The sequence below is a fragment of the Primulina tabacum genome, chromosome 9 (assembly GCF_025594145.1).
Source record: "Primulina tabacum isolate GXHZ01 chromosome 9, ASM2559414v2, whole genome shotgun sequence".
Taxonomy (NCBI): domain Eukaryota; kingdom Viridiplantae; phylum Streptophyta; class Magnoliopsida; order Lamiales; family Gesneriaceae; genus Primulina; species Primulina tabacum.
This window is the reverse complement of record NC_134558.1, coordinates 29,806,842-29,951,020: the sequence shown is the minus strand read 5'-3', so window position 1 is coordinate 29,951,020 and position 144,179 is coordinate 29,806,842. Positions and strand designations below refer to the sequence as shown.

Below are 144,179 nucleotides of genomic sequence, written 5' to 3'. Positions count from 1 at the left end.
TACAAGTTTTAAACTATGTCTCGAGTTCAAAGCTCATTTATGACAACATAGCGCAAAAAAATTATGTGTCATCCACCTACCAACATATCTTGGTGCAAGGTTGTGATCTTTAATTACCTAATTCTATCAGACAAGAAATCAATGCAAACCAACAAAATATAAATACTGAACTAACAAATAAGCATTTTATGATAATATTATTGCCCCAACACACATATGAAGGAAATCAATTATAGGTTCAGACCAGGTCCAAGGATAAGTGACCTTATCTCACTGTCCCAATATTTATGATAAGAACATGCATTATGCTGTCAAGGTACACAAATAATTCAACCAATCAAGGACAAATCCCCACATGACAAACAGAAGTGTAGGAATCAGTCCTTTCTTCTAGCAACATATATATATTTTTTTACAATTTTCTTACAAGGAAAAACAACAATTTGGACAACACAACGAACACTTTCCACTATGATCACTTGCTTCAGTGTTTCTGGAGGATTTTTATGTTTCATAAGTTGTGATGAATTGAATCCAATATTGAAAATAATCCTTCCTAGTTTAAGACAATATCAACCCCTGCAAGAACCAACTTCGACCGATAGCTAGATGATATATTCACTCGCTGACACGAATCATGGGATATGCATATAATATACAAAAATGGCAGCATGGTTCTAGGTATGATTTTCGGATTTCAGGTCTGTGTATCAAGGTTCGATGGTTTTAGTCCAGCCATTCGTTCTCAGCAGCGATCCTGCCTGAGCCACGGCCCATTCTCCCGAATGAGCCTACTGCTGATAGACCCTTGAAACTACTACTTCCCTCGCTTAAATTCCGGGATCTCCAAGACTTTCTCGGCTTAGAGGAGTTAACATCACTGTCCACAGCATTATCAAGTTTAACCTTAGCAACGACCAATTTGACTATGTTGCTCCGGCAAAATGGACAAACAGGTACAGAAGGGGATGAGGCTGTTGGATTTGGCTTATTGTGGCAGCACAAAGCTAGAGTGCATTGAGCGCACATGCGATGACCACATTCTCGAACCTCTATGGTGCATGCTTGATCAAAACATATGAAGCAAAGATCGGTATCATTTGCCTGCATGAAATAGTCAATTTGAATCCTATCATTCCTCGGAACCAATGGCGGAGCCAGAAATCCGATTCTACCCGAGCTAGAATTTAAACTCTAAAATCTATAATATTTTAAATTAATATACCCGAACTATTATCAAATTTATCCAAAATTATACAAAAATTTACATATAAATTTTTTTAAAAATTTTAGCCCGGGTGAAAAGCACACTGCCTCCGCCCCTGCTCGGAACTAATATATAATGGCCAGTATCCACGATAAAAAACTATTACAAGGTATAATGATGTGTACTATATAATTTAAATCTTTTAAACAGGACAACAATCACAACACAATTTGATCATAGTCCCACATAGAAGTCAACTGATAAGACAAATACTGCTCCTCAAAACAAATATTGAACCAAGAAGCACCAATTCTATGACATTGGCTCGGAAATGAAGCATACATTAATTTAAAACTATAAGAAAGTTTTCGAACTGCATCCAATGCGGGGAACAAAGAGGGAAAAAATCATGTATTTATCCTTTAAATTTCTAAGATATCAGTCGGAGCGCGCAAGTAATCAACAAACTTTACACTTGCAAGCTTCTGGACTAATGTATCAACAAATGAAATAAAAGGAACAAATTACAAAGAAATGGTCTTGGTTGAATGACGCATAAAGTAATCAAAAAGGAAAATAAGTTTCCAGTGAGCATATTCATGCGATGTGAAAAGGCGTAAAAAATCACTCTTGAAGAGACAATAAAAAGTACCTCAGATAAAAGGTCATCAACCACAGAGACCGATCCTGATGGAGATGAAAGTGAGTGTGAACTTCCCTTTAAGATGGCCTTTTCCCTCTCCTTGTTTGCCTCCATTAAAGCACGTTCGAGCAGAGCTTTTGCATCTTGATTAAGCTCACTTATGAACTTCAATGGTGATGGCCAGACAATAGGCTCGGCAGATGATGGATTCAGCAAAGCAGCACACGCACCGTGGTGATGCCTTAAAGCTACCATATATGGTATTCTCCTAAACCATGTAAGAACCACTAAAGCTAGAATATTCTACTAAAAAAAATCTTGAAAATAGAGGATTCTCGATTATAAATCTAAATTTCTGCAAGATTGATAAAAAAAATGATTTCTTTTTTGCTTCACAATTTTAAACAGAGATGAAAAAAATACTTGCTGATTAGGAAAAATATATCTATGAAATGAAAGGATACTAAATCGAGTAATATTCTCATATAATGAAATTTTAACGTCCAGAACACAAAAAGTGATGCCATGCAAATCACATAAAACATCTGAGCAAGATTTAACTATAAATATGAAAATTATTGAAAATTGCAGCAAAGAATATCCAACCTAATTCATGCAGACTGGCTTCAAGTCCAATAAAACTTAGGGAAGTAAAAAAATACCCTGATTCATCTTGTTGAAGTCGATCAGCGCCCCAAGCCAGCAATTCTGAGATGCAATCAAGTGAACCGCTACTTGCAGCCAAATGAAGAGGAGTATTGCCTGGAAAGCTGTTAAATAGTAGAAACCAACTCTCTAATTCTCAAACAACCAAAAACAAAGTAATAAATTTGTGACAACAATATACCCATATCCACCAGTTGAAGCACAAACAAGGGCTCCATTTTGCAACAATAAATGGACACATTCAGGTAGTCTTCTTCGGGCTGCCAAGTGCAATGGTGTTGCTCCTTTGCGGTCTCTAATGTTTACAAAACGCGTAAATCCCCTATAATTTGGGTTCAAAATGTGGGATTTATATATGTACATGATGCAGGATAATAAATAAACGGCCTCTTTTAGATATCTCAAAGTCAATATTGAAAAAAGCTTACCAAGAAGCAGCAACTTGCCCCTCGCGCGAGGCCGAAAGAATGGCTTGAAGGCAATCAGAGTGACCATAGTAAGCAGCATAGTGCAAGCAAGTTCTCCCATTGACTGAATCAAACATTAAAATCTGTCACCAAAATCCCAAGTTAATGGGGCCGGAAACTTGTAAATGCATAGAAGATGTTTGTTAGACATACATACATTGGCACCAGCTTCCATTAGTTTTTTAACACAGGAGATCTTGCCATGCATTGCAGCCAACATCAAAGGAGTCTACACAAATCAAAATCACCAAAGATCCAATACTAAGTCGTCAATATAGAACTAATCCCATTAAAAGAACAGATAGACAAAGCAATCTAAGACGAAATTAGCAAAGAAACAAACTAAAAATCCGAACTTTTCCAAACATTCATGTACTACGCATACACAAAAACGAATAAGAGGCACCTGCTTATGCCGATTCAATAAATCCGGCTTTACCGCTTGATCCAGAATCCAAGAAAGAATCTGAAATCAACTCACAAAACAAGAGCCCATACTCAAACAAAAGATCCAGAGAAGACCAAGAAAACATCCACAAACATAAAGAAACTAAACATATATTTCCAAGAATCCTACCTCGATCTGTCCATTGGCTGCAGCAATATGCAAAGTTGAGTAGCGATCATACACTGTGGTTCCATGAATAAGACTCGAATCCCATTTCGAAACTTCCTCCAAAGTCTCCAAATCCCCCAACTGCACTGCACTAAACAGCTCCCGCTCTTCGTTAGTTCTGCAACTCAACCCCTGGCCCATTACTCTTATGTTTCAAGAAACCCCGGAACTATATAAGAACAGGGCACCGCCACTCTGAAATGAGCAGCCACCGTGGAGAGGTGGTTGTCGCAGGAGGAATGGAGGGAAGGATGCAAGTGTTCAGTAGTAGTTTGGATATATTTGAAGAGTTGGAGTTCCGGCTGCCCGGGAAATGGGGAGGGAAGAAATGTGTAACGGGCAGCTGACCGTATTAGAAGGTGCTAATTGCAACGGGCAGCAGTTAGATTCCCGAAATAAAGTACTAAAAATTGATATTTAATGAAAGTTGATAATGCCAGAGCAAAAAATTCTTATTTCCAGGTAATATCTTACCGACTGCTGGTTTTCCCCTGTCTCGAATTTTAAATAGGTCGTGTGAAAATATGGTGGAAAATGGAAATTAACATTAAAAAAAACAATAGCTTAATAATAATAATAATACTAATAATAATAAATAAGATATTATATTTCATTTTTAAAAAAAATAAATTTTAAATTCATTTTCAATCCTTTTTTGTATCCTTATTCTATATTCTATCGAATTCGTATTTTGTAGCTGCGTTAAACTGTGTATCGCTATGATCAAACAAATAATTTGAACAATTTTAAAGTATAATGGTCGAAATGAGTATATTATAAAGTACATTAATGATATTTTTAAAGTTTTTTTAACTAATAAATCAAATAATTTACTGGATTTGGTTTCGTTTTTTTTTTGACCGAAAACGAAAATTCGTTTTTGGGCTATACACTCCATCTGGGCTAGACCCATCTATGGGGTATCACCAGTCTCCCCCTCCCGAGTCGAACTGAATCGTAGGTTCAAAGTTCGATTAGTTGTGTTGTCCTTGGTTTATCAGCGATGAGGACGTACCGTAACAGAAAAATTTATTTCGTTTGTCGTTAACGAACGATGCTTGCCGCTGCGAAAATTACGGGGATCGACCTGCCTGGTCAGGTCGCGGGGATCGACCTGCCCGGTCAGGTCGTGGGGGCAACGCCCCCATAATTTTTTCAGAAACAAGCACTCGCAAGGGTGATGCCGTGCATTTTTCCTGCCGTTCTCCAGTCTCCCAAGATTTGAAAACAAATCAAATCGCAATCCTGCTCTGAAAGGAAAAGATATCAAATCAAATCACAATCTTGGTAAGATTTGTGCTCCCCCTATAAATATAGGCTCCTTCCGCACTCCAATCCTCACTTCTCCCTGCAAAATTTTCTCTGCCCTCGCGCCCCAGCACACACGCCGGCTCGCCACGCTGTCCTCGTCGAGCCGCAAGCCATTGCCTCGCTTGCGCGCCTCGCCAGGCCAGCCCTCACCATCTGCGCGCTAGCCCCAACGCGAGCTCGCCCTGCCCCTGCGGGTCTGCTCGCCCAAGCGCGCCACGCCACGCCACGCCCCAGCTCGCCCAACGCCTGATCGCCCGAGCGTCCAAGCATCCACGCTCGCCCGAGCATCCCTACGCTCGCCCGCGCATCGCCACGCCCGCCCCCGCGTCTGAGCACCCGAGCACCGACGCTCGCCCGTACACCGCCACGTTCGCCTGAGCGTCCGAGCACCCACGTTCGCCCGATCGCCCACGCTCGCCCGAGCGCCCCCGCACAGCCCGATCGCCCACGCTCGCCCAGCGCCCCCAGCTCGCCCAACGCCTGCTCGCCCGAGCCCTCAGCACGCCTCACCATCGCGCCCCCGCCGCGCATCGCCTTCACCGAGCGCCCAGCGCGCATGCTCGCCAGCGCACACGCTCGCCCAGCGACAGCGCCACGCTCACCCTCGCCCTCCGCCGCGTGCTCGCCCACGCCGTGCCATGCTCGCCCGAGCGTCATACGTTCGCCCATCACCCGAGCACCAGCTCGCCCGTCGCCCTTGCGCGCCAGCCCTCACGTGCCGTAACGCACCTCGCTCGGCCATCCTTGCGATTCTATTGCATTGAGTATTTTCCCCTGCCTCATCCGGGTCAGTTCCCTCCTCTTCCTGTTTGATTATCCTTAGCACTTATGTCTTCTTCCGATTCCGATTCCGAGTCTAGTTCTTCGAGTGGTTCTGAGAGGTCTAGCGAGTCCAGAAGGTCTAGCAGGTCTAGCAGGTCCAGCGAGTCTAGCCAGGGTAGGACTTCCTTAGCTGATCCTGATTTTACCCTTGATCCTCCTGAGGAGGAAGTCACCGCTCATAGTCGTCCGGGTAAGGAAGTTCGTCACGTGACCCAACAAATGAACATATTTGAGGCAGATAACTTATGGTATGGTCACTTGTCATCCCACATTCCTCCTGGTAGTGAGTCGAAAATTAGGACTCTGTGGCACATTCCTTCCTCCCACCAGATCATCATTCCTGGCCCAAAGGACCGACCTTATCTAGCCCCCAAGGGCTATTATACATTTTTTCAGCATCATTTTGATGCCGGCCTTCGTTTCCCCCTGTGTGATTTCTTTCAAGAATTAAGCAAGTACTATCAGGTGCACTTAGGTTTACTCACGCCTAATGCCTTCCGTTTGATAAGCTGTTTCGCTGTGTTATTCAGAGCTTTAGGCCTCCCTTTGAATTGCACCACTTTTTCCTACTTCTTAGTTTTGTCCAGGTCAAAAGATGGACCTTTCTATGTAACCTCCCGGTCTAGCCAAAAACTGTTCGATGGGGCCCCCAGTCATGTGAAGGACTGGAAAAAATACTTCTTCTTTGTACAGCCACCCAAAGAATTGACTTGCTTTACCGATTGGTACCATGTCTTCACTAAACCCAAACTTTCCAAGAGTTATAAGAAAGATGAGGAGTACCTGCAGATAATGAGTGTACTAGGAGATCGATGCTTTAACATTCCCAAACTTCTATATGAGGATCTCCTATGTCATGCCGGGTTAAGTCCCGCTAAAATTAAGCTGAAGGAGAATGCTGGTAGATATTCTCATCTGTCCATACTTCTTGTTTTTCTTTTATTTATTATGTTACTTGATAACATTCTCATTTGGTTCCTTGCCTCTGCTTGCAGGTACTAGAGTCATGAACGCCCTATTTCTCCGTGAACTTTCCAAGACAAAGGTCGGGGGTTCTTCATCAGCTTCCCAGAAATCCATTACCCCGGCAGTCACGATGGGCCCAAAGGGAGATTGTTCTGCTGCTGAGAAAAAAAAAACAGGTTCATGTTCTACTACCACGAAGAAGCCTTCTAGCTCCCCTAGCTCCCCTACTGCTGCGAAGAAGAAGAAAGCAGGCTCCTCCTCCTCCGCCTCAGAGCGAGCCTCCTCGCCACCTCCTCGCGCCAAGTCCCCTCCTCCGTCTGGTAAGCAAAATGCATCCACTGATCTTAGCCCGTCAGCCCCTCAGCATGGCAAGCGCAAGATTTCTGAGATTTCTGTCGCATCGGTCTCTTCTCCAGAGGGGTCCGAGCCCGATGATGGGCCTCCCCTCGCATCGGCGGTGCATCCTCTATACACTTCGGATTCGGCCATCGTCGGGCGGGGTCCTACTCCTCTGGATCAGAAGATAATGTATCAGCTTCCTTCCAACGCCGATGCAGCGTTCATGGGTTCACTGGGGTGGTCAGACCTCCTCCGCCGGACATACAGCAGTGTCATCGAGGTATACTTCTCCTTATAACCTTTAGATTGATGTTTAATATACATTTGATCTTCTTATCGTCTTTTCACCCTTGTCTACTTATGCAGGGCATGATGTACGTCGGGGAGTTGGCTGAGCGCGCTCACGCCGCTCGATCTGACTCTTGTCAAGAATTACGCGAGGTTCAGGCTCTCCGCGAACAGCTCCAGGCTACTATTGATGAGATGAAAGTGTCGCATGCCGAGGAGCTTTCGGAGTCCCAAGCTCAATTGTCGGAGTCCCAAGCTCAATTGTCGGAGTCCCAGATCCAGTGCGGCGAGCTCTCAAAACAGAAGCAGGAGTCTCAGCGGCTGATAGAGGATCAAGCTAAAGAGATCAAGAAGCTGAAGAAAGAATTAAAGAACTCACAGGCTGAGCTTAAAGACGCCAAGGCACGACATGTTGCAGAAGCCTCCTCCTTCAAAGAGGAATTTCTCAAATCCGAAGAATTTGTCGAGATCTGTGGCCCGAAAGCTTTTCACTACCTCGGGGTGGGTTTCGAGGCTGCAGTCGGCCTTTTCCATGCTCAGGGCTATCCTCCGCCAGGCGCCCCTACTGACTTTATCGACTTCGAGGGCTTCATATCGAGTCTCCCCCCCGATTCCTAGATTGAGCCCCTTTATTTATGTTATTTTCTGCATTGTTTTATTTTCCATAGGATTATGCGACTTTTGGGACGTTTACATTTGGTTATTTCCTTTTGCGCAATTTTGACATGTACGAACTCGTTTTATTTATGCAACCTTGAGTATTTTGCATTTGAATTTACTGCTTCTCACGAGTTTGTCTCTGATACTATTAACCTGTTAGGGCAAATAAAATCATCACCCTCTAACTCCTCTGCTAGATCATACCTTAGCAGCAAAATAAAAATCAGCCATCTTCCCCTGCTAACTCCTCTGCTCGGTGACAGGAAAATAGAAATTCACCATCTCCACCCTCTAACTCCTCTGCTAGGTGATGCCTTAGCAGAAAAATAGAAATCAACAGCATCACCCTCTAACTCCTCTGCTAGGTGAAACCTTAGCAGGAAAATAGAAATCAACACCATCACCCTCTAATTCCTCTGCTAGGTCATACCTTAGCAGGAAAATAAAAATCAACCACCTCCTCCCCTCTAACTCCTCTGCTAGGTGACACCTTAGCAGGAAAATAGAAGTTCACCATCTCCACCCTCTAACTCCTCTGCTAGGTGACACCTTAGCAGGAAAATAGAAATAAACACCATCACCCTCTAACTCCTCTGCCAGGTGACACCTTAGCAGGAAAATAAAAATCAACACCATCACCCTCTAACTCCTCTGCTAGGTCATACTTTAGCAGGAAAATAAAAATCAACATCATCACCCTCTACTCCTCTACTAGGCGATACCTTAGCAGGAAAATAGAAATCAACACCATCACCATCTAACTCCTCTCCTAGGTCATACCTTAGCAGGAAAATAAAAATCAACACCATCACCCTCTACTCCTCTACTAGGCGATGCCTTAGCAGGAAAATAGAAATCAACACCATCACCCTCTACTCCTCTACTAGGCGATGCCTTAGCAGGAAAATAGAAATCAACACCATCACCCTCTAACTCCTCTACTAGGCGATGCCTTAGCAGGAAAATAGAAATCAACACCATCACCCTCTAACTACTCTGCTAGGTGACACCTTAGCAGGAAAATAAAAATCAACCACCTCCCCCCTCTAACTCCTCTGCTAGGTGACACCTTAGCAGGAAAATAGAAATCAACATCATCACCCTCTAACTCCTCTGCTAGGTCATACTTTAGCAGGAAAATAAAAATCAACATCATCACCCTCTACTCCTCTACTAGGCGATACCTTAGCAGGAAAATAGAAATCAACACCATCACCATCTAACTCCTCTCCTAGGTCATACCTTAGCAGGAAAATAAAAATCAACACCATCACCCTCTACTCCTCTACTAGGCGATGCCTTAGCAGGAAAAGAGAAATCAACACCATCACCCTCTACTCCTCTACTAGGCGATGCCTTAGCAGGAAAATAGAAATCAACACCATCACCCTCTAACTCCTCTACTAGGCGATGCCTTAGCAGGAAAATAGAAATCAACACCATCACCCTCTAACTACTCTGCTAGGTGACACCTTAGCAGGAAAATAAAAATCAACCACCTCCCCCCTCTAACTCCTCTGCTAGGTGACACCTTAGCAGGAAAATAGAAATCAACACCATCACCCTCTAACTCCTCTGCTAGGTCATACCTTAGCAGGAAAATAAAAATCAACACCATCACCCTCTACTCCTCTGCTAGGTGACACCTTAGCAGGAAAATAGAAATCAACACCATCACCCTCTAACTCCTCTGCCAGGTGACACCTTAGCAGGAAAATAAAAATCAACACCATCACCCTCTAACTCCTCTGCTAGGTCATACCTTAGCAGGAAAATAAAAATCAACATCATCACCCTCTACTCCTCTACTAGGCGATACCTTAGCAGGAAAATAGAAATCAACACCATCACCCTCTAACTCCTCTCCTAGGTCATACCTTAGCAGGAAAATAAAAATCAACACCATCACCCTCTACTCTTCTACTAGGCGATGTCTTAGCAGGAAAATAGAAATGAACACCATCACCCTCTACTCCTCTACTAGGCGATGCCTTAGAAGGAAAATAGAAATCAACATCGTCACCCTCTAACTCCTCTACTAGGCGATGTCTTAGCAGGAAAATAGAAATCAACACCATCACCCTCTAACTACTCTGCTAGGTGACACCTTAGCAGGAAAATAAAAATCAACCACCTCCCCCCTCTAACTCCTCTGCTAGGTGACACCTTAGTAGGAAAATAGAAATCAACATCATCACCCTCTAACTCCTCTGCTAGGTCATACCTTAGCAGGAAAATAAAAATCAACACCATCACCCTCTAACTCCTCTGCTAGGTGACACCTTAGCAAGAAAATAAAAATCAACCACCTCCCCCCTCAAACTCCTCTGCTAGGTGACACCTTAGCAGGAAAATAGAAATCAACACCATCACCCTCTAACTCCTCTGCTAGGTCATACCTTAGCAGGAAAATAAAAATCAACATCATCACCCTCTAACTCCTCTGCTAGGTGACACCTTAGTAGGAAAATAGAAGTTCACCATCTCCACCCTCTAACTCTTCTGCTAGGTGACACCTTAGCAGGAAAATAAAAATCAACCACCTCCCCCCTCTAGCTCCTCTGCTAGGTGATACCTTAGCAGGAAAATAGAAATCAACACCATCACCCTCTAACTCCTCTGCTAGGTCATACTTTAGCAGGAAAATAAAAATCAACATCATCACCCTCTACTCCTCTACTAGGCGATACCTTAGCAGGAAAATAGAAATCAACACCATCACCATCTAACTCCTCTCCTAGGTCATACCTTAGCAGGAAAATAAAAATCAACACCATCACCCTCTACTCCTCTACTAGGCGATGCCTTAGCAGGAAAATAGAAATCAACACCATCACCCTCTACTCCTCTACTAGGCGATGCCTTAGCAGGAAAATAGAAATCAACACCATCACCCTCTAACTCCTCTACTAGGCGATGCCTTAGCAGGAAAATAGAAATCAACACCATCACCCTCTAACTACTCTGCTAGGTGACACCTTAGCAGGAAAATAAAAATCAACCACCTCCCCCCTCTAACTCCTCTGCTAGGTGACACCTTAGCAGGAAAATAGAAATCAACACCATCACCCTCTAACTCCTCTGCTAGGTCATACCTTAGCAGGAAAATAAAAATCAACACCATCACCCTCAAACTCCTCTGCTAGGTGACACCTTAGCAGGAAAATAGAAATGTACCACCTCCACCCTCTGCTCCTCTACTAGGCGATGCCTTAGTAGGAAAATAGAAATTTTTTCTTCCTCACTCTGCTCCTCTACTAGGCGATGCCTTAGTAGGAAAATAAAATTTTTCACGTTGCTCCTCTACTAAGCGATGCCTTAGTAGGAAAATAAAATCATGTTATCACTCTCACGATAACACAGCATTCATGAAATAACAGGAAGAACTTGATTTTATTGAATTCCGATGGATTACACAAGAAAATTCAGGAAATAAAATACATCAATGACAGAATCAAGAATAATACTTCCTAAGGTGATAAGCATTCCAAGGCCTCTTCAAAGCTTTGCCTTGCGCATTCTCTAAGTAATAGGCTCCAGAGCTCAACCTCTCGACCACCTTGAAGGGACCCTCCCACTTTGGGTCCAATTTTCCCCTCTGCTCTTCTGGCACCTTCCTCAGGACCAAATCACCCACCTGAAAGTTTTTTTGCACGACTCTCCGATTTTAAGACTGTGCAATGCGGTTCTTATAAGCTTCCAATTGAATGCTGGCAGCCTCCCTCTTTCCTTCCAAAAGATCAAGGTCAGTAGCGCGTCTCGCCCCATTGTCCTCGTCATAAAACATCACCCTTGCCGATTCCAACCCGATCTCAGCCGAGAGCACTGCTTCATTACCGTAGACCAAACTGAAAGGAGTTTCTTTGGTTCCCTTTCTAGGAGTGGTTCGGTATGCCCATAAGACACTTGGTAGCTCATCCACCCAATTGCCTTTGGCTTTGCCCAGTCGAACTTTCAGACCCTGTACCAGCGTCCGATTAGTCACCTCCGCCTGGCCATTACTCTGCGGGTAATCTACAGAGGTAAAGACTTGTTGGATCTTCATCTCTTTACACCAAGCTTCGATTTTGGCCCCTTGGAACTGTCTCCCATTATCGGATATCAGCCTCCTAGGTACCCCGTACCTGCATACTATACTCTTCCACAAGAATTTCAGGACGTCGTTCTCAGTGATTCTGGCCAAAGGCTCTGCTTCCACCCACTTTGAAAAATAATCAACTGCTACCAGTAGGAATTTTTTCTGAGCAGGAGCTATAGGAAAAGGTCTCACGATATCCATTCCCCACTGGTCAAAGGGACAGGCGGCCGTGACAGCCTTCATCATCGCGGCCGGCCGGTGATTCAACCGCGCATGACGTTGACAACTATCACAAGACATTACCAACTCTTGAGCATCATACAGCACTGAGGGCCAAGAATAACCGGCGAGCAGTACTTTTCTTGCTAATGCATAAGCCCCTAAATGATTTTCACAACACCCCTCGTGAACTTCTCGGAGCACATAATCAGCCTCTTTGTAACTTAAGCACCGAAGAAGTGGCCCTGCAAATGACGTTCTAAACAACACGTCCCCAACCATTACATAGCGTGAACATTTTATCTTCAATTTACGAGCTTCGCGAGGGTTATCAGGAAGCTTTCCCTCTTTCAGGTAATCAATTATGTCAGTCCTCCAATCCTCTTCTTCTTGCTCAACTGCAGGTGAACTCGTGTGAGGTGTGAGTTCGATTTGAAATACCACATCTCTATTCTTCCAACTTCCCATCGTTCCAGCCATTTTGGCTAGAGTGTCTGCCTTTTCATTTTCTTTCCTGGGAATATGTTCAAATGTAATCTCTGTGAATTTCTCTCTGATTCTGTTCACTTCTCGAGCATACTCAATAAGCTTCTCATCTTTCACATCATACATCCCCTTCATCTGTTGCGCTACCAACTGTGAGTCAGAAAAAATAAGTACCCGGGTAGCTCCCACATTTATGGCTGCTCGAAGTCCTGCCAACACAGCCTCATACTCTGCCTCATTATTGGATGCTCGAAAGTCCAACCTTACAGCCAACTTCACTTCTTCCCCAGCTGGTGAAATCAGTACTACTCCCACCCCACTTCCGTCCTTCGACGAGGAACCATCCACATACACCTTCCAAGGGTCCTCATTCTCCTGATGTACAGTCTCAGCCAGAAAATCGGCTAACGCTTGTGCTTTAATAGCTGTTCTCGGCTCATACTGGATGTCATATTCTCCCAACTCCGTAGTCCACTTAACCAGGCGGCCGGACATATCAGAATGAGTGAGAATTCTGCCTAATGGACTATTAGTGAGTACCACAATCGGATGAGATAAGAAGTAAGGCCTCAAGCGTCTGGCTGTCATTACCAACGCCAAAGCCAACTTTTCCAACCCCGAGTATCGGATCTCTGCCCCCTTGAGTGCATGCGAAACATAGTACACCGGCTGTTGAACTGATCCATCAAGCTTGACAAGGACCGAACTCACGGCCCCTTCAGTGGCAGATAAATATACCCACAAAGGCTCCCCCGCTGTCGGTTTGGCTAGAACAGGAAGCTCGGCAAGGTACTCCTTCAGTTCTGTGAAAGCCTTCTCGCAATCCGGCCCCCACTCAAATTTTTTCGCCTTTCGCAGGGTCCGGAAAAAATGTAAACTTCTATGGGCGGATCTCGAGATAAAACGTGCCAGCGCAGCAATCCTCCCTGCCAACTGCTGAACATCTTTGGGCCCCTAAGGAGAGACCATATTTTGGATAGCTTGAACTTTCTCAGGGTTAGCCTCAATTCCCCTCTCCGTCACCATATAACCCAGAAACTTCCCACTCTTCACCCCAAATATACACTTCTGAGGGTTCAACTTCAGCCCATAGGACCTGAGGGTGGAAAAGGTCTCCACTAAGTCAGGTATGAGCAGGGCTGAATCCTTAGACTTTACCATGATGTCATCCACATACACTTCCACATTCCTCCCCACCTGCTTAGAAAAGACTTTATCCATCAACCGCTGATACGTGGCTCCGGCATTTTTTAGTCCGAAGGGCATGACCACGTAACAGAAATTTCCTTCAGAGGTGATGAAACTTACTTTATCTTGATCCTCCACGGCCAAGGGGATTTGATGGTACCCCTGATAAGCGTCCAGCATGCACAAATACTGGTGTCCGGCTGTGGAGTCCACCAACTGATCTATCCGCGGCAAGGGATAACAATCTTTAGGACATGCCTTGTTGAGATCTCTGAAGTCCACACACATCCTCCATTTTCCCGAACTTTTCGGAACAAGAACGACATTCGAGAGCCAAGTAGGAAATTGTACCTCTCGAATGTTCCCAGCACTGAGCAACTCTCCCACCTCCTTTTTTATAACTATATCTTTCTCGGGCCCGAAGTGTCTTTTCTTCTGGTTCACGGGACGAGAATTCGGCAAGATGTTTAACCGATGTTCTGCTACATCTGGACTCGTCCCTATGAGCTCTTGGGCTGACCAAGCGAACCTGTTGAGATTAGCTTGTAAACAAGTAATAAGTTTTTCCCTTACCTCTGGGTCAAGGTCAGGGGCTATTCTTAGAGTTTTCTTGTCAGGCCCCAATGTCACGATCTCCGGCTTCTCATCCATCACCTCATGAACCTCTCTCCTTACCACGGGCAACCCGCTTCGCCCCTTTCTAATCATATTGACCTCCACACGTGCCCTCTTCCCCTCTTCTTTCACTATCCCCTCATAACACCGACGAGCGACTTTCTGGTCCCCACATAAGACTCCAACCTCCCTCCCCACAGGAAACTTCAACTTCTGATGATACGTGGACGCTACAGCTCTGAAATCCTTTAGGGCTGGTCGCCCCAGAATTCCATTGTAAGCGGATGGGGTGTCCACCACAGTAAATTTCGTCATCTTGGTCACCCGCCGAGGCTCATGCCCCAAAGATAAAGGAAGGACAATTTGACCCAGCGGCGGGATGGCATGTCCTGCGAACCCATATAGAGGAGTGGAGATTGGCTCAAACTCAAATCCTTCGACCTTCATCTGATCCAGAGTACTCTTGAACAGGATATTAACAGAGCTTCCATTATCAATAAAGATTCGTGCCACATCGTAATTGGCAACGGTGGTCGTCACCACCAAGGCATCGTTATGAGGAGCCACAATGCCTCGGAGATCCTCTGGCCCAAAACTGATGACAGGATCATGGGGTAAGTTCGCACTCCTCGATATTTCAAAATTCTCCAACCTCCTCCCATGCGCCTTCCGCGCTCGCCCGGAATCCCCATCAGTAGCACCCCCCGAGATCATATGAATCATTCCTCTCGTCGGGTGATTATCCTCATTCGTTCTCCTCCTCGGTTCAGCGGGCTCCCGAGGGACATCCTGACCTCGACCCTCTCTCCTCGGCTCTTCGATCCTCGGATGTATCCATGGAGGGCCTCGACCCCGCCTAGAAGAGGGGCGAGATCTCAGCTCACTCCCGGACGAGGACCCTTCTTGTCTACCCCGTGGCGGAGGTCGAGCACTGCTCTCAACCCTCTGCGACTTCTCCCCCCTCTCCCCCGACTCCCTCACCTCCATCACCTTATCCCGACTCCTATTCAGAGGAACATGTGATGAGAATTGTCTTCTACCTTTGGTTCTGTCCTCATCTCTTTCCCCTGCACCCCTCTTCTTTCCACCTCTCTCGGCTCCCTCCACCCTACTTCCTCCGGGCCGGTTTTCCATCCTCCAAGTTTACATATTTCTCAGCTCGAGCCAACAAATCATCATAGCTCGACGGAGGCTTCTTGACCAACGACTTAAAAAACTCTCCTCCCCTTAGTCCTTGTGTAAAGGCACTTATCATGATGTCAGGGGTAGCCGCTGGTATTTCTAGCGCTGCAGTGTTGAAGCGCTGGACAAACTCCCGCAACGTTTCAGCCTCTTGCTGTTTCATCACAAACAGACTCAAATAGTTCTTTTGATGCCTCTTGCTGCTGGCAAATCGGTGCAAGAAGGCTGCAGAGAAATCCTCGAACGATTGTATGGAGTTGGGCTGCAGGGTATTAAACCATTGCTGGGCTGACCTCACCAACGTGCCCAGAAACGCCCTGCACCTGACTCCGTCCGAATATTGGTGTAACAGAGCCGCATTCTCAAATCTCCCCAAGTGTTCCTCAGGGTCTGTATGTCCGTCATACTCTCCAACGTTTGATTGTCGGAAATTCGGAGGAAGCCCTTCCTCCAAGATGGCTAGTGAAAAAGGGCTTCCTCTCTTAGGTACCGACGCCCTGCTTCCCACCTGCTCCCTCAACCTCCTTATCTCTTTCCACATCTCTCTCATCTCACTAATCTCCCCACTCTGGAGGGGTTGCGTCTCTTCAACCCTGCTATGATGGACCTCAATATTTTCCTCCCGCTCCTGATGGGCGGACTGTTCCTCTACAAACATAGACTCTTGATTCCTCTTCATGGCCTCATCCACTGTTCGGGTGATAAATTGGCCCAGCTGTTCCAGGGTCAAGTTTCCCACATTCTCATTGGGATGGGTTTGCTCGACCCTCATCTCGTGGATGGGCTGCTCAGTTCTGGCCTCTTGACGAAGTTGTTCATGTCTCGTCTCAAGATGCGGTTGTTCCTGTCCCACCTCAGCGCGAGATGGTTCGGGTCCCCTCCGAGGACGCGATGATGCTGAGGTGGCTCTTCCACTCCCTCGCCTCCCTACCATCTCTACGTCTCAACTCAGATATTCCCACAGACGGCGCCAAGTGATACTCACGGGAAATTTAGGGTCCGATCCACGCAAGCGTCACTAATCCAGACACGGGCTTCAAAATTACCCTGGGCCTGAAATCACAAATAAGACCGTTAGGAGGGGGGCCAGGAGAGTATCCTGGCGTAGCCCCTCCGACGTTCAAGTCAGAGACTGAGGATATATGGGGGGAGCAGCTAAGGACGCTGCTGAAAACAATATAATGAATAGCTTAACTGAACAATCAAACCTGGTATTTATAGGAGAATACCTGGGCCCTTGGTGGGCTTGTTTTCCACTTGGGCTAGGGATGAGCCAAGAGTAGTGGGCCCATCCAAGTCTTCCATCTGGGCTAGACCCATCTATGGGGTATCAAATAATAATAAGGATGGTTGATCACCGACATTATTTGATCCATGTGAGCCAAACATGAATCTAATCCCAAATCTTAGGTAAATGCAGGGATGAAAATGTAATTTTATTACTCAAGCTTCCAATATTTTACATGTCTTCTCATTCTTCAAATATTTATCATTTGGTTCACAATTTTACTGTCTTGATCACAACTAATTCTTATCATTTACATTTGAATAGTCATGGCATGTAAGGATAATCTAATAGGGTGGGAATGGTCATTGACCAGACCATTTTTATATATCAAATATTAATAAAAAAAATCCAAAAGAAAGGTAAACTATCATACATACATCTATCAGATTGTGCATAGTTCTCGATCATCCACTACAACAAAAATTACTTTTCGCAGCGCGCAAATTCTCTTTCAGCGGCGCACATTGCACGCTGCACAATTGCAAGCTGTTGAAAGTTCAAGATTATATGCGGCGTGCATACGCACGCCGTTAATACAATTATCTGCGGCGTGCATACGTACGCCGTTAATACTATTATCAGCAATTATCCGCGACGTGCATACGCACGCCGTTAATACTATTATCTGCAGCGCACGCCGTTAATATTCTTCATATCTGCAACATGTGTACCGTCCTAAAATTAACGACGGTTTTTCAAACACGCGTCGCTAATTTGCGCGACAGTTTAGCGACGTGTTTATAAAAACCATCGCTAAAGTTAGAGACGGTATTCTCCAAATCCGTCGCTAATGTTTTTAGTAAAATAAAAAAAAATTACTTTTATCATTTAATAAATCTAAAAAAAGCTTACACTCTGCTAATATTTATGATCTAAACTAACACTTAAAAATTTAACAAAAATTGAAGTGAAAAAACGTACCTTAAATCGAACCTAAAATTGTCTAAAAGAGAATAATTGAAGTGTTGTGAAGTGGTGTGGAAGAAAATGGTTCGGGAGTGCAGATATTTAAAGATCATTTGCGACGGTTTTGGTTTAACCATCGCTGTTAGCGACGGTTGTATATTAAACCGTCGCTAAGACTAAATATAACGACGATTTTAATAAAACCGTCGTAGCTTTTAACTTAGTGACGGTTCAGCTAACGACGGTTTAATATAAAACCGACGCTAATGTAAATATTGTGATGGGTTTAAAACCGTCGCAAATTTAAAACTGTCGCTAACAGTGGGGGCTCATTTTCCACCGTGAATAATAATATTGACTAGGAGTGGGAAAAAATACCGAAATACCGAAATACTGAAAAACTGTACCGAAAAAATACCGAACGGTATCAGTATCGGTACAGAATATTTTTTTTTCGGTATTTCGGTATATACCGAAATACCGAAAATAATTTTTTATTATTATTTTTTAAAATTTAAGCTTGGTATACCGAAAAAATTGTCGGTATACCGAAAAAAAATTGTCGGTATACCGACAAAATTTTCGGTGTCGGTACGGTACCGGTATGAACATTTTTCATACCGAAAATTCGGTATACCGAATTTTCGGTATCGGTATCGGTATGGAATTTTTCCATACCGATATTTTCGGTACGGTATACGGTATCGTAGTTCGGTACGGTATACCGTACCGTACCCACCCCTAATATTGACAACGTGCGATTAATGTACGCCGTTAATATCAAAAAAAAGTTTAAAAAGTTGTGTCTAGACATTAACAGCGTACATTAATCGCACGCCGTCAATAATATTATTAACAGCATGCATATTATTGCACGCTGCGAAAAATGGGCACACTATTAACAGCGTACAATAAAGGCACACCGTTAATAATATTATTAGCAGCGTGCATGATTATGTGCGTTGTTAAAAGCTATTTTTGTTGTAGTGATCCTTCATACATATAATATAGCATATTGTCAACAACTAATTAAATAAATTTAATTAAATGACTCATATATATTATATATTTATCACTAACCATCACAATTATTATATTAATTAAAAATAAAACAAACTTTTTTATTTAATTTTCAATTAATTTATTAATAATTAATTTCTTGTAAAACTTATTCTAATATATAACTAAAATCATATTATAATTATTTGTTTTATAAGAAAATATTTGTAGTTTTACTAAAAATTATTTAATGGTGAATTAGTCAAAATTTCATAAAATTTCAAATTAACCCATAATAATTTAAAAATTATTAATTGTCTAGGGCTCAAAAAACCAATTCATTACTGCCCGCTTGCCGAAATTTTCGAGCAGCCTATATCGGGTAGAGCTGTTATAACAACCGCTCAAGAAAAGAATTATTTTTTTATTTTAAAATTTTGCAGGCAGCGTTGCCCAACCCGCTACCCAAAACTGTTTCGTGCAAAGATGTAAAAAAATTTACATTTTGAAGTTTTTTTGACATTTTTGTAAATCAATGAAAACCTGCAATTCTCCAAATATTTTCCTATGTGCTTAGAAAGAAATAACTCAACATGAAAAATTATATGATATTGATAATCTGGCTCTCTGGTACAACTGTTGGTGTATCATTTTCTCTCATCCAAGAACACAGCAGAATTTAAATTTTTTATATATTTTTTGTCATACAAACTCTTTTGGATGTCACGTGGATTATAAAATTCATAGGATATTTATTGAATTACCTTCAAATGATGATACTTTTGGACTCTAACTATTCTGGAGTTAGCAGATATAGTTCTTCTTGTTATTTTCTATTAATAATCAAATTGAAACTTCTTTCTTCAATCTTCAACATTAAGTCCATGACTGAAATCATTATTCTTTATTTATTTTGCACTAGAAATAACTAAAGAATATTTTATGTTGAGACATAAAAAGAAAACGACGACGACGACAACGGCACGACGGTGGTGCAAGGACGGCATGGCCATGTCCATGAGGGAAGGTGGCAGCCGAACGTTTTCTAAGAATAAAGGGGCGGTTCTTTTGAGAGAGAGAGAAAATTTTTGGTTTGATGCTAAGCAATTTAAGTTGTCCAGGTCAAAAGTATAGACTTGAATATTAAACTACATGAGTTTACTATCTAACTAAGATTCTTACTAGTTAGAATTGACATATGATACTCTAAGCATATTGATCATAAAACTCGGGATCGTGATTTTATCACAATCTATCGACGATCAGATATCATCGATGATCATATCGTCGATGTGACGAGTATAACTTTATCGTTATTTTGATGCAAAGTCAATCTTCCAACTATTGAATCATAGTGTAAGGCCCGAGAATTTGATTACCGTAATCTGAGATTAATCTGAAATGATTTGGCAATAATTAATATGATTATTGATTTTTAATCGAGATAATTACGAAAGGGCTAACCGAGACACGAAATGAGATCGCGGATGAAAATGGATGTGCGAGGACAGTAGCATCGGCGCACATGCGCGACCGGTTGCGCGCACATGCGCCAAACAGGCAGAAGACCTCGCGCATATGCGCGGAAGATGTCGCGCATATGCGCGAAGCCTATGCGAGTGACTCCAGAGAGTCTCGCGCATATGCGCGGAGATGAGTCGCGCATATGCGCGAGGCGATGTGCAGGATATATGCGGAGACAGTAGGTCTCGCGCATATGCGCGATGTCAGTGCGCGCATATGCGCGAGTAGTCCAGGAGACGGACAATGCTTCCGGCGCATATTCGCGGATTTTGGGCGCGCATATGCGCGTGGCATGCAAAACGTAAGATTGCCACTTGGCTTATTGCATGAACGTGTATGTATATATATATACAAACGTTAATCTTCAGAAGAAATCGAAAGAAAGAGTCGAGGAAATTGCCAAAAATCCTTACGCCTTTTATGAAAGATCCGCCCGTCTGAATTGTAATCCGACTTCAGTACTGTGTTCCTATCAACGCAGGCTATAACTGGACGTAAGTTTTGTTAAGTTTTGATATTTTTTGAAATTATGAAGTCGGATTAAGAAACGGACTGGTTATGTAATTATTATGATTTTTGGAATTGATTAACTGAGATTCGATATCAGATTGGTGGTTTTATTGAAATTATGAATTGCACCGATATTGATTATGAGTTCTGGTATTATATCTGTGATGTTGAGATTGACGGGGTATCAAGACTGTATTGTTATGCTGTTGAAACATCAGTAGATTGATATTGATCAGATTCAGTATTGATTGAGATTGATCAGATTCAGTAATGATTTCGATTGTATCGTGATATCATTGATATGAATTAGATTGTGTTGTGTTCAGATATGGATCAGATTATGTATTCGATTTGAATATTGATCAGAACAGGTATTGAATTGAATGGTATACTGATATTGTATTTATGCGATTGTCATTGCCAGACAGGGTATGGACAGATTAGAATATGAGACTTCGTCTTCATCAGATCGTGAAGAGAAAGGTATAAATAAATGTTGATTCGGGATTGCACAACTCGAGTTAGGTTTGACTTGAGTTTCCCAAAATCACATACTTTACTTTATTGCATTGATATTTGCAGATTATCAGATTGATATGTTCAGTCTATTGAATTATAGCAGAGCCAGAGTTTGAGTCTAGGGCAGATAAGCCTAGCTAGGGCAGAACCGCCGAGTCTTTGTCAGAACTGCGTAGACTCTAGACTTACGGTGTATCGATGAGCTTGGATGTAGATCGACGTCTATTGTAGACATTCGATACAGCATACCAAAGTCTAAATTAGATCGGGATCCCTAGATTAGAATGAGAGATGGGTCGAGTCTTAGATATCGAGACTAGAACCTGATTTACAGATTTGTATTGATTTCTGTTTCGTAGATTACGATTCATGTTTTATTTACATACTAGTATTGATACATGTTGTTTCAATTATTTATACTGGGATTTATTCTCACCGGAGTTATCCGGCTGTTGTCTTGTTTTGTATGTGTGCATGACAACAGATGGGACATGATCAGGGTCAAGAGGATGATGAGAGATCGAGATTAAAGTGGTGATTCCGGACTTATTGTAGACTTGGTTTAATACTTGAAATTTAGTAGTTGAACCTTAGACTAGTTTGAATAATTGTTGTACATTATTGTACTTTTATACTGAGATGTATATTAGTTAGATTCCATTACGTTTCGCACCGCATTTTCAAGAAAAAAAAATTTTAGACCCTGTTTATCTTAATTGATAATTAAATCCCAAAGATGATTAGCGTCCGGGTCCCCACACATAGTCAACTAGTAAAAGTCAATTTCGTCAAAGTCAACAGCCACTGAGTCTAAATATGGTGGCTGCCAATTTGCAAAACTTTCACAAATACAAGCAAGTATACTTTCTTCACTATTTTAGCAGTGATATTGACTCTCAAAAATTCCAAATATGAAATCCACTCATATAATCTTTTATAAGCAAAATGCTTGATATTCATCAAACTCTAGTCAACAAATTCAAATAGTTGAATTTGATTATATCAACCAGAACATGGAAACTAGTATTTGTGTGACTCTCAATTGTCAAGGGATGCAGCTAGTTATGGATTTACAACTCATTGTTATTCAGGACAACATGTGTCTCTTATACGGGCTTGCCTCATTTTATGTATCATCACATTTATCATAAGAATATCATAACTCATTTTTTATTGTACGCATTGAATCATGATAAGATCGCTTATTAGCATCGCCCCATGATTCTCTCTGTATCACTGATAGTCTCAGCAAGAACTAATCAATTAAGTATACATAGTGGCATTACATGTGCAACTAGATAACCTTTTTACCCTAGTGCACATCTCATATGCTAGCTATAGATTTTACGTACTATTATTTTATCGGATCATATAGGATATCAATGTCCATAAGTGAGCGTTGAATCCACGACTACAATGCACTAGCTCCTACATGTGTCGAAATTACACTCAATCTTGCCACCTAATGATCCTCATGGAGTCAGTAAACTGGTCAAAGTGCAGTCCTAACATGTAGAGTATCATTGTTATCCCAGGTCCTAAGGACTAATGATGTACAACAATAACAACGGACTTATCCACTTGATGGATGATAACCACCTGAAAAGTCCAACGAATGGTTGCTCAGTGAACTCATCAAGTGATCACACATCTGTATGTTTGAATATTTCTATGTCCTTACCAATGAAATGTGGTATACGACATCATAGATGTTAGTCTCATACTTTAGCGACATTTATCTTTTTTTATATGGTTGAAACGACTTGAAATTTTTTTTGAATATACTATAACTTTAATACGTGTTTCATGATTAACATCACTATTACAACATTATATTTATTGTTTTATGTTATATTCAAGGTCTTTATCTATATTTTTTGCATGTGTATACAGATAAAACAAATGTCATAATAAATATAAAGCATAATTTATATATTAAAATAAAGAGCATTACGCACAAGTCAATAAAATCTTCAAATCACAAGTTGACTTATATCTACCCTATTATTAACATCCATTATATCAAAAAAATATTTGTTCATTGTAAACAACTATATAACGTGTGAGGAAATCATTGCCCATTTTATTGCAAAATAATATCTTAATATAACTCATTGCTGAAAATGCTATCTCTGCGATCGCTATTGAAAATGGAGGACTCAATACTTAACGAATCAATCTGTTGACCAAAAAGAAGTTGTAAGGACCGTGTATCGTATTATCGTAAATCCTGTGTGATTATCGATAATTCATGATATTGATATGTGATTATGTATTTGATGTATATTATGACAATGAAATTGAGAAAATGAATATTGAATATGAGTTGACGTTGTAAGAGCTCGAGTGCAGAAGCCGGACGCCAATATAGTACAAAAGTCATATTTGTACAGAACATGTGGCGCCCGGGCGGTAGAAAATGACCGCCCGAGCGCCAGGATATATGAAATGTGTGTTCGGGCAGAACATGCCGCGCCCGAGCGCGGTGCAATTGTTAGCCGGGGGCAGAATGTCTCGCGCTCGGGCGCGAGAATTCTACCGCCCGAGCGCGAGAGCGGTGGAGATAAGAATCAGATTTTTGTTTGTTTCTTCTTCATTTCTTCACCGTAGTTTCGAGAGTAAAGTTCGAGATTTCGATTTCTTCCGTCCAAATCGACTTCGAAACGCTGTCTAAACGCGAAACAAATTATATATTTGTAATCTTCGCGTTGAGGGCTTCTGATTGAGGTAAATTTCTTCTTGTTCCAGCAGCTCTAAATATCAAAGTGCTTGAATAGCATGTATTTGGAGTTGAATTTCCTATATGTAGTAGAATAACCGACAAGAAACTCATATTCGAAGTCGAAATTGAATTATGATATGAATTTGATTTGATATGAATTTTTGAAGTTTCAAATGATATTTGAAACTCATATTAATGATTTTGGAGTATGTTATTGATTGAAATGAGTATGTTATTGATGTAGATAAAGTGTAATATCAATATCTTCAGGTTACATCAACTGGAAACGAAGAATTGAGGTATGTTGCGACCGGGTAACATACGACAGGTATCTGTATTATATGATATATGTCGGATTGATTTGATTGATTGGAATGAGATTATGTGTCTATATGCCTTATTTGTTGATTGATGTGGCATACATGACATTGAGATTGAGATATCGATGTATAAAATAAATGTTTTGTTAACACACATCATTTGATGCATACATCGATACATAACATGCACGTTGAGCTATGATCCTTGGATACCTTGATATGATTGGATTGGATTCCGGGGTTTCTGAACACAATCGCTATGCCGGTATTATATGACCCGTAAATCATAGACAATTGTGGCCCCATATGATTGGATATGAGATTTGGGATTTGATGGCGTTTTGCCGACGCTATCATACGAGTATCCCATATTGGCCGGTGTGCCAGCTCGAGCATTGATTTGATAGCAATTCATTTGATTCTGACATGTGCTCAGTGGATGGGCATTTGACCTGATACCTCCATGACATACATGCATTGCATACCATATATCATTGTTTAGATATTTGTGGTATATATGATTGATTGTTCCATACGGAGCTTTGCTCACCCCCAAGGGGGGGCTGTTGTCTTTGTGTGTGGACAATGGCAGGTACTCCAGGATATCAGGAGACCGGAGAGGGTACTTCTGGAGGGAGCCACAGCTTGGGCTGAGGTTTTATGTTTATGTCTTGTTCCCAGTATATATGTATATGTATCTATATACCAGGGCATGTCCCGAGGATATGAGTTGTTTGTATATGATTGGTTTTGATTACGTGTGGGCATGTTTATGACGTGAGATGAAATACTATTTTTAATATTTAAAAATTATAGAAGAAATATTTCGGGCTCATTATAAAGAAATTTTAAACTCGTTTTCCGCTGTAATTACTTAACCCTAATCAGATTGCATTGTAATAACGATTAGGAGCTAAGGGCCCCACACTAGATGGTATCAGAGCATAGCTGGGAATGCTCGATTGAGTTTTGTGTACACTTGAATAGGCACAAATGAATTGTGCGCTTGTGTTTGATTTATTTGTATTACTTGCTCCTACTTGATTTGATTCGAGTAAGTATCTGATGAGATTGATGATATGAGATGATGAGATTATGAAATTGATATTGATTTGTGATATTCATCATTTGATTTGTAGATGGATCCCACAAATGAAACTGCGAGTAGCAGTACTGAGAGGATAGTTGGACAATTTGAAGGATTGTCCATGGATGTAGTGATGGCTCGATTCCAGGATCTAAAACCACCGAGGTTATTTGGCACTGAGAGTGCTGAAAGAGCTGAGGCCTGGCTGAAGGATATCGAGCACTTGTTTAATATTGTTGAGTATTCCAAGGCTCGGAGATTGAAACTTGCTTTGTATCAGCTGAAAGACTGAGCTAAATCTTGGTGGGAAGCCGCTGAGATTGGATTGAAAGAAGCCGGGATTGAAGTCACCTGGGATGTCTTCAAGGCCCAGTTTTTGGAGCAGTATTCCCCTCCTTCCTATTATACTGCTCAAGAGAATGAATTTAATAATCTGCAGCAGGGAACGATGTCTGTTGGAGAGTATGCTTCGAAATTTTCTACTCTGTTGAAGTATGTACCTCACATAGCTGGGAATGCGAGGGCAAAATATAACAGGTTTGTGAATGGATTACATCCTGCTATATATACTTATGTTGTTTCTGGATTGCCTACCAGCTACGCGGAGGCAGTTGAACGAGCCAAGGCAGCCGAGGCTGGACTTAGGAGAGGAGGTCCACAGTATACTTCTCCACCTCCGGTGTCAGCTCAGCAGCCTACTTTGCGACCGAGGGGTAAGAAGTTCAAGAAGACTGGCTCTGTTTCTTCGTCTTCTTCGAGCTCTAGTGGATCACAGAGAGGGAGTCCTGTGATTGCTCCCTACTCTAGTCATTGTGGAGGTAAACATACTATCGAGCAGTGTCCAGGTATGTTTGGTACTTGTTATCAATGTGGGCAGGAAGGCCATTTCTCTCGAGTATGTCCGAACAGGGGTACGACTTCTGCTCAACCCCAGCCAGGATTTAGAGGTGGCCCTGGTATGACGAGACCTACTATTCTTGTTCCATCGTTTCAGCAGTCGAGTGTCCCACGATATCGAGGATCGGGTGGTCAGAGTGCCCAAGTTCCTCCCCAAGTGAGAGTGTACGCCATGACTGAGGATCAGGCGAGAGAAGCTCCTGGAGGCGTGATTGCAGGTATTTGCACGCTTTGCGATTATCCTGCACGTGTTTTATTTGATACGGGAGCATCTCATTCATTCATATCTCATGCATTTGTTGCATCTCAGGATATTGAGTGTACCCCGTTCTATGATACTTTTACGATAGCCACGCCAGCAGGGAAGATTATTTTGTCTGAAAGAATTGTGCATAATTGTGTATTGATATATGAGGATAGTGTGGTATTTCTGAGTTTGATTGTCCTCCCAATGCACGACTTTGATTGTATTGTTGGCATGGATATCTTGATGACAAATCGAGCTACTGTTGATTGTTGTCATGGAGTGGTTCGATTTCGACCGATTGATGGACCCAAGTGGAATTTTTATGGCAAGGGTTCCCAAGCCAAAATTACATTGGTATCTTCCTTGGAAATGTCCCGATTGTTGACTAGCGGAGATGAAGGTTATCTTATCTACGCTATTGATATTTTGAAGAAGGAGTCTTCTTTATCTGAGATTCCAGTTGCGAAAGAATTCCCGGATGTATTTTCCGATGAGATTCCTGATTTTCCTCCTCATCGAGAAGTTGAGTTTAGTATTGATCTTGTGCCGGGGACTGCTCCCATATCTAAAGCTCCCTATCGCATGGCACCTCTGGAATTGAAAGAATTGAAAGAACAATTACAGGATCTTCTCGATAAGGGATATATTCGACCGAGTGTATCACCTTGGGGAGCTCTAGTTTTATTTGTTCGAAAGAAAAATGGTACTATGCGAATGTGTATTGACTATAGGCAACTGAATCGGGCTACTGTGAAAAACAAGTACCCACTTCCCCGTATTGATGACTTATTTGATCAGCTTCAGGGTACTTCTGTATACTCGAAGATTGATCTTCGTTCTGGGTATCATCAAGTACGAGTTCGAGACGAAGATGTGCCCAAAACTGCTTTTCGTACGAGGTATGGCCACTATGAATTCTTGGTTATGCCTTTTGGTCTCACGAATGCTCCTGCTGTTTTTATGGATTTAATGAATCGGGTCTTCCGAGATTATCTAGACCGATTCGTTATTGTTTTTATTGATGATATTCTTGTCTATTCGAAATCGAAAAAGGAGCATGCTGAACATTTGAGACTGGTACTTCAAACATTTCGTACTAGTCATTTATATGCCAAATTGTCCAAATGTGAATTCTGGATGGACAAAGTGATATTTTTGGGCCACGTCATTTCGAGACATGGCATATCTGTTGATCCTGCGAAGGTCGAAGCTGTATTGAATTGGCTGAGACCTACGAATGTTCCTGAGATCCGTAGCTTCATGGGTTTAGCGGGATATTATCGACGTTTTATCGAGGGATTTTCAAAAATAGCTAAACCTATTACTCAACTGACACAGAAGAATCAGCGATTCATTTGGTCAGATGAATGTGAAGCTAGTTTTCTTGAATTGAAGACGAGATTGACCACAACACCTGTGCTTACTATTCCCTCAGGTACCGGAGGATTTGTGGTGTGTACAGATGCGTCTGGTAAAGGTTTGGGCTGTGTTCTGATGCAACATGGCAAAGTGGTTGCTTATGCGTCTCGTCAATTGAAATCTCATGAAACACGTTATCCTGTTCATGATCTTGAATTGACCGCCATTGTGTTTGCATTGAAGATCTGGCGCCATTATTTGTACGGAGAAAATTTTGTTATATATTCGGACCATAAGAGTCTTAAATACCTCTTTTCTCAATCTGATTTGAATATGAGGCAACGCAGGTGGATGGATCTCCTGAAGGATTTTGATTGTGAGATTCAATATCACCCTGGATCGGTGAATGTTACTGCGGATGCCCTTAGTCGGAAAGTTCATGATTCTGTTTTAGCATCTGTCTGTGTCGCCAAAGTACACGAAGATATATGTACTTCTGGCTGGACTTTTCACTCGAATTGGAATTCTGTCATTGTCTCTGCATTGCAAATTGAGCCGAACTTGATATCTAAAATACGAAAGGCCCAACGAAGCGATGCTCAGATCCAAAAGTCGAAAGAACTTCTATCTGCAGGACATCAGTCTGGAATTCAGATTTCGCATGATGGTTCTTTACGACTTAATGGTCGGTTGGTAGTTCCTGACGACTCTGAGTTGAAATCTGCCCTTCTTAGAGAAGCACATTGTAGCAAATACAGTATTCACCCTGGAGGCCGAAAGATGTATTTGACACTGAGACCTCAATTCTGGTGAAAACGTATGAAGAAGGACATTGCTGAGTTTATTTCAAATTGTCTTGTCTGCCAGCAAGTAAAAGCCGAGAGAATGAAACCGGGAGGATTGCTCCATAGTCTTGAAATCCCGAAATGGAATTGGGAACATATCGCTATGGATTTTGTGACTCATTTACCTCGCTCGCCCAAAGGCTGTGATGCTATTTGGGTGATTATTGATCGGCTTTCCAAATCTGCGCATTTTATTCCGTATGAACGGACTTATCCTTATAAGAGAATGGCCCGTTTATACATTGAGAATGTTGTGAGACTGCATGGTGTGCCAGTCTCAATTGTATCTGATCGTGATCCCAGATTTGCTTCTAAATTCTGGGGTAGTTTTCAGGAGGCGATGGGTACGCGTTTGGCTATGAGTACTGCTTATCATCCTCAAACTGATGGCCAAACTGAGCGTACGATTCAGACTCTAGAGGATATGTTGCGTGCGATTGTGATGAACTTCAGAATGGGATGGCAAGATGCCTTACCATTGGTCGAATTTTCTTATAATAATAGCTTTCAGACGAGTATCGGTATGGCACCGTTTGAAGCTCTATATGGGAGACGATGTAGATCACCGTTATTCTGGGATGAAATTGGTGAGAGACAATTGACTGGACCTGAAATGATACAGGAAATGAACGATAAGGTTCAGTTGATTCGGCAGCGGATGAAAGCTGCTTAGGATCGTCAAACGAGTTATGCGAATAAACGAAGACGACCCTTGGAATTCCAGAAAGGTGACAGAGTGTTTTTGAAAATATCTCCCTTTAGAGGTACTGTTCGATTTGGCATGCGAGGGAAACTATCTCCTCGTTATGTTGGTCCATACGAAATTCTGGATCGAGTTGTTGATCTTGCGTATCGATTGGCATTGCCACCAGCTCTATCTGCTATTCACGATGTGTTTCATGTTTCTATGCTGAGGAAATATGAATCGGATCCATCACATGTACTTGCACCTGATAAGGTGGAACTTGATCCTTCTCTTTCCTATGTCGAACAACATGTTCGAATTATGGATCGAAAGAAAAAGATATTGAGAAATAAATCGATTCCTTTAGTACGAGTGCAATGGACACGACATGGTGTTGAAGAATCAACGTGGGAATTGGAGAGCAAGATGCGAGATTCGTATCCGCATTTGTTTGATTCTATGACATCTGTTCCATTGATTCTATGAGCGTTGAATCCACGACTACAATGCACTAGCTCCTACATGTGTCGAAATTATACTCAATCTTGCCACCTAATGATCCTCATGGAGTCAGTAAACTGGTCAAAGTGCAGTCCTAACATGTAGAGTATCATTGTTATCCCAGGTCCTAAGGACTAATGATGTACAACAATAACAACGGACTTATCCACTTGATGGATGATAACCACCTGAAAAGTCCAACGAATGGTTGCTCAGTGAACTCATCAAGTGATCACACATCTGTATGTTTGAATATTTCTATGTCCTTACCAATGAAATGTGGTATACGACATCATAGACGTTAGTCTCATACTTTAGCGACATTTATCTTTTTTTATATGGTTGAAACGACTTGAAATTTTTTTTGAATATACTATAACTTTAATACGTGTTTCATGATTAACATCACTATTACAACATTATATTTATTGTTTTATGTTATATTCAAGGTCTTTATCTATATTTTTTGCATGTGTATACAGATAAAACAAATGTCATAATAAATATAAAGCATAATTTATATATTAAAATAAAGAGCATTACACACAAGTCAATAAAATCTTCAAATCACAAGTTGACTTATATCTACCCTACTATTAACATCCATTATATCAAAAAAATATTTGTTCATTGTAAACAACTATATAACGTGTGAGGAAATCATTGCCCATTTTATTGCAAAATAATATCTTAATATAACTCATTGCTGAAAATGCTATCTCTGCGATCGCTATTGAAAATGGAGGACTCAATACTTAACGAATCAATCTGTTGACCAAAAAGAAGTTGTAAGGACCGTGTATCGTATTATCGTAAATTCTGTATGATTATCGATAATTCATGAATTTGATATGTGATTATGTATTTGATGTATATTATGACAATGAAATTGAGAAAATGAATATTGAATATGAGTTGACGTTGTAAGAGCTCGAGTGGAGAAGCCGGACGCCAATATAGTACAAAAGTCATATTTGTACAGAACATGTGGCGCCCGGGCGGTAGAAAATGACCGCCCGAGCGCCAGGATATATGAAATGTGTGTTCGGGCAGAACATGCCGCGCCCGAGCGGTAATTTGTGACCGCCCGAGCGCGGTGCAATTGTTAGCCGGGGGCAGAATGTCTCGCGCCCGAGCGCGAGAATTCTACCGCCCGAGCGCGAGAGCGGTGGAGATAAGAATCAGATTTTTGTTTGTTTCTTCTTCATTTCTTCACCGTAGTTTCGAGAGTAAAGTTCGAGATTTCGATTTCTTCCGTCCAAATCGACTTTGAAACGCTGTCTAAACGCGAAACAAATTATATATTTGTAATCTTCGCGTTGAGGGCTTCTGATTGAGGTAAATTTCTTCTTGTTCCAGCAGCTCTAAATATCAAAGTGCTGGAATAGCATGTATTTGGAGTTGAATTTCCTATATGTAGTAGAATAACCGACAAGAAACTCATATTCGAAGTCGAAATTGAATTATGATATGAATTTGATTTGATATGAATTTTTGAAGTTTCAAATGATATTTGAAACTCATATTAATGATTTTGGAGTATGTTATTGATTGAAATGAGTATGTTATTGATGTAGATAAAGTGTAATATCAATATCTTCAGGTTACATCAACTGGAAACGAAGAATTGAGGTATGTTGCGACCGGGTAACATACGACAGGTATCTGTATTATATGATATATGTCGGATTGATTTGATTGATTGGAATGAGATTATGTGTCTATATGCCTTATTTGTTGATTGATGTGGCATACATGACATTGAGATTGAGATATCGATGTATAAAATAAATGTTTTGTTAACACACATCATTTTATGCAAACATCGATACATGACATGCACGTTGAGCTATGATCCTTGGATACCTTGATATGATTGGATTGGATTCCGGGGTTTGTGAACACAATCGCTATGCCGGTATTATATGACCTGTAAAGCATAGGCAATTGTGGCCCCATATGATTGGATATGAGATTTGGGATTTGATGGCGCTTTGCCGACGCTATCATACGAGTATCCCATATTGGCCGGTGTGCCAGCTCGAGCATTGATTTGATAGCAATTCATTTGATTCTGACATGTGCTCAGTGGATGGGCATTTGACCTGATACCTCCACGACATACATGCATTGCATACCATATATCATTTTTTAGATATCTGTGGTATATATGATTGGTTGTTCCATACGGAGCTTTGCTCACCCCCAAGGGGGGCTGTTGTTGTCTTTGTGTGTGGACAATGGCAGGTACTCCAGGATATCAGGAGATCGGAGAGGGTACTTCTGGAGGAAGCCACGGCTTGGGCTGAGGTTTTATGTTTATGTCTTGTTCCCAGTATATATGTATATGTATCTATATACCGGGGCATGTCCCGAGGATATGAGTTGTTTGTATATGATTGGTTTTGATTACGTGTGGGCATGTTTATGACGTGAGATGAAATACTATTTTTAATATTTAAATTATAGAAGAAATATTTCGGGCTCATTATAAAGAAATTTTAAACTCGTTTTCCGCTGTAATTACTTAACCCTAATCAGATTGCATTGTAATAACGATTAGGAGCTAAGAGCCCCACAGAAGTATTCAAATTTTCTGACTTCAACCAATTTTTGACATTATTTACAGGTACAATATCCTAAAAAAATGCATGATGAACTACTGTACACTCATAATATTCAAACTATCTATGTAACTCAATTTAAATAAAATATTGAAGAAAGAACATTTAAGCATAAGGACAATATCCTCAATGATTTGAATCTGACCGAGAGTCGCGAGCTAATAATTGAAAAGAAATTCAAGGGAGCTCTTCAAGGATTCATGGTAAGCTTCAAAAACATGCTAATCAAGTTTGAGACCATTATAATGCCATTCAAGTGTTGAAGAACCAAAAAGAAGACAAAAGACCGAGCAAGGCGCACCCCAGCGAGGATTTTCACTCGCCCCAGTGCGCACCCCAACGGACATTTTCACCCGCCCTAGCACGCACCCCTTGGACATTACTTCAGAAACTCGGAATTGTGACGTAGAATTAATTATAGAAACCCTATTTTCGAGTTTTAGAAGATATTTTAACACGTTTTTTATTAGTATACCTTATAAGTTGGATCATTGACATATTTTTGAAGATTGTTATCAATTTTGTAAGTTTTCTCTCAAATTTCAAAGGTTTTTGTCTTGTTCAAACAACAAAAATCAAACTTATCAAAGGTCCAATCTTTGTGGCGTTTGTCGATTATTTTTACACGGATTGTCAAAGATGAATTCTTTGAAGGTTCATTTGAATTTCAATTGTTCTATATTGTGTTCTTTGTTACTAAGCTTTTTATAGTTTAGTGGTGAATATCACAAACAACTTACTTGTTTCAAAAAGATCGGGACAACACAACGATTATTTTTTCTTTGAATCGAGGGCGTGACTTCATGTTAGATCAAGTTTTCATTTTGCGTTTGAAGAATCACATCATTTGGTATAAGAGCATTTGATTCCTTTGTTGGGAAAAACCCATAAACCGAAGAATCCATCATCCTGAATTCTTTAGAACGTGTCTTGATCTTCCAGATCTACGCGCTCTTTCCTTGAGAGAATCCTTTAGTTTCTCTTCAGAACTATTTTCTTAATGGGGGAGAGAATAGTGAAAGTGATAACGCGAGATCTGGGACCATGACCCATATTTATAGATAATGTATATCAATATCTTCTGATATTTCTGTTTTAGCACATCATAAAAACAGAAATTACACTTATGTCTCTACACATTAAAGACCCACAACCCATTAGATACATTAAAGCCCAATAACCTAAAACAATAGTTGATCACTTTATTTTGGGCTTAACTTAATAGACAACACACAACACATAATTATTCACGTATAAGCCCATATAAATAAATTGATCCAACAATCTCCCACTTGGGCTATATGTGCAAATTTATAATTATGTTTGTGAAAATAACCTTATGAACTCAAAATTGTTGTCATTCCGAAATGTATCTATAACCAATCCTGGTCCATCAATCACATCAACATAGGATCAAAGCAGTCTTCGCTACACTTAAGGTAACTAGACCCATCAATGGTCACATATGCCAACACAACTGAATGACATGGATCATGAAGTGGATGTGTAGCATAGAAATTTCATGCAATGTGACCGTAACATGCCTATTTCCAACTGGTCCTCCCTTTAACCTTATTGAGATCAAACTTTAATCATAATCAGAGTGTGACTTAACTTGAAATTTATTTCTGCAGAAAATAAATTTACATAACTGTAACTGAAAATGTCTACAACTGAAAAGCATTTAAAACAACAAACTCCCACTAAAACTGAATTTCCTCAATTGACACAACACCCATACTAGCAGTGTGCTCATGAAACTGTTTGGGTGGTAGTCCCTTAGTAAGCGGATCCGCAACCATGGAGTTTGTACCGATATGCTCAATAGACAACTTTTCACTCTGAATTCTTTCTTTAACAACCAGAAACTTGATGTCAATGTATTTTGACTTCGTCGAGCTCCTGTTGTTATTGGAATACATAACTGCTGATTTATTGTCACAATGTAATCTTAGTGGCCTTTCAATGCCATCAACAATGCGCAGTCTCGTGACAAAATTTTGCAGCCATATTCCATGATTGGATGCCTCATAACATGCTACAAACTCAGCTGCCATGGTGGAAGAGGCTATAAGTGACTGTTTAGCACTCTTCCAGGAAATGGCACCTCCAGCAAGGAGATAGATGTAGCTCGACGTAGATTTCATACTATCTTGGCATCCAGCAAAATCAGAGTCAGTATACCCAATGATCTCAAGCTGATCCAACCTCCGATATATGAGCATGTAATCTTTTGTTCTCTGTAGGTACCGTAAAACCCTTTTGACTGCTTTTCAATGTTCCACTCCTAGATTACTTAAATATCGTCCCAACATTCCTGTCACGTACGCAATATCTAGACGTGTACAAACCTGAGCATACATCAGACTCCCCACTGCAGATGCATAGGGAACCTTCTGCATTTCTTTTTCCTCAAAATCATTCTTTGGGCATTATTTGAGACTAAATTTGTCTCCCTTAGCCACAGGAGTATCTGTTGGTTTACAATCTTGTATCCCGTATCGCTTGAGAACTTTCTCGATATAGCCTTTCTGAGATAATCCAAGAATACCCCGAGAACGATCCCGATGTATCTGAATACCCAGTACAAAAGATGCATCACCAAGATCCTTCATCTCAAAATTCTTAGCTAGAAATCTCTTGGCTTCATGCAACAACTCTATATCGTTGCTAGCGAGTAGAATGTCATCAACATATAAAACCAGAAAAATATGCTTACTCTCACTGAACTTATGGTACACACAATCATCGACCAAATTCATCTCAAAACCAAACGAGATGATCACTTGATGAAATTTGAAATACCATTGTCGAGATGCTTGCTTGAGCCCATAGATGGATTTCTTTAATTTGCAAACCATATTATTTGTGTCTTTGGACACAAAATTTTCTGGCTGCACCATATAAATCGTTTCATCAATGTCACCATTTAGAAACGCAGTCTTTACATCCATCTGATGAAACTCAAGATCGAAATGCGCCACCAAAGCCATTATAATCCTTAAAGAGTCTTTCGAAGAAACCGGAGAGAAAGTCTCTTTATAATCAATGCCTTCTTTCTGCGTAAAGCCTTTAGCGACAAGACGAGCCTTATATATTTCCACATTGCCTTTCGAATCCCTCTTGGTTTTAAATATCCATTTGCAACCAATGGGCTTCGTACCTTTAGGCAATGGGACAAGATCCCATACGTCATTGTCCTTCATGGACTTTATCTCCTCATTCATGGCATCATTCCACTTTTGCGAGTTAGAACTTTCCATGGCTTGACGTGAAGTTAATAGGATCATCCTCCATCAATCCAATGCCTGCCTCGTGTTCTTGAAGAAATACAATGTAATCATCTGGCAATGCATTTCTCCGCTCTCTAGTGGATCTCCTTAATGGCATAGGTTCTGGAGGTGCTTGAGTTTGTTCATCTAGAACGAGAGGATCTCTAATATTGTCTTCATGTATTGTGTCTTGGTCAAAGTGAGGAATATGATCCTGATCAATGTCCAAGACACCTGTGGGAATATTTACATATTCCTCTTCAAAGACAATATCCCTTACTTTATCTCCCCCCGCAAACTCAACATCCTCAAAGAACCTGGCATTTCCTGACTCAAAAATCGACTTACTTGTGGGATCATAAAACTTGTACCCCCTGGATCTTTCAGAGTATCCAATAAAATAACAACTAACCGTCCTTGAGTCCAGTTTCTTTTCATTAGGCTTGTAAGGCCTTGCCTCAGCTGGACATCCCCAAACGTGCAGATGCTTAAGACTGGGCTTTTTTACCTGTCCAAAGTTCATAAGGGGTTTTGGTCGCTGCCTTAGTTGGAACCCTGTTAAGGATATATGCTGCGGTCTTTAGTGCTTCTCCCCATAGTGATTCTGGTAAGGTAGAATGACTGATCATACTCCTCACCATGTCCTTAAGCGTTCTGTTTCGTCTTTCAGCAACACCATTCATAGTGGGCGAACCCGGCATAGTGTACTGTGGGATGATACCGCATTCCTCCAGGAATCTAGCAAAAGGTCCTGGACGTTGTTCACCTGAACCATCATATCTACCATAGTATTCACCACCACGGTCAGATCTAACGCTTTTAATCTTTAAGCCAAGTTGATTTTCAACTTCATCTTTATAGTTTTTGAATACATCCAATGACTGTGCATTTTCATGAATGAGATAAATGAAGCCATATCTTGAAAAATCGTCTGTGAATGTTATAAAATACTGTTGACCATTCCAAGAAGCCGAAGGGAATGGTCCACAAATATCAGTATGTATAAGTTCTGAGACGCCTGAACACCTGTTGGCTTCAAATCTCCTTTTGTTGGTTTGTTTTCCCTTTATACAATTAACACAATTATTAAAATCTGTGTAATCTAAAGGTTCGAGAATTTCGTCTGACACGAGTCTCCTTATTCTCTTTTCAGAGATATGACCCAATCTTTTGTGCTATAACGCAACTGAATTCTCATTGGTTAATTTTCTTTTAGTGCCTCTACTTGTTTGCAGGAATTCATTAAATGAAGCAATAACATCCAAAGAATAGAGATTATCGTATCCTGATAAAGAACCAGAACCAACCAATTTTGAATCGAGAAACAAACTGAATATTCCATTTCCAAAAGAACAACAATAACCAAATTTGTCCAATGCAGAAATGGAAATCAAATTCCGTCTAAAAGACGGCACAACAAATGTTTCATAAAGATCCAAATATATTCCAGTCTTTAACAATAATCTAAATTTTCCTATTGCCTCAACTTCAACTTTGTTTTCGTCACCAACATAGATGAATCTTTCAGCATCACTTGGTTTTTGGCAATCCAGGCAACCCTGCATAGACACACTGATGTGAGTTGTTGCACCAGAATCTATCCACCACGTGTGTCTAGGCACTGAAGTTAAATTAACCTCAGAACAAACCATATTCAGAAGCATACCTTTCTTAGCACGCCAAGCGTGATAATTACTGCACTGCTTCTTCATATGCCCATCACTGCCACAGAAAAAACAACCAGAACTTTGAGCATCACTAGGATTCTTCTGTTGTTTCTTCGGAGGCTGTGTATCCGCGGCTTCCTTATCCTTTCGTTTCTTTCCTTTATCCTTCGAGGTAGAGGCATAATGAGCACTTTCTGTCTTGTCTTGCTTCAACCTTTCCTCTTCCTGAACACAGTGCGAGATGAGCTCATTCAGAGACCAAGTCTCTTTCTGACAGTTATAGCTCACCTTGAACTGGTTAAACTGAGGAGGAAGAGATATCAAAACCAGATGCACCAGCAAGTCCTCAGAGAGGTCAAGCTTCAGTGCTTTCAACCTTGAAGCAAGATGAGACATTTCCATAATGTACTCCCTGATGTTGCCCTTACCCCTGTACCTCATTGAAACGAGGCTTGCCAAAAGTGTACCAATTTCAGACTTTTCACTTTTAGCAAACCTCTTTTCGAGGTCTTGAAGGAAAGCCTTAGCCGTAGCAATGTCGCTAGACATTGTGCCCCTGAATGTTTCTGGAATGGCCCTCTTCATGATCATCATACACATGCGATTTGATCTCTCCCACCTTTCAAACTCCCTCTTTTCATCAGAGGTACTCTTATCCGTAATGGCGGGAGGAGAGTCAACCCTTATCGCAAGGTCCAAATCCATGACTCCGAGAACTATCAATAAATTCTCTTGCCACAATTTAAAATTCGAGCCATTTAACATAGGAATAGAATTTATGTTGGAATGAATATTTGCAGGAGTCAAATCTGAACAGAGAACAAAAACCCAAATATACATGCTCAACTAAATATCAAAATAAAATAATCAATAAATTCAAATAATGTAAACCCCCATAAACAGAATATCGAGCACTATATTAATGTTTCATCTTTGGACAAAATATTAAATTGTAAGTGATATCCTGGCGCAGCAGTCAAACACTGATATTAACTATCATGTCAAATAACAACCTTCCTTTGGGCCGATTTAATATTCACATGAAAAACCGAACAACTATCACATGTTTACCACCATAATTGCATATGTGATTATATTAAATATTAATCTTCCTTTGGGCCGATCAATATTCATATAAATCACATATACCCAAAATCTTTTTGCATTTCAAAATAAAATTAATTTCCATAAAAGAGGTCACTTTGGCGACATTTTATTTCAATTAATCAATTTAAAAAATACATATAACCTTATCATTATTTGAATTAATGAATATTTAACCTTAACCGAATAAATCTTAACCGAAAAAAAAATTTAATTTTCGGAAATTCCGTACGCGTCGGGTCGACCGGGTCCGTACGACCCGACCCGAATCCGTACTTTTTTTAAAAAAAATTTAATCCAAATTTTTGATTTTCCTCTAAAATATTTTATTGAACAAAAACCGGAAGGAAAATCGAAATCTTATACCAAATCTTTAAATTTTACAACAAAATATTTTTACCAAAACTGAAACTTTAAAAAATTTGGTTTTCAACCAAAATATTTTCCAGATCTTAGACCATATCAAAAATTTTCAGATTTGAAAACATATCAATATATTTTCCAGATCTGGAGCCATATCAAAAAGTTTTTCAGATCTAAAACCATAACAGAAAAGTTTTAAACAAAATTTTTTTTCCAGATCTGGATCCAAATAATATGCAAAACTTTAAACAAATCTCAATGATTCAAACATGAATGGCTCTTATACCACTTGTTGGGAAAAACCCATAAATCGAAGAATCCATCACGTTAAATCATTAAAAATTTGACTGAAAACTTAAGCGGAAGCGTACCTGAAGCCATAATCCTGAATTCTTTAGAACGTATCTTGATCTTCCAGATCTACGCGCTCTTTCCTTGAGAGAATCCTTTAGTTTCTCTTCAGAACTATTTTCTTAATGGGGGAGAGAATAGTGAAAGTGATAACGCGAGATCTGGGGACCATGACCCATATTTATAGATAATGTTTATCAATATCTTCTGATATTTCTGTTTTAGCCCATCATAAAAACAGAAATTACACTTATGTCTCTACACATTAAAGGCCCACAACCCATTAGATACATTAAAGCCCAATAACCCGAAACAATAGTTGATCACTTTATTTTGGACTTGACTTAATAGACAACCCACAACACATAATTATTCACATATAAGCCCATATAAATAAATTGATCCAACATCCTTTTGATTCAAGTGAGTATCTCGTTGTTATTATCAGATATGCTTATTTTTCGTAAGGTTTTCATATATGTTGGATTTTTCGTTCTTTTTTCGTTTCGTGAATCTTGCGATTCTAGAAATTCACCTAAGTCATTCTTTGTTTTTTTTTCAAGTTGCACGAATCCTAGTTGTGCATGTCCCAAAAAAATACAAAAATTCGAGAAATTGTGCTATTATTTAGCATTAAAATGTCTCTTTCTGAGTCATATTCAAGTATCTATCCACACACAAAAAATTCGAATTCCTTGGCTTTGTGCAGTCTAAGTGAGACAGTTGTAAGTTTCCACGAGTTGAATCTTAAAGTTTGATACAAATACAAAGCTCGAGTGCACCTTTGAGAGAAATCTTAAAATTCGTTGCAAGTTTCCACGAGTTGAATCTTAAAGTTTGATACAAATACAAAGCTCGAGTACACCTTTGAGAGAAATCTTAAAATTCGAGTGAAAAAAATTGAGTGCAAGCGTATATTCATTGAAGTGGCTAGTGAATATTTGTAGTGAGCAAAAAAATCAAAGATTTTGAGTGAATTTCGTTGGAGTGATTACTGAGGATTTGAGGTGAGAAAACATTATTTTTTATTATTTTCTATTAATATTTCTTACATGTACACATGTATAACGATAAGAAAATTCCACTACAAGAAATTTTAAAATCAACAATACACATACAACAACGGTTTTAACTAAAATCGTTGTCAAAAAACTTTTTAACAACGATTTTAGTTAAAATGGTTGTCGTAGAGCGTTTTTATAAGTAAAAAACAACGGTTTTTATAAAATCGTTGTCTTTTGGGGGTCAAAGACAACGGTTTTTATGGTCAATGACAACGGTTCTATAAAACCATTGTCTTTGAGCATTTATGACAACGATTCTGTGAACTGTTGTCTATTAGCGTGTTTTTGAGAATTTGTTGCCATATTTAGCGACGGTTTCTAAAAAACCGTAGCTAATTTGGCGACGGTTTAATCAACACCGTCGCTATTTCAAAATTGCGACAGTTTGACGTACAACTGTCGCTATTTTTAGCGACGGTTATAAAAAACCGTCACTAAATTTAGCGACGGGTAAAGGCAAACAGTCGTATCTTTTCACTTAGCGACGGTTTTACAAAACCCGTCGCTAATATTAGCGATGGTTATAGCTTTACCGTCACTAAATGTAGCGACAGTCACAAGATAAACCGTCGCCAAATTTAAATTTTGAAAATACCGCCATAATTAGCGACGATTTTCACATTAACCGTCGCTATTGGCGACGGTTTAACCTATAACCGTCGCAAAAGTTTTTATAAATACCACCACTTTCTATCCATTTTCTTACACCCAACTCACAACACTTATTTTTCTCTCTTACACAATTTGACCACTTCACAACACTTAAAATTTTCATCTCTTATACGATTTTAGTTTCGATTTAATGTAAATTTTTTCCCTTTAATTTTTGGTAAATTTTTAAGTGTTAGTTAATATCAGGAATTATGTTATCATAGTAATATTGTAAGTTTTTTTAGATTTATTAAGAGTAAATTTTTTTTATTTTACCGACAATATTAGCGACGGAAATCATGATATAACCGTCGCTAAGTGTAGCGATGGAATGCATGAGAGAACCGTCGCTAATTTTAGCGATGGTTTCAATTTCATCGCTCAATTTTAGGCGACGGTTTATAATCCGTCGCTAAATAGCGACGATTTGGAATAAATTCGTCGCTAATTTTGTAGGCGACGGTTTATGATAAACCGTCGCAAATTGTAGCTACAACAACGGAAAAAAACTGTTGTCTTTGAGCGTACCCTTTAACAACAGGGGCTTTAACAACAGTTTTAAAATACCTACGACAACGGTGAAAAACCGTTGTCCGTAGGCCTTTTTTCTTGTAGTGTTCAAACAATGTTTGGAAAGTTGGATATGATGTGGGAGAAGGAGTTCAAGTTTTTACCTGAGAAGTATAAGCGGTGCGAAGAATACGAGATGTATGATGGACGTGGTAGTAGAGTTGAAAGGAATAGAGCGTCATAGTTGACTCATGGTGATGATAAGCAACGTTATTAGAATAGTGGCTATAGAAGATGACAAGGGAATAGAGTGGGTGATATTAAGACTAGAGTTATATATTTCCATGGAGAATCCGATCCAAAGGCGTATCTTGAGTGGGAGGAGAAGGTGGAGCGCGTTTTCAAAACCGAAATTAATTCAGAGGCTGAGAAGGTAAAACGTTATTGTAGCGATTTTACCAATTACGCCGCTACTTGGTGGGGTAAAATGGTGTTGGGTAGAAGAAAATATGTAGAGGACCCTATAGTCTGTGGGATGAGATGAAAAAGGTGATGAGGAAATGATTTGTTCCTAATCACTACGATAGAAGAGTTGGTAGGAAAGATGAACATGACTTGCATTAGGCCTCTTGGGCATCCACATGGAGGTCGAGTGTGGAGGAGAAGATCATGGCTAGCCCAATGATGGATTTAAATAATGGATCGTTCAAGTATGAATATCAAGGTACATCTGAAATCTTCAATACTCGTACTTGTGATATTATATGTTGAACATGAATCTCAAACGGAGGTTGAGATTGTGCTAGAACCTGAATCTGAAATAGAAGTTGAAGTTGGAGTTTATGATGAAAGTTTTCTTTTTCTTGATGAGTCGATTGTTGTTGAATAATATACTGAGGAAAGTGAATCAGTAGATGATGGAGAAGTTCTTATTATATCTACTATGGAGGAGGAGGAGGAGAGAAGACAAAGTGAGATTTTGTTGCATATATGTATGGAGGAACAAAAAATTTCATTTGCTCAATTTATTCCAAAAGAAGTTCTTGATGAACAATTGAAATCTCTTGAATTGAGTAAAAGAAATGTGAAATGACCGAAAGAAAAAGTGACGTAGTCATAGCAAGAAAAAAATATGAAAAAGAAAAAGAAGCCAGAGAAAAATAATAGAAAAATGAATTGATGGTCCAAAATAATGAGAATGAGAGAGACTTGATTTTGTATAAACCCTTCAAAGTACTTTTGTACAAAGATGTTTATTCACATTGTGATGATATAGCTGGTTCAATCCCGATCGTTGTTATTTCTTCTTTGCAGGACTTTGGGAATGCCATGAGGAGGAGACGAACGAGTCTTATTGATAGAAGAAACCAATGGGTTGAGTCGCTTTAATACAAGGAAATTCAAGGTAAGGGTAGTTGCTCATGCAGCGACTGAAAAGTATATCTTTATTCATTACCTTAATTCTGTGTTGTTTTATTTTCAAGAATTTGGAAAACATGTTGCAAATGTAGTAGTTGAAGGACCAAAAGTAAATTTAGCTTTATTCTCCTAATTTTATGGGTTTGAGAATATAGATAAATTGCATGTAAATATTATGATTTTTGATTCCTTACATGGTGCCAAATTGGTGGAATGTATTGACTACAATGATTTATATGCATCAGGATTAAATTCTTGTATTGTGCCAAAAGATTACATAGGTAGTACATTTAGTATGTCATATTTACATGATTGTCATTTGATTGGTGATGGTTATGAAGAATGCACAGTTGAATATGAGAGTTGTTATGTTCATGATGAATATTGGTCTAAAGAGATTAAATTCATTGTGTATTCATTGCATGAGTTAGGTGTTAGTAAGAAGTTATGTGATCATTGATGTAATTCATGATTTTATGTGTTGATTGCATATGTAACGATATATTTAGTGATATTGTGATACATGCATCGTATATAGGAAAATGAAATCTAAACTAGATTCATATATCATGCATGAATTAATTCTTATTTGTAGTTAGCTATGGTCGTACATTTCTATGAATTTTATTTTAGTGTTAACTAGGTCAAGAAGTAGAGGAATTTGGTGTTCATGATGCTTAATGATATTCTATTATTATCATTTGGTGCCATATGTTATTTATCGTATAGAGTAATAGATGAATACATAGTAAGGGCAACCATTGAGTTGGGGTTTCGAGGGTGGAAGAAGCGAGCAGATACAAGCTGGATTTGAAAGGCAAGTATAGTTGTGATATAATTTGTTTTGTTACTAACTTGCCTCAAATTTTTTTGAAGAATGAGAGTATGATATGAATCTGACCAGGCGTCGCGAGCTAACCATTAAAAAGAAATTCAAAAAAACTCCTCAAGGATTCATGGCAAGCTACCAAGAGTATACCAATTAAGTTTAGGATCATTATAATGTCATTCAAGTGTTGAAAGACAAAAAAGAAGGCATCTAGGCCGAGCAAGACGCGCCGCATGCGGGCATTTTTACCTTATTTTTAAGTTTTAGAAGATATTTTACCATGTTTTTTATTAGTATACCTTGTAAGTTGGATCATTGACTTAATTTTGAATATTACTATCAATTTTGTGAGTTTTTCTCTCAAATTTCAAAAGCTTTTACTTTGTTCAAACAACAAAATCAAAATTATCAAAGATACAATCTTTGTAGTGTTTGTCGGTTGTTTTCACACGGTTATCAAAGACGAGTTATTTGAAGGTTTGTCTGAATTTCAATTGTTCTATATCGTGTTCTTTGTTATTAAGCTTTTCAGAGTTTAGGGTGAATAGCACAAACAATTTATTTGTTTCAAAAAGATCAGGACAACACACCGATTCTTTTTTTTTTTTTTTTAATCGAAGACGTGACTTCGTTTTAGATCACGTTTGAAAAATCACATCACTCAATATATACAAAATGATTCGACATTACTCATCAACATTATACTGAGAGAGTCATCAAATCATGATACTTGAGTTTTTAAATTATTTAAAAATGACAAAAACTTGTGTGAGACGGTCTCACGGGTCGTATTTTATGAGACGGATCTCTTATTTGGGTCATCCATGAAAAAGTATTACTTTTTATGCTAAGAGTATTACTTTTTATTGTGAATATCGGTAGGGATATTACTTTTTATGCTAACAGTGTGTGGTTCTTTCAAAATATGAATTTGGAATTGGAATTGGATTTGGAAATTCAATATTTGAAATTCCATTTGGTGTTTGGTTTAAAATTTAAAAATGGTATTTACAAATCTATTTATTGTTTGGAGAAAAAAGGATTCGAATTTAGAATTTTAAAATTTTACTACGCTACCCTTAGAAATCATCTAAACATAAATAAAATTTGATGAGATTTGGATAAAAAAAAGTAATTGTATGTTTTTAAAATCCAAATTCCACCAAATCTTATCAACTTTTATGGTATTTGGATATGCTCATCGAAATCCCATAGAATCCCATAAAATTCTAAACAAACCTGAATTCTTTGTCAAACAATAAAAATAGGATTTTGAAATCTAAATCCCATGAAATCCTCTCAATGTGAATATCGATAAAATTGATCCGTCTGATTCATAAAATCATCTCATCTCACAAGATACTACTCATTAAAAATATTTGAGTTACTAAATTTTTAGATGCTAACTTCGAAAATACTCGTCTATCAAACTAACGGTGCTGTGAGCGATCCTTTGGGAATTTTAAGTACATCTGTGTCTTGAGTTTTGTATTTTCTGTACCCTTCGCCGTATGAAAGATTACACTCTTTTCCCCAGTGGAACTCATAGGTTCCCTGCAGTAAAGATTCCCAAAAGAGCTGAAGAAATCCCTAATTTCGAACCCCAAATCACATGAAACCCTCGATTCGTCCCTCAATTCCCTTACCTAAACTCAGAACCATTGTCCCTGAAACCATCCACCACCTCCAACAAGATGATGACGATAATCTTCTGTCGATGCTAAACGACATCATACGGAGCAAACAGAGCTGGACAATTTCTTTGAACAACCCCTTTGTCTCCACTCGCCTGAATCCGACTCACATCGAGAGACTTATCCTCCAAAATGTTCATGATTCCAGGTTAGTTCTCCGTTTCTTCAACTTTCTTGGACTTCACAGGAGCTTCCACCATTCCACGAAGTCGTTTTGCTTGCTGATTCACTCGTTGGCACATTCGAAACTTTACTGGCCGGCGTCGTCGCTTCTGCAGACCCTTTTGCAGATAAATGGGGAGCCCAGGTCCGTTTTTCGGGAATTGTTTGATTCTTACAGAGGATTCGATTTTTATTCGGTTTATGGGTTCGATTTACTGGTTCAGAGTTATCTTCAGGGTAGAAGAGTTTTGGATTCTGTGCTGATCGTAAGATTGATGAAGGAGTGCGGTTTGTTTCCGGAGGTTAGGACTTTGAGTGCAGTTTTGAATGGGTTGATTAGGATAAGACAGTGCGATATGGTGCTCGGTTTATTTGATGAGTTTTTTGCCGATTCTCGGCTTGAGCCGGATGTTTACGTGTGTACTGCTGTCGTAAGAAGCCTGTGTGAGTTGAAGGATTGTGATAAAGCAAAGGAAATGGTGAGTTGGGCAGAGAAGAAGGGATTCAGATTGAATGTGGTCGCTTATAATGTGTTGATTAATGGGCTTTGTAAAAGTGGGAGAGTGTGGGAGGCAATTGAGATTAAAAAAATGCTGGGGCTCATGGATTTGAGAGCTGATGTTATTACTTATTGCACGCTGGCTCTTGGGTTCTGCAGAGTGGAAGAATTTGTGGTTGCACGAGATTTGGTGGATGAGATGGCTGCATATGGTATTGTCCCAAGTGTGGAGGCTTTATCGAGTGTTGTCGATGGGTTGAGGAGAAAAGTGGGCATTGACGTTGCTTATGACTTGCTTCATAAGGTGTCGAAACTTGGGGTGGTGCCTAATTTATATGTTTGTAATGCCATGATTCATTCTTTATGTAAAGATGAGAGGTTCGATGCAGCGGAAATGATTTTCATAAAGATGAAGGAAATGGGGTTGGTTATGAATGATATTACTTATAACATTATCATTAATTCGTTATGCAAAAGAGGAAAATTGGAAGAAGCCGTTCTGTTTCGTGACAAAATGTTTGATGCTGGAATAACGCCAACCATTTACTCCTATAATATGTTAATTGATGGGTTGTGTAAGTTGGCGAAACTGAATCAAGCCGAGTCTCTTTTTGTTGAGATGAATGAGAAAGGATTGGTACCCGACATTGTGACATATACATCACTAATCGACGGCTTTTGTAAGCAAAAAGGAATGAATAAGGCACTCCGGATATATCATGAGATGACAAGCAAAGGGATTTCACCGAATGTTCGTACATACACAGCACTTATTTATGGTCTCTGTCATTCAAATATGATAGCTGAAGCAAGCATGATGTTTGATGTGATGGTAAAAATGAATGTTGCTCCAAATGAGGTAACATACAATGTTTTGATAGAAGGTAACTGTAAAGTGGGTAACGTTACTAGGGCCTTCGAGTTGCTTGATGACATGATAAATAAGGGCCTCAGACCGGATACATATACTTATCGGCCACTGATCTCTGGGCTTTGTTCTACTGGTAGGGTATCTGAAGCCAAAGAATTCATGGATGACCTTCAGATGAAACATCACAAGCTAAACGAGTTGTGCTATTCTGCACTTTTACATGGTTATTGTGAGGAAGGAAGATTGAAAGATGCGTTGAGTGCTTGTGGAGAGATGGGGGAAAGAGGTATCTTCATGGATCTTGTATGCTATTCTACGCTGATTGATGGGTTTCTGAGTCAGCAAGATGCAAAAGGATTAATAAATACTTTAAAGGAGATTTATGACAAGGGATTGAAGCCAGATAATGTTGTTTATACCAACATCATTGATATGTATGGAAAGGCTGGTAATCTTGAGATGGCTCTGGGCCATTGGGATGTAATGCTCACCGAAGGGCTTTCCCCAAATGTCGTTACATATACCGTGATGATAAATACTCTATGTAAGTCAGGATCTGCGGAGAAGGCAGAGATTCTTTGCAAAGAAATGCTGATAAATGGCATACTACCTAATGAGATCACATACGGATGCTTTCTTGATCATCTTACTAAAGGGGGGAACATGGAAGAAGCTAGGCAGTTGCATACTGCAATGGTTCAAGGGTGTCTTGCCAACACCATCACTTACAATATTCTAATTCAAGGTTTTTGCAAATTAGGCCGTATCGAGGAAGCTGCTCGAATCCTAGTTGAGATGACCAATAACGGTATATATCCCGATCACATAAGTTACTCGACTCTTATCTATGAACATTGTAGGATGGGTGACTTGAGAGGAGCGTTCCGATTATGGGATATCATGCTAAACCGGGGTCTGAAACCTGATTCGATTGCTTACAACTTCTTGATTTATAGATGTTGTATAGCTCGAGAAATGGACAAAGCTTCTAAACTGCATGGTAGTATGGTGAAAAGAGGTCTAAAGCTAACTCAGACAACCAGTGCTTATCTTATTTGAAGTCACCATTTTCCAAGAACCCCAAGCAAGATAAAGTTTCGAAACTAATTATTTTAGATTAATCTAACTGTTTGTAACATAGAATAGAGTAGAAAAGGAGCTGCCTACAATGTAGGACTTGCGACGGGGAGAGCCATTTCGGGACGAAATCTTGTCCAGGGCTATGCAAGATGGTAATGGAGCCTTAAAATGTCAACTTCTCATTTTGGTTTTGTATCTGCAGACTTTGTATTAATTATTCATTGACGATTCATTGGAATAAAATTACGACACACTCTAAACATGCTTCCGATGTTTTTTAGGTTAAGGAATTATCCCAATTATTTAGGACAAAGAAACGAGTCAGAAACAGGATTCACATTCTGTTTCAGTCTCATAATCCTGTTTGTCTGCAAACTTTTGTAAATTGAGAAATGGGGAACCAAGGTTTCAAGTCAACCTAATAACCACATAGGTCGGACTACCGATTTCGACCAAGATTCGAACTCATGTGGAATACGAGGACATCAACAAACACATAAAAGTTTTTAATTGTACATTAGCAATGACATGAGGAGGCTTAATTCAGTTTGGAGGATACAATCAGCAACTTACAACAAGAAAACCAAAAGCAAATTCGAGAAAGACTGCATTTTTGACAAACTGCAATGATGAAAGCCAATAAATAAGTCAGATTACATTTCTGAAAAATAGACGCCAATCCAATGATTGATATCGTCCCCAACCACCATTTCTAATATAAATCCCACAAAATAAAATCAAAATCACGGAATTGGTTCTGGAGTAACGCCAAGAATACAAAATAAAACTTCAGCAACACACCAATATCATAGCTTAGACAGTTTCCATAGTTCCCCAAACTATTAACAGCTCCCGAGTAAAGTAAAATCATACTTCACTGCAACCCTAGAGATGCCTTTAGTTTGCACGACTTTTGAAGACTTCAAGGTCCATCTCAGACGGATCGGTTGCTTGAAGCTCTATCTGAATGCCATCTAATTCCCTCTTGAACCTGTCCTTGGAGCTAGCATAGATCATTTTGTTACGGACCCTCGCAGTATCAGGGGACCTAGGCATGAATATAGGACAAGGAATGGGTACAAGTAAGATAACAAAATGAATAAAATTCTTGGGGATTGTCATTCATCATGTGAAAAGGGACGAAAAATTACCACGCAATAAAGAAAATCCTGCTCTTTGGGACATTCTCTTTGGTAAGAAATTCAAAGTCAAAGACCGCGTATCTGCACTCATCAGCAGGAAGGAAAGTAATGAAGTCATCATAACTTTGACCAGGTTCACCAAGCTTTTCCACCATAACCTGTTTTTGCTTTTCCTCGATCTTATAGACAATGAAGCGGTGTGTCCTTTTAGTTTTCAATTCCATAAATTTTAGTTTGCAATCATCATGCACTGCCATTCCGGATGCTGAATTAGCCTATGTATACAAAATAGGATTCATCTTAACATTATCCTCACATCTAGATAGCATAATAACTTTACATTTCCCATTCAAATATATGGACAAGTGGATGTAAAGGCAAAGGGGAAATGGAGAAAAACGGTAAGATGAAACAGAGAGGATGAACTCTCACAAACCAAAACAGAAAAACAAAGAATAGACACATTTTGGAAGGGAAAACCAAAACTCACTATTGCATAGTAAAACTTGGAAGGAACTAATTCTGGACAATTGTGAAATTTTGGTTCACCAAACTAGATGCAATTGTGTTGAACAATGGTTTTTCAACTAAATTTAAATTTCCTCTGTATCAACACTACTGGAAGGTTGCCACCGAGAACTCTTTATAAACAATAAACGTAAGGGGCTTATATACTATTTGGTAGGTTGGGTAGCTGACTCAGATCATTTGGTAGGTGTGGCAACTACCTGACTCAGATCTTCTGACCTAACTGTTTAAGAGGTATAAGATGTTTTACAAAGACATCGTTCATTGATTTTTACTATTTTTTAATCAGGAGATTTTTTTGTTGATAGGTGTCGATTTAACGTGTTTAACTATGTCATGTTGAGTCCATTATTGCATTGTTTATGTTGTTTCGAGTCCTGTTTTAACGTTTATTTATTGTTTATGCATATTTGTCACTACTCATGTCAATTTATTAATTGTAAAAGTGGCCAAAGTTGAGGCTCGGAGGTGGCGGAATGCAGAACTTGCCAAAACAAGTCGCGCTAGGGCAGTCAAAAATATCACCCAGCACGAATGGACGAAATCCTAATACTTGGACAGCACAAGTCGCGCTAGGCAGTCAAAAATTACCACCCCAACACGAAACTAAAGAAACATGGGGCTGGACAGAACAAGTCGCGCTAGGCCGGTCAAAATTACCGCCCCAGCACGACCCGGAGATAGAAACAAATCTGCGCGGATTTGTTAGGGCCACGAAGGAAAGAAGTTGCGGACTCTATTAACATAAAAAGAAATAAAACCTAGGATTGAGGGGGAGACGACGCAGTCATCAACCGCCAAGGAGAGAAATCTAGACACGTGAAAGAAGGGAGGAGTCATGAAGGACAAGAACCGCAAACACTCGTTTGTCTCTTTTATGCTTATTTTCTCTTTCTTTTTGTTAGGATTGAGGGGATCCTACCCATAGACATCTATGTCGTGATTGGATTTAAAGATTGGATTATATTCTTGAGCATACTTGATTATGTTATTGTGTTTTATTGCATTTTTGGATCATAATCAAATTCGAAGTGTTTTTATGTGTTACAATTAAAACCGACAAAAGATTTTATAATATGATGTGGTAACATAATCCATGGATCAACAACTTGTATAAACATATGAGGTTGGATAAATGTTGATAGTCATAGTCCAATAGATGAAAGCTAGAGGAACGGTTCGTTAATGCAATTGCAGTTGTTAAATAACACAATGACACTAATTTACTGCATTTTGTTAATTAGATTAATATAGCTCGACAAAGTATATTGATAGATTATAAAATCTCGTCAAAAGTATGACTTATGAATTAAAATCCAATCATCATAAAAGATTAAGAGATAAGTGAAATGAGATCCTGAAGATTGTTTGTTTATTATTTTAATTTAAATTATTAATATTGTATTCATTTCATCTCTTTATTTGAATTTCAATTTAGTTTTTTAATTCATTCATTTTTAGTTTTAGTTAGCAAAAGAATTGTACTTGAGATAAATTTGTCACATATCAATCTCGGTGAGTCGATACTCATACTTGGTACACTCTATTAAAACTTGACCCGTACATTTGTTGCAATATCGAGCAGCTTGGAAATATTTAATTGTTATAAATTAAAGTGCTAGAAAATCTCGATCATTTGTCAATATATTAAAAATATTTTCAGTATGATTTAGTATAGTACAAGGCCCCATTTCCTGAATGAACTCAGACAATTGAAGGTACTCTGTTATACAAGACAATTACGTGAAGTTCCTAAATTAAGGTTTCTAATGGCTTTCGGTATTGTAAGGTGTACCTCTTCCATTCACACCGTCATCTTTTCTCTGAAACTGCCACAAAGTTTGACAAGATAAATTACAAAATCTATGATATAAGCAATTTCAGGCCCAGACCGAAATCATTTCGCTACCAAAGTATTACCATTTTCTTGCAGTAATAACAACTTTCCAGCTGAAAATAGAATCCATAAACATTAAACTTAATAAGAATAATCCATTCCAAGATCGATCAACACAAACTTCAGTCATCGCAGAATCCAAGCATAAACTAATGAAACAATAGCAAATCAGGTCTGAAAATCTCGATAAATAAAAAAAATCAAACCAATTACAAAAAAATTCATAGTTGCAGGCATCTAATTAAGCAGATCATGAACATCGCAAATCAGAAGGAGACTAAAAGTAACCGACTGAGTAAACACCGTTAAATATTAATTAAAATTTAAAAAAATAAATGAAATAAAAAAGTAAAAACAAGGAGAAAGAACATGTACCATCGTTGCGAGCTTCGATCGGAGAAGATGGAGGGAATTCGGACAACAGAACCTGAAACGAAAGGATTTAGGGCTGAATAAGCCGCGTCTGTTTTGGAGGAGATTTAGTTAGGGAATATATAAAAAATGGTTTAATCGATATGAAGTAAAATCGAAAATCAAATCAAAAAATCATTATATTATATAAAATAATATTTTAAAATCTAAACAATATAGAATATCAAAATAAAATATAATATTATTAAAATAATATTTTTTAATAAAATCGAAATAATCATATATATAACCAAAAAAATTTAAATATAAAAAATAAATTTTAAATAAAAAAATCGAATTCGTTGTTAAAAAATTAAAATATGTGAACCTGTCGAACCAGTTTTAACCGATCAAACAGTTTTTCAAACAAATTATTATTTATCAATCAAATCGGAATATTATATTAACTATTATTTTTTATTATATTAAAATATTTATCTTCACGTTATTATCTTATCTTTAGATTTAATTTAAAATTTTGTATACATATATAATCGTATATATTGTTATAAGCAAAAATAAGTTAATAATTATTTCAAAATTCAAAAACTATACAAACATCTTCTATTTAAGAGAGAAACGTGACGTATAAACGGAAAAATCTTCACCCTCACCCACCCCAAACACATTTCAAAAATGTTTATTATGTAATAAACAGCAAAGTTCCATAATCTGAGAGTCCCAAAAATTTATTATGTAATATTTCTTCAAATACATGCTCAGAACAATATTTATTATATTATTATATGAGCCCAGTAATTTAAAGATAAAAGGACTTGATTTTCTTAACCATTTGTTGACATTTGTGTATACAACTAGAATTCTTCATCATTTTAGATCTCACAATAATCAGTGATTTAAGTAGTCAAATATCGTCATTATACTTTTTATTAATATTAAAAATTGACATCGAGAATTCGTTAAGGAATTTTTTGTTAGAAAACTTTCATTATGTTTATGTTTTGTTTTGGATTATGCCCAACAAATGACAATTTTTTAAAAAATTATTTTTGTTGGATTTTTATACTTGATAAGACAATAAATAGTTATTTAAAGAAATTCAAAGTCTCGTGTAATTTTAAAGACTGAATTTATGAATTGGTCACTTATGTTGTCAATTTGGCTAGGTTTGTTAATGAAATGAATATACATATTAATTTACAAATGCATTCCAAAATTTTAAGTTATATAATTTATAGCTTTAATAGATTTGAGAAATTTTAAAAAAATTTGTTACATATAATCGATAATCAGTTACACCAAAACATTTTATTTGTGTAGCAAAAAAGATAGAAGAAACTGTTAGAACTTATATTGTTCGACAGATATCACAAACAATAAAAATATCAGAATATGATGTAAAATAGTAAATTTGTGTTTTATCAGAATTAGGTGTTGTGCCAGATGTTACAACATCTCGGAAAACATGCAGCGGAATATTATATTTTGTAACACAAATTGACTTTAAATAAATAGATGGACGAGATTAAATATGTACAAGTATAATACTTGTGCGGTGCTTTATGGCAAAAATAAATCACTAGAAAACCAAACTGTTTACAAAAACATATCACCAGTGATTATAGCAAAAGTCAATTTCCTCAACAAGTTGAGAAAATAAATAGCTTTCTAAAACAAATAACCAAAATAAAATGTTAACAAGAAAGCAAAAACATGATGCCAAAAGGGAATCCACGATAACAATCTTCAGCCAACTTATTTATGGATGTTGTCTGCAGATGTTCCCAACATTCAAAGCAACACGCGATCAGCACTCTTAAACAGCAACGGCTTCGAGAATTATTTGGATCTGAAAATCTCCACTTCGTGTATGTATGTATGATCGATATATAAGCCACCGTTCACCAATGTCCTTGACCTCTTATTTACTGATGAATACTTTTATCACTACAAGGAAACCTATAGCATATGGAAAATAAGAGTTTTATTAGGAATAAAATCTTTTTAAACGCCAATATCATATCTTATCAATAAATAACATATCTTCAAATATATTTGAGTGATTATCTCATTATCTAAGAAAGACAAAATCATATTAGATATTTACTTAGTCAAAAAAACAAGGAAAACATGTTGTTAAGGAAATAATTTAAGTCAAGAAATTATCAATTAAATTCGGAAATAATATTTCCCTTCAATCTCCCCCTTTTTGCCTTTCTTGGACAAAATGAGATCAAACACATTTATCCTTGTTTAGTTCAAGTCAACTCCCCCATCAACTCCCCCTGAGTTAAAGACTTTCTCTCCCCCTGAATAAAATATTGTTAGCAAGGGTGTTGTTAGTGGAGTTGGAAACATTCGGAACAACACCTGCACAGACTTTTGTTATTTGCATCCGAACATAATAACACACTAAAGGGCCTAACCACACAAAAAAAATAACTAAATATTAAAAGAACTAGAGACAGAACCAAGAACATATTCAAAACCAAGAACACAATCAATCATCCTCCTCTTCATCATCCGTATCATCCTTTTGATCATCCTTGGTCCCTGATGAACCAGCTGGGGTTTGATCATCTCCATCTCCCCCTTTTTGTCCGGGAAAGACTGACGACCTCCAGGAGAAGCCAAAAGTTGGTAGCCACAGCCTGATAATAAGCAATATCCGCATTGGCTTGCTCCACCGTAGCCATAGCCTGATCAATAGCAGCCCTGGCTTGCTCCACCTTTGCCAAGGCGTGAGCAACGTGAGCTTTGGCTTCCGGAACCGAGATCATGATATAGCCAGTAGGCTGGGAAGGAGCAGGAGGGCTTGGTGGTGGCTCCGTAGCAGGTGGTGCACTAGAAGATGCACTCCACGGTAGATCAATTCGGCGATTGCCCTTGAAGAATGCAGGAGCAATCTTGAGTGTATCACTGGTGGTGGATAGTTGATCATCAATGTCTCTAATAAAACCTTGAGAGACAAGCATTCCATAGATCAATGATGGAAATGGTAGCTTCGAAGCTTTGAGTCCTCCTTCGGCATATTGAAGAACTGTCTGGAAAACAAGATTCCCAAAATTGAACACTCCACTGTCCCAATGGAGTGCAGTACGAACGCCTGATGTTTCGTCACAATGGTGGAATTCGTCGAGGGTGTCCAGTTTCGAATAGCCAGCTTGTGTAATACTGAGTAAAAAGATGTTAACTTGGCAGCTGATAGCTTCTGCGGATGTGCTGGGAAATGAGTAAGAAGACCCCCAGTGAGAGTGGAGGTGACTTCATGGATGTCAGGAAGGAGTCCGTCTTCGGAATCAGTTGGTGTATTGTAATGCAGATTGACAGCAGCATGATTGAAATCAAAAATTTGGTTACGAACAAATACTTTCCCATATTTATCTGACCTCGCATCACTTACCCCGGGTGATAGGTTTGCATAGAACTCCAGAACAGGTTTCTGGCAGAAAGGTGTAACCGCAGAGACAGTTGAGAGAAGCTGGGCTTGCTTGAGGAAGGCGATCAAGTTCTGTCTGTCAAAGGCATCCGTATCAATGTTCCTTTCTTCAATGAATTCACGATGGGCATAAAGGTGCCACTGAGTAACTGCATGCTCAGTGTAGAATTTGGTAGAGAATGTAGTGTCCAATTCATAATCACTGAGGTCGGTGTTGTCCTCAGTGTGGACAACATCCTCAGCAACATCCTTTTCCAGAGGCTCGTGTTCTTCAGGGATGTCATTTACCTCAGCAGGGTTATCAGGAGAACTGCTGGATTCAGTAGAACTTTCAGATTCCTGGAAATTCACAGGAACAGCAGAAGTTTCAGCTTTTTGATTTTTCAAGTTTGCCATAAACTGGGCCAACGTGATTTTCTCCTCTCTGGTGGGTGAGGGCTGTCGTGGAGGAACAGGGAGTGCTTCCTCATTGGATTCAGTGGCTTCGCTGGAGGAGGTACTACTGTCCTTCGGTGGAGTGACAGTTTTCTTGCGAACCACAAATTCGTAATTCGCATCATCCGAGTCATCTCCCGAAGTATTCTCTTGGTCAACAAGAGATGGTCGACTCGGCCCTTCTCCTTTGTGACGAAACTGCTTGGATGTAGTTGGGCACGCCTTATTGACAACAGCAAAATCCGGTGGATTATCAAGATCAATTTCATTCCCAGGCTCATCTGGGGCAATTACTTCCAAGGGCACGGCTTCTTCAACAGCAAGTACCAATGGTAGAGGCGGTTCGACTGTGGGTGTTGTAGCAGATGTTGTCTCTTTAGGGGCAACATCTTCTGTGTGTCCCATTTCACTCCGAATGTCATGGGGATCAAACCCTTTCCCTGCCATTTAAATTTGTGGTATTGTGTGAAGATTAAAGTGGGAAAGACAAAGAGTGCAGAAAAATAAACATAGAGGTAGATTGCGAGAGGAAAATACGAAAATCCGAGAGGCAATTATGAAGAAAATGACGAATTGACGGTGTAAATAATGAGGATAAGTATAAAAGAACAGTGCAGCGGTAACAACACATTTGGTAACTGATTTAGTCTAACGGTAAAAAAAAGAACGAAAAAATAGCCATTAAACATTACAGGCAATTACTGAAATGATTTTCGCACAAAATTATTTCAAAAATCCAGAGATAACTCCACATCGAATTTTTGCACCACTGGACATCAAAAATCACATAGATTAGAAATTGTTGCAAAGTCTGGAATTTCATCGCGTTTTACTTTGTTGAAATACTCATGTCCTTTTGGCACAGCAATATTCACGATGATATGTTTATGCATGACCTATTTATGCCTAATAACAGAATGTAACAAAAATAGAAACATGAAACAAATATGAGATATGTTTACAGATGAGGTGGTGTCACAAATGTTGGCAACATCTTCATCAACACGTCCAATTCCTGAAAATAATTTTTATTTTTCCTCACACTTAGGAACTTAACTATTTTCTGATCATAAAAGTGGTAGCCCCCACACTAGAAGAACAGTCTTCAATGGACTCCATTAGGTAGCTTTTTCATTTTCTTCTATTTCTGTGTTAATATTTAGAAGGGATAGCTCCCACACTTAGAGTCCAGCATTCATTGGACTACTTTAGGTAGCTTTTTTCCATCTTTTCTTCTGATCACAACCCAACAATATTAAAAATTATACCTTAGTCTCTCGGGTTACTTGTCACATTGATTAGATATAAGTGACCATTCTTGAAATCTTTAGTGACAAAGTTCACATGTATAGGTGTGAAATTTTTAGAATGTAACAAGGAATTGTGAGTGCATCAGAAAACTATGCTACACAGTTTCAAAACAACATATCACAGTATGTATGAAAATGCAGAATGTCTGATGCTTAAAAATGCACATGCATGTTAGGTGTTGTCCGAGATGTTGTAGCATCTGAGACAACATCTATGAATGATCAAGTAGAACACATGCTGAGAGATTTCCTCAAGTTGGAGAACCTCTCAAAGTCTAATGCTTTTGTGAATATGTCAGCCAATTGGTTATTTGTATCAACAAATTTCATTCGAATCAATCCTTTCTCTACTAGATCTCAAATAAAGTGATGACGAATGTCAATGTGTTTAGTTCGAGAGTGTTGTACTAGATTTTTTGAAATGTTTATTGCACTAGAATTGTCACAGTACACCACTAAGGGTTCACTCTTAAGTCCATAATCTTCTATCATTTGATTCATCCACAAAAGTTGAGTGCAACCACTTCCAGCTGCCACATATTCAGATTCAGCAGTTGAAAGTGAAACACAGTTCTGTTTTCTACTATGCCATGATATCAAGTTATTCCCAAGATAAAAACAGCCTCCAGAGGTACTTTTTCTATCATCCAAATCCCCTGCCCAGTCAACATCTAAGAACCCTACTAAATTCGAGTTGGTGTCGTGAGTATACCATAATCCTAAGTCAATTGTTCAGGCTATGTATCGTAGAATGCATTTTACGGCTTTTAAATGAGAAATCTTAGGATTAGATTGGTATCTAGCACACATGCAAACACTAGACATTAAGTCATGGCGGCTAGCAGTTAAGTACAGGAGACTTCCTATGATGCTGCGGTATAAGTGTTGTCAACATTTTCGGCAGCAACATCTTTGGATAATTTTTCATTTGAACCCATAGGTGTCTTCATGTGCTTGGTGTTTTCATTAGCAAATTTCTTTATCAAGTTTTTAGCATACTTACTTTGACACAAAAAGATGCCATCATGCATTTGTTTGATTTGCAAACCAAAATGAAACTTAGCTCACCAACCATGCTCATTTCGAATGTGGCTGACATGCACTCAACAAAATTATCAGCATGCTTTTGAGATGAGGAGCCAAAGATTATATCATCAATATAAACTTGACAAATAAGAATTTCACCTTTGGATTTCTGAATAAAAAGGCTATTGTATACATCACCTCGTTTGAAGCCAATTTCAAGAAGATATTCTGTTAATCTGTCATACCATGCACGTGGTACTTGCTTCAAACCATAGAGGGCATTTTTCAACTCGTACACATGATTCAAATTATGTGGATCTTCAAGGTACCATTCAAGAATGCACTTTTGACGTCCATTTGAAATAATTTGATTTTCATGTAGCATGCAATGGCTAGCAGAAGCCGGATTGACTCAATGCGGGCAACAAGAGCGAAGGTCTCATCAAAATCAACCCCCTCAATCTGTGTGTACCCTTGAGCAACCAACCTTGTTTTGTTTCGAATGATGTTCACTGACTCATCAGTTTTATTTTTAAAAATCCATCTAGTTCCAATTGTATTGACGTGGTCAGGAGGTGGAACTAGATCCCAAACATCATTTCGAATGAATTCATCAAGCTCATCATGCATAGCATTGATCCAAAACTCATCTTTTAAGGCTTCGTCAACATTTTTAGGTTTACATTGAGATACAAAGCATAAAAATCTAACCTGTGAGTAAGCCGAGCTCATGCATATAAGTCCAGTCATTTTTCGGTAATCGACTTTCTCTTTCTTTCGAGTTTGGACTTCACCTTGCACACTTCCAATTATTTGAGATGATGGACGATTTCTCTGAATCTTAGTCGGTATATTTTGTCCATCATCTGCTGTGTCGTCATCACTATTTGCTTCGTCCTCAACTTCAGTGACTTCAGTGTCACATGTTGTGCTAGGTGTTGCAACATCTTGGGCAACACCTGCATTTTCCAGTATGGTCGGGCTTTCCAGAAGACCATCAACTGTCATCCTCAGCAGTTTTCTTCTTGAGATCTGCACAATCATCAAAAAAAAAAACATTAATTGATTCCATAATAGTCCTTGTTCTTAGATTAAACATACAATAGGCTCGACTATTAGTGGCATATCCTAAAAACAGACACTTAGCACTCTTTGAATCGAATTTAGCAAGTTGATCCCTGTCATTTAAAGTGTAACAGATGAATCCAAAAATATGAAAATATTTGAGATTATGCTTATTTCCCATGATTATCTCATAAGATATCATGGTTGAGCCACTTCTCAAATACACTATGTTCGAGATATGACAAGCCGTATTTAGAGCCTCTGCCCAAAAACGCTTTGAGATATTCTTTGAGTTCAGCATCACCCTTGCCATTTCTTGAAGTGTTCTGTTTTTCCGTTCGGCAATTCCATTCTGTTGTTGAGTTTTTGGTGCCGAAAACTCGTGTGAGATACCTTTCCTGTCACAAAATGATGAGAATGAAGAATTCTCAAATTCCTTACCATGGTCAGTCATGATTCTTCTTACCTTCAAACCATGAAAGTTTGTGATTCTTGTGACCAATTGTTTAAACACACTGAAGGTATCTGATTTCTCCCTAATAAAACTAACCCATGAAAACCGTGAGAAATCATCCACACATACGAAAGAATATTTCTTACCTCCAAAGCTTTCGACTTCCATAGGACCCATAAGATCCATGTGAAGTAACTCCAGACAGCGTGTTGTCCCAGATGTTGCCAACACCGGGTGTGACACGCGAGTCTGTTTACCTTTTTGACACTCACCGCACACATAGGGTATTCCAGATGAAAGATTGGGCATACCTCGCACTGCCTCGTATTTACTCAGATTCTTCGAGGTTTTGAAGTTAACATGGCCGAGTTTTTGATGCCAGAAGTCAAGTTCAGTGATTTGTGCACGTTTGCATGACAGTTTTTCACCAATTTGGTAGAATTGTTCGAGGACCTTGTACCTGTCATGATGCATATGTTAGATTCATCAAAAACATCACACACATGCTTATTAAACTTAACAAGCAAATTATCATCGCATAATTGACTTATGCTTATCAAGTTTGAGTTTAGTCCTTCAACATAGAGCATATTGTGGAGCTTTGATAGTCCTTCGACGTTCAAAGTTCCCTTTTCCAACAATTTTTCCTTTAGCTCCCCCTCCATAGGTTACTTTGCCACATTTTCGTTCAACATAATCGATGAGATATTCTCTTGACCCTGTCATATGGCGTGAGCTTCCACTATCGAAGTACCAGTAACCTGCAGTGTTAGTTTTTAATGAAGTATAAACAACATTGCAGTGAATTTTTACCTTTGGTACCCACATCTGCCTTACTGTAGGTCGATTCTTGGAGGTGTTGCGGAAAGTGTTGTGCAACATCTGAGGCAACATCCGGCTTGACTTTTGGTTCATGCGGTCGTCCCTGAGTTTAAAACAATATGGCCTGATATGTCCAGGCTTAAAGCAGTAATGGCATACATACATTCGTTTTCTTTTCTTAGGAACAGGTGCAGTAGGTTGTCTTTTCGGTGAAAAGCTTTTGGTTGAAGGTGTAGGTTGTGGCGGTGTGAATGTTTCAGTTTTTCCTTTCACAAAGACAGTGGATTTCGAAGATTCACCAGTTTCATGCACACTGTCTTTGAACCCTAGACCCTTCTTGTCATCTCTTCCCATCGAAAGTATGGATTCGAGCTTTGATGTGCTCGAATTAAACTTGGACAAGGTTTCAGTTGCCTTTTGAAGTTCTTCTTTGGTCTTTCCCAGTTTTAAGTCCTTTTTGCTCAGAATTACTTCAAGTTTGACAACCACGACTCTTAGATCAGTGTTTTCCTTTACAAGAGTGGAGTTAAGCTTGTTTCTTTGGTCCAATCCTCAAACAATTATTCATAAAGCTTTTGAACACCCTCAAGAGTCATCGCTTCATCATCAGCTTCTGATTCATCATCTCCACTCGAATTTTCAGAAGTTGTGGATTTCAAACACACTGATTTTTTGTAGATGTTGCGGCCAGGTGTGGCAACACCTAAAGGATTCACCTGCAGCCTGCGATTTTCTGTCAATAATGCAGTCAAGGAGGTGTGATTGTCTTTATCATTGGATTTCTCCTCCTCATCAGATTCTTCATCGCTTAGAGATGCATTGTAGCCTTTGTTCTTTCGTAATCTGTTGGCACATTCATTTGTATAGTGTCCAAACCCCTTGAACTCTCTACACTGCACTGAATCATACTTCCTTGAGTTAAATTGTTCTCTGCCTTCATTCCTTGGTTGAGATTGTTGCTTGGCAGGAAACCTTTGTGGTCTTTCAGGTGCAGGAAGACTTGGAAATTTTGAGGGTTGTGCATCCTTCTTCTTATCCCTGATTCTTTTCAAGTAATGGCCGAATTTCTTTATGATAAAAGAGATAGAGTCCCCATAAAGGTCTGATTCATTGACTTCTTGGGATATTCGAAGGAGGTTATTGTAGGTGTCATTTGAAGCTTGGAATGCAATTGTTTTCCCTTTATCCTTCTTCTGCATGTCTATGTTCATCTCAAAAGTCCGAAGTGAAATGATAAGGTCTTCCAAAGCCATTTGCGTTGTATCCTTAGCTTCATCTATTGCGCAGATTTTTATGTCGAATCTTTCAGGCAAAGAACGGAGAACCTTACTAACTAATCGTTCATTAGAGATGGGGTCTCCAAGACTGAACGCCTCATTAGTAATTTCCCGTAGGCGACGATCATATTCCAGTATGTTCTCAGATTCTTCCATCCTCATCATCTCGAACTTGGAAGTGACCATCCTCAGTCTTGTTCATCGCACACTCTCAGAACCTTCACAGTGTCTTTGTAGAATGTCCCATGTATCCTTGACCGAGACACAATTAGTAATAAGCCCGAACATGTTCGTATCAACTGAAGAGAAAATGGACATTTAGTGCCTTTGAGTTGTAATTTGAAATTTTCACTTCATCAGTTGTCCAGTCACTTTCCGGTTTGATTAGACTGTCACCATCTTCGTCTATTCTCCTTGGTGGAGACCAACCGCTTAGAACTCTTTGTCATGCTCTCTCATCTATGGATTTTATATGAAAACGGATTTTGACCTTCCATAGACCGTAGTTGGTTCCATCTAAGACTGGTGGCCGAAGTGCGGTGTTTGCGAGTGATAGATCCATTTGAATAGTTTTTCCTGTCAAACAAAAACAAAAGCCAGAATCAGCACTTAGTATATCAAGAGTAGGCTCTGATACCACTTGTTAGAACTTATATTGTTCGACAGACACCACAAACAATAAAAATATCAGAATAGGATGTAAAATAATAAATTTGTGTTTTATCAAAATTAGGTGTTGTGCCATATGTTACAACATCTCGAAAAACATACAGCGGAATATTATATTTTGTAACACAAATTTACTTTAAATAAATAGATGGACGAGATTAAATATGCACAAGTATAAATACTTGTGTGGTGCTTTATGGCAAAAATAAATCACTAGAAAACCAAACTGTTTACAAAAACATATCACCAGTGATTATAGCAAAAGTCAATTTACTCAACAAGTTGAGAAAATAAATAGCTTTCTAAAACAAATAACCAGAATAAAATGTTAACAAGAAAGCAAAAACGTGGTGCCAAAAGGGAATCCACGATAGCGATCTTCAGCCAACTTATTTATGGATGTTGTCCTGCAGATGTTCCCAACATTCAAGGCAACACGCGATCAGCACTCTTAAACAGCAATGGCTTCGAGAATTATTTGGATCTGAAAATCTCCACTTCGTGTATGTATGTATGATCGATATATAAGCCACCGTTCACCAATGTCCTTGACCTCTTACTTACTGATGAATACTTTTATCTCCACAAGGAAACCTATAGCACACGTGAAGTAAGAGTTTTGTTAGGAATAAACTCTTTTTAAACACCAATATCATATCTTATCAATAAATAACATATCTTCAAATATATTTGAGTTATTATCTCATTATCTAAGAAAGGCAAAATCATATTAGATATTTACTTAGTCAAAGCAACAAGGAAAACATATTGTTAAGGAAATAATTTAAGTCAAGAAATATATCAATTAAATTCGAAAATAATATTTCCCTTCAGAAACGAAGAGAAATACGATTAACTCAAAGCCATATTGGAATCATAGATATATATTTTAGCGACGATAATTAAAAAACTTGAGGATAGTATCAAATGATACTTTTATGGTTGCGTAACGAGAAAACTAAAACAACAATAATGTTAAAGAATTTTATTTGGGAATTTTTAAATGAAAATAATCAAATAGAGATGATGCCTATATTAATGAAAAAACTTAGAGATGACGCCTATAAAATAGAACTCTTCCTCGCGGGCCTGCCATTGATTGATGCTTCTCCTCCACGAGCATCCGCCAATGCCCAATATTATCCATCAAGTGTTAGATTATGTTAATAACAAAATTTTGTTTTGAAAAATAATTATATGAAAATTTGAAGGATTGAATTTTTTATACTATTTTTATAATATAGGGTATAATTTTTAATTTTTAATTTATATTAATGTCACGCTATATTAATAAAAAAAATGAATTACCCATTGTTCAAATAGTAAATAAATACCTAGAGTCAAATCTCTATGTTGAATTCTTTAATTAGAATTTATAATTAAAACCTACACGGATTTTTGCCCACTCTATCTATTTAAATACCCACCAAAAGAAAATTAATTTACTTGATAATGTGTAAAACTTAATAATTAAATATTCCTATTTTTATTTACCCGAAAATATATAATTGTAGATCAAATATATATTCACTATTCACCACAATATATAACGACTCAGAGGATGTTTATTTAAAATAACTTGTAAGTTCTTACATCTTATAAATTGTTTATGATCTTATAAGCTGTGAGGTCTTATTTTATAAATAAATTGTAAAAGTATTTAGATAAACTTATTTTTAAACAATTTAAGATGTTAATGTGTTCGATATTATAAGATCATTTTATTGTCGAAATTTCATATTTTTATGATTTTAATATTTTAGAAAACAAATCTATTTTATATATTTTATTGTCAAAATCACCAAATAATATTCATGCACCATATATATATATATATATATATATATATATATAGACACACACACACATATATATTATTCTTTTCGATAATTTCGAATTCGAACCAAATATTATTCGAACCGGCTCGAAAAGTTCGTGAACGTGTTCGGTTCGCTATAAATACTAATCAATTTCTACACATTCATCCCAACTAGGGGTGTAAACGAACCGAACACGTTCACGAACTTTTCGAGCCGGTTCGAATAATATTTGGTTCAAATTCGAAATTATCGAATTCGAGCCGAACTCAAACATGTTCGAATATTTTTCGAATCGAATTCGAGTTAAAATTATATTGTTCGATTGTTCGCGAACTTTAGCATTATATTTAAAAAATAAATAAAATATTATTAAGTATATATATAATATTATTAAGTGTATATATATATAATATTATATATAATATTATTCGAGTCTGAATTCAAGCCTCAGTTCGAATCGAGTTCGAATCGAAAATAATAAAAGTTCGAGTTTCGAATCGAGCTTCGAATATGTTTATTCGAATTCGAGCTCGAGCTCGAATACTGAAAATTTCATAAAATTCGATTCGATTCGATTCGTTTACAGCCACATTTCTCTTTAGCAATCACACTCAATATCTCTTCTATACCTTCTTATATTCTCAATTTCATTTTCAACATTTATTTATTGAATCCTAATTTTATCCAAATGGGTGACAATAGTCACAAATCACAAAATCAACCTCGATTTATTTCTTCTACACAATATCCACCACACTTTCCAAATTGGCCGTTTGTTTCGAATTTCCAAGGTTATGAAAATCCTTCGAATCATCCAAATTTCGCCTCCCGAGCTCCATATCCACCGCCTACACCTAAATATTGACAAAATATGGGCAACCCAGATTTCATGTCGCCTTATTCTTATGGATCATATAATCCACAATCAACCGTTGTGCCAATCGAAAACGAACCGCCAACTCCTACGTTTGTCCCAGAGACTCAATTGTCCGAACTTGAAAAACGAGTTGATCTCGAAAATGTGCAACATGTTGATATAGATGTTGAGGGTACGATTGTACAAATAAGCGAATAATATGGAAAAAGGAGGAAGACGAGCTCCAAGCGAAATTGCATGTCACAATGAGTGATGACCCGATCATCGACAATGATCAGAAGATGAATGATTTCTGGAGCCGTGTTGCAAGCTACTACAATGACAATCATCCCGTTGGTTCATGTCGAAGAGCTTTAAACGTGATTCGATCTCACTGGCACAATACAGTCCAAAAAAAGGTAAATCACTTCAACGCAAATCTATACTACTTTATTAAGTTTGAGGCACTTAGAGTAACTAACTTTGACGTCATGGTCTGTTTTATTAATTATATATATTAATAAAATGTTAAAATTTTATTGTAAGTTATATATAGTTCAGTGGATAGAATCATTGTTATTTGAGTTTAGGTTATATGTTCAATTCTTACCGATTTCATTTTTTTATTCTTTTATTTTTCAATTTATTTTTTAATTTATATATCAAAATTACAGTGTAGTCCCTCACTATTTCTTATAATTATATTTTGATTCGCATTTAAATATAAATCAAATGAATTATAAAAAATATTATACAAGCACGCAACGCGTGTGTCGTTGCACTAGTTATAATAGTGTTTACAATACTTATCGAAGCGGCCATAGTGATGAGTACATATTGAGGCTTGCATATGAAAAGTATCATGATAAAAATAATGGTGTTACATTTAATCTGGAGCATGTGTGGAGAATCATGAAAACACGTCCCATGTTTGCTCCACAGTCCGATGATCACTTGGTTGGTACAAAGAAAGCGAGAGTCTCAGAGTCGGGGGCTAGCAACACCTCATCGAACAAAGATGTGAGTGTTGATTTAGATATAAACGAAGAAGAAATTCGTCCAATTGGTCAAAAGGCCGCAAAAAGAAAAGGGAAAAACAAAGCAAAATCATCGATGGAGGAAATGAAAACAAGACACGACAGTATGTTTGAAAGTTTTGCTCAGTATACAGACATAAAAAAAACGAATCTGAATGGAAACAAAAAGAATTATCATTAGAGGAGATAGAAGCAAAAGCGGCTTTGAACAAATCTGAAGCTAAAAAGAGCAAATATTTGCTTAATGAATACGAAATCCTTTCGAAATACACTTCACAAATGACGCCGGAAAAGCTTATCATTCATGAACATCTGTGTGACCAAATTAGAGATAAATGGAATATGTAATTTTCAATTGATGTAATTCTCTTTTCAATAAATAAATTATCCTACAATGTGCCTGTATTTAATATATTTTGGTGTTTTTTTAAGAGATTGGTGTTGAATTTGCGTTTTTGTAAACATTGAATCTGACGGGCTAGTTACATTAGTGTTTATAAATTTTTTTAATAAATTTTCTCAAACCTACAACACATACTTTCACTAGTGTTTATAAAATTTTTAAATAATTTGATTTAAATAAAATTTTATTCTCCAATATCTAATTTAATTAAACCAAACGGCTAGTTATTATAAAATAAAAATATAAAGGCTAGTTATTATAAAATATTACAAAATAAAAACTATAACGCCTAGTTAAATAAAATAATAAAAAAATCACTATAAATACGGATCAATTTCTACAAATTTATTCATTAATCCAACACATTTATGCTCATCAATCACACTCAATATATATTCTCTACCATTCTCATATTTTCAGTTGCAGCTTCAATATTTATTTCTTGAATCCTAATTTATATACAAATGTCTCATTATTCGAGCAACTCGAGCTTTAGTTCTAGCCTAACAAGCGAAGACAAAGTACAGTTGAAGCTAATGACGAAATTTATGATCCAGGAGAAGAAATGATGTTATGCATGCTTGAACTAAGTAGAAAAATACATGAAGCTTCTCAAAGTAATAACGAGATGCGACGAAGAAGAAGGTTCATCCAAAGAAATCGTGAAGCCGGTCACTTGCGGCTCATCAATGATTATTTTTCCACGAACACAGTGTATCAAGATCATATATTTCGAAGAAGATTTCGGATGCGAAGAGAGTTATTCCTTCACATTGTGAATGCACATGAGGCTCATTCAATGTATTTTCAATTGAGGAACGATGCTGCTAGAAGGAAATGATTATCACCACTACAAAAGTGCACAAATGCTATATGTCAATTGTCTTATGGAGTCCCTACTGACCATCTTGATGAGTACCTACGTATGGATGAATCAACTACCATCAAGTGTCTTTTCAAATTCTGCCAAAATGTTGTTCAATTATTTGGTGATAGATACTTGAGAAGGCCGAATGCTGATGATATTCAACGTTTTCTTCAAATGCATGAAGAGAGACACAAATTCCCTGGAATGTTGGGTAGCCTTGATTGTATGCACTGGTAGTGAAAAAATTGTCCAGTTGCTTGAAAAGTGCATTTTAAAAGAGGCCATGGGTCATCGACAATCGTACTTGAAGCGGTCTCATCTCAAGACTTGTAGCTATGGCACGCATTCTTCGGGGGTCACTGGTTCACGTAATGATTTTAATGTGTTTTATGAATCTCCCATATTCAACAATATCTTGCAAGGAAATGCCCCGGAGATCAATTTCACAGTTAATGACACTCATTATACAAAGGGTTATTATCTAAGAGATGAAATATATCCGGAATGAGCTACTTTCGTGAAGGCTTTTCCTTGTCCGGAGGATCCTAAAAGGAGGTTGTTTAAGGAAAGACAAAAGTTTGCAAGAAAAGATGTTGAACGGGCATTTGGAGTGCTCCAATCTAGATGAGCGATTGTTAGAGGTCCAGCTCGTTATTGGTACATAAAAAAATTAAAATATATTATGTTAACATGCATTATTTTGCACAACATGGTTGTTGAAGATGAGGGGTGTAACGTGACAAATTGGTCTAACGAAGAAGGTGATGAACCCGCGCAAGCTATCCAAGGCTCAAACCAAAACGTTCCAGAATGGTTATCGAAAAGTACAAGACAAATATAGAGGAACAGTTCAAAATTCAACGGATACAATAATTAAGTCTCACTGTACAATCAAGCTTCGCGTCTATAAATAGAAGATGAAGATCAGTGAAGACAACAACAAGAAGTCTGTGAAGATCAAAAGAGAAAAAGAGCATGTCAACTGCTTAGTATAGAGCAAAATTCTCAGTGTGTGATAACACCTTCATATTGTATTCATAGTTCAGTTCTCACACACGCACAGACACAATCACTCACATATACAGAGAGCTGAGCTTATTGACTAGCTGAGTGAGTCTTGCACAAAGACGTAAAACTTGTGTATATAGTCTTTGACACATAGATGTTAAAAAATTGTTGGCTGGAAGGTGCTGCCTTCAGTTTAGACTAGGAGTTCAATTACGTAGTAGGGTAAGTCCTAAGCTGAGTGAGTTTGTTCAAATCTTTGTATAAATCAAAATCTTCTAGTGAAACCTACCCGAGATGGTAGAATGGGTGACGTAGGAGCAGTTGAAGTCTCCGTACATCCATAAACATATCTTGTGTATTTAACTGCTTAACTTTTGTTTTAAAACTGATTTGATCAGTTCAAGCTATTATCAGTTCAGTTCTCACCATAACTGAACTGATATATGCAAGAACTGATCCCCCTTATTTCAGTTATTTAGTTTACACAAGTTAAAAGTTTTAAACTGATTAGCTTACTTAACAAAGTATTATTTCAAATATTTTCCACTTGGTTTAAAACCAAACTCGATCTAATTCATCGGTGTTTACATTCTTAGAACACGAGCTATTACAGCTAATTGAGAATATTGTGTTTGAAGCACCTTCAAAGATGTCCGAACCGATCCATTAGTCAACAACTGGATGATACATATTTAAGCAAAGCCCTCGAGAAGTGCCAGAAAATCTGGAGAGTTACTTATTAAAGTTGAGCTAAAGACCAAGAAAAAACCCATGTGTACGTGCATTTGTCCATGGGTGGAAAGATTTTGAAGCCAAAAAGTTATTTCTAACATACTTACAACCCACACTAGTGTGAGTATGAGCACGAGTTGATAATATAACATACATGAGCATACATCTGGGCACAGGTTAAAGAAAAGCTTAAGAGAAGGTTTCTGCCCAACATAAGCAACAATACGTTGTGGTTTGCGAATTCTGAAAAATTTGCAAAATCGCGAAAAAAAAGGGAAAAATTATAATTTCAGATCCTCACCTATTGGAACTCGATTTTGTCTATATTTTTGGATATTTTTTCATGGGAATATAAATTTTGAAAAACCCAAAATTCATGGAGTATGTCTCTTGTGAGACGGTCTCACGAATCTTTATCTGTGAGACGGGTCAACTCTACCGATATTCACAATAAAAAGTAATACTCTTAGCATAAAAAGTAATAATTTTTCATGGATGACCTAAATAAGAGATCCGTCTCACAAATACGACCCGTGAGACCGTCTTACACAAGTTTTTGACAAATTCATGAGTAGACTTTTGACAACTAAATTTTGAATATCTAAAGAGATAGATGAATCCAAATTCATCGAGAATCACATCTTTTACATTGAGATTTTCTTATTTTTCTTTTGATTTTACTTTTATTAGTGTTTGTTTAGTTTTTTATGGAATAATTTATATTTGACTAAAGCTGTGATCGGGTCGAGACATACTATGTTTTGATATTCTATTTATTTTCAATAAATGATTGTTTCTTGCTTTTAATTATTGATTCATATTGGTTTAATATATCTTGTGAATAACATGATCAACTATTTACATATATATATATATTTTTTACTCACGAATCTTTATCTGTGAGGTAACTATTTACATATTTATTGATTATTGATTAATCTTAAATCAAAATAAGATTTATTAAATATAGTTTAAAAAATGTCAATCAACACATGGTTAAATTGATTAAAAGTAGTATTCAATTTCAAATTGTGGCTTTCGGTGAAAAATGAAATCTTTTAAATCTTATTGATTTTTTATTTAATTAAAAATAAGTTAATAGATAATTTAGGGAATTTCAACACAATTATGTGATACTTTGATTAGATGATTGAGTTAGACACGTGTCACATAAATTTAACGTGTATAAAGATACGTGGCTATTAACTAACATTTATAAACTGTTATTTTGTACATTGAAACTGATGCGTATGATGATATTTTGGACGATCTTTTGTTATATTGAATTTTCGAAACTATGGTTAATTCTTAACACGTGCTTGGTTAATTCGGGAACGACCATATAACATAATCCAAGATTAAACAAATCAATTTGTTTCGAAGAAAATCCAATTGATCGAATTTTCTATTAAAATTGGACAAACTAGTATCAAATTAAAAATTAGTTATTTCAATTAATAATCGAATAAGTCGGAAATTTAAAAAAATTTACTTGCAACCAAGACAAACTCCATAAATGAAAGTCGAATATTCACTTTTTAATCCAATACTAATGATACAACATTCAAATAAACTCAACCTTAACTCCAACGTCCTAAATCTTTAATCAAACCAGATAAATAAAAAAATATAATCGTCAAACTAGTTTAACCAACTTTATGAATTAATCCGTTATTTCGGTTTAATCGAAATTTTGATAACTATTTACCATGCTACATAATAAAAGTAGCCCTTAAAAAAGAGAAACCATTGTGGCTGCCGCCTTTGGGCACACAAACTTAAAATTCAAAATTTCACATACATGGCCCTTCCCACAGAAAATTAAAAAAAATTCAAAATATCGAACTCTCTTTCCATTGGTTCATTTAAAATCACGCGGATCCACACCCCAATAACCCAAAGCCATCGATTTCTCTCTGAATCCAACGGTTCACGCTACATAAACAGAAAACCACAACCCCCACCAGTGCTATAAAAGCGATCTCTCACCACTTCGTTGAATCATCACTGAATCGATTTACATCATTCCGCTCATTTCGCAGACGTACAATTTCCGTTTTCCGGGTTGAGATTCTTGTTCATGGAGGCCACAGCAAAAGTAAAGAAGGGTGCTGGTGGGAGGAAGGGCGGAGGCCCAAAGAAGAAATCGGTGACCAGGTCTGTGAGGGCCGGCCTGCAGTTTCCCGTGGGGAGAATAGGGCGTTACTTGAAGAAAGGACGGTATGCGCAGAGGGTTGGAACTGGAGCTCCGGTCTACTTGGCAGCCGTTCTCGAGTACTTAGCAGCTGAGGTATTTATTTTTGTGTTGTGGATTCTCGCTTCCATTTTGGATCTGTTTTCCACTAGTTTTTGTTACTGGGTCTGGATTTTGGTTATCGGAATCGCAATGGAGTTCGTGGTTTTGATTCTTTATCAATACCATGTCTTGCTTGTGGTGCATTTTATTTAATTGTCCGATGTTCACTTTTTGCAAATGGGACATTTATTTCAACATCAGAATTTCGTACATGGAGGGGCTTGATTTTCCCTATGTTTTGTGAATTAGAATATATTTATTATCCGTCTAATTTTGTCACATTTCTTGACTTGTTTGTGCCGATATTCTTGTTGGCGTCTGCTTTAAGCGTTTTGTCTCTGGCTTTTTCTCTGGGTATTGGGTTCTGGAATCTGAATCCTTCCCTTGGGTTCTTGGTTATAGGTGTTGGAATTAGCTGGGAATGCGGCTCGCGACAATAAGAAGAACAGGATCATCCCTAGGCACGTCCTTTTGGCCGTGAGGAACGACGAAGAGCTTGGAAAGTTGCTTCAGGGAGTCACAATTGCCCATGGTGGGGTGCTCCCAAACATCAACCCAGTGCTATTGCCTAAGAAGAGTGGCGGAGAGACTGCTGCCAAGGCGCCTAAATCTCCTTCCAAGGCTACGAAGTCTCCCAAGAAGGCTGCTGCTTAGATTTTCGTTGTTAGAAATGTATGGTTCCTTTCTGGGCTTAGAATGAGATGAATCAAGGTTGTAATATTTATAATTTGTTGTTTTAGATGCTCTCTCGTGGAAATCTGTGAATGAATGGAACAACTTGTTTCAGAATTGAAGCCTGCAAATTGTGTCCATTTTTTAGTTTTTTTTTTTTTTTTTTTGAGCTTTTAATGGTGAGTGGATTTTCCTGGACTCTTTTGTGGCAGTTGTTTCTGATTTGCTTCTAAATATAAATGAAGTGATTATTTGTGTCAAGTGGAGCTGTTCAAATATACTTGCCCATAGAATATTTTATATTCGAGTTGGTGTAGTATATGGCCTTGATGAGTGGACAGTTTTTTCAATTGGGGCTGAGTGGATTTGGCATCCCATTTCTTTAGGATGAAGATCGTTCCGGACTGTTGGCAATGGGACCGCATGCTTTGTTAGCCATGCTATTACTCATCTACAGGTAATGTTTCATGTTGGGTAGTTGCTGTGTTGTATGGTGCTGCGGATTAGACTCATGGTACATTGTGTTGTATGGTGCTGCGGATTAGACTCATGGTACATTTTTGTAACCTTTTGAATATTCATTGTGGTCTAAGGTGCTTGGATTTGGATTACACTCTTGGTAACCTCGTTTTTTATGCATCAACATTAATTTATTTACAAAATGAGCAAATAAGATGAGTGCATTTGGGTACTTCAACCTGTAGTAGCTTTATATTTCCTCTATGGGTATGATTCAACATGTTCGAAATATTTGAGCCTGATAGGACCAATTGACTCTGTGATTGACACATTTCAGCACCCTGTGTGTGCTGGCAGATGCGTTGGTTGAGCAGAAATCATTATCACTCTTTTGCTTCTCTTCATGGATGGCGGCAGCACTCTTGTATAAAACTCTTCGTTGGAGGTCTGTTCCCACCTTTCTCATTCTTGTTTGCTTTTTGTACACATGCGACATTAGGGAATTGCACAGAGATAACAGTATCTGGTTAACGTGTTATGCCTGCTATGATCTGTATTCCGTTTGATAAAATGCTGGAATGAGAAAAAAAACTCATTTTCAAAAGTTAACATTCAGCCCATGAATCAAATATTTATGTTGTCGAAAAAACCTCTTGTCGAATTTAGTGTCAGAAGAAAATCATATGACCAATGTGTTTTAGAAACCAAAAATTTCACCTCTTATATTAAATCTTGGGTCTATTTCTGAATGGACACCTCTAGTTGACTGGAATCAATGTTTTGTTCATATGGAACTTAGTGATGCCTTCAGTTTCTTCTTTTCTTTTCCTTTCTTCTGATCACAGTATGTATATCTTACAGCTTAAAGACATGCAATAATAAATACAAACAAAATTCCCACACTTATTTACATGTAATTTATTATATTTAGGATGTTGAAGATGTATTAATTACATAATGAATGACCATTGAGTGGAACCTATTATGGAAAAAGGGACCATGTAGAATCTAAGCTCCTTTGATGCTAGTGGACACATTGTATGAATGCTTTTTCATGGGTAATTTGTGTTTAGATACGATTTCTCACCCAAATTCTCAGTGGAGAGTCATCAGTTAATACAATTATGGTCAGTTTAGTTTTACTTGTTTATTTTGTCCCACTTATTCGAAGTACTTCACTATTTTCTTAAGCAACTCACTTGGCACAAAGAGAATTTGTTCCCTTAAAATTATTTGTAATTCCATTTATGTATGACATTTAACCAAATTTTTGAAAGACTAGAAGTGAGAGATCTCATTCTAACCATGATTTTTGTTTTTGATCGATTTTAAGTAAGATAAGGGTCTTGTGATTGGTGATTGTCATGACAAAGTACAAACGGCTCTTTCCTCTTGTGATTGGTGATTGTCATTCCATTTATGTTTTTGATTGTTATTTGTGTCACCTTTTTATCCACCCGTGATCTTGTTCACAGAATGATCGGCGTTGAGTTTAGTTCTTTAAATCCACTTAAGACCTATAATGATTCTTAGGCGGTTTAACCGACTCCCTAGTGATTCTTTTTTATCATACTGATTTCCTTTTCAATGGGCTTTCTCCAACTTCCATGACTTAATGCTCTGCTCAGTTAATGGTTCAAGTGTTACTAGATTGTATCTGTAGTAGATATCTTGTGAAGTTCTGGGTGCTTTTACAGCCTACTCCACGTCACTGCCTTGATCTTTTTCCTCCATAGCCTTAATTTGATTGTCTTCTGCTTCAAGTTCCTTTCTTTTCTGTCCATATAGCATCTTCATTAAATTTGACATTTCTGCTCACCTTTATCTTTCGTATTTCAGGTTGAGAATCCTGTACCCTTTTGTGACTTCATTGTATCCAAGGAAGTTCTCAACTTTCAACTTCTTGTATAATTTGTCTCTCATACTTCTGGATTATGAGTGTAGCACACAGATGCATAAATCCTCCAGTGCTCCATTGATGGCTTGCCACCACACCCCATTTCTAATATAACTTTATGTGTTAGAGCTTTAGTTGACATCAGATTAATGAATAGACAGATTACTGCTTTAGCAAACAAATGTTTCAGTCATGCTCAAGCATCTTGCCATCTTCATTACTGTCGTATTTTTTTCTTACTCAATTCCATTTTGTTGCGGAGCGTACGGAACAGTGAGTTGAGGCTACGGTCCTCCTTTGCCAAAAAGTGTCATGAATTTGCTCGAGACGTGCATTGTTTTATGGTCTGATCAAACAAGCGATGCATTCGTATTTTTTTCGGCAGCATGATTTGTGACAATAAATTGTAGAGCCTCTGAACAGGTTGTACACCTGTTTTTGCAGAGCTTTTGGAAGCTTTCATGGAATATCTAGCCTTAACCAACAAAACTTCTCAGCATGAGTATACTTTCTGCAGTTGGAACGACAGATATTTGCCATGGTTGGAAATCATTCTTCACATCTGCGTAAGAGAGTTGAAAGCTCCTTTGAGTCTTCCACTTGAGAGATTTTTGCATCTAGTTTAGCTGGAACACTCTCAAGGACTTTACTCATCCTTCTTCTATTTGCCAGTTCTACTCCATGAAGTCTGAGTTGCTCACAATCCTCATTAAACCAGTCACTGTCATCCTTCAAATGTCACAGTCTGAAACATTTTAATAAAATCAAACTCTCTTTACAAATTCAATACTTCAATTTATTTGGTTTCATCACAGACCTGGAATTTTTCTTCAACTGATCCTAAGCTTGTTTTGTAGTTTCACAAAATGGGCTCTAAGACTGATGGATTGAAAAAAAAAGACTGATGGATCGAATGCAGTCAATGTCTTGTACTTTATAGTATTCTCCTCCCTGTGTTGATGGAGTTGTTCATTGTAGGATTGCCTCTTAATGGTATTTACTACCCAGACTGGGTAGTAGTTTCTCTGTTGAAGCTTGAAGGTGAAGGGGTAGAAAACCTCTGAGCACCATTAAATTTCTTTCGAGTGTTTTCTTTAATGTTCAAGCTTTTTGGTTCTCTCTTACCCTCGTAGTCATTAAAGATTTAAATTGCTCTAAACACCTTATTGAAATAATTTAAAGAATCTACAGATCGATTATGTTTTATCATTATATTTTTTTGAGCGAAGCAGATGGATAAATTTTGAGAAACCTTAAAACACATAAGTTGGGTCTATTGAATATTTTTTGGTCTATTAGAGATAGATATCTGGAATACAGATAATGAGCTTGTTTATGTTTTCTCCATGATCAATGTATTTTTGGATAGGGTTTCGAGGCTTGTTTTGAGGGAACCTCGTGATCTCACATTCAATATTTGATTTTAGAATTATGAATATTCTTATTCCTTGCAATAATACTAGAAATTTGCAGTGATTCCTTTATCCATGGCTTGAATGCATGCAATATTAAAAAAAAAAAATAAAAATCCTTCTGATTAATTTCTTTTTTCTGAATCTTCCAGCACTTAATCCTTGATTTCAGCCTGCCTCCCCTTGGAAATCGTGATTGTCCTCAAGCACGAAAAAGAGATATTCCACAATCTTCCAACATGCTATTCTTAAAAATTCTCCACCACTTCAAGAACAATTGTTATAGGAGTATCTCAAGGATTAAAAGCAAATGACGGTAATTCTTCCTACTATAACTTTGGACGATCTTGTTCCCATTTGAGGAGCCAAGGTTCGTCAAAGCAAATGACGGTAATTCTTCCTACTATAACTTTGGACGATCTTGTTCCCATTTGAGGAGCCAAGGTTCGTCATCAGACTCAAAGTGGAAAGAGGTCAATCCTTCCTTGTCTTTCTCCGCTCTGTGTTGGTGTCGAAAAAACTTTTAACATTAACTAAGATATCTCATCAGGTCTGATTGGCTATTGACCGGGGAAAATCTAGCTTCAAATTTTGAGGTATTTTTGATAAGTCACCTTGTCTCAATGTCTTTCAGAATGCTGGTCGGTGGGGGCCCCATTGATTGCTGCTGTCTTTGCCTCGGTCTTCTTCCAATCGCATGGTTGATAGAGATTTGGATATCTCTTCCACCACTTCATGAAATTATACATTTTTTTTTGGTTGCTCTCATGATTATGTCTGCTGAGGAAAAAACTATTTTACTTGATAGGACTTTCTTATGATACCAATGAAACCATTTTGAATGATGCGTTTGAGAAATGTGAAGTAATTGAATGTAGGCTGATGGACCTAACATTAACACCACAACATGTGAAATCATCAATGAAGGAAAATGACGTCCTTTTTAGCAGCTAAGGTAATATGCAACCGAGCAAGTGGGAAATCAAAAGGATATGGATTTGTAAATCACTGTGGAGAAGGCAGCCTATAAAGCCTTAAATGAAATGAATGGTGAGGTATACTCCAGTTTTTACAGTTTCTGCTTACTCGCCTCACTACATCTTCTTTGAAGTCATTAAAATTTCTTTCCATGTTTGTTTTTTTTGTTGCTGGATGGCAGAAATATCCGTGTCCATCAAGCCGATGGAGGATGAAGGGAACAAAAGTCAGGTTATATATTCTCAATGTTTCTAATATTTAACTTAGTTATTCCTGATCTTTAAATAGTAGAAATATAATCACAAGTTAATGCAATGCAACAAAATATTTATGTGGCTTCATCTTAAGACCTACATCTATGATACAATGCCAGACCTAAAACTAGGTCAACTTGATGCTTTTCTGTACAAGTTTTATTCGATCCAATTAGTTAATGTGCGTTTGAGATGAACTTGCTGAATTGATTTCAACTGTTAGTCTGTTTTGCAGAAGTTAACCTTGGCTGATACTTTCTTTAGAATCATTTCCTGGTCAAGTATTTTTACCGCTAAAAATAAATATATGAGAGAAAAAACTTCTATATTAATTTTATGTATACAGTACATGTTTATATAGGCCACAAGTGATGCAACAATTCCCAAAAAATCAGAGAAATATAATATCCTACCCCCTCATGCTTGACAATATATGTTGATGAAGCCAAGCTTGTTAACAAGAAATTCATGACTTTTTTCTGTTGGTCCTTTTGTGAGTAGATCAACAAGTTGATTGGATGTATGTATTCAATGCTAATAATCTCTTCATCTAGCTTGTCTTTGATGAAAGTCGATCTACTTACACATGTTTGGTTCTATCGTGATGGACATGGTTGTGAGCTATACTGATAGTTGATTTGTTGTCACAATTGAGCCGCATGTGATCTTTGCGTTTTATTTTCAGTTCTTTCAATACTCTCTTAATCCAGATAAACTCACAAATTCCAATGTGATATGGCTCTACATTCGGCTTCTGCATAGCTCCTTGCAACAACTAATTGTTTCTTGCTCCGTCATGTCACTAGATTTCCCCATACCTCTGTGCAATATCTTGATATTGACTTCCTATCAGTAATTGAACCAACCCAATCTGCATATGTAAGTGTACTCACTCTTCGTTTATCATTCTTTGTGAAGAGTAAGCCTTTCCTCGGAGTTTGTTTCAAGTATTTGAGAATTCTATAGACTACATCCAGATGACCTTGACAGTTTACACAGTGATTACATATACTGACTTACTAGGCTGACTACAAATCCAATGTCGGGTCGAGTGTGTGAAAGATAGATAAGTTTCCCGACAAGACGCTGATATCATCCTACGTCCACTAATTTCCCTTCGAACATTTTTTGTTTATTCCCCAACTCGATTGTTGTTCTACTCGGCTTACATCCAAACATGTCTGTGTTTTCCAACAAGTTCAAAATATATTTTCTTTGAGAAACAAAAATGCCTTTTTGTTCCTAGAAATTTCCATACCCAAGACATATCTCAAAGTTCCAATGTCTTTAACCTCGAATTCCTTTGCCATCATACAGTTCACTTTTTCCATCTCTTGACTATCGTCTCCAGTTACAATGATGTCATCCACATATAGATGATAATGGTGATCTTCTCTTTCTCATAGTGTGTGACAAATAGTGTATGATCTGCTTGCCTGTGATTGTATCAACTATCCAAACTTCTTGATGACTCTGAAAAATCTATCAACCATGCATGTGAAAACTGTTTCAGTTCGTAATGAGACTCGTTGAGTTTGCAAACCATCTGTTTTCTCAATTTGGCCTCAAAACCAGGGGGTTGGCTCCTGTAAACTTCCTCTTCGAGATTACCATGTAGGAATGCATTTTTTTATCTCAAGTTGTTATAAAGGCCAATCAATATTAGCTGCCAATGATAGAAGAATTCTTACAGTATCAAGCTTAGCAACTAGGTCAAACGTTTTGGTGTAGTCAATACTTTGGCAATTGCGCAAGCTTTGTGCTTCACGATTGAGTCATCTGCCCCATACTTTACCCTAAATACCCATCGACATCCCACCGTGTTTTTTCCATGTAGTACTTCTACCATGTTCTAGGTATTGTTCTGCTTAAGGCACACATTTCCTCTAGCACTGCACCTTTCCACTCAGGGAACATCTAGAGCTTCTTGAACTGACCTAGGAATAGTTATACTTGACCACTTTGAAGTAAAAGCACGCAAGGAAGGAGAAAGAAAGAGAAATTTGGTCGAGTGCATGATCCTTGCACCTTACCAATAGCTATGAGAATATCAATATCACAAGCGATACTTGGCTGAAGATCTACTATCGGTTTGAGATCTTGTCTGTGATTAGGACTCACTACGTTTTTAATAACTCGAGATTTTCGTCTTGAATAGACGTATCTTGGTTGAGCTGTTAATTCTCCTGTTTCTGACATTTGAGGGGTAGACACTGAAGAGGTAGGTTCTGACACTGGAAAGGGTGTTATTTGAGGGCTGATGGAATCAGGATAGACTAGTGTCTGGGCTAATATCGATAAGAAGTGTTGTCTCCCAACAAGCTTCATTTTCTAAGCTCCCCCTCTGAAACGTAGTTGAGGGGAAATAAGGAGTATTCTCAAAGAAGGAGACATCACAACATACAAAAGTTTTTTATTTTTTGAGGACAATTACAACAATACCCATTACCCCTTATAGGTAGAAGAATATCCCAAAAACAAAATTATTTTGACAGCCCAAGGATCAAGTTTACTTCGATGCTAGTCATGAATGTTCACAAATGCGCTACATCTGAAAGTCTTAAGCAGAAGTTTAGTGGAAGCGGATATGTGAGGAAAGGGAAGTCAAGAGGGAAATGAGTGCTGAAATTTAGGAGATGACTAGGTAGGCAACTAATAAGATAGTCAACTGTAAGGACCACATCCACACAAAGGAACTTAGACACATTCATTGTGAACATTAGAGCACGGGCATCATCTAATAGATGATGGGTTTTTCTTTCCGAGTTTGAATCATCATGTGGAACTTTTGGAAAATAGTAGCGGTATCATATTTATCCTGGAGAAGGTAAACCCATGTAACTCGGTGTGTGATCGTCAATGAAAGTTAAAAATCATCTTTTGCCATTACGATTTGGAATTTGTGATGGAACCCTAATGTCACTATAAATTAGTGAAAATGGGGCAGATGGTGTGTATGATTTTGGTGAGAAGGAGACACGAGAATGTTTGGCAAGTCCATTATGAAATGTTATACGTTTATGTTTGTTTTGTTTAAGAAATGTTCTGCATAAAGGGGTCGTTCTTTTAGGGGTGTCAAAATGCAACACGACTCGTCAACCCAACACGAAAAAAATCAGGTTTGGGTTGGTAATTTTCGGGTTCGGGTTAGTGCCATGTTAGACGGGTTTCGGGTTGGGTCGCGGGTTGACCCGAAAACTTACCTATATTTTTATATATTATATGTTTGAACAAAATTTATTGTATATTTATATGATAAATTTTCATCATTTAATATTTATTTTGTATATTTTTTATTTTTTAACAATTGTTTATTTGATTTAGTAAATATACTTTAATTTTTTACATTCAAACTTTCAAATTTAAATCGGAAATTTTGTTATTATGTGTTTAAATTAAAATAGTATTATTATTTTTTATTTTTTTGAATTTTTTTCATTAATTTTTTTTAAAAATAAATAAAATTCGGGTTAGGCTGGTTAGACGGGTTCGTGTTCGTGTTAGGGGTTTTCGAGTTGCTTCGGATTCGGGTTGAAAAAAAAATTTCGCGGGTTGACTCGAAACCCGACCCGATTGACACCCCTACGTTCTGCCATGATCTAATATTTTTCTAAAAATTACATGGATATTTATTTTGTAAATCGTGTTATATGTCGTGTTCAATCGGTTCAAATTTGCTGAATGTTTTCTCAAACACTCATTCCTTATATCCTTATCTTCCCCATATAAGAACGAAGATGCACAGCAAAATCAATTTTGAGGCTTTTGATAATGCTATGTTCAAGTTGCTGTTTCATTTTGTAATTACAGTTTTATTTTCTGAGATAAACTAGTTTGGATGAATCTTATGCTGAGAGGCTTTTTTATTCAACGTTTAATTGTTAAATGTCGGTGTCATCAGCTCCGGGAACGTGGCATGAAACCGGACCTCCACAAAAGCATCATGTGGGGATAGGAAAGGGTCCCGGGCAACAATCCTTCCTCGGACATCATCAAGCTCTCGGTTGAGATATGCCAGGAAGTCGAACACCCTCTCCTTTTCGAGATGCAGTCTAAGTTTCACACTGCATTCAACAACATGGAGAATTGTCTTCAAAAAATAAATCCAGTTCTTGCCATAAATCTTGAATGTCAGAGAAGTATTGTGTGACTGAATGTGAGCCATGTTCCATTTCTTTCAGCTTCGACCAAAGTTCGAACACTTGAGAGGCATTCCCAAGTTCAGAGTACATTTTTTGGGCAACATCCCATACCTCTTTCGTTGTTTTGAACCACAAGTAGATGTGGCTGATGGCAGAATCCATCGAGCTCACCAGCCACGCAAGAACAATGGAATTTTCAGCCAGCAGGCTTCATATGAGGGATTGGTATTGGCTGGGGCAGGAGGTTCGCCGTTAATAAACCCTAATTTACCCATGACACAAATCACAATCTTGACAGATTGTGCCTACTGCAGATGTTGCCACCATTGAGATGATGGGTTGTTATTTGAAAGGATGAGATATCACTTATTGAAAGAGAAGCGAGGACAAGAGATTTTTCGGTGGTGGAGTTGCCGGACACGTTCGAAGACTTGGTCCAGTCGGTGGACATGGTTATGTGGAGGTGCGTTTCTGTCGTAAGAAAAATAAGGAGACGGGGGTGGAGACGGATCCAACATTAAGGCTCTGATACCATATGAAAATAAAGATATGAGAGAAAAAGACTTCTATATTAATTTCATGAGTACAGATTTAAGCTATCCTAACAAATTACAACAACTATTATCGAACATTTAACTGAATCATAAGATATGCTTGATAGACTTTATCTACAGTCTGCATGGTAACTTACGTCTTTTGTTTTCAATGATGAATTTTTCTTGCATTTCTATCTGTTGATCCCTCGATTTTTTCGACTTGTAATACTTCGAAAATAAATGCAGAAAAGAGTCGGGAGATCAAAGAAGCTGAAGGAGAACAGAAGATATCTAGCTGTGATCATGATTGATTCTTTTCTGGTTCTTTCATTTCGTTCTGTAGCAAATTCTGTTATGGCTTAATAGAAATGGAATGATTGGTTTTGGATAATCGTTGCCTACACATAATTCAATTAACTTGATAAACTGCCATTTCATTATGTTGCAATTTAGCAATGGTTTCGTTCCTTTCCGTTGTCTCTTTACTGCCGTTTTCTAAGTTTCAGTTGTCTGTTTTGAAGCCATCTTCATCATGGCCACGGCGGCCTATTTGGGGTGGGTATTGACTCGCCCAGATCCGTGTTTCTTTTTTTCAAGGTGAAGCAGTAATTGTGCAAAGTGCTTCTCAGAGGGCAACTCACCAGTTCTAAAGCTTTGGTTATGTGTTGGGTTGAAATTAGAGGTAATTTTCTGCTCGAGTTATGAGTAAAGGCTATATTTCTTGATAGCTATCAAAACATATTAGAAACGCATTGCTTGTAAAGGGATTGCCTTTATTCTTTTGAATCAAAGTTCTAATTAGGCTTGCATGCCCTGCCTCCTAGTGCAATGAAGCATATCCAAAACTTGAGCAGATGAGCGATTCAATGTATTAAAGGATGCCAATAAAATTTAAAGTTTCCTTTTGATTCGAAACAGTGGCTGACTGTCCTCTGGATTCGTCCTAAACGTGCACGAAAAATGCGCTCGTATTTTCCAGTAAATATTTGATATTTTCATGAAATGTTCTGATTGTAGTTAATTTGTATTCTGGTATGTATACATGTGATTTTGTTGATGTAAGTACATTGAGCAAGGAGTGAGTGTTTATCTACTATCTTCAAGTCTTATTAGCTATATTTTGTTCAGTTGGATTTTATATGAGAAATTTGAGGGAGAAAACTATAATGTTTTCAACAATATGTTAGTGATATTATATCAATTAAATGAAATATTAATGTACATTATTATTGATTGATAAAAGTTTTAAAAAAAGGACATATATGTGAATAATAATTGTGCTTTGAACTGCAGACTTGAAGGTTACTGGATAAGATGATTTGATGAAAAAAACTTTGAAACAAATAGTCGAATAGATTTTTTGAAATTATGTTTGCCAAACGTTTGAGTTATTATAACTAAAAGTGAAAGGAATAGAAGAAAGATAAATTATTAACATGTGAAAACAAAAAACTCTTATGAAAATGCGTTCACTAGTCAATTTCGGAATGAATTTTTGATTCGATGCGATCTATAAAAAATATTAATTTTTTTATATCAAAAAATTTAATTTTCATTGTCGATTAGTCTGTCTCACCTATATAATTATGTGATATCATATAATATACACCTACTCCTTAATCAATTAATATAAACATACATACTAATGTATGATTGTTTGATTATTTAAATACTGAAAAGGTCTTTTGTCCTAAAATATCAAATATAAGCATTGATTAAAGATTAATTAATAGAAACATACGTACCAATGTGGATATATTATATCTATTGATGATTGTTTGATTATTTAAACATTCAAAAGGTCTTTGGTCCTAAAGTACCATATATGAACATTGATGAAAGATAATGCGATCGATCTTTTCATTAGGCCATTATCGATATCAAAATTGAAAATGTAGCATGTAATATCAGACAACAAAGAAAAGATTTCAAGTGATGCTTGTAAGAGGAAGAACAATCAACAAATAGCGATGGTGTCATATTCTTTTTCCCATCGGATTATTTTTCAATGAGGTTTCAAAGAAGCACATCCATCATCTGAAAGACATTTAAGAGAAGTATATATTGATGTATTCCTTTTCTTTTGTTTATATTTTTCCCACTAAGTTTTACTATCAAGATTTTAATGAAGCAATACTCGAATCTCCGAATCTTCCCCAATAATCTATCGCAAGATATTTCTTTGATGAAATATTTGTTACATGAATAACCATCTAAGGGTAGTGTTATAAATGGGTAGATTTTTAGATGATTATGATTAATGCTATGGAAGTAAATAGATCTTTCTGTGTAACACTTCCAAACATGTATCACTCAATTGTTCCATGTGCATAGAAATCTTTGGTTGAGGTAAGAATTGATTCCTGAGTCATTATCTGAATTATCTCATCTCCTTTCTCTTGTATATTCTATTAAATTTGTAACAAGTAACAATTTACCAGTCAAATTTATTATACACGATTGAAAATTGCGATTTTTTGCTCTTAAAAATTTTGGTTATATACATTGTTAAAATCGGATCTTAAATATATATATTTCAATATTGGTAATTTTAAATATTTTTCATCAAGATGTTGATATGACATTTCACATATAAGAATCAATCAACATTAGATCAGCGCTACATTGGAAAAAAACTATAATTATCCTCATATTGTGTTTGGATTTAAAGATTTAATTTTGAATAATCAAGCAACGGGATTGGATTCAAATTGTTATATTAAATTAGAACTTTAAATTCAATATTGCAGTAAAAAAAAAAAAAAAACCATAAGCAGTAGCCAGAAAATGTCATTCTACATTAAAAAACATCACTAAAATACAACTAAAAAAATCATTTAGTACGAAGCTATCACATGTGGATTGATTTGCATGGAAATTGAATTTGGTGATACATTTCCGAGTAATTGATCTGTCTTTAATCTTTAATCCAAATATATGTGATTGTTTGTCGCTTTACCAAAAGTTATAGTTGATGTTAACGACGTAAATCAGATATTTTAAACCGTACATCAACACAAGTGACAAGTTTTGATTGCTCTACCCAATAGGAAAAATTATTGCACCCCAACAATATCCCTCACAATAATTACACTCTTTGCAATCAGTGAGATTTGAATCCGTGAACGTGACTCTGATATCAATTGTAGGACCAAGCTCTTTCCGTTTTATTAAAAGTTATAGCTGATGGTAATGATACAACTGAAATATTTTAAAACGTACAACATCTCAATCTTCACGTTTCGATTGTTCTACACAGCAAAGACAATTATTACACCCAATAATTGCACTCCTTTCAATCAATGAGAATCGAACCGCGATCTTTACTCTATTACTAATTGTAGGACCGAAAGCTTGTCATGTTTTACAAAAATGTATAGCTGGTGATAACGATGCAACTCAAATATTTTAAATCATACAACAGATCAAACATAACGTTTCGATTGTTCTACATAACATGGACAATTATTACACCCCAACATACTACATGTACAAATCTTTATATTTTATTTTTATCATATTATTATTACAAAATGATGCGATTATTTGACCACGAAAATCAAACACACTTGAAAATAGAGTCACGTCATCGATTCGATGAAACAAAGAAAAAAGTTGTGTTGTCCCGATCTTTTTGAACAAGTAAGGTTGTAATATTCACATCTAAATTACGAAAAATTTAGCAGCAAATATTAACGAAGATAACAATCGATCTCAAGCGAACCTTCAAAGAACCCGTCTTTCACAATTCGAGTGAAGAACAATCGACAAACGCCAAAAAATGTTAAACTTTGATAAGTTTGATTTGAGAAACATACAAAGGTGTATACAAAGACAGGCTTTGAAATTTGAGAGAAAAACTCACAAAATATTATAAAAACTCAATCATTAATTGTTTACAATGAATAAAATTCGTCCATATTATGTACAAATCTAAAGGATATCAAAAATCTAGTTACCAAATTATTTGAACTCTAAACTAGGTAACAAAAAATTATTCTCGCAGGCAGTGCGCTGGGGCAGTATAGTTTGACCGCCATAGTGCCCAGGGTTCTGGAATTCTGCAGCTTAGACAGTGTTTGGGGCGCTGGGGAGGTATTATTTGGTCGCCCTAGCGCGGGGCTCTCGGGTCCCTATTATTGATTTGGCTTCATCTTCATAATTTATCACTTGAATAACATTGAAATATCTTCCAACTTCATTGCTATGCATTCCGAATTCTTTGAAGTTTCGAATCGCAAGATTTAGCACATCATGTCTGGCCAGATTCATATCATACTCTCCTTCTTCAAAAAGATTTGTCCTCAAATTTTGGCTACCTATTCAAAAACGAAGCAAGTTAGTAATAAAAAAATTAAATTATCAACATGCTTACCTTTAAACACTAGATTGTAGGCGTGGTCACCCACGTACTCCATCACTGTTTGGAATCTCAACTCCTTGGTTGCCCCTCTCCATGTAATCATTAATTAAACCAAACATCAAATACAAACGACATGAAATGATAATATCTCAATAAGCATCATAAAAAATAAATTCATCCCATTCTTAGACCTAGTTAACAATACAAAAATTTCCACACAAGTGCACAACCATAGTTTACTAGGAATAAGAATTACTTCATGCAACACATAAGAATCCAGTTTAGGTTCCTTTTCCCTATATGCAATGCATCCTTCACTACACCACTTAACATACTTCTTCATATGCAACCGACACATATAATCATGGATTATATCAACGATCAAGCCACAGTTATGTGTCTCAAGAACACGTCTATCATGAAATGAATATAGACCAAATAATTTGTTCTCTTTAACATAATATTTATCATGATCATATAAATCATTATAACCAACCATGTAATCTTCACAACCATTACCAATCAAATAATAATCATGCAAATAGAACATGCCAAAGGTACTGTCCATGCAATCTTTTAACACAACACATGGATTTAAGTCTAATGCATACAAACCACTGTCATTACGACATCCCACCAATTGAGAAACTCGTGAGAAATCAAAAATCTCAGTAGGTACATATAGTATCTCACTACTTTGGAATCCATAAGAATTTGAGACAAGAATAAAACTTAAATTAGGCCTAGAACTACAACATTTACAGCATGTTCCCCAAACTCTGGAAAACAACAAAACAAAGAATTAAGGTAGCAAAGAAAGTCGTACCTCATATTCGTTGCAGTGACAACTACGATTACCTCACGGTGATTGCTCTCAACATCACATGGGTCATCCTAACGCATTGTCTCATCATCAACACTTGTTTGCCTCCTCATCCCGACTTCATCAAAATCCTGCAAAGAAAAAATAACAATGCTCAGAATTGAACCGACTATATCATCACAATAAGAATAAACCTTTTTGTACAAAGGTGCATGAAAGGGTTTATGCAAGAATAAACAACTCTTTACCTCACTCTTTTGGGCCTTCAAATTATTTTTCTTTTTTTTTCTTTTTCTTTGGCATCTTGTTATTTTTTTTTTCTAATCTCATCATTTTCTTCTTTTTTTCTTTCTATGGCCATCTCACTCTTTTGTTCTTTCTTTCTTTCGGCCATTTCACATTTATTTTCACTCAATTCATGAATAAATTTCAATTGATCCTCAAGAACATTTGGATTCAATTGAACTAATGAAACATTTTGTTCCTCAAGAAGTTGATGTACAATAAATAGTTCCTCATTGCTTACTCTCCTCCTCCATAGTACACAAAATAGGCACTTCTCCTCCACCTAATGATTCAGTTTTGACTGTACATCGTTCAACATCATTCGACTCACCAAATAGTAGAATACTATCATCAACAACTTTATTAATGACAACCTCAAATTCAGGTTCCACTACAACATCAATTCCAATTTCAAATTCAACTACAAGCTCAACTTCAAATTTAGGTTCAACTACAACCTCAACCTCAATTTGAGATTCAAGCTCAACATACAACTTTACTAATGTCACCTCTTTACATGGATATTGGCTAATATCATGCCCAACTTCGAAACACCAACAACATATAATATCACAAGTATGAGAAGTTGAATTTTTAAATGTACCTTGATATTCATATTTGGTAGTGTCACGTCTCAACTTTTCCATTGGCCTAGCAATGATTTCCTCTTTCAAACTCGTTCGCCAAGTGGATGGCAAAGGAGCCTCATACAAGCCACGCTCATCCTTCCTACCACATCTCCTACTATCGTGATTTGGAACAAATCGCTTCCTCATCACCCTTTCCATCTCATCCCATGTAACTATAGGTTCATCTCCACATCGTCTCCTACCCTGTACTAACTTATCCCACCAAGTATTAGCATAGTCGGTAAAATCACTATAAGCTCGTCTTACCTTCATGCATCTGTATAATCCTCTCGGCTCTCAAATATACACTCCATTCTTTCTTCTCACTCAAGGTACGTCTTTGGATCGGCTTACCCACTGAAAGATGGAACTGTCATCTTCCTGCCACTCAGTATATACCCTTCCCGACTTCTATACTCATTATACTCGCCACATCACCTATCATCATAACGATCCACGTACAACACTCTATTCCCTCCAAATCTACTACCTCGCCTATTCCCAGCATCTTGCCTATCATACATCTCCTCTTTTTCGCACCTCCTATACTTTTTACGTAGAGGCTTAAACTCCTTCTCCCATATTCTATCCAACCCTCCTAACATTGTTTGAAATTGGCGATCTTTAGACATTATACCTGCAAGAAAAGGTTAGTAAAAAAATAATAAAGAATAAAGTTTCCTCACCACAAATCCTCACTAGTCACTCCAATGAAAATTCACTCAACTCTCTCTTTTTTTTGTCCTCACTACAAATACCTTGCACGTCACTCCAAGAAATAAACACTCACTCTCAAGTATTTCACTCGATTTTTGAGAGTTCTCTCGTAGGATATGTTTTTAGGCTTTGTAGCTTGTGTGCATCAAATTCTAAAGTTCAAACTTCACGAAAATTGCAAATTGACTTACACAGACTGCGTAAAAAAATAAATTCGAATTTTTTTGTGATAGTCACTTGAATATGACTCACAAAAGAGATAAGAACAAGATTCAATGCTAAATAATAGCACAATAATTTTTTTGATTGTCAGAAATATTTGAATATGGCTCTCAAAAAAGAATAGAACAAAATACCAAAACCAATTTATGGCAAATTTTCGAAATTTTGGTACTTTTTTTTTTGCACAAAGAATCTCTGTGCACTCGAAAAAAATAAAAAAAATCAGAAAATTTCGAGAATCAAAGATTCACGAATGACAAAGAACGATATGATAAGACAGATCTAATAATAAACGAATGATAAACACATATCTGATAATAAAAACGATAAATTTACTTGAATCAAAGGGAACCAAAAGCTCTGATATCAAATGATGCGATTCTTCGACCACTAAAAGCAAACACACTCGAAAACAGAGTCACACACTCGATTCGATGAAACAAAGAAAATGTTGTGTTGTCCCGATCTTTTTGAACAATTAAGGTTGTAATATGCACTTCTAAATTACGAAAAATTTAGCAACAAATATTAACGAAGATAACAATCGATCTCAAGCGAACCTTCAAAGAACTCGTCTTTGACAATCCGAGTGAAGAACAATATCGACAAACGCCAAAAAATGTTAAACTTTGATGAGTTTGATTTGAGAAACATACAAAAGTGTATACAAAGACAAGCTTTGAAATTTTAGAGAAAAACTCACAAAATATTATAAAAACTCAATCATTAATTGTTTACAATGAATAAAATTCGTCCATATTCTGTACAAATATAAAGGATATCAAAAATCTAGTTACCAAATTATTTGAACTCTAAACTAGGTAACAAGAAATTATTCTCACAGGCAACGCGCTGGGGCGGTATAGTTTGACCCCCCTAGCGCGTAGGGTTCTGGAATTCTGCAGCTTGGACAATGTTTGGGGTGCTGGGCGGTACTATTTGATCGCCCTAGCACGACGCTCTCGGGTACCAATTCTTGATTTTGCTTCCTCTTCATAATTTAACACTAGAATAACATTGAAATATTTTCCAACTTTATTGATATGCATGCCGAATTTTTTGAAGTTTCGAATCGCAAGATTTAGCATATCATGCTCGGCCAGATTCATATCACAAAATTTTATATTTTATATCTCACTTCTGGTGAGATATAATATTATTCTAATTTGAAGAATTAAACTTTCATCACCATCACGTGTTTATATCCATAATACAAAATTTATTGTCGCTCAATATTTTGCTTTTGAATTTACCGCATTTTCTCAAGTGAATAGAGATCAAATGGATTAGGCGGCTTTTATTACCATCGCGTATTGCTTTGCTTGTGAATAGGAAAATAACTCGATGAAAGATGAATATTAAATCATAACATGTACTTGAAATATCAAATTTTAAAACGAAGGAATTTGTGCATACCATTCTTTGAAAATCTTGAAAGTAACAAATGATTTTTAGCCTTGAATAAATGATATTCAATCATTGTGAATAAAATTATTGTTTTATATTTTGCCAAAGCAAGCAACACATTAACATAAAATAAAATATTTCCATTCATTTAAAGAAACAATAGCCTTAAAAATATTACAGTTTTTATTCGAATGAAAACTAACAACAAAATTATTAAAGAGAATAACTTTTATATGCACTTTTAAAGGGGTTTGTAAATAACCAACAAGTTATCATTTAATCAGTTTCTCTTACTATTACCAAAGAGAACTACGCATTAATATAAATTTTCAGAAAGCTGGCAGACACCTAAACCAAGATGCTTGATTAAAAAAACTGATATGATATACTAACGTGCACTTCTAATGCATAGATATTTTATGTTAATATCAAAAGTTTATTATTAGGCCAATATAGCTGTTAGGAAAGGACACAAATTTATTTCTTTATATTTGTGACAGTGCAGAATGTACCTACTTTGCGTGTTAATGCATCAGGTTGTTAGGCTCATAATCATAGGAGGTGCGTGTCTACTACTGGTGTTGTCTCATATATATTAGAGATCAGTCTTGCCCTTTCCTATAGTTGGTCATGTCCCCAGTAGAGACAATATTACCCATTAGGATTTAGCGTCACTCTTTTATGACCTACCTAACCAATTCAGTTCAAGAAGCGCAATGTCAACAGAAGAACTTCTTAAGAGGTCATACATCGTGCTACTCTTATTCATACACGTTTATCCCAAAATTCCCTCCATCTCCAAAAAAATATAAAGTAAATAAATATACTTCTTCAATGACATGAACTCATGACCTCGCTCTGATATCAATTGTTAGAATTAAATGCTTACTGATAAAATCTAAAAACTATAGCTGTTAGGCAATATACAACTTTATTTCTTTATATTTATGGTAGCACAAAGTCCACATACTTGTTTGCTAATATATCGAGCTATTAGGCCCATGAGTCCGGGGTGTGCATGTCTATTTGCATGTATTGTCTCATATTCCTTAGAGATCAGTCTTATCCTTTCTCTAACGCTGGCCATGTCTTCGCAAATACAATATTATCGATTAAGATTTTTCATTACTCTTTTACGACCTACCTAACCAACCAGATCAATCGACGCGCTTGACGCACAAGAACTTACTAGGAGGCCACCTTTATCAGTACAGCTCTCACTCACACACGCTTAACTAATATTGATATGTGGAAAATTACACCAATATATCTATTTATATAAATATCATAACCACTTAAAATCTAGCCATTTATAAAATTAATTAATTTATTAATATATTATTTCTTAATTGGTGGAAAGGGCATGAATGTAAATTTTCCTCTCCATTTATTTACTGATTTTCGAAGAAACTTCTCCATTTCTCCTTATTTTCGTTTTGCCTCGTTGTAGGGTTCCTTCCAATAATTCAAATCATATAAATTTCAGTATTAAATTTGGACGATTCGATCTATCTAGCATCTCAAATGGCAGGGTCCAACGTTTCCACTTCGAATCATTTGTCCACTGCTCGCCGGCGAGCATTAGAGAAGGACTCGCTGACGCCCGTTCCCGGTTCGACCGCCGCCGCTACTGGTATTAATGGCAGCGACGCCGTCAGGCTTACCGCGACTGACACAGATCCCGCGATCCAGAGAGACAGCAGAAAAAATCTACAAAAACAATCCCGAAAGTCTAGCCCGACGCGGAGGTTATCAAAGCCACGTTGGCTAACCGTGGTAAGCATTCTCACTAAGAACATAGCATTGTTGGTTGTTATAGTGGGCCTAATCCAGATGTCCAGATGGGCTGTCTTGAATTCCGGCCGCAATTCGGAGGGCTTTGAAGTGATTTCAGGGGATTTTGAGGGGAAGTTCGCAGAGTTGCAGAGGTTCGTTAAGACGACCATGAAGGCCATGCAGGTGCAGGTGGATACTATTGATCGTAAATTCGAGGATGGGGTTAGTTTGGCGAGGAAGGAATTTGGCGAGAGGATGGAGAAGAATGAGGAAGAAGTGGAGTTGAAGTTGAAGGCTTTGGATGTGAGAAGTGATGCTTTTGAGAAGTTTATTGATGGGTTTCGAGAGAAGAGCTTGCTTTCGAAGGAAGAGTTTGGTGATTTCTTTGAGGAGTTCATGAAGACTAAGAATAATAGGATTGGTAGTTATGTGGCTTTGGATGAAATTAAGGATTATGCAAGGGAGATAGTGGAGAAGGAGATTGAAAAGCACGCAGCTGATGGATTGGGGATGGTTGATTACGCATTAGCATCCGGAGGGGGGAGAGTGGTGAAGCATTCTGAGGCATATGGTGTTGGAAAAGTAGGCGGGTTGATAAATCGAAATAAGTTTGCTTTGGATTCTCAGAAGATGATAATGCCAAGCTTTGGAGAGCCTGGACACTGTTTTCCACTCAAGGGTGGTAGTGGATTTGTTGTGATCCAGCTTAGGACTGCCATAGTGCCCGTGGCCGTGACAATAGAACATGTTGCTAAGAGTGTAGCTTATGATAGGTCCAGTGCTCCAAAGAATTGCAGGGTATCTGGATGGTTGGCAGATGAAGAATCGAGTTATAGGGGATTTGATGCCGGAAAGATGTTTCTATTGAGTGAGTTCACTTATGACCTTGAGAAGAGCAATGCTCAAACTTTTAAGGTTTTGGACTCTGCGAAGTCTATGGCTGTTGATACTGTTAGGCTCGATTTTGAATCCAACCATGGGAGTGCTTCTTATACTTGCATTTATCGTTTGAGGGTTCACGGTCATGAACTCAAGTCTTTACCGTCACAAGAAATACAGTCATGAGTTAATGCCTTTTGTACCGTCATGTATAAACTGTGTTTTGCCACTGAGGCATGTATCTTTAGTTTGTTACTCTTGATCATGTATGCTCCATGTTTTCGTCATGCTTCTTCTCTTCATGTGCCATAACCATTTTGTACATCTCTTACATTGGGTTTTACATCTTTAGCCGAATGCACGAATAATCGGATGATAGAGCATCAAGCGTAACACATGATTTACATTGAATTACGATTGTGTATGAATGAAATATGAACATGCTTGAATGCTGAACCAAGAAAATAGCCTTTTGTTATAAGCTAAATTTATCATTTGGTAGGCAATTTTATACGATGTATTGAAAAGGGCACACACACAAGAAAAATATGGAGTCTGTTCGACTCATGTTTTAATTTTATTTTACTAATTTGTAAAATTTTTGCCACTGGACACAAAATTTCCCCCTTTTATACAAAAATATTGCGTCAATAAATTTGATAGATTAATTATATTTTTTTCCCGATATCAATAGGTTAAATCGATAGCTTTGATAAATTAGATAGATAATATTATTTTTAAATTCAATGTTTTGGTGATGAACAAGCTTCATATTTTCCGGGAATTAATGCAAATTATCTTTAGCAGTAAAAGCAGATTAAAAATTTCGTTTTCGAAGATATATTGAACTTCTGTTAAAATTCTATTATTTCTGATCTTTTAGATGTTGGAATGATGTTCGAACATAAGTTGTAGTTATCTAAGAAAATGTTGTTGCATAGTATACGTTTTACAAAATCTATTCTAGTCTAAAAATACAAAACATCCAACCCTGTATTCGGAAAACTAGCTCAAAAAGTCAAAATTATACATTATTTTGAGGATTTCATAAATTGTACGTTAATTTAAGCAAAACGCAATTTTTTTAAGACTTGGGAATTAGCAGCTGCTACCTTTTGGTGCGTGGTAAATCTCGAGCTAAGACAAAAGCCTGCAAACCACGTTAGTCAGTTAAACTGCACTGAGCAAGTCTTGTGCGACAGACTCGTATGAGAAAATGTTTGTAGTGAGAATTGACTCATAACAATTGGTCAAACGATCATCTTCTCTAATAACTCGAATACCCTATTGAGAGCGAAAAACTGCAAACTTGATCTTAAGTACATTTTTAATTTTATTTGCTTGTACAAACCTTTTCCATTTTTTCCTTTTGCCACAAATCACAAATATTGCAACTCAATAATGATCTATCTCCTCCTTTTCATTCAAAAACATCTAAACTCAGAAAAATCTCACCATAAATCACATTCTATTATATCCTTTTATAGTTTTATCAAACTCGACACGCACTGTGTATGACACTATTACTAGTATATTATAATATTTAAAAATATAAATATCAATATTATCTATAGTATTCGATACAATATTATAAAGATGAGCACATTATAAAAACTATCTTGGTATAATAACCTAAAAATTGTTTCGTGCTTCCATACAAATGTTTAGTTGTAATGTTAATATTAAGTATGACCAAAAACTAACAAGTAGAGTAACTTGTACAGATGTAGCATCGATACGGCGATGATATGTATGGTGTTCATTGGGCAGATGTAGCATCAATGCGGCAGTGACGTGTATGGTGTTGATGAGAAATTATTAAAATTATCAAAATTAGAAAATAACAATCTCCAGGTAGGAATACAATTTTCAAAAGACGACTTGCACATTTAAGTCTTGACCAATCAACTTGTTCGATTATTGAGTAATTTAATCATATCTCGTTATCTAATGTTTGGTTTGACATTTTTTATCCTACTGCCTAACCTCAGTCTCCGTACAGATCAGTCACATCTTGGAGGATAAAGCATCAAACGTGGAAGGTGAGTGTTTAATCCATCACACAGTTAAAACAAAAAGTTAACCAATAAATGATATTTATGTTTGCGTTTGTGTTGATGTATTTCCATAAAATTTCAAATATATTCAAATCATATTTAAATTGTGTTTGTATCGATGTACTTGTAACATTTAAATGATGTTTATGAAAATATCTATGTAGCTCACCATTTGGAGGACATGTGTGAAACATAATATATATTGATAATACAAATCAACAAAGATAGATCGAAAATAATCTTGAGACTCACCCAAACCACATATATCGATAATATACTAAATAGATTTTTTATGAATGAGTCCAAGAGATGATATCTACCAATGTGTCATGATATCATTCTATCCAAGTCAATGTACCCCAAAACTGACTAGGAGATAGAAACAATGAAACATGTTCCCTATGCTTGGTAGAATAATCTATGATATGATATCTGATGTAGCATATTCTTTGAGCGTCACTAGTTGCTATCAGGCGAAAACCAGTCCTATGCATTGAAAAACCGTGAAAGATATTATTAAGTATCTGAAGATGACTAAAAAATTGTTCATGGTCTCTGTGGATGGAGAATTAAAATTTGAAGGTTACGCTGATTTTAACTCCCAGTTAGACGAGGATGATTCAAAATCAACCTTGGGTTTTTTTTATTTATGCTCAACGATGTTGTTGTCTCTTGGAAGAGTTTCAAGAAAGACACGACGACATATTCTACAATTGAGAACGAATACATTTCAATGTCAGCTGTGACAAAAGATGTTGTTTAGATGATGAATTTCGTCCAAGAATTGGACATTATTCTTAATGAAGTCGATCCGATCTCAGTATACTGCAAAAACACTGGTGTCATTGCACATCTAAAGGAACAAAAGTCTCATCAACAATCCAAATATATATTGAGGAAGTTCAATATCATCCGGAAGATTGTGAGAATATGAGATATATCAGTCAAGAGAGTTGCGGTAAGACATTAAACTTTGAATTTCTGAACCTCTCAATAATTTCATATGGTTCAAAATCCTACATGTCTAGCCATGAACTATGAATTGGTTAATTTCTGTGGTAAAAACGTAAAAATTCAAGCTACTAATCAATAAGAAATCTTCCACCATGGCAAAGCCAACGAACAAAGATCCCACCTATCTACTTCCAGGAGTGGCAAGCTATGGAGATAAGTGATAGTGCAAATCAACGACTCAAAGAACTTAAACCATTAGAATTCCCGGGATGGATTGGAAACATATGTCCATGAATCTTGTAGTAAGCTTGCCAAAGTAAAGACTAATTCATGATGGGATATGAGTTATTGTGGATAGACTCACAAAGTCTATGCCTCGTTCGCATGAAATTAATTTGGACAAGTTGACTACCCTATATATGTGTAATATGGTGTGACATCTTGTCTGATAAATATTTGAGCTATATTCTTGAAGCTAGACAACTCATGTTTAAAGGGACCCTGAACGAAGATTTGTAATGCGAGGAATCCATATTCGAATCATGGATACCAACGATAAGGTACTTAGACAAAAGACTATACTATATGTCAAAGTTCAATAGTCAAATCATAATGAAAAATAAGCCACCTGGGAACTAGAACATGAAATGCGTAGGCAACATACCTATTTGAGAACCATACCAACTGAAGTTTCGAGGACAAAACTTTCAATAAGAAATGATGGATGTGATAACAAAGATTTTCAAGATAGTATATCTCCACGATTTTCAAGAGAATATCTCCATGAATTTCAAGTTAACATTTCTCCACAATTTTTTTGTTAAACATATCTAGCTTATCACCATCGACAACCGAACTTCAAAAATTTGAAATTTGGAATTACATATTATCGAGATAGCACGATAACTTCAAAATGTGAATGTTAGAGATAACATATTATCGAGAAAACATGACTCTCTGAATTTTCGAGTGAGAGGGAAGATTTCCGAGCAAAAAAAAATATGAAATTTAGAGCGTCTCAACAGCAAGTAGAAGACACTTTCCAGGACCTATTTCTGTCGATGCATTGATCTCAATCTAATCTCCACTATTCCAAATATACTAAACAGTGTTATAAATATGTTGTACAAATTTCAGCTCAATCCAATAATTATATTTTTGCAAACAAGCTTTGCAAGCATACTATACAGATTATATGCGAAAAATAATAGATTCTGTTCATCATCCAGACACTACTTCAAATGAATTCAAAATATGATCTACATCGTTCCCAATTTATTTTACCTCTTTATTAATGTGCTTGCCAAATTTAGCTCAATCCGACAGTTCAATATGTCGCAGATTTTTTCAAATAGACTGATTTGCAGATGTATGCTAATCCGAAAAGTCGATTCACTCACTTTCTTGTGCATTCTTTTTTGGCGGATTGTTGTCTCAAACTAGTGCAAGATATACCCTATTTTGTTCTCCATATGAACTCGTCTTATATGGTCTAGATTCATCGGGCTTTAGCTATATCCACATGAAGAAAGCCACCCAACAGGTATACCACTTTCGACACTTTGCAAATTCGAAGCTACCAGCAAGTTTTGATCAGGTTCATCCGAAATAGAGTAATCAGCCTTACTTTTTTCAAAATAAATATATGTCACATCGATTGAATATAAATTCTTTATGGATATAAGTTTTTGAAATATAAAGTATTGTTTTAAGCATTGTTATGATTTGAAATCTTAAGTGGATACGAATGATGAAAGTCATGATATGATATGACCCTTAAGCGGTGAGACTGTTTCACGACATCTTCCTTTAGAGTATTAAAAATTAGGGACTAAGTAGTGTCCCATTAAATAAATTAGATGAGATTTCAATGGTCTACGATGATGATATGGTTATGATATATATATTATATGTCTTATATTTTCAAAAAGTACATCTAGGCAATTTTACAAATCTTGTTATATGCTATGTTCAATCAGTTCTCACTTTCTGAATGTTTATCCAAATATTTATCCCTTATATTTCATTCCCCGATAAGAATGAATAGCCAATTATGATGTTGGTGAAGATTTAATAGTTTAGTTTTCACGTTCATGTTTTGGAACTCGTTAGGATTTTTAATGTTTTGGAACTCGTTAGGATTTTTAATGTTTTGGCTTACTTCCGCAATTCTGTTTGATTTCCGTTGTAAAAACAAGTTTATTTATGAATTATTTATGAAATAGATGATGTTTATTTCTATTGTACTACAAAATTTTTTGTTATCAAATTTATAATTTTTTTAAAAACACCAGTGTCGATACGCTTCGGGAGCTGGGTATGACACTCTTCTAAATACATTTACGATCCTTACACGTTAGGATGTAAAAATATCTAAAAGTAGCTTTTTTGCAAATTCTATAAAAATAAAATCTTATTACAAATTTGTTAGTGTCACAAAGGAGCCATACATGTCAGTATATGTGTTGGATCTCAGTGTTTTCTCGTGTCCAAAACGCAACGGAAATTTTAAAAATTTTATTTTGACGTTCAAAATATTCTTTGGACACTCGTATGATTTTAATAAAAAAAACATACAAAGGATGTTTAGTAATATATTTTTAGTGAATAAATTCACTTGGCTCCAATTACTCCAGTTTTAGCAGACGTAGCTCTTGTTGAATTTCTCTACGAACTTTATTCGATCTCCGAATCAGGTCTACGACCGGATTACATGTTTCTCTTCTAACATGCACTAAAAAGCACTGAAGATATTTTGCGTAGAGATAGAATACGAAGAAGAAATCGACTCAATGCAAATTTTTTTGGATTTTTGAGAGCAACATCCCTAAAAAATGGGAAGAGCCGAAAATAATGATGTTATGCAAATCAACTTTCGGATGCTGATCTTTTAAAATAAGAATCAAAATCATTATTTTATTTCTAATCCTTAATTTACTTAATTAATCTAATCAATTAAGTTAATTAAATATTCTAAAAATGCATGCCCAATTTTTTGCCAATCTCGATTTTCTTTTTCAAATCACCGAAATGCATGCCATATTTGAAGAATGAGAAAATCCTTATTTTAATAGTAATCATTCCTTTACTTAATTAATTAGATTAATTAAGTTAATGAAAGATTCTTATTGCATATCCAAACATCGTGACTCTCAAAAGAAAAAAATTTTGTGAGACGGTCTCACGGTTCGTATTTTGTGAGACATATATCTTATTTGGATCATTCATGAAAAAATATTACTTTTTATGCTAAGAGTATTACTTTTTATTGTGAATATCGATAGAGTTGACACGTTTCACTGATAAAAATTCGTGAAACCGTCTCACAAAAGACCTATTCATCTGGAAAATGGCATACAACTAATCATCCAATATCATTTTTTTTGTGTGCAAGTTTTTAAATTATGGTATCATGAATATTTTTCATATTAAATAAATCAATACCATATTTTATAAAAACTTAATAATCTATATTTTAATTCAATTAAAATACAATTTAATTATTAAAGTCCATTTGAACTTTAATAAATTAACATGATGGGCTTATACTCTTACAAGCACATGATCCATGCTCCCATTATATTAATCTCATCATAATCCCGATCGATGATCCAATATCATCGATGTGACAAATTCAACTTGTTTGTTATTATGATCCACACTTTAATTTCGATATCACCAATATCCAAATAAGGCAGATTCACTCCCTTTGGCTGTATTAACAGTCATGCTCTCAAAATTCCTATAAGCTTTATTTATAAACTTATCGATTGATATATCAAACTTATTTCTTATAAATTCGACTCATTAAATTTATTATCTCAACGGGAACAAGTAAATCAGTGCTTGTGTGACCTTCAATGGTTCAGGGATACAGCTAGTCGTGGGTTCACAACTCTTTGTGATTCAGGACAATTTCTTTTATTCGGGCTTACTCTAATTTGCCCACATTCCATGCACCAACATTTGATCACGAGAGTGTCAGAAACCATTTTCTGATTAAACCCATCCAATCATGGTAAGAGCGTCTAGTAGCATCGTCCCATGATTCTCTAAGTATCACTGATAGTGCCTGCAAGAACCATTCGATTATGATTTACGTACACTAAGGTCCCTTCATCTCATATATCGCGATCGAATCTGCAACCCTTGGTTCGCCGAGGGTTGCATAAGAATTCGATAACTATGTGACACATCTTTGAGAATAAATAGTGACATCGCATGCACAATTGGAGAACTCCTTCTCTAACGTACATCTCATACTCTTGCCAGAGTTTTCATGCACTATTATTTCATCATATCATATAGGATATCCACACTCGTAAGTGAACGGTGAATTCCCGACAAGAATGTACTGGCTCCTACATGTGTCGCAACTGTGTCCGATGTCACCACCTGATGACCCTCCTGGAGTCGGTAAACGAGTCAATGCACAACCCTAGCATATAGAGCCTCAGTGTTGTCCCGAGTCATAAGGACCATTGGTGTACAATCATAACCACGGGCTTATCGTCTCAATGAATGATAACCACTTAGAAAGTCCGAGGGAGGGTAGTTTGGTATAATCATCATATGACTACCCATCTACAAGTTTGGACATCTCTATGCCCTTACCAAGAAACGCGGTACACAACATCATAGATGCTAGTCTCGAGCTCAGGCGACCTTTATCCACGTTTTAAGCGGCTAAATCGATTAGGAACGAGTTTAGATTATACAGTGTTTACAAATGGGTTTCAACATCGAGTTATGATTCATTTGTGTTAATTAGGTATAATCAAGGGCTTTATCTATGTTGATTAAATGTGTATACAGATAAAGAAATAACAAACCACGAAAAGTTAAATTATATTAAAATAAAGATTGTTTATTTTAGTCGAGTCAATAAATCTCCTAGCCAACCGTTGGCTTGCAGGGCATCTACTCTAATAATATGACCATACAAAAAGGTCTTTAGACACCCTAGCAAAAACAGTTGGACGATCATTCTGAAATTAAAAAAGATTAATTTTTCCTGCATGATTCCAGAAATTCCAAGTTCATTCCAGTTATTTTTATTCATCGGTGATTGAGATAACCATAGCAGAATCTAATAAATATTTTATTACAAAATCACAACAGTCAATTCTTTTAGATCATAGCATTTCTCTTAACAAAAATCTAGAGACAAATGTATAGTTGTTTCTGCAAGTTGAAGTGGTAGAATAGCATTACACTTGTCAATGCATTTTACAGTTTCAAAATTTCAAAGTACTTCGAATCAGTTGATCCACAACATTTACACTTACAGTAGAACAATAATCTCCCAAGTCCAAACGATCTTAAGTATTTCATCTATCGCATTTACTATTTTGTGTATTGAATATGTATCATTGCACATTAATAAGAAAAGTTAAAAAAAAGGCAATAAATTCGAGCATCGAAAAAATTCAGATAGAGATGTTGCAATCTAGTTTAGTTGAATTGTTTTACCAGCAGAGATGTTGAAACATTAATTCCATTTCACTTCTAATATAGTTTTCTTGTGAAACTTTTCTGTTTTATAGGGTCACATTTGTTGCAGTGGATGATTGTTAGTTGTCTTTATAGTTTGTTACTCAAACGAAGTGAAATTTGTTCTTCCAAGGAGATGAATTCTGCCAACATTTTTCTCCGATCATAGTTTGACATAAGGTTTAAATTACTGTTAAAACATATGATTTTCACTGCTCGTAATTTGTAATAACATATTTTATCAAGTTCATGGCTCCGAGCTTGACCGACCATTAAACTTATCAAAAATGCCACAAGACTTGTAAACCTCAAGAACCCAGTAAACTAATTATATATTTAATGTTAGTGACTTATAAATTTGTACATAACAAACATATTTTCCATAGAACACAATAAATAAAGGGATGGAGCTTAACCCGATGAAGAGTGCAAACATTAATGGTAAATCCTAAGCAGCTAGATTTGAAGTTTAGGAAGAAGAGTGAAGTTGGAGTCCAAAGTTGAGGGATGCGAGGCGTGGAGATTTAATCGTGGAAACGTATAAAAAAATGTATGTTTTTAATCGTGGGAAGTCCATAAGGTATATGAAACCTCGTTATAATAACGTGATGTGATTATTTCATTGTTTATATATTTTTATTGTGTAATATAATAATTATATATATATATATATATATATATATAAATATATATTTGAATAACATCACAGTATTATATAAAATGATTTCCTGACACCTCATTATAGTAATGTGATTTGATATATATAATTATTTAAACATGGTTAACATTATATACATCATATTATTACCATAAAATTATGTATATACATACATTTATTTTTTTAATATTTTTTATTTTTATAAACGATCATAAACAGCTAGTTTTTGTCCTATAAATACGATTTCACAAACATATTCAATCACTCCAAACTTACTCTTCCTCCTTAAAAAATTTTCTTCGTCCATTTTTCGAAGAGAAAAAGAAGATAATTCTTTCAAGGTTATTTTGTATAATTATTTTGGTTATTATACTCACTAATCTTCTATTTACCGAAGAATATCCGCCTCACGTTTTTCTTTATTTTTAAGTATGTTTGTACTTATAATTTATCCGTTACTTTGTATTGTGATATTAATTGATTTAAAACTCAATTAATAAAATGCATTGTTATTTTTTTTATAGTAACACCATGTCAACTTTGGCAAAGCTCGAATTTGTTGCGCTTGATATTACGAGAAAAAATTATATACCATGGACTCTCGATATAGAAATGCATTTTGAGTCATTGGGTCTAATTGAAACCATTAAAGAAAATGGTATCTCATCCTCGCAAGAAAAAACAAAAACTATAATATTTTTGCGTCGACATCTTGACTAAGGATTAAAATGTGAATATCTCATTGAAAAAGATCACATGGCTTTATGAAAATGATTAAAGGAAAGATTTGAACATATAAGAGAAATTATAATTCCGACCGCCTGTGATGAATGAAATACGTTAAGATTTCAAGATTTTAAGAAAGTCAGTGATTACATCTCGGTAATCGAATAATCTCGCAATTTAAATTTTGTGGACATGAGGTTACGTAATCTAAACTGCTTGAAATTTTTCACTTTTAACGCATCAAATATAACTCTACAACAGCAATATAGAATGCATGGATTTGCGAGATATTCTAAAATTATCGCATATCTTCTTGTGGCTGAAAAAAACAGCGATCTGCTATTGAGTAATCATCAGTCTCGACCCACTGAATCAACAACATTTCCAAAAATAAATGTCGTAAGTAAAAATGAATTTAAACCTGAAAACCAAAATCAAAGTCGTAGACAAGATTTTGGTCGAGGTCGAAATCGAGCTCGTGTTTGTGAACGTGGTCGCGGCCTTGATTTTGAAAACAATCGAGATAATTACATCTATAACTCATTTCAAAAGGGCGTGACGAACTACCCACTAAAAATACATCATGAGAACATGAGTGTTAATGAAAATCACTCAAAACAATCTGAAAGTTTTTTTTTTTAAATACGGCACTCCAGAACATTGGTTTCATGTTTGTCGAGCCCCCGAGCACCTTTGTAAACTCTATAAAGAATTGATAAAGTGAAAAGAAAAAGTGACCGACTTCACCGAACACAGTGACCGTTTGAGTGATTCAACTCATTTTAATCATGTAGATTTTCTGAATGATTTATCTAAAAATGATCAATATATTGGTGGAATAGAAATGTAAAATATTTTATTTTCCATGTACTCATATGATAATGTTTTATTGTATAATTATGATATGTGTTATATTTTTCAATAAATTACATAGTATTGTCAGTAAATTTTTTCTTTGCATGTTTTTTTTGAAGTTCAAATATGAAAAATGTTATGAACAAAGTTAAACAAGGAACTAATCTCATGGAAGTTTGCATATCTGATAGTGGTACAACGTACACTATTCTCCGAGATAAAAGATATTTCTTGGAAATAAACCAACAAAAACAATGTTGAATACGATATCAGGTCCTGTAAACTTGATAAAAGCTTGTGGTAAAGCACATTTTTTGTTACCTAACGGTACAAAATATATGATAAATGATGCTTTGTATTCACCACAATCGAATTTTAATGACGTATATTCTCATGAGTATGATACTTAGACAATAAATGAATGAAATGATATATATGTGTCTTATCACATATAAATCGAGAAAGAAATATATACTGGATTGCATTATACACATATAAGTCTAATTGAATCATACATGATAATTGATAATTCTTCAATATTAATTAATGATCATGATTGATCAGACATCCTTGTTCAATAATGATGCGAAAAATTATAGAAAATACACATGGTCATCCAGTGAAAGACCAGAAGATCATTCAAAATAATAATTTTCAAAGTAAAACAAGTTCTCTTGGAAAACTTATTATAAGACCATCACCAGCTAAAATCCAAACTGAATCACCCATGTTTCTTGAACGTATTCAGGATGATATTTGTGAGCCAATTCATCTATCATGTGGACCATTTAAATATTTTATGGTATTGATTGATGCCTCCAGGAGATGGTCACATGTATGTTTATTATCAACTCGGAATGTGATATTTCCAAGATTACTTGCTCAAATAATAAAACTACGAAATCAATTTTTCGATTATACAATTAAGAAAATTAGACTTGATAAAGCCGGTGAATTTAATTCCTAAACTTTCAATGATTATTGTATGTCAATGAGAATCACTGTTGAGCATCATGTTGCTCATGTACATACACAAAATGAATTAGCTGAATAATTGATTAAACGTCTACAACTGATTGCTAGACCAATGATTATGAAAACAAAACTCCCTATTTCTATATGGGTACATGCAATTCTACATGCAGCTACATTAATTCGCATCAAACCAAGTGTATATCATAAATATTCCCTATTGCAACTTGTATTTGGTAAAGAACAAGACATTTCTCATCTGAGAATTTTTGGATTTATGGTATATATGTCTATTGTACCGTCTCAATGAACAAAAATGATAACTCAAATAAAGATCAAAATTTATATCGGTTATGATAGCCAATCAATCATTCGATATCTCGAGTCTCAGACATGCGACACTTTTTGCAGATTGTCATTTTAATGAGGAAATCTTTCCAATGTTCGAGGGAAAAAGAAACATATCGAAAAGGAAATTACATGGTATGTATGATCATTATTACATCTGGAATCTGGATCCAAGAACTAAACAATGTGATTATTGATGTATATGTTGATGATTTAAACATCATTGGAACGAATAAGGAAATTCAAAAAGTTGTGTTGTATTTGAAAGAAGAATTTGAAATGAAAGACCTTAGAAAAACAAAGTATTGTTTGGGTTTGCAAATTGAACAAAAAGAATGTGAAATATTTGTTCACCAGTCAAATTATACAAACAAGGTCCTTAAACATTTTAATATGGATAAATCAAATTCTTTAAGTACTCCAATGATTGTTAGATCATTAAACATAGAAAAGGATCCACCGTCCATGTGAAGATGATGATGTTATTATTAATCTAGAAGTATCATATCTAAGTGTTATTGGTGCCCTAATGTATCTTGAAAATTGTACAAGACATGATATATCTTTTGATGTAAATTTATTGGCAAGATTTAGCTCATATCCAACAAAGAGACACTAGATCGAAATTAAACATATATTCCATTATCTATGAGGAACAACAGATTTGAGACTTTTGTATTCAAAATATACCAGTCAAATTATAATTGGTTATGCTGATACTGTGTACTTATCTGATTCCACACAAGGAACGTTCCCAAATAGAATATATATTTACTTGTGGAGGCACTGCAATTTCTCAGCGTTCACAGAAAGAAATAACAACTTAATCAAATCACGCTGAGATTATTGCACTACCTGAAGCAAGCCGTGAATGTGTGTGACTAAAATCAATGACCCAATATATCTAAATCACATACGGATTATCATTCGACAAGAAGCCCGTGACATTATATGAAGATAATGTTGCATGTGTTACTCAAATGAAAGAAGGACGCATAAAAGTAATAGAACTAAACATATTCTCTCTAAGTTATTCGCATTCACCCAAGAGCTTGAAAAAAATAAAGATATTGATATTTGTTACATTCAATCAAGTGAAAACTCGTCAGATCTATTCACAAATACACTTCCTACGAGAATATTCAGAAAACATATATATAACATTGGAATGCGCAATCCACGAAATTTGTGAAGAATTGTTCGTGTTAACTTGAGGGAGAGTTTACGTGACTGCACTATTTTTTTTCTTTTACTATGGTTTTTATCCCAATGTGTTTTTTAACGAGACAGTATAAAAACGTAACAAAGACAATCATTGCATCATAATCATCATCACAAAAAGGAGTGAGCTCCATAGACAATACACATTTCACTCAAAGACAAACATAAACAAGATTAAAAAAAAAGAAGCTAAAAATCTGAAGTCTAAATTTATTGGTCTTATAAAGTTGACGACCATCTCAAATTCGAAAAATCATCAAAAGAAAGCACAAGTAGCTGAATACATCACCAAGTTTGCCAGAATCAGGACACAGCATAAACGACGGGACAAAATTAGGTTCATCACTCCTTGTGAGAACATTCTAGGCCTCAGCAAATCTGCAAATCGAAGGGAACATATATCAACTACAAGAAAACCCTTTAAACAGATTGAACTTTGATCGACTTCACCTTTTTTATTTTAATTTTTTTTAATGGTGAGAATAATTGTGGTACTCCAGAAAATGTATGTGAAATAGTGTTGGAATAGAGATTGCGAAAGTTGATGAGCTGTATGATTGATTGGCATTGTGTAATATTTTATAAAAGGTGAAAAATGATGTAGTGAATTGCTGAAATTTCAATAGAAAAATGTATTAATAATGCTTTGAAAACATGATCTGATATATAAGAAAATGTGTTTGAGTAAAAACTTAATATATAAATTGGAACCTCAAAAAATGTGTTGAAACAAGGTTATTGGTTTTCGCACAAATAAACACAGTTTAATAACGTCTTTACCCCAACTCGGAGAGCCTCAGGTGAGCCTCAGCATAATCTGCAAAGAAGGCATCTTCATCCTAACACAAAACAATTTAAATGTCAGAGAAAAAAATGGCTGATCGAAATAAGTGGTAAAGTTTTTGGAATTTGGACACATACTGCAGCATATTTGTCAACGAGTGGGCGGAAGACAGGGTCGGTGAGAAGTGCCTTGTCTGATGGCAACTGCAAAAGCCCTTCTTTGTCTCCACTCAGAAGCTCCCTATTTATAACCGAAAACTTAAACAAATAAGTCAACATGCAGACCTGTATAACCGGGTCCTTCAGACAAACAGAAAGACAGGATCTAAGCAAAGTATAAGAAAGTGAGAGACACAAAATTACTTGAAGTAAGAATTATCAAAGATAAGTGGGTTAAAAGTCCACAGTCCCTCAAATCCAGAGCGTTCCTTGTGACATCTTCCCTGTGAATAAGGAAGAGCGTATCAGAAAGGCAGAGTTAAAGTATATCCTGGTAGTAATTATTAAATCAAAGTAAAGCAAATGCAGACCAGAGTGTGGCCACCAGAGAGCACAACAATATCTTGATCACTCAGTCCCATTTGTTTGCCAAAAACATCCCTCAAATGGTCAGAGCCTGGTGACAGCAAATGAAGATAAAATATCAATCAAAGATAGAAACGTGTACTTGACATACACAAAAAAGCCTTTCAGTACAACTGAAAATACTAGCTTAGAGTATCTTTATTTTCTTTCTAAATCCTATACTGTTCTACAATGTGCAAATCTCACCCTTGGTAGCATCAGGCAAGCGACCTTCCAAAGGAGGCTCCAACTTATCCTGCGGTTTTGAAAAATTCACTACGTAGTCAATGGTTGCGTAATAAAACTACAACACAAGTGATCATTCAAATTAAAAAAAAAAGAGTAATTCCATGGACAAATTTTCAAGATGCTTAACACAATTTCACAGTTCCAAAACACAATATTATCAAGGGTACATATTATAGAACAAAATTCAATTAAATAAATAAACAATATAGGTGAGAGGCTTCGCTTACAGGCCTTCCTGGGTGGAAGGGGACTTCAGGCCCTCCCGTAATTTCAACTGCTACAACTCCAGCCAACTAGGCATAATGAAGACCATAAAATATTCCATTATATATCAGCTTATATACAGCGTTGAAGCCCACAAATTACTCGGACAAGTACCTGATAGAAATCAGCATAAGAAAGGATGGGGAATTGCTCCTTAATGGGCTCCAACAGCCTAACGGCAATTTCAATACCATTGTTGGCAGTATGTGCCTGCTCAGCCTTGAATCTCATGGTTCCAAAAGGTCCTCCAGTCTTGCTGCACCGATCATATGTCCCAGCAGAGTGCCATCTGCAATCCCAATATAGAACATTTCCATCAGCAAAGACAAACTATCACCACATCAAGTGATTGCTTTTACAATTAATGTTAAACAACAAAAAGCGGAGTTACACGATATGTCATTCCCGCAACATGTGAATTGAACTACAAACACAGGATACTCCTACAAATTAGAGCGTGCTGCAGAATGCAAGCTCATTCGGAAAACAAGATTCACTGCACACAAGGGATAATACAGCTATTTCATACATTCACGTGTTCAGCATCATTGAAAGTTTCAAACCCCATATGAATAAGATATGTAGACGTTATTTTGACCATCAATACACAATTCTCGAGAGTCCCTAAGATGTCCATTGAATTAGTTTACTTATTCGGAAACCAAAAACACTTAGCTATTCATTTAATCGGAGTATTACAATTGTGATGCTAAAATAGATCAAACCCTATCGAAGGAACGTATATTTGCTACTGCACTGACATGGATTGATGCGTCTATAACTAGATCTTAACTCAATAACCACCAGATCATCAATTTTCCGTGATAAACGGATTAGAAATCTAAAAATAAAAAACGGTAAGTAAAGCTTACGCAAGGCGGAGCATGAGCGGAGCACAATTCTTCTCAGCGATGAATCCCCTAAGCTTCTTCTTGCATTTCTCAACAGCCTTCAGATACTCCTCACTCACAGACGGATAATTCTTCACCATTTTCTCCGCTTCCTGTATCAAAACTCATTCAAATCAGGTATCGAAAGAATAACTTCACCACATACGAAATCACGGAATATTCACAAAAAATCACGTATGAAAACAGAAGCATCCACATACATAAAAGTAGTCAACAACAATAAAAAAAATCAGAATCGATCTTCAACAAAGACCAGATCGTAGGATCCTTCAACTCGACTGACCTTAGAATGAAGAGATCAACGGTCGCGAAAGCAAATGTATGAACCCTAGCTGGAGAGACTGCGAGCGTGGGGAGCACAAGCACAAAACGAAGGCATGAGAAGTGTGAGAGTGCATTTTATAGTGGGGGATTACAGAGGATTTGGTGGGTGAATATAAACCGTTGGATCGAGATGATCGGGAGGCTGATATTCGGTGTGAAATTGAGTGACGTCGATTGGTCTTCCCGAGTCGATTGGTTGGTGGCGAAAATTTTTAATTGGATATAAACGTGGACCGCGGAGGCCGTACTTTTCTCTGTCGGATTTTCAAAAATGTGTGAAATGACAAAAAATTCCCTGTAATTTTTTTTTTATCTTACACCATTTCGAAACAATTTTCTTTTGTATAAACATATGTATGATTTATTTTCGAAATTATCTTACAAATTTGGCTATTTTGAACGTCAACACAAAATTTTAAAACTTTCGTTACATCTTAAGTGAGAGAAATCGGTACTCCAACAGCAAGTTGGGTTTTTTAATCCTAAAAATTGAGTTATTTTTTTGCTTTTGATTTATTTTGTCAGAAGATTGACATGACATGAAACCTGACAACAACTTTTGATGTTACATATCAGCAATTTTTAATGTTATATAAGCAATTTTGGTAATATATAAACAATATATTATGTAGATTCGCTCTCTATCAAATTAAACATCTATACAAATAATTACGATGAATTTCAGAATTATTGCAGAAATTTATTTTAAATTTTTACTTATAAATGAAGAGTAGTTCTCTTGTGAGACGATCTCATGAATTTTTATCTGTGAGACGGGTCAACCCTACCTATATTCACAATAAAAAGTAATATTCTTAGCATTAAAAGTAATAATTTTTCATGGATGACCCAAATAAGATAACTGTCTCAAAAAATACGACCTGTGAGACCGTCTCACACAATTTTTTGCCATAAATGAAATTCACCCATCATAACACCACCACATAACTTTTTATTTACTTTGTGAATCGAGCTTAATCAAAATCATAATATGATCAATTAATATCTTCATAGAATGGTAATACTTGAAAATTTTAATTATTGATCTATTATTTTAACACCGCCAAAATGTTGATTCATTATTTGAATCGAGCTAAAATAAAATTCAGGACATGGTCGATTAATATCTTGTTAGAATAGTAGCAATTGAAAATTTTAATTATAGATCTATTAGTTTTGCCTAGAGAACTTTCCGACTAGCCTTGAGGGTAGAAAAGGCAACTCAAAAATAGCATGTGTGAACAAGATATGTTCGAGCAAGATTCGGATCAATGTAATAATTAATTGGAAATCCCAAAAAAAAAAAAAACACAAAATACTAATATTAAAATATTATTTATGTTATAAATATATTTTTATTTTAGATGATCATTGTTATTTTATTGGATTTGAAAGAGCCGTGATCAAGATAAATATGAAAATAAAATATTTGTAAAGATTTGTATTATGTATTTATCATATAAATAAGGTGATTGAGTTCAATTAAATTTTCACCTGACCATTGACTCATGAAATCTATTTCTTCTTTTATGAATTCTCTCTATTTATCTCTCTTTTTCTCTTATAATTTATAATACGTTATCAGCATGATGTTGTAAAAAACTGTGAACAAAAATACTTCTTGTTGTATTGATGCTATTGAAATAGTCCAACATATTGTTATGAGATATTATTATGTGCTCTAAAAGTAGCACAATGATAAATATTGATACATTGATGCCTATGAAATATCATGATATTGTTACTGTAAAGTATCACGATATGATATTGAGATAAATTCATGACTAAGATATGATATAAGATCAAATATATTAATAATATAAAGAGATTCGTGATTAAGATATAATATATTGATAATCTTAAGAGATTCATGATAAAAATATGATATATAATTCAATATATTGAGAAACTGAATATATTCGTGATTGAAATCTGATATGAGATCTATGATCTATAAGTGTTATTGAAAGATATAGATTTATGTCAAAATGTATTAATATTTATAAAGAAATATTAGGGGTGTCAAAAATGAACCCGACACGCTAACCCGACACGGGACGACACGAAAAATATCGGGTTTGGGTTTATGATTTTTCGGGTTCGGGTCGAAACGGGTCGGACCCAAATGCAAACCCGTAAAAAAAATTTTCCGAGGGGGTTCGGGTTGACCCGGGTTAACCTGAAAAAAAATATCAGGTCACCCAGTGACCTGAACTCACCTGACCCATCATGTTTTTTTAAATTTTTTTTTTACAATTTACACAACTATTGTCCAGGCCCATGATTTCTCACTTTCTAAACTAAAATAAAGCCTAACCCAATAATTCTCTAATATATCCAAGGATTAACCCTTGTTGACTTCTCATTTCTCATCTTGTCCAGGCGCTTTCTCCCCTTCTCACTCAAGAGTCCAAGTGAAACCCTTCACCGCTAATTCGCTTCTCGTCCAGGTGAACGAACTGAGTTTTGTTAAAGTAATCTTCGTTGAGCATGACAATGCATACAGGCCACAAAATATAGTCTCTGTTCCATGGAAAACGTGTTGATGGCATTGATTTCAATTTTCAAGTTATTCTGAGTTAATATGGTTTAACAGAGCAAACGTGCTGCAGATTTTTCACATAAGTCAAACCACTTTCTCTAACTTATTTCCTCATTTTTTAAATTTTTATTCAAAACTTTTTATATGCTGAAATTCAACATCTCTTGTGAGTTTAGACATATTAAGATTGCCTTATTTACGATAGCTTATTCTTCGGAAATTTTAGCATAATCCTCCAGTATTTTAATTTCATTTAATAGAACTTCCCATTATATATTTTGGAGATTTTTTTTAAAAAAATAAACAAATAAAATCAAAAGATTGACTCATTTGTAACAGCTGTAATATAATATGCATTATTGTGAAAGTGGGTTTTTTTGGAGAAAAAAAAGGAGAAGAGTGATATGACTTGAATATATTGGTCCAAAACAGGATGTCATATGAGTTAAATATATATTGAGCCTACATTTTTAGCAAGAATAGCTTTGACATGGTGATGAGATATATTAAAGTTTCAAAATGTTCAAATGTAAAATCTTATACGTACAGGTTGTGACTTGTTGGAATTGTCATTTTTTTCTTGTAGCTAATCCTATTGTTATGCTTTTTAATTGATAGAATGAGTTCAGAACCTATTGCTCTTGTTCACGAGGAGGATAGTGTGGAGGGTGTACATGTGTTGGATTTAGATGTTGATGAAGAAACAGGTACTAACTTGCAAGGTCGGGCCTCCGGAAGTGTTAAACGAAAAAGACACTTAAAATCACAATTGTGGCAATATTTTGAGATGCTTCCAGAAGTAGAAGGAAAAGAAAAGCGTTGCAAATGTAAAGCATGTGGGACTACGTACAAAGCATACAGTAGCATGGGGACAGGTAATCTCCAACGCCATATTCTAAACACTGTCCTAGACAGAGAACTCGTGATATTGCTCAGACTTTGTTAGAACAAGGCGATAAAAGTCTTGCCATAAGGTCACAAAAGTTCAGCCAAGAAAGATTTAGAGAGTTGCTAATATTAGTAATTGTGAGACATGACTTACCGTTTCAATTTGTGGAATATGAGGCAATTAGATCAATTTTTACATATTTGGAACCTCAAGTCAATCATTTCACTAGAAACACCGCAAGGACTGATATTCTCAAGATGCATAAAAATGAATACAATAGACTAGCTCAAGAAATGCGTTCATGCCCTGGAAAAATTTGTTTCACTTCCGATTTGTGGACTTCTATTGCCACTGATGGCTATGTATGTTTGACAGTGCATTTCATTGATTCTAATTGGGTTTTGCAAAAAAAGGATTATCAACTTCTCTTACATGCCTCCACCTCACTCTGGTATTGCATTGTGTGATAAAATCAATAGCTTATTAAATGCTTGGGGAATTCAGAGAAAGGTTTTCACAATTACGTTGGACAATGCCGCTGCAAATGATGTGTTTGTTGGCCTTTTAAGGGATCATCTTAGTTTAAATTGTTCATTGGTGAATGGTGGCGAGTTTTTGCATGTTCGTTATTGTGCACACATTCTCAATTTAATTGTCCAAGAAGGTTTGAAAATAATTGATCATTCCATTGATAAGATTCGTGAATGTGTAAAGTATGTAAAAGGCAGTCAAGTGAGAAAGAAAAAGTTTGTAGAATCTGTTATCCAAACTTCACTGGATCCTAAGAAATCACTCAGGCAAGATGTTTCTACTAGATGGAATTCTACGTATTTGATGCTTTCTAGTGCCATATATTATCGACGTGCTTTTAATCATTTGAAATTGACTGATACTAATAACACACACTGTCCATTGGTTGACGAGTGGGTTCAAGCTGAATAAATATGCAAATTTCTTGAGGTTTTCTATGAGACAAAAACTTTGTTTTATGGGGTGAAATATCCTACTGCCAACCTTTATTTTCCTCGTGTCTTTACAGTTCAATTGACATTAAAAAAAGCCTTGCAAAGCTCTGATGATTTCATGAGATCAATGGCCAATCGGATGTTTCAGAAATTTGACAAGTACTGGAAAGATTATAACATTTTGTTGTCCATTGCTGTGATAGTTGATCCGAGGTTCAAGATGCAGTTTGTTGAGTTTTTTACAACAAGTTATACGGACATGGTAGTAACGAATTAAGTCTGGTGAAGTCTAAATTAGTTTCTTTGTTTGAGGAATATATGGGCCTTGCTTCTAAATCAAGTAGTAGCAACACATCTACGAGTTCTCACAGTGGCATTGATGATAATGCTTCTCTTCCTCTAAATTCAGACAGTGGATGCATGATGTTTTGAATGTATTTATGATAATTTTTTCTTTTTCTCACTATTTTTTGCTTTTCGTTACCAATACATTTAATTTATGATATAGGAATTTGACACATTTCAAAGAACAAAATTAAATGATAGAGCTCAAAAGAGTCAATTAGATCTTTATTTGGATGAACCGAAAATTGATAGATCTTCAAAATGTGATGTTCTTGTATTTTGGAAAGCTTACCAATTTAGGTATCCTGAACTTGCACAAATGGCCAGAGATATTTTGAGTGTTCCAATTTCTACAATTGCTTCTGAATCAGCTTTTAGCACGGGTGATAGGATACTTGACCAATATCGTAGTGCAATGAAGCCTGATGTTGTTGAGGCGTTGGTTTGTTGTAGAGATTGGTTAGTTGGACAGAAAGGTTAGTGATTCTTCTTGTTATTTTCATTTTAAAGTTATCTGTTTTACTAATATTTTATTTTTGTAGAAACTATTGAGGTGAGGTTGGATGATTTGACTGAAAATATTATGAATTTATTCATAAATGAGGATGCTGGATCAAACAATACTGCAACAGATGATTGATGATTCTAAAAATGCTATGATACCTAGTATTGACAAGTAAATTAAATTTTATAAATTCATAATTTTTGAAAACTTTCACCCTTTCCTATTTTAATTTTTAAATGTAAAAGGTTTGACTTCTACAAACAAATGTAGAACAATGAAGAAGTCAGAAGACAGAAGTGGAGCTTGATTATTGTCACTTGGAAGTTGAAAATTATTTTGTTGTGTTTGAAGACTTTTTGAATAGCTTTTGTTATTATGTGTTTGAATTAAATATTATTATTATCATTATTTGTTTTGAATATTTATCTAATTATTGTGTTGAAAAATTAATAATATACATAGACAAGCACACAATCACAACATTACACATTCTTAATGAGAAACTTGTGAGGATATTATTAGAAATGTTAGCTATATGACATATTATTATTTTTTATTTTTTCAAATTTTTTTCATTAATTTTTTTTAAAAATAAATAATAAATAAAATTCGGGTTAGACAGGTTGAGTCGGGTTAGACGGGTTCGTGTTCGGATTGGGGGTTTTCGGGTTGCTTTGGGTTCGGGTTGAAAAAAATACGTGGGTTGACCCGAAACCCGACCCACCCGACCCGATTGACACCCCTATTGATCAAAGATGAAAGATTTGTTAACATTCATGAAGAATATTAAGATAATATCCGAGATTTGGCAATATTCTTGAGGAATATTAATTTAATGTCCTTTTAGTTGAATAATTTTTTAGAATCTTATGAATTGAGAAATTTATCACAATTTCTTAGAGAATATCGATATAAAATATAAAATTAACAATATTTTTTAAAAATCTGATTAAAGATAAGATCTATCAAATGATATTGACTTGATATCGATTCAAAAAATATATTTGTTATTAATACTCCAGAAGAAGCATGACCCATTATTGTTACTATTTTTTGTTAATAGTGACTTGATGTTCAATAGTGAACTATATAGGCTATTGAATAAAAATCATGAATGCATGATAGTGAGACCAAAACATCATCAACCAAAAAAGAAATAAATGATAAAACCAATGAATTGATACCATCTTTTATATTGGGAAAGAAACATGAACGTAGCCTATGCACGATGATGACAATTGGTTGATTTATGACGCTTTTGAGTCATTTTATTTATTTAATTATTAAACTAATTTATTTTGGTTTTTTTCTCGGTTTTCATATTACTCCTTAATATGTCTTGATTTTTTATAGTAAATTAATGGATTCAACTAAATTTTGAAAAATTCTATCATGTATTTACTTTGAATCATATATATTATTTTGTGACATAAATAATTTATAAATTTATTCAATTAATATATTGCATGGGATATTATATTAATGTATTATGTAATTTTGTGATAATTTTTTGATTTGGGATTTTTTAATTAAGAACATGTTGGATTGATATATATTTATTTCTTAAATTTTGGTTAAATTTTGAAAGTGAATATAAATTTTGAATAATTTCAAAATTATTTTTATTAAAAATAGTCTTTATTTTAAAATACTATTGAATGATAAAGTATTTTATTAAATGTTAGTCTTATACATTTTGTAAATGTAAGAACAAAAATTCAATATGAAATGAAATTCATGATATATTGAATGACATTGTTGAAGGTACATTATCTTTTTGATACACGTAAGAATTTGAAAAGGTACGTTCAATTTCACAATTTCAGTTATTCCAAAATAATTGTCAGGATCGAGATAGGAAATTTAAAGGGGATGCATAAATTTCTTTGAGTAGTTTCGATTGTGTTAATAATGCTGAAACTTTTTTCTTGTCAATAGAGTCTTCAGCAAGTCTATCAGTGTGAACTATGTGGAATAAGACTTGCTGAAAACTGATTTGAACAAAAGACTACTCAGATGGGTGGTTAAGAAAAGATAGACTTGATGATAAATGAACACATAAATGTTTATGGATGTTCGGAGAATTCAATACTTCTACATCACATTTTCTTCTTCAAGGAAGGTTTGTACTAAAAGATTTTGATAACTACAAGTGATTTGAAATTTACCCACTCCACTTAGGACTTAACACCGTCTAACTGAAGCTTTTAGTGAAACTAGAACTGAAGACTTAGAGACTATGACTCCGATCCTTAACACTGATCGCTATAAAGAAAGAGTTGTGTGACTCTAGGTTCTGATCCTTAATCACTGATCGAAAAGGTCTTTGTATCGATCTTGTAAAAAGTGATAGCATGTCGGATTGAATTAAATCAGAAGTCCCTTAATCAGTTTGCTCAGTTTGGGCTAGCGATCAATTAGATTAATTATTTAAGTTTCTACTTGGCTAGTGATCAGTTAAGTTACTGATTTCATTTTCTGCTTGGCTAGTTATCTTTTTATCAAAACCAAAACTAAATGTTTCAATAATTTCTTCCTTTTTGGTGGTTGACAAAATAATGTCAAAAATAAATATTGATTTAATTCACATGAACTACTTCAAAGCTGACTGCCAAAATGCCTGAATAGCAAACTGACTAACGTGAACAATAACAGAACAAATCAACCTTCTAAACTGACTAGAGCTAGTGGACTTCTTTTCTTTCTCAGATTTTTTCTCTTTCTCTTCCCTCTTTTTGACAATCGCAGGAGACATGAGATGAGAGAGAACAGAATTCAGTTGAGAACTAAGTCAAGCTTATAATTGAAATTAGTATGAACTTTCTCTATCTTTGTGCAAATTAGAAAGTTGTTGGCTTGAATTCGGCCAACAAGATGAGTAGCAGTTGCTGCTTGTGTTTTTTTTTATCTGATCCATTTGGCTGAATATTTCAATCAAGCTTTTGGAAAGATTCGACACATCTTTAAGCATTTTATCTTTAAAAGACTCTAGAGCTTCTTCAGTGTTGAGATTGTAGCGTTTCAAAGCAGTAATAAAAGAGGAAATATCAGTCAAGCTGGAGTTGATGTGACCTAATGTTGTTTCATAAGCAAAGTCCTGATTAGGAAATGATGGATTGATCGGAGGAAATTCTTTTGAATAAGCACCAACTAATTCAAGAGCCTTGCTGGTAGAGGGTCCTGTATGATCAACCATCGCAACTTTCAGATCAGGCAATTCTGATTTGTTGTGCTCACCCATTGTTATCTCAATTATTTCTTGAGTGATTTCTCTGATAAATGCAATTTCAACAGACTCTAGTAGCAGAATATCCTTCGGTGAGGGATGTCTTCAACATGAACAATGGAATCAGATTGCTTTGAGGTAGAAGCAGAATGAAGTGAGCTGAGAGGAATGGCAGCTTTTGTCTCGTCAATATGTTGTGCAATCGATTGCACAACTTCTTATACATTTGATAGAGATATTGTCCTTATGGATGGAGAGGAGGGAGTAACTGATGGTTTGAACGGAGGGAGTTCTTTAGAATCAATTTCATATGGCTTTTTAGGAGCTGACTGTTCTGAATAACTGCTTGATTTCCGAATCTTCGATGTCACTAGTTCAAACAGCTTATTATCATTTTCCCAGAACTTGACTTTCATCTATAGAGAGAATAGATACATATCCAGTTGATTGATTACTGTTAAATCGTCAAACACAGTTGGGCCGAGAGGATCATAGTTGGATCTTTGTTCAGCACACACTGATGATAGCTTTTGAATTTTCAGGAGATCAAGAAGATATATGACTCGTTGAATTGTTTCTGCGATGATAACATTCTTTACCTGATTAAAAACCACCTTTTCAAGAGCTATAAATCGTTTCAGCATTTTTTTTAAGTTTTGATGCAAAGGTGACTGATTGAAACTCTACCCATTCATCAGAGAATTGAATCTTGTCCTCAGCAAATTCATTGACCTCATCTATCAGTAGGTCTATTTGAGTCTTAATAGCCGAAGGAGGTATTGATACATAAGATTCAGTTAGCTTGGCTTTTCCTTTATCAACAGCTAGCGAGTAGAGGAAAGAAACCAGACTGAGCCGACTCAATTGAATCTCAGATGACTAATCCTTTAGCTGGTCTACGAGAAGGGAGAGCTGTTGGCATGCTGATTTTCCTGGGAGAGCTGCCACAACTATGAGTTTCAACTTTTCAGCTGACTGTTCTGCAGTAGTAGTTTCAGTAGGGGGAGCTCTTGACAACTGATAAATTTGTTTGGCCTTAATTGGTATAGGTGTTGGTCTGGCCTTGGTAGTACTGGCTTTCTTGGGTAGAGGGAAAGGAGTAGTTGCTTCGGAATCACTGGATTGCAGAATCAGTTTCCTCTTGGGAGTAGGTCTAGTAACTTTGCTGCCCTTTTTTCAGCGAGCTGCTTTCCAATGGGCATCTCTTTAGCTTTCTCCTTCTTGGTGACTGTAACTCCAGTAGAAGGAACATTCAGTGCTTGACCCTTAGGTCTGAGAGAGAGAATGTTGGGAGCTGAAAGAGCTTTGTATTTGTGCAATTTGACTAAGTTACTCACTAGAGCTCCTGAGTCTTCGAATAGCCGATTGAATGGGATTGCGAAGTCAGTTGACTGTTTGTCATATTGAATCACAGTTTTCAGAATTTGGAGCAGAATAACTGACCAGTTGATGGGTTCACCAGTCAAAGAGAATAGAAGTTTCATGTTGTTAGTCGTTTTGATGGGTTCCCAGAAGTTTTGATGGGTTCACCAGTCAAAGAGAATAGAAGTTTCATGTTGTTAGTCGTTTCTTGAGGAAACAGGTAGAAGTTTTTTAACCCTTCAGTAGGTAGTTGAAAGACTGCTGAGAAGTAATCTTGTCCAATAAGCAGATTATCTTTACCCATTGGCAACAGAACTTGCTCATTATCAATGACGATGCCTCGACCATAGAAATTTTTGAGCTCTTCGACATAAATCTTAAGATAGGAGTTGAGAAAGGTCCCAAGTCTAGATGACTCAACAGCCTTGAAGACCTTGGTGATATCTGCATCTTCAATGGAATAAATGGAATCAAAATCGACAAGAAGAGTGTTCATGATGAATGAAGGAGTTGTAGAAGCATGCATATATGAGTTAAAAATTTGAGAAGATATTGAATGTTCGTGAAGTGAGAATTTGAAAGAAAGAAAAACTTTGGGCAAGAGAATGTAGAGATAAATAGAAGAATTTGGGGATTTTGAAATATATCAGGTGAGAGTATATCTGGTAACCGTCACAACATGTGTCACGATATTAATGAAAATTTAAATTTGAATAAATATCAAGTGCAAGACAAAATCATTAGGTCGTTTAATGGTACAATAAAGATAATCAAATAATTTGTAAAGATGTTTTGAGGAAGTCAGTTAGGCTAAATGAATTTTAAAGATTAGTCAAGCAAACCCTACTGATTTCGATATTCAGAGACTAACCGACTGACAACAAACAGTAAGGTACTAAGAATAAGTCAGGTGCTAAGAGTCAGTATTCCCCTTGAATACATGCATTATCATAAATCAATAAGTCCTAAGATATTTCTGAAAAGGAAAACTTATTCTCAGAGAGTGATTTGGTGAATATGTCAATTGCTTAATGTTCAGTCGAGACGTATTCCAATATGATATCCTTCTTCATTACATGATCTCGAATAAAATGATGACGAATGTCAATATTCTTAGTCCGAGAGTGCATGACTGGATTGTATGATGGCTATTGTACTTGTATTCACATAAATGGGTGACTCTTTAATCTCAATTCCATACTCTTTCATTTGTTGAATCCACAAAATTTGAGCACAACAACTTCCCGTAGCTAGATATTCAGCTTTTGAAGTTGAGGTGGCAATAGATGTTTGCTTCTTGCGGAACCAGGATATCTGTCTATCTCCGAGAAACTGACAAGATCCACTTGTGCTTTTCCTGTCAAGCTTACATCCAGCATAGAGTGTATCAGAATATCCAACTAGATTAAACGATGAGTCCATTGCATACCATAATCATACATTTTGTGTCCCTCTAAGACATTTAAGAATTCTTTTGGCAGTAGAGTAATGAGATTGTTTTGCATTACACTGAAAACGTGCACACATGCAAACTGCAAATAAAACATCTGGTCTACTGGAAATTAAGTATAATAATGAGCCTATCAAACCTCGATACATTTTTACATCTACTGATATTCCCTCTTCATCTTTATCAATCTTAACCGATGAACTCATGGGTGTTGTTGGAGCTAAACGTGGCTTCATTCCAAATTTCTTGAGTATTTTGGTGTACTTTGTCTGATTGACAAATATTCCAATATCTAATTGCTTGACTTGAAGTTCTAGAAAGAAGTTCATTTCACCCATTGTGCTCATTGCGAACTTTTCCTGCATCAGTTTAGCAAACCTCTTGCACAAATTTGGCTTAGTTGATCAAAAAATGATATTATCAACATATATTTGTACTAATAGTGTATGATCACATTTGATAAAAATAAATAGAGTTTTTATCAATAGTTCCTGTAACGAAGTTATGATTAACTAGAAATTCAGTCAATGTTTCATGCCAAGCTCTTGGAGCTTGTTTTAACCTATATAAAGCCTTGTTTAATCGATATACATGATCAAGAAACAAATGACTAATAAAACCTGGTGGTTGTTCAACGTAGACCTCTTCTTGCAATAGTCCATTCAAGATTGCACTCTTTACATCCATTAGATGAATAACCAAGAAATATTTCCTCATCCAATTTAGCATAAAAAATAGTCATATGATTTTTACCATTATTATGAATAAAATATTTGCAACCAAAAGTTTTGAGGTAGAAAAACACGGGTTGCTTGCCATGCCAGATCTCATAGGGTGTCTTGCCATGTTTCTTGTTAATCATTGATCTGTTCTGAGTATAGCAAGTTGTGTCCATTGCTTCTGCCCAAAATATTTGAGAAATTTCAGAATCAACCAGCACTGTTCCAGCGTTCTCTTTAAGGGTCCTATTACTTCTCTCAACAACTCCATTTTGCTGAGGTATTTTGGCTGCTGAGAATTCATGCCCGATTCCATGATTTTCTAAGAAAATAGACAAAGTTTGATTAACAAAATCAGTTCCTCTATCAGACCTGATTTTTTCAATTCTTTTCGAATTTTCATTTAAAAGTCGTTTGAAAATTTTGATCAGTTAAGTAGCATTTTGGTCTTTGGATCCAAAAAAATGACACAAGTAAATCTTAAGAAATTATTGACAATAACTAGGGTGTATTTCATTCTCTCTAAAGTTGTTACTGGAATAGGACCAAACAAGTTCAAATGCAACAACTCTAAGCTTTGGATTGATGAGTTACATCCTTTGTTTTTAAAAGATGACATAACATGCTTTCCAAACTGACAAGCTAGAAAAACTTTGTCTTTAGAAAAATCAAATTAGGGTAGACCTTTGACCACATCATTTTTGCTCAGGTTTTCAATGGCTTTAAAATTTAAATGATTTAACCTTTTGTGACACAACCAGTTCCTTGATGAGTTGGATGCTAGGAAGCATACTGGTTCATTCAGTTGAGTAGTCCAACTAACTTTGTATGTGTTACCACATCTGTCACATGTCATTGTGATGCATCCATAACTATTTCTGAGAGTAGAAATGTGCTTACTGAGCTCAACTGAATAGTCGTTATCACATAACTGACTTATACCAATTAAGTTATATTTAAGATTTTCAACAAGTAAATTTTTGATGAAAATGTTACCATGGATAAGCTTACCCTTACCCCTAGTTCTATCTTGAGAAACATATCCAAATGTGATCTTAGGTCCAGTAAATTGAGTCAATTCATTTAGCAGTTTAGCTTCTCCAGTCATGTTTCTTGAACATCCACTATCCAGGAACCACACTGACTTCTTAGCTGGTTCAGTCTTGGTGTCTTACAATCACAAATTAATAAAAATTTTGGCACCCAAAATTATTTGGGTCCAAACGAGATTTTGGGTTCAGACGAGATTAGTCCTTTAGGAACCCAAACTTCGATCAACTTAGTTGTCCTTTCGTTGTTTGTATTCCAAATATGTTGTGAGTGAACATGTGTGTAATGTGTTTTGCGTGCAATAAAGACCACATGTTGTTTATCTTTTTCAACTTCATTGATCATCCTATATTGTTTTTGAACATGTTTTCAATTAAAATAATTTTTAGTTTTATCTTTCATCGAGTTATGTATGGCTGAATTGACTTGAAAGGACTTCCAGTTAGGTTTAGCACAAGATCTCTCAGGTACGTAACCATTACCAAATGTTTATTTTTGTTCATATACTCAATAGGCTTTTCAACTTGGTGGATAGGTTCCTGATGTTCATGTACCATATTGGATCTCACAAAGTGAATATATTTCCCTTTGCATACATTCAATTTTAGTTGAGTACTGGTTTCAAGGATGCTTTCCATGTTACTGAAACTGAGACTGGTTTTGTCTCCAACATCTTTATGCAACTCTTGTATACATTCATTTTTTGTTGAGTAATGGTTTCAGGGATGATTTTCCTGTTGCTGAAACCGAGACTGATTTTTTCTCCAACATGTTTTTGTAACTATTGCATTTCAGTTACCATAATTGAAGACTTATTCTAGGATTAAACTATTTCAGTTAGCTTGAAATTTTCAGTTTTAACTTTCTGGTTCTTATCCTATAACCTTTCATTCTCAATTATCAGTTTAGTAATATCTGCCCTTAGACTCAACAATTCACCAGATGGTTCCCAGTCAGTCTCAGTTATATTGAGGTAGATCATTTCTCTTAGCTTTGATTTCCTTGAATGATTGAGAGAGTCTTTGGTACTCATTGACCATATTATAAAGTGCATTGACAAGGTCCTTTCGTGAAAAATAAATCGAGCTGAAGTCAAATACCCACGTTCACTGGTATATTTGAGCTCAACATCATTTGCCATTAAACATTTCACTTTTACATCATCATTAGAGCTGCTTGAGTCTTCTGATTCAGAATCTAAATCAGCTCATTTTGATTTGTTTTCTTCAGCCACCATTGCCTTTTGATCATGTCTATTATCAGGGATTTTCTTTTCACCCTTGGATCTCCTTTTATCAAAAGATCACTTTCCCTTTTCAGATGACCTCATGTCACCCTTCTTTGGTTTAGGGCAATCTTCTATGAAGTGACCGGTTTTTCCACAGTTGAAACATGCATTGGAGTCATCAGTTGACTCCTTCTTTGATAAGATTTTTGATTGTAGGTTTGAAAGTTGCCTTGATTTTTTCTTAGAAATTTCCCCAACTTTTTTACGAACTGTAACATAGTATCACTAAATTGTTCGGCTGCCTTTTCTTTTGAAATTGATGGTTCCAGTTTTACCGCATTTAAAGCTTTAGTCAGCTGAGCAGCACATTGATCATCTTCCCTTATTTTCAATTCAAATTCATAGGCTTTCAAGTCTGCAAATAAGTCGTGTAGCTCCATCTTGTTCAGATATTTTGATTCATGCATAGCTACTATATTGACGCCCCATTCTTTTGGTAGTCGTCTAATTACTTTAAGAATAACTTCTCGGTTGTACACTTTTCCAAGTGCACTGAGTTCTATTATAATCCCGCTTACCCTTTCATCAAAATCAGACATAGATTCTCCAGGCTTCATCTTGATGTTTTCAAATTTCTGTACGGCCAGTAGAGCTTATTTTCTTTGGTCTTCTCATTTCCTTCACATTGCTGGATTAACTTTTCCCAGATTCTTTAGCAGTCTTGTACATTTTGATCCTGCTGAATGTGTTTTTGTCGAGACTTTTGTATAGAAGTCTTTGGCTACATTGTCAATATTTGTTTTCTTCTTATCATTGTTTGTCCAATCACTTTTTGATTTTTCTAGCATTTGAGGAGCACCTTCAGTGATGGCTACAACTGTATTTGCCTTCATTGTCTTCATTGTTCTTTCCGTGATGACGAACCATATATCATCGTCTTGAGCAGCTGAGTGAGCCTGCATTATGATCTTTCAATCATCAAAGTCTTCTTTGGAATACATTGGAATCTTACTGAATGAGGCCATGATGAATGTTTTGTTTAGGGACAAGAATGAACCACTTTGATACCACTTGTCCGGATCAAGAATGAAATTTAGAGGGGGTGAATAAATTTTCTTTGAGTAGTTTCGATTGTGTTAACAAAGCTGAAACTTCCTTCTTGCCAATAGAGTTTTCAGCAAATCTATCAGTGTAAATTGTGCGGAAGAAGACTTACTGAAAACTAATTTGCACGAAAGACTATTTGGTTGGGTGCTTAAAAATAGATAGACTTAATGATAAATGAACACAAGAATGTTTATGCATGTTCGGAGAATTTAATACTCATACGTCATCCCTTCTTCCTCAAGGAAGGTTTGTACTAAAAAAAACTTTTGTAATTACAAGTGATTTAAAATTACCCACTTCAGTTATGACTTAACACCACCTAACTGAAACTCTTAGTGAAACTGAAACTGAAGACTTATAGCACTAGAGTTCCTTACTCACAGCTTATCTGAATTACGCAAAAGAATGTTGTGCACCAATATGATCATTGAAATGGCCGAGTTAAATAATGAAACAGTGTGTGCTTCTCTTTTAATTTGACTGCAATATTTCTGCTAAGAGATTTAGCTTTTGGTTTCAGTTGAGGATCTTTCTTTAGCTTGTTCAACTGATCCCATTTATAGTCTCAATATTCAACGGTAACTTAAAAAAATATTTGTTCATGACTACAGATGTACTTGTTGCCGATTCATCGTATTTTCTAGTATCAGGTGACTTCTGACAGAGACTGTCACTCTTATCCTTAAAACTGATCGATATAAACAAAAATTTATATGACTTTAGGTTCTGATCTTTAATCACTGATCGAAATTTTTTTGTATCGATCTTGCAAAAAGTGATAGCCTGTTGGTTTGAATTAAATCAGAAGTCCCTTAATCAGTTTGGTCAGTTTGAGCTAGCAATCAGTTAGGTTGCTGATTTCAGTTTCTCTTGACTAGTTATTTTTTTATCAAACACCAAAACTAAATGTTCCATCAATAATGATTAAATACTTTATTTATATTATTTAATTGATTCAAAAGAAAATTAAGAGATAGAAATATTGAGAGTTCTTTAATTAATGTGATTCATTCTCTAAGGTGAATGGGAAAGTGTCAATGAACATAATTGATGCACCGTGGTTGAGTAATTATTTAAAGAAAAATAATATATTATCTCATTTGAAGTGATATATGAATTATAAGATTGACACAAAATATTGAGATATGTGTCTTAATCAAGTACTGTACAAAATATACATCGGTCTTTCATCGCTATTTATATGATATCATATCTGAAGTATGTAAATGGATTTTATTGATATACGTCAAGCACAATATAAAGTGATATGATTGGTTGGTAAGTGAAAGAGTGTTTAGAAGGGGGGTTGAATAAACATTTGACAATTTTACCACCTTTTCGAATAATGAGTTAGTTTAGTGATAAACTGAACTCGGGAATCTTGTTATGTCAATGTCAATCAGTTAATTAATGAAAGTGCAGAAATAAACTGACTGACAGATAAATAAAACAGAAATTAAGAGACACAATATTTATGGATGTTTGGAGATTTCAATCACTCCTACGTCACCACTTCTATCTAGAAGACAGGAAATTCACTAAAAGACTTTGATAAATACAAGACTTGTACAGACCCCCTTCAGTTTTGGACTTAACATTGTCATACTGAAACTCTCAGTTTCAATACAGTTTATCAGTTCTCAACTGATCTGAAACTACTCAGCACAACTGATCTCTATGAGATCGAATATTACAATGATAAGTGTTTGTGCTTGTAAGCTCAATGTACAGTCTTGAATGCTATGAATGTGTATGCTAAGTGTGAGCTTTTGAAATCTCTTGAATATGAACAGAAAGCTTGTAAGGAGATTTCAACAGAATAACAACTTGGTAGTTTTGGTTCGTTATTTTCAGTTGCTCTTCTCAGTTATTTATAGGCTTTACTTCCAATGGTACAATTAATACAATTCAATCTTTCTATCTGTTTGCCACGTCAATATCCTTTTGACAATCGTACACTTGTAGCATTGTTGAAACTCGGCATTCCCACTACATGTTGCAGTCTGCCTTTGTACAGTTGTCGGTTGATAGTTAAATTCCTTAACTGATGACGTGTCAAACTATTTATCAGTTTGACACAGCCGATAGAATTAGCTGATAGCTCTTAACTGATTGTAGTAAAACTGATCAGTTCCAACTGATAATCCAATCTACTACATAGTACAGTTAGCTTAGTCTTTGTTGCGCACTAATCTTCAGTTAGGCATCCAATCAATTGTGTATTTTTAGATCACTTCTTTTCATTCTTCTTGATCAGCTTGTTCAATCTTTATACGCTCGGTTTGTCGAACTTCTGAAATTAAGTTTCCAATATAAAGTTTGTAGAGGCCGATGATGTCTACCCAATTTTTATTTTCATCGTATTTTGATATCGTTTGATTGACTATGAAAAAAGATGATATGCTTGATATAATAAAATAGTGATAAACATCGACGTAAATAGATTTTGAATCTAATATCCATATTGATTTGATAAAAATATGATATTACAAATCAATAGTTATAAAAAAGCTATAACGTTCCAAAGAGGTAATATGAATTTTTCATTAAAGAAAAAAAAATTGGAGAAAAATAATGAATAATTTGGTATATTTTGTTGGTTAACAAATAATATTAAGGTAAAATTGATTTAAGAGAAATTGATACAGTTAAACAAAAATGATACGTTTCTACACTGAATAAATTAGTCTAAAGGATTTCAGTTTACCAATACTTAGTTTACATAGACTCAATCGACATCAGAACACTAAAATGACGTCCACATCAAGTAGTCTGAACAAAATGATTGCAACAGTATGCGAATCAAGACTGATCGTAACCGTGTACGAACTATCATAAAAGCGTTGACATGGACTAAAAACAAAATAACAGACAATTTTGATTGAAAGGATCTACTTCTGAGAGTATAAATAGAGAAAGGGTTGAATTTAAGAAGAGATCAATCATTCACTGATAAGATTAAGTTTTAAATATCTTTCATATACCAAAACGAAACTGAATCAGTTCAGCACACCCTTAAAAAATTTTATCTGATCTTATAAGAATCATTTTGTGATAAGTTAGTATCATTGTGTATTACACTTGTATAGCAGTTTGCAGACTGTCTATTAATCAGTTGAATATTAGGATTTTCAGTTTGGCTGTGTTTAAGACCAAACTGAATCGAGATCATTCAAATTGCTTATATTATCCAAAGTTATCTAGTGCGAATCTTCTTAGAGGAAGAAGAGGTGACGTTGGAGCTCTAGTTCTCCGAACATCAAAAAATCTATGTTTATTTTTATACTTAAGTTTAACCCTTCTCATTCATTAAGCGATTTGTTCTAATCTGTCATTATAGCTTCTTTCCGTACTTATATGTTATCAAACTGACATATATACTCGATAATATTCGGTTTAGTTGTCAACCAATCTAAACTAATCGAAAAAATTTGCATATTGTGTATACTATTTATTCAATCCACTTTCTAAACACTCAACCAATCCTACAAGCGGTATCAGAGCTAGCTTTATTGTCGATTCTGAACATTTACGATTACAGTGACTTCATTTAGTAAATTTCTCATGTTCTTTAAGGAATATTTTGAGGACTGAAAAAAAAGAATATAGGCTCATTTAGCTGCTCAAGACGATGACATGTGGTTCGTCATTATGGAAGGACCAATGAAGATACTGAAAGCTAATACAGTTATAGCCATCTCCAAAGATGCTCCTCAAATTCTTGAAAAACCAAGGAACGAATGGACCAGTAAGGATAAGAAGTAAGCGATTCTTGACTATGTGACAAAAGATATACTGTATAAAACTTTTGACAAACACATTCAGAAATATCAAAATATGCAAAACTTCCAAGGGAATTTGGGAAAAGATCATTCAATTCTGTGAAGAAAATGAGCAAACCAAAGAAAACAAGATCTCCATGGCCATACAAAAATTTGACAACATTAAGATGAAGCCTGGAGAATATATGTCTTATTTTGATGAAAAAGTCGGCTAGATTGTAATAGAACTCAGTGCACTTGGAAAAGTGTACAACAACCAAGAAGTAATTCTCAAAGTAATGAGAGTACTTCTAAAGAATGGGACGTGAAGATTGTAGCTTTGATTGAATCAAAAAATCTGAACAAGAGACAACCTATTTTCAGACTTAAAAGCCTACGAATTTGAACTGAAAATAAGGGAATATAATCAGTCTACCTCTAAGTTGATTAAAGCCCTACCTGTCGTAAAACTGGAACCATCGGTTTCAAATCGGCTGAACAGTTTAAGTAGTGATTCTATGCCACTAGTCATAAAGAAGTTCGGGAAATTTCTAAGGAAGAATCAAAGAAATTTCTAAAATTCCAATCAAAAATCTTATCAAAAGAGTGTCATAATTTTTATCAAAATCATGTTTATACAAATTTATGAATATGATAAACAATATGCGGAAGAATATCAAGCATTACCTCAGGCCATCGAATGATTTGTAAGTTTTCTGAGTTCCTCCAATTGAATCCTTCTGAGCACTCCAACACTATCTGTAGATGGTGTGTTTTGTTCTTATGAGGTGTGTGCTTAGGGATCTCAATCACCAGTATTTATATGCCTCTCATACTATCAATGAGTGATTGCGGGAGCCTTATTGTTAAAAAGAAGAGGCGCATGCACATCTCAATTTTCTAAAGTTGAGGCGGCGTATGCATATTTTTTCAAAAGATGTAGACAATGTCCGTCGCCATTTCCTACACATTTATTCTTCTTCTTTTGAATTGATATGTGTCATTTTTTCTTACATTCTCCCACTTGGCTCATATATCATTTTTCATAGGAGAAAACAAATACTTGAATCATGGCGATATGTCATCTTAAAACGAGTATCATCTTTCATGTATTACAATGCATTACGTATCTCAAATATGTATAACTTAATGAATAAACCTTATGTTTATTCGAGGTCCAACTTTATTGATATTTCTCAAATCAATTAATTACACAATAAATATGAGAAAATATCACATCACAGTTTCAACAATTTGTTCTTACAACAAAATTACATAAAGGAACCAAGTCTCATTCTTTTTGTATGATCCTTGAATTTTAATGGTGGCATGCCTTTAGTCAAAGAATCTCTGCAATCATCAATTCATTGCTAATGTGCTCGATAATTAATTTATTATCTTTAACACATTTTCGTATGACTAAATACTTAATGTCGATATGCTTGCTTCGATTACCACTTTTGTTATTTTTATCCATAAAAACAACAGCTGAATTGTCACAATATATTCTTAATGGCCTAGATATAGAATCTATAATTCTAACCCTCAAAATGAAACTCTTCAACCATACACCATGTGAGGTTGCCTCAAAACAAGCTACAAACTCAGCTCCCGTAGTGGAAGTAGCAGTCAATGTCTGCTTTGCACTCCAAGATACAGCTTCACCAGCTAGTATAAAAATATATCCTGAAGTGGATTTTTGTGAATCAATGCATCCAGCGTTGCCCCGAAAATTTAAAGGTCCACGCGAACCACATGCATGCAGTTATTAAATTCTCTTGTATTTTAATTAATTATTTTAATTGCATAAATTAATTATGTTATGCATTTTGACATGTTTAAAATATACTTTTCTACATGGTTGCATTAAAATATATTTTTAAAGGATATTCGAGTTGTGATCGAGGAACGGAGACCGATGGCTGAAAAATAGAAAATGTTTTTATTAAATAATTGTTTTTAATTATTTAAAATATGGGTGATGCTTTTTATTATTTTTGAAAATAAGGGGTTTTGATGTGATTTTATACGCCGAGACGTAAATTTTATCGGTGTTGGTTTTTCAACAAAAATACGAATTTTTTGGGAACCCGGCTAATAAATTCACAAACTTATTTAAACAAAACGATTTTAATATTTTAATTAAATCCTAATCAAGCACTAATAGGCCTAAACTTATGCTTAATAGGCCTAAAGCCTTGATTAGCGAATTGATTAGTATATAATATGTAAAACACACCCTAAACCCTACACAATACCCGCGCCACTTTTCAGAATTTGGCACCCCAATATCCTTCAAACACACGGCACACACCTTCACTATTTTGTGAAGAAAAATCGAGAGTTTGCAAGGTGGAATACAAGCCAAAGGTCTTGCCCCATTCTTCGTCAATCGTCAACGAATAATCGTGCGTTTAAAATGCAAAGGCATGTCATATTCTTTATTTACTCATCATCACACCATATTATGTATTTATGCTTGAAATTGCATGAAAAACAATAGCACCTTGATATATTTTCGTACATGCATCAAAGGTGGAATTTTAAAGCTTTGTTTTGATCCAAAAATCATGATTTACATGTATATAAGGGGCTGCCATGATTAGGACTTAAAAAAGGATAGTTTTACACAAGTTTAGAGGCCTTAGAAAACACGAAACATGCTGCACAACCTGTTATGTCAAAGCTGGAACCGCACGTGGACAGAAAACGTGAGTTAGTGTTAGTTGTTCAAGTCAAGAACTCGATGGCTTTGCATGGGACTTAGGGGCTTGGCCAGGACTGGCTGGGGCTCGAGTAGGGTCAGGGGTGAGGGCCTGGTAGAGTCCTAGTGGGCTAGGACTCGCGTAACAAGGCTGGGGTAGAGTCCTCGGCTTGTTGGGCTCTTCACGAAGGGGATATCTGGTGTGGCCGAGAGTTACATAGGGTGGCTCGGTTTGGGGCTGGGCTAGGTGGTTCATCAGGGTCCTAGGATGATGGGCAGGGGTCGGGCTAGGGGCTGGAGTGGTGGGCTTGCTGCTGCCTCGAACAAAACTATGGAACCATATGGCAGCATATGAATGTGCAGGCTGTCTTCTGGTTCAGGAGCTTCGCTGCTGGGTTGAGGGGTCAGGGCTTGGTCTGGGCTTGGTCTGGGCATGGTCCAGGGTGGTTAGGATCAGGTTGGGTTGAGGGTTAACCAGCTGGAGGTGTCCTAGTTGGCTAGGAGTCTTGGTGAAGGAAGGAAACTCACGCACACACAACACATGCAATCAGGTCTCAGTTCCAGGAGGATTTTGAGCGGGCCAGGGCTGGTGTTTCGGGTTGGGCTTGGTCAGTAGGGTCCCTAGGTGGGTTGGCTCGGGTTTGGCTTGAGGTGGCTCGGGCGTGGCTCGAGTAAATTAGGAGATGGCTCGGTGTGTTCGGTTATGTGTCATAAACGAAAATTTAAGAATAAAAATTGAATCCATGGGTCCACGAGGGTGGCTCATGACTTCGAAGGGTAGAATAAATAATAAAAATTCTATGTTTAAAATTTGGGATCAAAATAACGAGTTTTAGAATTATCCGGGATTTAATCGCCGCACGAAACGCTAATTAATGAATTATTTGAAACGCCTAGTTTTATGCTTTATAAAATTATGAAAAACTATATTTAAGCTCAAATAATTTTTAAAAGTCTAATTTTTTAATTTGGGAATTTTATATTAAGGTTTGGTTCAATTCGGGATTAAAACGCATTAATATGTGATATTTAAAGATTAATTTAAAAGTCATCGATTTAAGCCAAATAAAAATATGAGAAAATTATGGTAAGCTTAAATAATTATTTGGGACATGTTAGGGTCAATGAAATTAAGAAAAATTCAAAAACGTGAAATTTTATGTCCAGGGTAAAACAGTCATTTTACACCAAAAAATTAGTAAATGTCATGGCAGTGCTCTAATTGCTGTTTTATGTGCTAATATGATTATTTTCAATGATTATGGATGTTTATAAATTTTTATATGTTAATATGTCAATTTTAAATGTGTATGGAATTTTATATGTTTAGGGATTTTTATGTTAAAATATTTATTTTAAACATTTATGATTTAATATGTCAACATGTTATGTTTTGGCGTTAAAATATTATTTTAAATGTTCGTGGATATGTATATGTTAAAATGTTATTTATTTAATGTTTATGGATTTTATGGTTTAATTACGGACATTTAAAAGACATGTTGCATGTTTGATTTAAAAGAAAAACGTTATATGTATGTTTAAATTTTTAAAGTGATGAGAATATGAAACGTTGAAGGAAGTAAAGTAATTGTGTCTAATACGATGATATGTTGTAGATATTGTGAGGGTTTATGGTCCCAGTGGGAGCCCGACGATCGTGTTTCCTTGGATACGGATATGTAGATGTATACGATGATATGTTAATACGTAAGGCCAAGGCCCAGTTGACCGGTGAGAGTGTTGCTGGTGTCCCCGTCGCCCAGTACTGTGGTTACATGTAGATGGATCCATTGTCCAACATGTATACGTAGACGTAGATGAACACGAAAGTCACAATTAACGATCTGAATTTAACGAAAGGAAAAAGGAATATGTGTATGTTGATGATAATATGAATATGAATATGTTGAGGATGATATGAATACGTTTAAGAAAATGTTTATGAAAAAGGATCATGAAAATGTTTTTAAAGTTTATGCATCATGAAATGTTTACAAAAATGTTTATGGTTAAAGTTTATGCATCTTAATGAAAACAATATTTTAAGTACAAGTATTTTTCACTGTCGTATGTGATCTGTATATGTAGTATTTGTTATCAAGAATATGATGTGTTGAGTCTTTAGACTCACTAGGTGTGATTGATGCAGGTGATTATGATAATAATGTTAATGGAGGTTTTGATGGTTGACTTTGCTGGACTGAAAGTGCACATAACCCAAGGACCTACGATAATTTTTTGCACTAATTTACAATTCATGATATTAAGTGATGTTAAAGATATTTTTACGACAATTGATTTATGAGTGGTTTTTGAGAGTATGTGCTATACTTTTTAAATGTTATTTTTAGGTTTAGTAAAATGTTGGATAATTTTATGCTAAATTATTTCCTTTGATTTTCAAATGTTAGTTAGGTGTTTTATTTTAAAATGATGTCAAAAATATTTTATGGTTCGGCCGAATGCTATGTGAGGTTTGAAAAAAAAAATTAGCACCTTTTAATAAAATGATTAAGCAGACGTTTCAAGCGTAGTCTGAAGCAGAGTAGCCAATTACTTCTAAATTCTCAGTTCTTCTGAACATAACCACATAATCTTTGGTCCCTTGAAAGTACTTTATCACTTTCTTTGCAGCTTTCCAATGATCTAAACCTGAATTACTCTAATATCTTCCCAAACATCCCAACAACAAATGCAATGCAAAATCTAGTGCAAACCTGAACATACATCAAGCTTCTGAGAGCAGAAGCATAAGGAATGTTTTTCATTTGTTCTCGCTCTAGATCATTTTTTGGGCATTGGCTTAAATTGAGCTTATCTCCTTTCACAACGTGAGCTATACATGGTGAACAATTTTTCATCTGATATCTCTTTAAAACTTTGTTGATATAGGTTTCTTGAGACAAACCTAGAATACCTCAAATCCGGTCTCCATGTATCTTAATGCCAATGACATAAGATGCATCACCCATATCGTTCATATCAAAGCTTTTAGAGAGAAATTGTTTCACCTCATATAACAAACCCTTGTCATTAGTTGCAAGTAATATATCATTCCACATATAGAATAAGGAAACAAAGCTACGAGTCTTGATTTATATCTTTCAATGTTGCCTAATGAGTCTTTCTTTGTTTTGAAGACTCATTTACATCTAATGACTTTTACACCATCAGGCAACTGAACAAGATCTCGGACTTCATTAATGCCATAGAATTCATCTCTTCTTTCATAGCATTAAACCATAATTTTGACTCATTATAACTCATGGCTTGTAAAAACTTTTCAGGATCATTTTCGGCTCCAATGTTAAAATTTGATTCTTGTAAATACACAACATAATCACTAGATATAGCTGATCTTCTTATTCTAGTAGATCTCCTTAGGTTGTTTGATTGATCAACAATTTTTTGTTGTTCTTCATTAACAACTTTATCTACTAGATTTTCATCAGCAATTTGTGGAACTTCAGTAACCGGTTGCCTAACACCCGTTTAGTCTTGAGGAGTGTGAATAATGACCAATCTATAATTTGAATAAGAGGGTTGTTAATTAATATGATATTTCCCAAGAACAATGTCATTTGAATGATCACTCCTACTAATCAGATCATTCTCAAGAAATTTTGCATTTTTTGATCCCACAATTCTAGTGCTTTGAGATGGACAATAGAATCTGTATTCTTTGGATTTTTCGGCATACACGATGAAATATCCACTTATAGTTCTTGGATCCATTTTCTTTTCATGTGAGTTGTAAACTATTATTTCTGAAGGACAACCCCAAATAAGTATATGTTGCAAACTCAGTATCCAACCTTTAAATAATTCAAATGGCCTCTTTGGGACAACCTTAATTGGAACTCAATTTAATATATAGACAGCTGTCTTAAGAAATTCAGTTCACAAGGATTTAGGAAGTTTGGAGCTACTAAAATATTCCTTACCATGTCCAATAATTTCAGTTTCTCCTCTCAGCTACGCCATTTTGGTCCGGAGAACCAAGCATAGTATATTGGGCAACAATCCCATGTTCCTTGGGAAACTTCGCATACGGACCAGGTGCATGCCCATCCTCAGTGTACTACCATAAGATTCTCCATCTTTATCGGTTCTCACGATCTTAATCTATTTTTCTCATTGCTTCTCCACTTCAGCATTAAAAACCTTAAAGGTTCAAGTGCTTCGTTTTTGTTATGAAGCATGTAAATATACATTTATCGTGAGTGATCATCAATGGAAGAGATAAAGTATTTCAGACTTTGAATGTCCATATCTGGACAACAAATATCTGAATATATGATTTCTAATATTTATATACTCCTCATGGCACTATTTTTAGACTTATTGGTCTGCTTTCACTTTATACAGTCCACACAAGTCTCAAAATCAGTAAAATCTAAAGTACTAAGTACTCCATTCACTAATCTTTTAATCCTCTATACAGGAGATTGTTTATGCCACAATATAGAGGAATCTTCATTTATAACACATCTTTTAATACCGCTTGAACATGCACAATGGTGTTATTATTTTGTAAAACAATATAGAAAAGACTATCAATCATTGTACCATTTCCAACAATATTTGATATATAAAATAAATTTATTAATTTATCCAAAAACTGACATAAATAACCAAGAGGTACAAGATTTGGAACCGAAATTAAATTCCTAGAAAAACTAGGAACATAAAATATCTTTTCCAATTTTAAAATGAAACCACTATCCCATATAAAGTAGCAAGTCCCAATAGCCTCCACATGAGAAGACATCTTTTTTCCTTAATAGATGTTCCGCTCAATTCCTTGAGGTTTCCTTAGGCTTTACATACCCTGCAAGATATTTGTAACATAGATTGTAGAACCAAAATCAAGTCATTATATATTATAAATCGTATCAATCATATTAGATTTATAACAGACAAATGAAATAGGAAAACATTTCTTTTCAAGTCAATCCTTAAATTTATTACAATCTTTCTTCATGTGTCCTGTCTTTTTACATAAGAAACACTTGGATTCTTTCTTGATGTCAGGTTGGGGTGGAATTATTCATTTCCCTTGACTTTGGCTTACTTCTTATACTTTCCTCATGTAGTCATAAAAACATTAACACTCGTTTTCATTAACAACATTCCTTTCTCTTGAACACACATGGTCATTAATTCATTTCTTGACCACTTATCTGTATGTGTGTTGTAGAAAATTTTGAAGGGTCCGTATTGTTATGGAAGAGTGCATAAAATATAGTGTACAAGAAAAGTTTCAGACATTTCCACTTTAAATGTCCTTAGTCGAGCCGCTATGTCCCGAATTTTCATGATGTGCTCTCGCACACCTCTCACACTGGTGAGCCTTAATGAAGAGAATTCCATAATTAGGGTACTGGCAAGTGCCTTATCTGAAGACTGAAATTGTTCATCAATAGCCTTCAATAATTCTTTGACATCATTATGCTAATCGACAAACCACGCATGCCAGCAGAGATTTTGGTCTTTATGAACATGACGCAGAGTCGATTATATCGCTCCCATTTTTCATAAAGATCAACATCGTCTGGAATGCTGTTTTGAGTAATAGTAGATGGTTCGTCTTTTCGTGTATCATAATCAATATCCATCCACCCCAATTGAAGAGGAATTCTGTAGAACCCTTAAATTAGACTACGTATACGCCATGCATAATTCTAGTATTTTAAATTAAAATGATTTTATTGCATGAGTATTTAGATGCTTTTCTTTAAAGTTAATTATTTTATGCAGTAGTTTAAATTTTTATCTTTTCAGTTAATTCAGTGAGGCCGGACTGGAGTTGGAGTTTTGAGATAAAATTTAAAATTAAAAAAACATTCCCAGAGTTTATTTTAGCTAACTAGTAAGTTAATTTAAGTTATAAGGAGGTTTAAGGAATTATTTAAGTAACTTGAGGTAAGTAGGAAATAAGTTCATTTAGGTTCCATAATTAATGTGTAAATTCACTAAATTATTTAAAGGATAGGTAAGGCTCTAAAGATTTAAAATACACTAACTAAGCAATATTTTCCCTCCATTTATTAACCAAATTTCGGCCACCCCCTTAGTGATGTAGCAATTCTTTGACAACTCACCACCTTTGACCCTTTTCCTTGTTATTTATTAGTAGGATAATCCTTTCATTTTGATCACCATTTAATTAATAATCAACCTATATCTAGCCATGAAGAATCGGTCATTTGCACCCCATCTATCCCTCCAACAATCATTTTTGAATATCCAACCATTTCAAATTCAAAGAGAGCAAGACTTGGTCTTGCCATCCCTTTTATATTGCAACCCCTCCCCTCACTCTCCTAACCATCTCCCCCTCTCCCTCCTCACCGAAATCTGAGAGCAATTCAGTGTACAAACCGTGAGAAAAGTTAGAGAAAGCAAGAGGAAAGTCGAAGGAAAACTAGGTAGAAAAGTGCACTCCGTCTCCTCCGCGCCGCATCGTCGATTCGTTCGTTTTCCATTCAAAACGAACCAAGGCATGTTTATATTTCCTTTCACTCTTCAATCAAGTCATATTAATATTTTAAAACATATCACGTGCATGATTTAATAGGCAGAAACCGAAATATTGTCAAATCATTTTCAAAAAAGTAGTGCAGATTTTGTTGGCTTCACTCTATGCCTCACGGTTTTTGCTGTTTTTGTTGAGTTACAGGTTGGCTCGTGTCCAGGCTCCCAAGGCTGCATCTAGACATGTACTAGGGTGTGTCAAGACCATGTTGGTCCATTCGTTCAGTCCCATACACGCTGGAAACTCGCATGTGACAGCAACACCCCAAATGTGTCCCTTTGAGTCTCAATTTGTATAGTTGCTGTCAAGGGAGGGGGTTTCTGATCTTGGCTGCCCTAGGGGCCTATATCCATGATTAGAACACTTCCCTATCATGTCTAAGACGTGACCAAGTCGCCTTTTTAAGGCTTGGTCCATGGCGGAATCAGTTTTTAAATCAAAACACATGCACAGCCCCTTCGCCCCTTTTGAATTCTGCTTGTGTAACTTTCGAGTTTGGTGGTGGTGAGAATCTTGGTTGGCCTCTGGCCCATAGCCACGGTTCACACCATACCCCTTGATGTCTAGATTGTGCCATGGTCAACCAAATGGCCACTGGAATGGTCCATGACAGCAAGAAGCGTCGCAACACCCCACGCGCAGAATTAAGTGCTCGGGTGGATTTTTCGGTTGTGTTCGGGTGCGGTGCGAATTGTGGCTGGCCTAGGGCCCTTAGCCATGGTTCAAACCATACCATAGGATGTTGGTAAGAGCCTCTGGTCAGTGGTTCAAGCCCCAATGGCCGGTAGTCTCGAAAACGACACAAGGAAGCAAAGACACGGCTGCTGTATTTTGTGGACAGCAAGTGGTGCGTTGGTTCGGAGGCTCGTTTGAGTTCTTGGTTGGCTTCTAGCCTATGGCCTTGGACTGGACAGTGCCTCATCGAGTTAGGAAGGTCATTTTTTTGGCCGTTCGTGATTCGGATTAGTTTTGAGGTCGTACGAGAATTTACGGTGCAAGGTACCAAAATGACTCTCGAAAGAGCATTTCATGTTTTTGGCCTCCCTTCACTAAATTTCGAGTACTGTAAATTTAGGAGCATTATTTCATCATTTTAGGCGTATTTTAATCATGACTATATGATGGTTCGTTGTCGATTCGGGTTGGCACGGAGTCATAATTAAATACGAAGTCGTTAGGCGTAATGGTGCCATTTTTGAGATTAAATTACATAGTTTGGTCAAGTTAAATCATTTGCATATTTTCACGTTATATTTTAGGCTGCAGCGAGCCTGGGAACGATCCAACCCATGTGGTAAAATTATTATAGGATATTTAATTACGCCATTTAATTATATTACGTGCATAAAAATATAAAATATTCATTTTTGAGATTTATGCGATATTGCTTGTGGCCATTTTACTATCATGGGATTATTGTATCACCCGGTCGCCAGTTACCGGTCAGTTCAGTTCCACCCAGTATACTGTGGCATTAGTCTGATCAGACGATTATTATTTCATCCGGTCGCCAGTTACTGGTCAGTTCAGTTCAGTGCAGGGGCCACTTGCGTAGAACATAATCTCAACAGAAAATTTATGACATGCTATTTCATTACAGGGCTCTATGGAGCAAACATTTTACTTATGATTTTCAGTCAGTTATGCACGTATTATAATTGCTCATGATAAGTTATTTTCACGTTATGCCTCATGACATGATATTTTTATCTCATGCAATTTTACTATATTATTTACTCGTTATTTACGATATATGCATGCTGAGTCTTTAGACTCACTAGACTTGATTGTTGTAGGTACTGATGAGGTCGGGACCGAGAGCGGGGACCAGTGAGCTAGCTTGGGTCGGCAGTAGTGGAACCCGAGGACCTCATTTACAGCATTTGCCATTTTTATGCTCAAACATTTTTATCAGTTGTTGGATTACTTTAACTTGTTATTTTGTGAGCAATAATTTCTTCCGCTGCTATTTTGAACAGTAAATTTGAATTATCAGTTTATTTCGTGAATGATGCATTTTAATTATTTTAAAAGGAAAATTTTAAATTTTTTCGCAAATTTTGAACACGAATTTTCGGGCCATTATAAATTCTTTCTTTCTATATTTTATAATTATCGCCCTTTAGTTCGGGAATGTCACATTTCATATCAGAAAAACTCGTAGGTTGCATAACTGCATAAAAATAATATGCTTATTATTTTAAAAATTTTGAGGTAATATAATGTTTTACTAATATAAATAATGTTTTGAAAAATCTAATAACCTAAAATTTGCCTGTGAGATAAAATTTTAATTCAAAAAGATTTTTCTGGAACCTTGTAATAAAACTATCAAAATATATTTTCTCTTAACTTATGTGGGTAAATTAAGAAAAATACAATTTGTTATTTTAACATAATTAGTTATATAAAAATATAAAAAAGTTCATATGAGGTAAAATTTATTATGTTTATATAGTTAATTACAACTTATGTCCATTATGTGATCTGAATCCACTTAATCCATAATTTTTCATAATTAAGGATAATGTGGCTATTCCTCAATTATTTAAAATCATACGGTTCACTGAACAAAATTTTGGCTTTACCTAATACTTTATATAATAATTATTTAGTGATACAATCTACACTTTCCAAGAGTACTCCCATGAAAGATAGGTAGGACTAAGAACCTTTAAATACCTAACTCCTAGACAGAGCAAAGTTCATCAGGGAGACCAGCGTCTAGTCAAGGTAGTTTAAACTGATCTATGAAGAACTCTATCGGATCACGTTTTCTTACATCACCTTATAATTATTATTTAACTTAATTATCCACATTTATGTGAATCTTTATAAACAAAAATGCCTCATTAAATAACTTTATATTCACATTTTTAACTTGATATGTTCATTTAAAATTATAAACGACCTTATATAATTGAATATGAACATAATCTGAATTTTTATGTTCTGAAATCTCATAATAAAAGCATAAAAATTATTTATGATTTTAATTTCAGTGTATTAATATTATTTCACTTAATATTGCGTGTCTATACATAAACAATAAATTATACATACCAATGACAGAATAAATATTTTTATACACAAATTAAAGTGCACAGAAAATTTAGAACTTTTCTTAATGTGTATAAATTATTTAACCAAATATTATATGTATAAAAAATTATACATATAACTTAAATAACACAATTTTTTAATTATTATTATTATTTTAAAAAATAAAAATAAAAAATAATGCATTTACAGACAATTGAACAATTGGACAATTGAAGACTTGTGTGGGTCTCCTTTCAATTCAATACACTGTATGTTTTGTCTGAATGATTGAATACAAGCATTTCATTTAGCTTCTGAATTAAATTGCCACAATCACAAATTGCAATCTTTCGAAGTCTTCTTCTTTATGCTCTCGATATCATAAACCAGTTGCTCATATTTATGCTCTTAATTTTTTTTATTTCATATCAAAATTTCATAAACAAATCTACAATTTTCAAGATTTCAAACGAGAACGTCAAAGTGCATCCTTCTATACCCAGAAAAAATTCTCAGGTAATTTTCTTAATATCATTATGTTCGGACTTCAAATTTCATGTTTCTTACGCAAATTTTCAGAAATTTTTTTTTACAAAAGTTCATGATATCCGATTTTCAGAAAATGAAACAAATATTTTCAAGGCAGAGGTAATACGTCTCTGATACCAAATGTCATATTTTTTTTGTATCAAAATCATCTTTATGGAAATCTATGAACATGATAAATAATATGCGGAAGCATATCAAGCGTTACTTCTGGCCATCGAATGATTTGTAAGTTTTCTGATTTTATCCGATTGAATCATTCTAAGCACTCCAACACTCTCTGTGGATGGTGTATTTTGTTCTTATGAGGTGTGTGCTTAGGACTTCAATCACCGATTTTTATAGGTCTATCATATCATCAATGGGTGATTGCGGGAGCCTTATTGTCAAAATAAGTGGCGCATGCGCGTCTCAATTTTCTAAAGTTGAGGCGACGTACACATATTTTGTCAAAATATGTAGGGAATGGCCTTCGCCATTTTCTACACGTTTATTCTTCTCCTTTTGAATTGATATGTGCCATTTTTCTTACAAAGAGGAGGTCAACTGATGACTCCAATGCCTGTTTAAACAGTGGCCAAACTGGCCACTTCATAGCAAATTGCCCTAAACTGAATGAGGATGACAAGAGATCATACACGCTTGCGAGAGGGGACTTCAGTCCATGAGCATGGTGTTAGAATGATTGGGCTCATTGAGAAGTTGGTGGGACTCGACGTCGTTATTCCTAGTGAGCTCTCGACTGATATTCTCTTGCTGTCTTTGTCTGCCTCGTTCGATGTATTTGTGGTTAATTTTAATATGAACAAGCTTGAGGCCACCCTTGAAGAGTTGGTCAATATGCTTACTACTTATGAGGCAACAATCAAAAAAGGAAAATCATGTTCATCTAATGGGCTCATCGTCCGGTACGAAAAAAGGAGCCTAAAATAAAGGCAAGAAGCATTCTGCCTCTCTGAAAAACAATCCCAACAAGAAGCCATACATGAAACCAACACCGGGGCCCACAAATCCTGACAAGTCAGAACAAGTCTGTTTTCACTGCAAGAAGCCTGGACATTGGAGGTGTAATTACACAGAGTATCTTGCCCATAAGCTTTTTGGTCATGGTATGTTTTACATTGAAGTTAATGTTTCTATTAATTCATCTTCTTGGGTATTGATACTATATGTGGTCCTCATCTATGCAATGATTTGCAGGTGGTGAGAAAAATCAAGAGGCTTAGAGATGGTGAGACATTTCTAAGACTAGGAAATGGAGCAAGGGTTGCTGCCACTGAAATTGGAGATGTTACTTTAATTTTAGACAATGATTTTAAGTTGTTTTTTAGATACGTTTTATATGCTCCTGAATTCGTTAAAAATATTATTTCTATTTCTAGGCTTGATAGGGATGATTATTCTTGTGTTTTTGCTAAAGGTGTTTGCAATTTATACAAGAATGAATGTTTGATTGGAACCGACGAATTAACAAACAATCTCTATAACTTAAGATTAAAAGATATTCCGTTGAACAATATTCAAGCGCATACGAAAACAACAACAAACAAAGAAAGATAGAAGATCCAAATCCCGCACAAATATGGCACGCTAGACTATGTCATATTTCTCAAAGAAGGATACACAAGCTAGTGAGATAAGACATGTTTGACTTGTCAGATATAAATTCTATTCCTACTTGTGAGTCCTATCTAAAAGGAAAAATAACCAAGACTCCATTCAATGGAAACGTGGAACGTGCGTATGGTCTACTGGATTTTATCCACACAGATGTTTGTGGCCCGCTAAGTGTTAGCACAAAGTATGGGCAATCATACTTCATTATCTTTACTAATGACCATTCGAGGTATGAGTATGTTTATTTGATGAAACACAAATATGAAGCATTTGAAAGGTTCAAAGAATTCAGATGTGAAGTAGAAAAACAACTAGAAAGGAGTATTAAGACACTTCGATCTGATCGAGGTGGAGAATACTTAGTGCTGAATTTTTGGGTTATCTAAAAGAGAATGAGATTCTCTCACAGTGGACTTCACCAGCAACACCACAATTGAATGGTGTTTCTGAACGGCGTAATAGAACCTCGATGGACATGGTTCGATCCATGATGAGATTAACTGAATTGGCTACATCATTTTAGCGCTTTGCGCTTGAAACTGCGACAATGTTGTTTAATAATGTCCATACGAAAGCAATGGATAAACACCATATAAGATATGGATGAGAAAAACTCCAAAATATTCTTACTTGAGAATATGTGGATGTTGAAAATATTCTTACTTGAGAATATGTGGATGTTGTTGGAATATTTCATATTCATAATCTTGATTTTGATAATAACAAAACTTGTTATTGTGTTTCTAAGATATTTACACAAGTGTGAAGTTATTAACACAACAAGCAAACTGAAACTGAATTCTGCACAAACTGAATTTCTGGAAAGTTTCGGTATTTTGATGATATATATCAACTGGATGATTCAAATGACAATCCGCCAACTTAGCTGATCAAAAAACACAATTTGAAACAGGTCGTGTTTCACGTCAGTTGGGCAAATTCAGATGTTATCAAGGTCTAACGGATCGCTGA

General features: G+C 36.1%; 8 protein-coding genes and 1 long non-coding RNA gene across 13 annotated transcripts; 6 read left to right on the top strand and 3 right to left on the bottom strand.

The window, feature by feature from the left end:
- Positions 1-222: 222 nt before the first annotated feature.
- Positions 223-3,859, bottom strand: LOC142555147 (putative E3 ubiquitin-protein ligase XBAT31). Its single transcript, XM_075665853.1, has 8 exons — positions 3,561-3,859; positions 3,390-3,449; positions 3,141-3,212; positions 2,945-3,066; positions 2,698-2,838; positions 2,513-2,620; positions 1,860-2,118; positions 223-1,104 (listed from the first exon to the last, which is right to left on the bottom strand). Exons 1-8 carry the CDS (start codon positions 3,738-3,740, stop codon positions 727-729), a joined length of 1,320 nt encoding a protein of 439 aa, XP_075521968.1. The 5' UTR covers positions 3,741-3,859; the 3' UTR covers positions 223-726.
- Positions 3,860-45,452: 41,593 nt separating this feature from the next.
- On the top strand, positions 45,453-48,589 carry LOC142555145 (uncharacterized). Of its 2 annotated transcripts, XM_075665850.1 has the most exons (2): positions 45,777-46,017; positions 46,109-48,588. In XM_075665850.1, the coding sequence occupies exon 2, from the start codon at positions 46,148-46,150 to the stop codon at positions 48,299-48,301; it is 2,154 nt and encodes a 717-aa protein (XP_075521965.1). In that variant the 5' UTR covers positions 45,777-46,017; positions 46,109-46,147; the 3' UTR covers positions 48,302-48,588. The 2 variants fall into 2 exon arrangements, with proteins under 2 accessions (XP_075521964.1, XP_075521965.1); XM_075665849.1 differs by having other exon boundaries at positions 45,453-48,589.
- Positions 48,590-48,807: 218 nt separating this feature from the next.
- Positions 48,808-52,405, bottom strand: LOC142555146 (actin-depolymerizing factor 3). 2 transcript variants are annotated; one of them, XM_075665851.1, is made up of 4 exons: positions 52,265-52,386; positions 51,788-51,821; positions 49,474-49,739; positions 48,808-49,370 (listed from the first exon to the last, which is right to left on the bottom strand). In XM_075665851.1, exons 2-4 carry the CDS (start codon positions 51,794-51,796, stop codon positions 49,220-49,222), a joined length of 426 nt encoding a protein of 141 aa, XP_075521966.1. In that variant the 5' UTR covers positions 51,797-51,821; positions 52,265-52,386; the 3' UTR covers positions 48,808-49,219. The 2 variants fall into 2 exon arrangements, with proteins under 2 accessions (XP_075521966.1, XP_075521967.1); XM_075665852.1 differs by lacking the exon at positions 51,788-51,821 and having other exon boundaries at positions 52,265-52,405.
- Positions 52,406-65,700: 13,295 nt separating this feature from the next.
- On the top strand, positions 65,701-66,652 carry LOC142504374 (uncharacterized). The gene is made up of 2 exons (XM_075617250.1): positions 65,701-65,853; positions 66,293-66,652. Exons 1-2 carry the CDS (start codon positions 65,701-65,703, stop codon positions 66,650-66,652), a joined length of 513 nt encoding a protein of 170 aa, XP_075473365.1.
- Positions 66,653-71,476: 4,824 nt separating this feature from the next.
- Positions 71,477-72,711, top strand: LOC142555143 (histone H2A.2). The gene is made up of 2 exons (XM_075665847.1): positions 71,477-71,772; positions 72,181-72,711. The coding sequence occupies exons 1-2, from the start codon at positions 71,563-71,565 to the stop codon at positions 72,430-72,432; spliced, it is 462 nt and encodes a 153-aa protein (XP_075521962.1). The 5' UTR covers positions 71,477-71,562; the 3' UTR covers positions 72,433-72,711.
- Positions 72,712-72,970: 259 nt separating this feature from the next.
- On the top strand, positions 72,971-83,218 carry LOC142555144 (uncharacterized). The gene is made up of 5 exons (XR_012822347.1): positions 72,971-73,002; positions 73,215-73,354; positions 75,251-77,273; positions 77,378-77,427; positions 82,375-83,218. It is a non-coding gene; the product is annotated as an uncharacterized LOC142555144 (long non-coding RNA).
- Positions 83,219-91,987: 8,769 nt separating this feature from the next.
- On the top strand, positions 91,988-93,560 carry LOC142555142 (SUN domain-containing protein 1-like). Its single transcript, XM_075665846.1, has one exon. It carries the CDS (start codon positions 92,099-92,101, stop codon positions 93,413-93,415), a length of 1,317 nt encoding a protein of 438 aa, XP_075521961.1. The 5' UTR covers positions 91,988-92,098; the 3' UTR covers positions 93,416-93,560.
- Positions 93,561-106,706: 13,146 nt separating this feature from the next.
- LOC142555141 (L-ascorbate peroxidase, cytosolic-like) lies at positions 106,707-109,738 on the bottom strand. The gene is made up of 10 exons (XM_075665845.1): positions 109,568-109,738; positions 109,246-109,376; positions 108,488-108,662; positions 108,337-108,402; positions 108,068-108,116; positions 107,827-107,912; positions 107,660-107,739; positions 107,435-107,537; positions 107,294-107,352; positions 106,707-106,891 (listed from the first exon to the last, which is right to left on the bottom strand). Exons 2-10 carry the CDS (start codon positions 109,362-109,364, stop codon positions 106,876-106,878), a joined length of 753 nt encoding a protein of 250 aa, XP_075521960.1. The 5' UTR covers positions 109,365-109,376; positions 109,568-109,738; the 3' UTR covers positions 106,707-106,875.
- Positions 109,739-111,946: 2,208 nt separating this feature from the next.
- On the top strand, positions 111,947-115,263 carry LOC142556504 (uncharacterized). 3 transcript variants are annotated; one of them, XM_075667957.1, is made up of 4 exons: positions 111,947-112,058; positions 112,769-113,025; positions 114,892-115,025; positions 115,100-115,263. In XM_075667957.1, exons 2-3 carry the CDS (start codon positions 112,770-112,772, stop codon positions 114,987-114,989), a joined length of 354 nt encoding a protein of 117 aa, XP_075524072.1. In that variant the 5' UTR covers positions 111,947-112,058; position 112,769; the 3' UTR covers positions 114,990-115,025; positions 115,100-115,263. The 3 variants fall into 3 exon arrangements, 2 of the variants coding, with proteins under 2 accessions (XP_075524072.1, XP_075524073.1); XM_075667958.1 differs by having other exon boundaries at positions 115,125-115,255; XR_012822641.1 differs by lacking the exons at positions 111,947-112,058; positions 112,769-113,025 and adding an exon at positions 114,110-114,825.
- The last annotated feature ends 28,916 nt before the right edge of the window (positions 115,264-144,179 follow it).

Excerpts from the sequence above, each read along its gene's own strand:
- LOC142555146 (XM_075665851.1), bottom strand. Across the intron at positions 49,371-49,473 it reads AGGATTTTCTTTATTGCGTG|GTCCCCTGATACTGCGAGGG; the intron begins GTAATTTTTCGT and ends ATTCATGCCTAG.
- LOC142555147 (XM_075665853.1), bottom strand. The coding sequence starts at position 3,740 with ATGGGCCAGGGGTTGAGTTGCAGAACTAACGAAGAGCGGGAGCTGTTT. Across the intron at positions 3,450-3,560 it reads CAGCCAATGGACAGATCGAG|ATTCTTTCTTGGATTCTGGA; the intron begins GTAGGATTCTTG and ends AGTTGATTTCAG. Across the intron at positions 2,839-2,944 it reads GGGCAAGTTGCTGCTTCTTG|GGGATTTACGCGTTTTGTAA; the intron begins GTAAGCTTTTTT and ends CCCAAATTATAG.
- LOC142555142 (XM_075665846.1), top strand. The coding sequence starts at position 92,099 with ATGGCAGGGTCCAACGTTTCCACTTCGAATCATTTGTCCACTGCTCGC.
- LOC142555145 (XM_075665849.1), top strand. The coding sequence starts at position 45,629 with ATGAAACCCTCGATTCGTCCCTCAATTCCCTTACCTAAACTCAGAACC.
- LOC142556504 (XM_075667957.1), top strand. The coding sequence starts at position 112,770 with ATGAGTTCAGAACCTATTGCTCTTGTTCACGAGGAGGATAGTGTGGAG. Across the intron at positions 113,026-114,891 it reads ATACAGTAGCATGGGGACAG|AAACTATTGAGGTGAGGTTG; the intron begins GTAATCTCCAAC and ends TTATTTTTGTAG.
- LOC142504374 (XM_075617250.1), top strand. The coding sequence starts at position 65,701 with ATGAGTGATGACCCGATCATCGACAATGATCAGAAGATGAATGATTTC. Across the intron at positions 65,854-66,292 it reads ACAATACAGTCCAAAAAAAG|TATCATGATAAAAATAATGG; the intron begins GTAAATCACTTC and ends GCATATGAAAAG.
- LOC142555143 (XM_075665847.1), top strand. The coding sequence starts at position 71,563 with ATGGAGGCCACAGCAAAAGTAAAGAAGGGTGCTGGTGGGAGGAAGGGC. Across the intron at positions 71,773-72,180 it reads TCGAGTACTTAGCAGCTGAG|GTGTTGGAATTAGCTGGGAA; the intron begins GTATTTATTTTT and ends TCTTGGTTATAG.
- LOC142555141 (XM_075665845.1), bottom strand. The coding sequence starts at position 109,364 with ATGGTGAAGAATTATCCGTCTGTGAGTGAGGAGTATCTGAAGGCTGTT. Across the intron at positions 108,663-109,245 it reads CCGCTCATGCTCCGCCTTGC|ATGGCACTCTGCTGGGACAT; the intron begins GTAAGCTTTACT and ends TTGGGATTGCAG. Across the intron at positions 107,740-107,826 it reads TCTCTGGTGGCCACACTCTG|GGAAGATGTCACAAGGAACG; the intron begins GTCTGCATTTGC and ends CCTTATTCACAG.